Raw genomic sequence first — 115687 nt, 5'->3', positions numbered from 1 at the left:
AATCCAAATATACAACATCCACTGCATCTCCCTTGCCTAGCCTACTGGTAATTTCCTCAAAAAGTTGTAATAGGTTTGTCAGGCAGGATTTTCCTTTAAGGAATCCATGCTGAGTTCTGCCTATCTTGTCATATGCCTTCAGGTACTCTGTAATCTCATCCTTGACAATCGACTCCAACAACTTCCCAACCACCGATGTCAAGCTAACAGGTCTATAGTTTCCTTTTTGCTTCCTTGCCCCCTTCTTAAATAGCAAAGTGACATTTGCAAACTTCCAGTCCTCTGGACCATGCCAGAATCTATCGACTTTTGAAAGATCATCGCCAATGCCTCTGCAATCTCCACAGCTACTTGCTTCAGAACACGAGGGGGCATTCCATCTGGTCTAGGAGATTTATCTACCTTTAGACTATTCAGCTTCCTGAGTACTTTCTCTGTTGTAATTGTGACTGTGCACACTTCTCTTCCCTGCCACCCTTGAGTGTCTGGTATACTGCTGATGTCTTCCTCGGTGAAGACTGATGCAAAATATTCGTTCAGTTCCTCTGCCATCTCCTCATCTCCCATTACAATTTCTCCAGCATCATTTTTTATCAATCCTATATCTACTCTCACCTGTCTTTTACTCTTTATATACTTGAAAAAGCTTTTAGTATCCTCTTTGATATTATTTGCTAGCTTCCTTTCATAGTTAATCTTTTCCCTCTTAATGACCTTCTTAGTTTCCTTTTGTAAGCTTTTAAAAACTACCCAATCCTCTGTCTTCCAACTAATTTTTGCTTCCTTGTATGCCCTCTCCTTTGCTTTAACTTTGGCTTTGACTTCTCTTGTCAAACACGGTTGCATCCTTTTTCCATTCGAAAATTTCTTCTTTTTTGGAATATACTTGTCTTGCACCTTCCTCACTTCTCGCATAAACTCCAGCCACTGCTGCTCTGCTGTCTTTCCCACCAGTGTCCCTTTCCAGCCAACTTTGGCCAGTTCCTCTCTCATGCCACTGTAATTTCCTTTACTCCACTGAAATACCGACACATCAGATTTCGGCTTCTCTTTTTCAAATTTCACAGCGAACTCAATCATGTTATGATCACTGCCTCCTAAGGGTTCCTTCACCTCAATCTCTCTAATCACCTCTGGTTCATTACACAATACCCAATCCAGTACAGCCGATCCCCTAATAGGCTCAACAACAAGCTGTTCTAAAAAGCCATCTCGCAGACATTCTACAAATTCTCTCTCTTGAGATCTAGTGCTGACCTGATTTTCCCAATCCACTCGCATGTTAAAATCCCCCACAATTATCATAACACTGCCCTTCTGACAAGCCTTTTCTATTTCCAGTTGTAATTTGTAGTCCACATCACTGCAGCTGTTTGGAGGCCTATAAATAACTGCCATCAGGGTCCTTTTACCCCTGCTACTTCTTAACTCAACCCATAAAGATTCTGCACCTTCCGATCCTATATCACCTCTTTCTAATGATTTAATATCATTTCTTACCAATAAGGCCACACCTCCCCCTCTGCCTACCTTCGTATCCTTCCGATACACCGTGTATCCTTGGACGTTCAGCTCCCAGAGACATGCACCCTTTAGCCATGTCTCAGTGATGGCCACAATATCATACCTGCCAATCTGTAGCTGTACAACAAGATCATCCACCTTATTCCTTATGCTGCGTGCATTTAAGTACAACACCTTAAGACCAGTATTTGGTACTTTTCTCCTTGATTTCACTGCAACTTTATTGTACTGCAACTCATCCCAATGGCTACAAGTTTGTGCCATCACCTGCCTGTCTTTCCTGACATCTTTACGGCTCACTATCTTAGATTGATTTCTGTTTTCCCCTTCCTCCGCTCTGTCATTCCGGTTCCCATCCCCCTGCCAAATTAGTTTAAACCCTCCCTAACAGCTCTATTAAACTTTCCTGCCAGGATATTGGTCCCCTTCGGGTTCAGGTGTAACCTGTCCTTTTTGAACAGGTCATACTTCCCCCAGAAGAGATCCCAATGATCCAAGAATCTGAAGCCCTGCCCCCTGCACCAGACTGTCAGCCACGCATTCATCTGCCTGATCCTACTATTCTTGCCTTTGTTAGCACGTGGCACAGGTAGCAATCCCGAGATTACTACCCTGGAGGTCCTGCTTCTCAGCTTCCTTCCTAACTCCTGGAAATCTCTCTTTACTCCACCGAAATACTGCTACATCAGACTTTACTTTCTCCCTATCAAATTTCAAGTTGAACTCAATTATACTGTGATCACTGTCTTCTAAGGGTTCTTTTACCTGAGGCACCCTAATCATCTCTGGTTCATTACATAACACCCAATCCAGTATAGCTGATCCCCTAGTAGGCTCAATGACAAACTGTTCTAAAAAGCCATCTTGTAGGCATTCAACAGCTCACTCTCTTGAGATCCATTTCCCACCTGATTTTCCCAATTGACCTGCATGTTTGATTCTCCCATGACTATCATATCCCTTTTGACATGCCTTTTCTATTTCCTGTTGTAACCTGTGGTCCAACTCCCAGCCACTGTTGGGAGGCCTGTATAACGTCCCTTTGTCCTTGCAGTTTCTTAACTCAATCTACAAGGGTTCAACATCTTTCAATCCTATGTCACATCTTTCTACTGATTTGATGCCATTCTTTACCAGTAGAGCCACATCACCCCCTCTGCCTACCTTCCTAACCCTCCGATACAACACGTAACCTTGGACATTCAGCTCCTAACTACAACCGTCCTTCAGCCACAGTTCAGTGATGGCCACAACGTCATATTTGACGATCTGTAACAGTGCAACAAGATCATCCACCTTATCTCTTACACTCCAGGCATTGAGATATAACACTTTGAGTCCTGTATTTGCTACCCTTTTTGATTCTGCATCCCTTATGCACTGATACTCACCATGCTGGCTTCAATTTGGTCCTATCATCTGCCTGACCTTCTTGATAGTCTGACCGCACACTAACTTTGCTTTTTTACCATCCGTCCTAACCTGAGTCCCTTCACTCCAGTTCCCAACCCCTTCCAGATTAGTTTAAACCCTCCCCAACAGCTCAAATAAACAAGCCTGTGAGAATATTGGTCCCCCTCAGGTTCAGGTGTAGCCCATTACTTTTGTTCACTTCCTTTCTATGTCATTGGTACCAATATGCATCAAGACATCTGGCTGTTTTCTCTCCTTCTCCAAAATGTTGTGGACACAATCCAAGATGTCACTAGGGAGTCAACATACCACTCAGGTGACCCATTCACGGCCACAGAATCTCCTGTCTGTTCCCCTGACTATGATGCTGAAGATCCTATGTCCATGCTGCATTGTTCTAAGATTCTATTTAATAAATTGTAAGATTTTTTTTGTAATTGGTTACTTCCTAAACATTAAGATCATTAGACCATTTTTCTTGATTATATGCTACCCCTAGGCATATTATCTGGAAACAAAATGTTGACTCTGGGTTTAGCAATGCCTCTATTTTAAAATTCTCATCCTTGTTTTAAATTTCCTCTATAGGTTCACTCCTCCTATTTCTGTAACTGTGTCCAGCCCTCCAATTCTATAAAATATCTACCTTCTTTTTTTTCGCTTGTTCATTTTGAGCTTAATTGTTTCACATTGGTGGATGTGCCTTTAGCTGCCAAAGGATAAAATTCTGGAATTTGTTCCCATGGCGAAATTTTGCTTCACAGCATTCCTTTGAAGTAACTTGAGATGCTTTGCTGTAGTAAAATTGGCATTTGAATACCTCAAGTAGATCACTGCAGATGCTGGAAACTGGAAAATGTAAATCTGACCTCTTAATTTGAAATGTCAATACTGATTTTATCTCCACGCATTTTTCTGACTTGTTGGAAATTTATAGAATTTCCTGCACTTCAATTGAATAAGCATGGTTATTATTATTCTAATTCAATTTATTAAACTTTCACACCAAAAGTTGTTACATGGCCACTATTTAGTATCCCATAATTATGGTTCATTCATATGTCTCAGCAGTATGTATGGTTTAGTTTCTTTCACCAGCTGAGAAATCTTAACTGTTTGATATGCAATCAAGTTGATAGGTGCTCAGGAGATTGGAGTGTGCCTGCTGTGTAATGACATTCTCAGGTGAGAGAGGAGGTGGGTTAGTAGGTTGCTAAACTGGCTTTCTGTGGAGTAATTTTCTGTTCAGTAGTTGGAGCTGTTGAAAATCTGAAAATTGATTGGGTTTTGAATAGCTTACTTCCGAACTTCAATTAAAACATGGTGGTGGTGCTCCTTTAAGTAATGCAGCTGTCTCACTGTGACCAGGGTTTAACTCCGATATTTGATTCTGTTTGTGTGGAGTTTGCACATTCTTCTTGTGTGGGTTTCGCCCAGATCCACTGGTTCCATCGAGATCGCAAAGACATAGTGTTTGTGAGGTTAAATTAGCTACAGTTAATATCCCCTAGTGTAGGTAGGTGATCAGAGAATGGAGGGGAGGGGACGAGGTATTAATGGTAATGTGCAAGAGAATGGGTTGTAAGAAAATAAGTGCAGGCATGAGACTGATGGGATTGATTGCTCTGAGAAATGGCATAGACTAGCTGGGCTAAATGGCTTGTCTGGATGTCATGAAAATGAGCCTGGGACAAACTTTCAAAGCCTAAATTTGTTAAACAGAATTGCTTTCTCCTTTTGTAATTACGAATTTTGAAGTGTGAAAAACTCAGATTGTTTTTAAATAAACTATGCAAGATAACCTCAAAGTACAATGTCCAATATGTCATAGTGTTGAAAAGAGAAATTTACTTTACCTCTGATTAAATTTGCTCATGAACTGTTGACTGGAATTATATTCTGTGTTGTTCAGAATAATCTTTCCTGTTGATCTTCAGAGGTTGTATCAGAAACGTGTAGTAAATGAAAAGGAACTGCAGACATTTTATTGCTAAAATGCTAAGCCATTTCTCAGCAATATGCAGTGAGTTTCTTTTAATTGTATCACACATATTAGAATAGAACATACATATAGTTTATAACATAACCAGTTTAAATATAAAAACAATTCTTTAAAAAATATACAGGTGGATATGAGGGAAATTAAACAGAAATTGACTGCTGCTGGCACCTGGGTTTAAGTGTACTGTGAATTCAACAATGGTTAGAACTAAACTTTTTATTAGTATGGTATTGGCAAAGTGTATCAGACAGCACTGATAATCTTTTTAATGACCTTGTATTTAAGTTTGTGGAAAACACTTATGTTTTAAAGTATAATTTATGCCTTTTTCCACTGTCTGAAACAGAATGTATAAATGGAGTGTGGCAAACACTGTTTGTCCATTGAAGCACTTGAAAATCTGAATAAGGCATTGCTGGCATTCTGGATCTGGAGTCTATTGTTCAACTAATTTGCTCTAATGCCACACAATTCTTTGTGGTTAGGCTCTCAAGGTCCAAGTTAATCACCTATCAATTCTCCCCGCAGCTAGCATATAAAATTGGATATGGGGGGACTCCTCCTACTGGCATTGCATGGAGTAGACGTGTTTCTCAAATGGCTCCATTCTTTTTAAACTACTGAATCCAATCTGCTTCGAAAACTTACTTTTGGAGTATTATGATGTCTCGTGCCAAAACTTCTAAAAAAGAAGAAGATCCTTCTGTGACTATGGAAGCTATTGCGAAGTTAATTCGGAAAGCTCAGAGCGAAATGTCTGAACAACTTTCAGATGTATGTTTAAAAGTAACTACAGAGTTTAAACGAATGGAGATTCTGCTGCAGACTTTTCAAAAAACGTTACAGGAACGTACTGCTCAGATTCAAGATCATGAAGATGCTTTAACCAAACTGGATACTGAGACGGACGAATTGGAAAAGCTTGGAGATAAACAATCGAAAATTGTTGAATCTTTACAAAAGAATGTCGCTTTGGAGAATAGATCAAGAAGGAACAATATACGAATTTTGGGTCTTCCTGAGCTGGTTGAAGGCAAGCAACCTGCAGAATTTTTTGCAAATCTGTTGGCTTGTTTGTTTTCTGATGTTTTGGATACTCCACCAAGAATAGACCGGGCACACCAAGCCCCAGTGTTTAGATCCTCTTCTCAACAAAAACCTCGACCTGTGATAATTGCTTTTCATGACTTCCAAACTAAGGTTTCTATAATTCACCAGTCTCGTCGGTTAGGTATGATTAACTTTGAAGATTATAAGATAAGGCTGGTCGAAGATTATTCACCTGAGGTATTAAATGAATGTTTTAAGTATAAAAAGGTCATGGTGGAGTTATAAAACAAAGGCTATAAACCTTCACTAAATTACCCTGCTCGCCTCATGATCGTTTTGGAAAATGGATCTCCTAAGTGGTTTCATTTGATTGAGAAAGTGCACAATTTTCTTCAGGCCAAATCAAGTCCAGAAGACTAATTGTTTAATAATATATCATATAAATTATGCTTCCTTAGCTTGACCGATTCTTTGTTGTTGGAAGTTTGCAATCTAATGGTTTAGTACGTCTTTTTTTTGAACAATTCTCTCTTCAATTCTCATATACTCTTATAATTAGTTTCTGTTCTTATCGTATTTTCTTTGCTGAGTTAATTTTTTTTCAACAGAATGTTTTGAACTCTTCTTTAGCTCTTTTGAATAATATTTAGTCTATCAACTCCAGAAGTTTAACTGTTTATTTCTGCTTCATATAATCTTGTTCCCTCAGTTTGACTGATCAATGTGTTGCAATCGTGCAGTTTATTTGTTTATTACTTTTCTCTTTGAACAATTCTTTTTTTCGATATATTTTCAAAAATAATTCTTTTTCTTCTCGGTTTTTATTTTTTCTGTTTAGGAAATTAATAGACTTCAGTAAGTTTTCTTTGTAATTATTTTTTGCAAACATTATGTTTTGATTTTTTTAGTTCTTTTGAAGGTTATTTAGTCTAGGTTGGAATTCATTCTGTGCTAATCTTTTCTTCTCCTGGAGCTCTGCCAGTAGGATGTTGGGGGTGGGATTTATCAGTAGATCAGCTTTCGCCCTCTCTTGAGTGATTTTTTTCTTTGAGAGGGAGTGAACGGAAGAAGGCTTTTTTTTCTTTTTCTTTTTTATCAGCTGTTTTAAACATATTTAAATAGTATACAGTATTAATTTTCACAGTTTAAATGTGAAAGGTTTAAACCACCCTGTGAATTGCAATAAGATTTTTACCTATATTAAGAAATTGAATGCCTCAATTATTTTTTTTACAAGAGACACATGTTTGCAGATCTAACTGTGGGTGTTCCTTCAAACGTTGGAATGGTCTAGCTTTTCATTCTTCCTTTCAAGCCAAGGCCAGAGGTACTTCGATTTTGATTGACAATTCAGTTGCTTTTGTTCAACATGATGTAATTTCTGACACAGTGGGGGGGGGGAGGGTTTGTTATAATGGTTTTTGCTAATCTCTATGCTCTGAATATAGATGATCCCGGCTTTTTTGAACTATTTTTTTACCAGACTTAAATTTGTACTCTTTAACCTTGGGATGGGATTCTAATTGCTGTCTTAATCCTATTTTAGACCATTCATCTTCGAAATGATTGAATATTAGTAGATCTGCCTCCAATATCCAATCTTTTCTAATGAAATGTGACATTATTAATGTTTGGTGTTTTTTACACCCAACAAGTAGAAAATATTCCTTTTTTTCTCATGTTCATCATACCTATTCCAGGCTTGATTTTTTTTTTTGGCAATAGTCATTTGATACCCTTTGTTTGATCCTGTGATTATAAAGACATTGCTATTTCAAATCATGGCCCCTTTTTTCATCTTTTAATCTTTCGGGTGTTTCTCGATTGAACAGATTTTGGCGTTTTAATCTAATTTTACTATTGGATAAGGCTTTTTTACAATTTTTAGAGAGTCAAATTACTTTTTTCTTTGAAGAGAATATGCTAGATGGCATACCTAGCCTTATTATTTGGGATGTTTTCAAGGCTTATATGAGAGGCCAAATTATTTCCTATACAGCAAGTATTAAGAAAAAAGCTAATAAGGAGAGAACTGATTTAGCCAATCAGTTGAAACATTTAGATCAAAAATATGCTTCTGATCCTGATCCCATCTTATATGACATGTAGAAATTAAAACTAAATATGATCTGTTCTTCACTTACCCTGTTGAAACTCAACTTTTAAAAGATAAAAGTCAATTTTATGTTCATGGTGATAAAATGGACAAACTTTTGGCTAATCAACTTAAAACTTTAAAGTTAAATGTCAAGTTAAGGAAATCTCTAAAGCGAATGGTGATAAAACTTCTGATCAATTAGAAATAAACGATACTTTTAGAGAATTTTACTCTAAACTGTATAGTTCCAATTCCTCTAAAGCCAATTTTGCTGTGAATAATTTTCTGAGGTTAATCAAAAATGGTTAGACCAACATTTTTCTTCTGAGGAAATTGCCCAGGTTGTCCATTCTCTGAGTTCGGGGAAGGCTCCCAGTCCTGATGGATTTTCTGGAGAGTTCTACAAGGCTTTTGCTCCTTTGCTTATTCCTCACTTACTTTCTGTCCTTTCTGACTCCTTTAAATTAGGCAGGTTGCCACAATCTTTTTATGACGCCTCTATTTCACTTATTCTCAAAAAGAATAAAGATCCAACTGATTGCTCTTCCTACAGATCTATTTCTTTACTTAATATTGACGCTAAAATTTTATCAAAACTTTTGGCTCATAGGATGGAAAGCATTCTGCCTTTTATTATCTCTGATGACCAGACCAGATTTATCAAAAATCGTTATTCTCATTTCAACATTCTTCATTTACTGAATGTTATTTATTCTCCCTCTAAACTGTGACGGGATCCTGAAGTACCCCTATGAACTGTTGTTTTGAAAAGAGAGAGAGAGCGTTATTTAACACCAGCTTGTTTGTAAAAGAGAGAGAGAGAGAGAGATGAAGACTAATGATTGGACTGTCACTTTAAGGCACTGGAAGTAACTTTGGATTTCTACTGAGTTGGAGTTGGAGACAGAACCGAGCAGCCCGTAAGTTTCTATGGTGACCGAAGGCGGTGTTATTTAATGGACACTCGATGTTATGATTTTCGGCAGGTTGTTGATACTTTCTCCAAGGACAGTTTGCCTGCTTGTGCATTTCTTCACAGAGAGAGGAAGGAGGAGTTATTTGAATGACAGGTGGTACCCAGCATGGAAAGATAAAATAGGAGGTTAGATGATAGACCTCAGACACATGCTCTGGACACTGAATGAGCATTGTTGTGCCTGCAGGAAAAGTTGGTTTTGGAGGATCGATCAGGGGGATCGATCCATCGCTCTTGCAGTGAAAAGAGGAAAGGGGTTGACTGGTGGGGAGTTGTCCATGTGTCCACCCTCGCCTGGGGGATAGCTCCACTACAGAAAAACGGTCCCCCTTGTTAAAATCACATTCGGTGACTTTTAAAGGATTTTGAAGGACAACAAGAAGATCGACGGCGTCAGCTCACCTGAAGACTCAAATCTCTCCCTCTCTCTCTCTCCATCACTCAATACCATGAATTGAACTGAACTGAACTTTACTCATCATCGTAAAATTGTATCATTTTAGCCCTAGACTGAAAGAAGCTTGGTTTTTCATACATATATTTCCACACTTACTGATATACTTACTTATATATATATAAAATCATTGCTAACCTGTTTGATTTATCTACATTTATATCACTGTATTGCGAAGTTACTAATAAATATTACTAGTTTATAGCAATACTGGACTCCAAAGTGTTTTCTATTTCTGCTAGATCTTTATTCCCATCATGGGGTTCGTGACAAAATTGGGGCCTGCGTCCATGATATGAACAAATTGGTCGGGAGGCTGGTTTGAATTGATTGGGGAAAATTCATTTTGATTTGGTTGTGTGGAAATACAGCAGAAATGGGCGTTAGTGTTGAGGAGTTTATGTTGGAACCAACCCCGGAAGCGTTGGATGATGCTACGAGTGTTGTGTTGTTGGGAATTGCTCAAAAGTTAAAACTAAAGGTGACCACTAAAATGAGGAAAGCTCAGATGCAGACGATAATAGCCCAGCATTATATAGATAAAGGAACGTTTGATGAGGAGGTGTTAGAGTTGTTTGTGGAAGGTGAATCTGTTGAGGATGAGCTTCAGCTTCAGTTGGAAAAATCAAGAATTGAGCATGAATTGAAATTAAAACAGCTCAAGAGAGAGGCTAGAAAGGCAGAAAAACAGAGAGAAGAGGCAGAATGACAGAGACAGTTTAAAAGGAAGATGAGACAGCTCGAGAGGGAGAAATGGCAACATGAAGATCACGTGGCAGACAAGCAGAGGCGGTTCGAGCTGGAAAAGATAGAGACGTTGCGGCAAAGACGTTTAGTGTCGGACCCTGATGATTTTTGCAGCTCGGAAGGGCTTGTTTTGTGTGACGAATTGGAAAGTTGTGTTCTTGATGATGTCAGAGCATACCCAGATGCAGAGGATGCTGTTACCCTGCAGGGGTTTAATAAGAAAGCAGACGAAGAAGTTTTAACCCATGAGCTTGAGTTTACTCCGGATGAGAATTTGCCAGAGAATAGCTGGGAGGTTCGGGGTGACCTTGAATTTGAAACTGGGACAAGTGATGACAGCCCAGAAGAGGCAGCTGTTCTGATTGAATGTGTTCAGGTTGTGGAAGTACCTGTGAGTTCACAGGATTCTGAACCTAGTGTTAAAGCTCAGTGTTTGACTAGGTTGTAAAGGAACGCAGTTTTTGTGTGTCAGATGATCTTGGTTCAGTGAATAAGGGGTTAACCTTGGTACCAGTGGAATGTGAGGATTTTCAGTTACTTGTATTAGACTGTGTTTTAAAGGTTGGTGAAGATGTGGAAATTGGTGATGTCAGTGTTTCTGAAAATAAATGGAAAAGTGCTGTTTCTGGACTTTTGGTTAAAGTGCTGGAAAAGGTTGGATTGGTTGCACAACTTTTGACCCTGCTTGCAGGATGGAGGCCTGCTGATAAAGGATGTGCTACTCTGTTGAATTTTGTTTGGACATGTGGACACCTGCAAGGTTATATTGTTGAAGAAAAGGAGAATTGTTATGGTTTTGGAGTGGAAGTTACTATGGAAGCAAGGCGTAGTGAAGGTCGGAGAAAGTTGATAAAGAGATTGTTTGGCCTCTTCCATAATGTATACATGATTCTCATCAGCCTGATGATGGTACTGAATTTGGTAAACAGTGGAGGCATGTTGACATCTCTCCAAGATAAGAGTGTTTCAGCAATTCAGCTGATGAGCAAAGTTGCTGTTGAGGCCTATGATAGCAAGACCAGAGGTTTAAATTAGGATGAGTCACAGACTTTTCTACCTTCCAGATTTCAGCAGGACTTAGAGGGTAGTACAGTTGATAAGAGTAAGGTGTATGAGAAAGGTTTGTCTTTATTGAGGAAGGAATTTATAGAGGAACAGAAGCAAGATTCTGGAATGGTGGCTTTAAAGGAGATAGCTGTCACAGGAGAAGAGGTTCAGAGAGAGTCAGTGGGATATTACCTTAAAGTTGGGAAGTTGATGAGGAGGTGGAGACCAGCCACAGTGCCTGCAAGTCACGTGGTGGTTCTGGAAGTTTATAGGGCTGAAATTTTAAACATGGCTTACAGTATGCCTTTAGGTGGACCTCATAGAGTGAGAAAAACAGGATTGTGAAGGAATTTTACTAGCCTAGTTTAAGGAAGGATGTTGTGAATTGTAACAGGACTGATCATATCTGTCAAGTTGAGGGGAAATCTAATCAGGTTGTTCAGGTAACACTGCTTAAACGGATACTACACTTGAACTTAGCCAAAAGGCTGAACCTGTTTTTTGTAAACTTTTCCCTAGGGTCATAGTGGATTGTGTAGGCCCATTGCTAAAGACTGCAGCTGGTTATCAGTATGTGTTAATAGTTATGTGTGCTGTGTCTAGGTCCCCTGAAGCAGTGTCTTTTGAAAACACTGAGGCCAAGACTGTGGTAACAGCATTCAGTAAGTTTTACACACTGGTGGGTCTGCCCAAAGAAATTCACTTTGACCAGGGCAGTAACTTTACTTCGAGTACATTCCAGGGGATAATTAGAGAATTGGAAGCTAAGCACATGGTGTCATCTACATATCACACAGAGTCCAAGGGAGCCTTGGAACGGCTCAACTCAACTCTTAAGACCATGATTAAAGCACATTGGGTGAGAAATGAGGAAAATTGGGATGAGGGGGTTTCCCTCCTCTTATTTATTGTTGGAGATTCAATTCAGAAGGCAGTGAAGGGTAGTTTGTTGGAACCTGTGTTCAGTTACAGGCCAAAATGACCTTTGACCCTACTCAGAGAATTACGGTCTGATTTAGAAATATGTGTCAATGTGTTTAATTATGTTTTCAAACTCTGGAAGAGATTTAATAGGCTTTGCGACTTTGTCAAGGAAAATTTACAAGATGGTCGAGTCAAAATAAGACACTTGTTAGCTAGAATTGCAGCTGGGAGAATTGTTATGGAACAAAATGGAGTCGTGGAAGCTGATAATGGAGTGGAAAAACATGTTTACCCACTTAATCTAGTCTCACCCAGATGTCAGAATTCCATTGTTTTGAAAAATATTACTGATAAGGTCCATCAGTTGGACCCAAAACCGCAAAAACAAGTAAAAGGACTAACTGGCATTTTGAAATGGTGCACAGGTGCAGTGCATAACGTCATTATAAATTCAGCCCAGCCTATGAAACGGCATCTTCACAGTGAGAACTTTGAGGAAAGTAAAATGATTGAAGAAGAAATTAGAAACAAGAAAGAACAAGCAAAGAGAATGGATGACTGTATTGATAGAGTGGGGAAGGCTAAATACCTTATTAAGATTGACTTGTTGAAAGGATACCGGGGAGTTCCTTTAACAGAGAGGGCTAAAGAGATATCAGCTTTTGTGACACCGTCTAGACTGTATGAGTACAATGTTTTACACTTTGGGATGAAAAATGCTCCAGGGACATTTCAAAGAATAATCAATTCTGAGATTGGAGGGTTAGAAAGCACAGGGGTTTATATCAATGATTTACTGGTCTGGAATGACACGTGGGAAGAGCAGATTGCAGCTGTAGAAAAACTGGTTGACAAGGAAATCCCTTTCCTTGCTGGTGTTGATCTGTAACAAGCTATAGTCTGTACTGTTGTGTGTCTAAATTGTCCCTGAAATGGCTTATCAAGTCACTCAATAGTAACAAACCATCCCTTCAAGGACACTTGGTGTGTTCATTAATACAATGCAATAGAGAGTAATATCTACATTCCGAGAAGGAGCTTAAATAAACTGCCTCTAGATAGAACATTTGCCACAAAATAATTTTACGTAATAATCCTTGAACTGCATCAAATTATCTTCAAATCAAACAACATCTTAATGGTCAGTAACATAAATATTAAAACACAAGATTCAGTGATAGTATGTTCCATTTTGTTTTTCCTTTTCACTGATTGCAGCAATTACACAATAAGCAGAAGTTAATTGCATTCAGATTCTTTGTGCTTTATTTGAATGCAATTATATTTCATATTTAATTTAGCTTAATGTAGTCCTTGGAATGAAAATAAATGATGTTGTATATATTCATGTACATTTTGACCCTTACGGGTTGCTGTCAAGCTTCCTTGTGTGTTACATACAGAACGCAATGTATGAGGGCATTCTGGGTAATGACTGACAAGTAAAATAAACAGCTGCATGTTTGTTCCTCATTTCTGCGTCTCTTGTGTGTGTTATTCACGGCCATCCAGCTTCCCAGAATCAAAAACAAAACACGGGCAATGAGCCGACAAGTCCTAACATGATATTTATTGTTTTGTTGCCCATGTGCAGTGCTGGCAGGAATGTGGGCGAGTATAAAAAAAATCCACAGAAAGCATTGTGAGTGGAGGATCTGAGGGGAGAGAACAAGAATGCAAATAAATAAAACAAATAAGAGGGGAAGAGTGTTGTTTCTGTACAACAACATATCAAATAAACAAAGGCACACACTTGGAGGTGAAGTTAACTTGTATATCCACCTTGCAGAGAAAGTAACAAAATCAATGCGCACACATAGAAACATAGAAAACCTACAGCACAATACAGGCCCTTCGGCCCACAAAGCTGTGCCAACCATGTCCTTAGAAATTACCAAGGGTTACCCATAGCTCTCTATTTTTCTGAGCTCCATGTACCTGTCTAGGAGCCTCTTAAAAGACCCTATCGTATCCGCCTCCACCACCGTCACTGGCAGCCCATTCCATGCACTCACCACTCTCTGCGCAAAAACTTACCCCTGACATCTCCTCTGTACCTACTTCCAAGCACCTTAAAGCTGTGCCCTCTCATGCTAATCATTTCAGCCCTGGGAAAAAGCCTCTGACTATCCACACGAACAATGCCTCTCATCATCTTATACACTTCTATCATGTCACCTCTCATCCTCCGTCGCTCCAAGGAGAAAGGGCTGAGTTCACTCAACCTATTCTCATAAGGTATATTCCCCAGTCCAGGCAATATCCTTGTAAACAACACACACACAAAATGCTGGTGAACGCAGCAGCAGCATCTATAGGAAGAGGTACAGTCGACATTTCGGGCTGGGATCCTTCGTCAGGACTAACTGAAGGAAGAGATAGCAAGAGATTTGAAAGTGAGAAGGGGAGGGGAAGATCCCGAATGATAGGAGAAGACAGTGGCGGGGGGGAGGTTTGGATCTAAGAGCTGGAGAAGGGAAAAGATCATGGGACGGGAAGCCTGGGGAGAAAGAGAAGGGAGGAGGGGAGCCCAGAGGGTGGAGAGCAGGCAAGGAGTTATAGTGAGAGGGACAGAGGGAGAAAAAAGAGAGGAAAAAAAAGGGGGAAAAATAATATATATATATATATATATATAATTAAATAAATAAATAAGGGATGGAGTGTGAAGAAGAGGAGGGGCATTAACAGAAGTTTAGGAAGTCAATATTCATCAGGTTGGAGGCTACCCAGACGGAATATAAGGTGTTGTTCCTCCAACCTGAGTGTGGCTTCATCTTGACAGTAGACACATCTTGACGTGGATAGACGTATCAGAATGAGAATGGGACGTGGAATTAAAATGTGTGGCCATTGGGAGATCCTGCTTTCTCTGGTGGACAGAGCGTAGGTGTTCAGCGAAACAGTCTCCCAGCCTGTGTCGGGTCTCGCCAATATATAGAGGTCCGCATTGGGAGAACCGGACGCAGTATATCACCCCAGCCAACTCACAAGTGAAGTGTTGCCTCACCTGGAAGGACTATCAGGGGCCCTGAATGGTGGTGAGGGAGGAAGTGCAAGGGCATGTGTAGCACTTGCTCCACTTACAAGGATAGGTGCCAGGAGGGAGACTGGTGGGGAGGGATGGGGGGGATGAATGGACAAGGGAGTTGCGTAGGGAGTGATCCCTGCGGAAAGCAGAGAGTTGGGGGAGGGAAAGATGTGCTTGATGGTGGGATCCCGATGGAGGTGGAGGAAGTTACGAAGAATTATATGTTGGACCTGGAGGCCGGTAGGGTGGTAGGTTAGGACAAGGGGAACCCTCTTCCTAGTGGGTTGGCGGGAGGATGGGGTGAGAGCAGATGTGCATGAAATGGGAGAGATGCATTTGAGAGCAGAATTGATGGTGGAGGGAGGGAAGCCTCTTTCTTTAAAAAAGGAAGACATCTCCTTCGTCCTGGAATGAAAAGCCTCATCCTGAGAGCAGATGCAGTGGAGACGGAGGAATTGCGAGAAGGGGTTGGCATTTTTGCAAGAGACAGGGTGGGAAGAGGAATAGTCCAGATAGCTGTGAGAGTCAGTAGGCTTATAGTAGACATCAGTGGATAAGCTGTCTCCAGAGACAGAGACAGAAAGATCTAGAAAGGGGAGGAAGGTGTCGGAAATGGACCAGGTAAACTTGAGGGCAGGGTGAAAGTTGGAGGCAAAGTTAATTAAGTCAATGAGTTCAGCATGCGTGCAGGAAGCAGCGCCAATGCAGTCGTCGATGTAGCAAAGGAAAAGTGGGGGACAGATACCAGAATAGGCACGGAACATAGATTGTTCCACAAACCCAACAAAAAGGCAGACATAGCTGGGACCCATATAGGTGCCCATAGCTACACCTTTAGTTTGGAGGAAGTGGGAGGAGCCAAAGGAGAAATTATTAAGAGCAAGGACTAATTCCGCTAGACGGAGGAGAGTGGTGGTAGAGGGGAACTGGTTAGGTCTGGAATCCAAAAAGAAGCTTAGAGCTTTGAGACCTTCCTGAAGGAGGATGGAAGTATATAGGGACTGGACATCCATGGTGAAAATAAAGCGGTGGGGGCCAGGGAACTTAAAATCATCGAAAAGTTTAAGAGCGTGAGAAGTGTCACGAACATAGGTCGGAAGGGATTGAACAAGGGGTGATAAAACCGTGTCGAGGTATGCAGAAATGAGTTCAGTGGGGCAGGAGCAAGCTGAGACAATAGGTCGGCCAGGACAGGCAGGTTTGTGGATCTTGGGTAGGAGGTAGAACGGGAAGTGCGGGGTGTGGGAACTATAAGGTTGGTAGCAGTGGATGGGAGATCCCCTGAGCGGATAAAGTCAGTGATGGTGTGGGAGACAATGGCCTGGTGCTCCTTAGTAGGGTCATGATCGAGGGGTAAATAAGAGGAGGTATCTGCGAGTTGTCGCTGTGCCTCGGCAAGGTAGAGGTCAGTACGCCAGACTACAACAGCACCCCCCTTATCGGCGGGTTTAATAATAAGGTTAGGATTAGTGCGGAGGGAGTGGAGAGCAGAGCGTTCCAAAGGAGTGAGGTTGGAATGGGGACAAGGTGTGGTGAAGTCGAGACGGTTGATGTCCCATTGGCAGTTAGCGATAAAGAGATCCAGAGCAGGCAGAAGACCAGAGCGGGGTGTCCATGAAGAGGAGGAGGGTTGAAAATAGGAGAAGGGGTCATTGGTGGGGGTTGAGAGCCCTTGCTGAAGAAGTAGGTTCAAAGACAGAGCCGGCGGAAGAAGAATTCAGCGTCATGGCGAACGTGGAACCCGCTGAGGTGTAGGCGAATTGGGCAAAGGTGAGGCCCTTACTGAGGACAGAACGCTCTGCCTCAGAGAGTTGAAGGTCAGAGGAGATGGTAAAGACCCAGCACGGATGAGAGCTGGGATCAGAGGGGGGAGGGCGAGGGAGGCTGGGGGTGTCAGTGGAGAGGAGGAGGGTTGGGGTGAGAGGAAGATGGAGCCTCTGAGGGCCCAGGAGTTGACGGTGGGATCTGAGGGAGACGGGGTTACAGAGTGGTGTTGGGGGAAGGGCAGATGGGAGTCACAATAGCAGCACATAAAGACCCGGCCTGGAGTTCAAGGCTGGAGTCTTGAGAACTGGGATCAGAGGGGAGAGGGGGGAGTCTGGTAGTATCAGTGGAGAGGGGAGGGTTGGGGTGAGAGGAAGATGGAGCCTCCGAGGGCCCAGGAGCTGATGGTGGGATCTGAGGGAGACGGGGTTGCAGAGTGGTGGTGGGGGAAGGGGAGACGGGAGTCACAACAGCAGCACATAAAGACCCGGCCTGGACTTCAAGGCTGGAGTCGCAGTTGGTGGTTGCACAATCGCTGTGAAGGTGTCCATGGTCGTTGCTGGAGTCCGGGTTTTGAATATGTCTAGCCACAGCCTCCTCTACTCTCAAGATGCAGTCACACTCAGGTTGGAGGAACAACAACTTATATTCTGTTTGGGTAGCCTCCAACCTGATGGCATGAATATTGACTTATCTAACTTCCGTTAATGCCCCTCCTCCCCTTCACACCCCATCCCTTATTTATTTATTTAATATAATTTTTTATATATTTTAAATTTTCCCCCCTTTTTTTCTCTCTGTCTTTTTTCTCCCTCTGTCCCTCTCACTATAACTCCTTACCTGCTCTCCACCCTCCGGGCTCCCCTCCCCACTTCTCTTTCTCCCTAGACTTCCCGTCCCATGATCCTTTCCCTTCTCCAGCTCTTAGATCCACCCCTCCCCTCCTGTCTTCTCCTATCATTTGGGATCTTCCCCTCCCCCTCCACTTTCAAATCTTTTGCTATTTCTTCTTTCAGTTAGTCCTGACAAAGGGTCCCGGCCCGAAACGTCGACTGTACCTCTTCCTATAGATGCTGCCTGGCCTGCTGCGTTCACCAGCATTTTGTGTGTGTGTTGCTTGAAGTTCCAGCATCTGCAGATTTCCTCGTGTTTGCATTTTTAAATATCCTTGTAAGTCTCCTCTGCACCCTTTCTATGGTTTCCACATCCTTCCTATAGTGAGGTGACCAGAACTGAACACAGTACTCTAAGTGGGGTCTGACCAGGGTCCTATATAGCTGCAACATTACCTCTCAGCTCCTAAACTCAATCCCATGTTTGATGAAGACCAATGCACTGTGGGCTTTCTTAACCACAGAGTCAACCTGCGCAGCTGCTTTGAGCGTCCTATGGACTCGGACCCCAAGATCCCTCTGACCCTCCACACTGCCAAGAGTCTTACCATTAATAATATATTCTGCCATCATATTTGACCTACCAAAATGAACCACTTCACACTTATCTGGGTTGAACTCCATCTGCCACTTCTCAGCCCAGTTTTGCATCCTATCAATGTCCTGCTGTAACCCCTGACAGCCCTCCACACTATCCACAACACATCCAACCTTTGTGTCATCAGCAAATTTATTAACTCATCCCTCCACTTCTTCATCCAGGTCATTTATAAAAATCACAAAGAGAAGGGGTCCCAGAACAGATCCCTGAGGCACACGACTGGTGAGCGATCTCCATGCAGAATATGACCCATCTACAACCACTCTTTGCCTTCTGTGGGCAAGCCAGTTCTGGATCCACAAAGTAATGTCCCCTTGGATCCCATGCTCCTTACTTTCTCAAAAACCCTTGCATGGGGTCACCTTGTCAAATGCCTTGCTGAAATCCATATATATTGCATCTACTGCTCTACCTTCATCAATGTGTTTAGTCACATCCTCGAAAAATTCAATCAGGCTCGTAAGGCACAACCTGCCTTTGACAAAGCCATGCTGACTATTCCTAACCATATTATGCCTCTCCAAATGTTCATAAATCTTACCTCTCAGGAACTTCTCCATCAAATTACCAACCACCGAAGTAAGACTCACTGGTCTATAATTTCCTAGGCAATCTCTACTCCCTTTCTTGAATAATGGAACAACATCCGCAACCCTCCAATCCTCCGGAACCTCTCCCGTCCCCATTGATGATGCAAAGATCATTGTTGAAGGCTCAGCAATCTCCTCCCTCGCTTTCCACAGTAGCCTGGGGTTCATCTCGTCCAGTCCCAGTGACTTATCCAACTTGATGCTTTCCAAAAGCTCCAGCACATCCTCTTCCTTAATATCTACTTGCTCAAGCATTTCAGTCTGCTGTAAGTCATCGCTGTAAAGAATCGCGAAGATCCTTTTCTGTAGTGAATACTGAAGCAAAGTATTCATTAAGTACCTCTGCTATCTCCTTTTCCACTGTCACACTTGATTGGTCCTATTCTCTCACATTTTATCCTCTTGCTCTTCACATACTTGTAGAATGCCTTGGGGTTTTCCTTAATCCTGTCCGCTGGGGGTGTATGGGGTGTCATGGAGGGGTAGCACCTCTGGTGGGGGAACATGTCACATTCTTTTCAAGGCAGTTAGTCCACCTTTGATCCCACCTGGCACTCAGCTCTCACCTGTGGCTCCCCGTAGCTGTTTGCATACGACAGCGGCCACACTCCGGGGAACGGCTTTGACAAGCTGGCTAAACCAGGTGAGTGTAGTCAACAGGTCTCAAGCCCTTGGTGAGATAGGGAGTTGTCAATCCCAGCATGTGAAGACAGACTCTGGCGGATTGAGTGGATGAGACCAATGGAAGGTCCAATGGTCAAAAAGGTAGTCTCTGCAAGCATCGTGGAATGTGTGGAGCATGACAAGACACAGAAGACGTCCTGGTCATCCACTGCGCCTAGTCCCATCTCCAGCCGTCTCGACTCTGTCTTGCCACTGGATCCAGATGGGAATTGGGAAGAGAAAGTGAGGCTGACGCTGTGCAACTCTCCCTCACTTAAATCCAAATCATGTGCTAATCTCGACACCATCGATGGTATTGAGGTCTTCATCGACGACGATGATGAATGAACAACACAACAATCCTGTCCGCCAAGGCCTTCTCAAGGCCCCTTCTGGCTTTCATAATTTCATTCTTAAGCTCCTTCCTGCTCACCTTATAATCTTCCAGATCCCTATCATTACCTTGTTTTTGGAACCTTTCGTAAGCTCTTTTCTTCTTGATTAGATTTACAACAGCCATTGTACACCACGGTTCCTATACCTTACCATCCTTTCCCTGTCTCATTGGAACGTACCTATGCAGAACTCCACACAAATATTCCTTGAACATTTGTCACATTTCTTCTGTAAATTTCCCTGAGAACATCTGTTCCCAATTTATGATTCCAGGTTCCTACCTGATAGCCTCATATTTCCCCTTACTCCAATTAAACACTTTCCTAACTTGTCTGTTCCTATCCCTCTCCAATGCTATGGTAAAGGAGATAGAATTGTGATCACTATCTCCAAAATGCTCTTCCACTGAGAGACCTGACACCTGACCAGGTTCATTTCTCAATACCAGATCAAGTACAGCCTCTCTTCTTGTAGGCTTATCTACATATTGTGTCAAGAAACCTTCTCGAACACACCTAAAAAAATCCACCCCATCTAAACCCCTCGCTCTAGGGACATGCCAATCGATATTTGGGAAATTAAAATCTTCCACCACAACAACCCTGTTATTATTACGCCTTTCCAGAATCTGTCTCCCTATCTGCTCCTTGGTGTCCCTGTTACTATTGGGCGGCCTATAAAAAACACCCAGTAGAGTTATTGATCACTTCCTGTTCCTAACTTCCACCCACACAGACTCCGTAGACAATCCCTCCATGTCTTCCTCCTTTTCTGCAGCCATGACACTATCCCTGATCAATAGTGCCATGTCCCGACCTCTTTTGCCTCCCTCCCTGTCCTTTCTGAAACATCTAAAGCCTGGCACTCGAAGTAGCCATTCCTTCCCCTGAGCTATCCAAGTCTCTTTAATGGCCACAACATCATTGTTCCAAGTACTGATCCATGTTCTAATCTCATCCGCTTTGTTCATAATTCTCCTTGCATTAAAATAGACACACCTCAAACCATCGGTCTGAGCACATCACTTCTCTATCACCTGCCTATCCTCCCTCTCGCACTGTCTCCAAGCTTTCTCTACTTGTGAGCCAACCGCCTCTTCCTCCGTCCCTTCAGTTTGGTTCCCACCTTCCAGCAATTCTAGTTTAAACTCTCCACAATAGCCTTAGCAAATCTCTGCCAGGATACTGGTCCCCCTGGGATTCACGTGCAACCCCGTCCTTTTTGTACAGGTCATTCCTGCCCCAAAAGAGCTCCCAATGATCCAGAAATCTGAATCCCTGCCCTCTGCTCCAATCCCTCAGCCATGCATCTATCTTCTACCTCACTCTATTCCTATACTCACTGTCACATGGCACAGGCAGTAATCCCGAGATTACTACCTTTGAAGTCCTGCTTCTCAACTTCCTTCCTAACTCCCTGTAGTCTGCTTTTATGACCTTCTCTTTTTTCCTGCCTATGTTGTTGGTACCAATATGTACCACGACCTCTGGCTGTTCTCCTTCCCACTTCACGATATCATGGATGCAATCAGAATGGTAATCCATGTGTGGAGTTAAAATAGATGGGGGAGATCTTAAAATGCATTCTTTTTATCTGTATTTACTCAGGAGACAGATAGAGAATCTATAGATGTGAGGCAAACCAGGGTGGTTAAATCCCCAGGGCTTGACAAGTTGTTCCCTTTGACCCTACGGGAGGTAAGTGCAGAAATTGTTGGGACCCTAACAAAGGTATTTAAAACATCATTAACAACAGGAGAGGTACCAGAGGATTGGAGGATAGCCAATGTTGTTCTACTGTTTAAAAAGGCTAAACATAAACCAGGAAATTATAGGTTGGTGAGACTGACATCAGTTGTGGGAAAGTTAATAAAAGGTATTCTAAGGGACTGGAATAGACTTGGACTGGGATAGTCAACATGATGTATGGATAGTCATATCTAATCAATCTTACAGGGTTTTTAGACCACAAGACCATAAGATATAGGAGAAGAGTTAGGCCACTTGGCCCATCAAATCTGCTCCGCCATTTCATCATGGCTGATCCAATTTTCCTCTCAGTGTCAATCTCCTGCCTTCTCCCTGTCTCCCTTCATGCCCTGACCAAACAAGAATCTGTCAACCTCTGCCTTAAATATACATAAAGACTTGGCCTCTACAGCTTCCTTTGGCAAAGAATTCAACAGATTCACCACTCTCTAACTAAAGAAATTCCTCCTCATCTCCATCCTAAAAAGACGCTCCTCTATACTGAGGCTGTGTCCTCTGGTCTTGGACTCTACTACCATAGGAAACATCCTCTCACATCCACTCTATCAAGGCCTTTCACCATTCAATAGGTTTCAATGAGGTCACCCCTCATTCTTCTAAATTTTTGTGAATACTGACCCAGAGCTATCAAACACTCTTCATATGACAAGCCATTCAATTCTGGAATCATTTTTGTGAAACTCCTTTTTGTACAGGTCGTACAAGGAAGGAATTGGTGGTTGACTTCAGAAGGAGTAACATGACCCAATTTACATCGGTGGTGCGCAAGTGGAACAGGTCAAAAGCTTTAAGTTCCTCGGGGTCAATATCACAAATGACCTGACTTGGTCCAACCAAGCAGAGTCCACTGCCAAGAAGGCCCACGAGCGCCTTTACTTCCTGAGAAAACTAAAGAAATTTGGCCTGTCCCCTAAAACCCTCACTAATTTTTATAGATGCACTGTAGAAAGCATTCTTCTAGGGTGCATCACAACCTGGTATGGAAGTTGTCCTGTCCAAGACCGGAAGAAGCTGCAGAAGATCGTGAACACGGCGCAGCACATCACACAAACCAATCTTCCGTCCTTGGACCCACTTTACACCGCACGCTGTTGGAGCAGTACTGCCAGGATAATCAAGGACACGACCCAGGCAGCCAACACACTTTTCGTCCCTCTTCCCTCTGGGAGAAGGCTCAGGAGCTTGAAGACTCGTACGGCCAGATTTGGGAACAGTTTCTTTCCAACTGTGATAAGACTGCTGAATGGATCCTGACCCGGATCTGGGCCGTATCCTCCAAATATCCAGACCTGACTCTCGGTTTTTTTGCACTACCTTACTTTCCATTTTTCTATTTTCTATTTATGATTTATAATTATATTTACTATCGATTTGTAATCCAGGGAGTGGGAAGTGCAGAATCAAATATCGCTGTGAAGATTGTACGTTCTAGTATCAATTGTTTGGCGACAATAAAGTATAAAGTACCAGGCTCAAGTCAAGTCAAGTTGAGTTTGTTGCCATATGCACAACACTTGCTTCCAGCAGCATCACAGGTATGTAAATTCAGACAGCACGTTGAACATAAATTACACATTGCACATAAATTGTACAAGACAGTGTAGAAAAAGATAGTGCAAATCAAGATGTTATTGCAAAAACACAAAGGTGGTACAAGAGGTGTTCTGTTGCTGAGGTAGGATTAGGGTTTTTCTGGTCAGTTCAAGAACCGACAGATTGTAGGGAAATAGCAGTTCCTGGACCTGGAGGTATGTGACTTCAGGCTTCTGAACCACTCAGGCATGAAGGAAATTTTCACCTGGAAAATGGCTATCACTTTAACACAGAGGGAAAAAGCCTGATTAGCACCTTCAGGAAAAAAAGTGGAGTAAGAGGATTCAAAAGTAATCTATTTATCATTTTAGCAGTTTTACTTTGCTGAAAATTTAAACAAAAATTTTTATCTCTTTGCATGTTTTCAGATGGAAAAAAATGTATGGTAGATTTGCTTAACAGTATGATGATTTCACAGATGCTGCTGTCATGCAGACAATAAAGTCTCATGTTCAACTTCCTGGAACAAGTACAGTAGTTGCAATATGCATCTAATTCAAATGGGGTCCACTCTGCTTAAATGTGCAATTAACTAATAATTCTGCCCGTATGTAGCACACATTGGAAGTGTGAATAAAATTTTAAAATGCAAATTAAGCAACAAAACAATGTTTTTCTTCAGTGACACAAGAGACTGCAGATGCTTGAACCTGAAGCAAAAACAAAAGACAACCAAAGTACAGCGAGTCAGGCAGCATTTGTCAAGGCAAGAGGAGTGGTTGTTTTGGGTCGAGACCTTGTGTAGAGGGATGAGAGCCAGTGCAGAAAGGTGAGAGAAAGGGGGAAGGCAAGGGCTGGTAGGTGATAGGTGAAACCCAGGTGAGGTGGTGGGTGATGGGCAGGGGAAGCCAGATGCGGGGAGGAGGAAGAGGAAGTTTTGAGACAAAGCTGTGTGGCTTATAGGTGGAAATAAATAAGGAAAGAAATAAATTGGGCAGATGGAGCAAGATGGGGGAAGGGACAGAAAGAGGATGGAAAGAATTAGGTGGAACCAGGTATAGAGGAATGATGGCCAGATAGAACCTGATGGGTAAGGGTAACAAGTCCAGGTAATGGGGAGTAAGAATGGAGAAGGTAAACAAAGGGAGAAAGAACCAAAAGGTGGGCCAAAACGGTGGGAAAAGAACACAGGGAGTGTGGATTACCTGAAATAGGAAAATTCAACATTTGTGTTTGGCCTCAGTGTGGCAGTGGAAAAGACTGAGAACGGTCATGTCAGTATGGGAGGGGAGTTGAAATGACATGCAACTGCAGACTGAAGATGGTTAATGCAGACAGAGTCCTGACGAAGGGTCTTGGCCTGAAACGTCGACTGTAACTCTTCCTAGAGATGCTGCCTGGCCTGCTGCGTTCACCAGCAACTTTGATGTGTGTTGCTGGAGCACTGTTTTCCTTTAGTTGATTTCTACCTTTTTCTTATGATGATGGCTCTGGGAGACTATAGTCTTAGGGACCTTTTCAAGAGTGGCTATTATTCCTTCTGGAACCTTAGCATTGAGTGAACACAGCTATTTCTCTGAGGTAGAGGTAGCAGATTTCGAGTTCAATCCAGTTTTCAAATGGCAAGCACTTTTCAGAGGACAACATAGGAAAGAAAACTGGAGCAGAAGTTTGTGATTTTTATCAGTACTCTCCAACTTCCAGGTGCTCTGGTCTATTTCCACCTTTCTGTTACAACCTTCATTAAATAGCACAGATGAGCAATTCAGCTAGCTTGGGTTAGTGATTCACTGCCTCCAGAAAATCAGCTGTCATGGGAGTTTGGGAAGTATTTCTGAAACCATCTCCCCACTCTATCCATTATGCTGCATATATTAATACATTTTGAAAGAAAGTTTAATTTGGTCTTGGCTTAAAAGCCTTGTGGATCTCCAGTGCATTAACTTCAGATGGACATTACGACAAAGCAAAATAATTAATGGTAATTATGCAGCACAGCAAAGAAAGACTGAGCTGGGAGGGTGGGAATATATTTCACAGATGGTCACACCTCTGCAGCACACACTCTACACTGCGCATGCTGGGAAATGTCTCATAAAATCGACACTGAAAGTGACAATTAGAATGATTCATTAGTGGTTTTGAAGGTTCTGCTTGGGAAGATAGTGTGACCTTAGGATGGTGAGATTCACTTATGAAGAATTCTTTCATTTAAAGACATTCCCAGGGTTATTTTCTCCATTGAGTTGCATGTTTAATTTTCCCTATTAGAAGAAAATTACTATCTTAATTTTTTAACCTCCATAAGCACAACTGATACCAGATGCCATGTTTCATCTCAATATATCCTGACAGCCAGCTGCTCTTTCTACTCTAGCTTCTTCGAAAAGAATTGTGGGTTTTGGATTATTATTTCTAAAGAACATTATTAACAACCTGAATAAGATATGTGTTAAGATATTCATCCCCTTGAAAGGGCAGAATTACCAGACTCTAATCTGCTCTTCTGAATAATATGTTGGGTTTCTGATTGATACCCATCCTCAGGATGTTGATTGTAAGAAATTTGACATTAGTTGATCATGCATGATCCGAATTACCATCAAATTTACAGCTCAGAAGTTAATTATTCAGACTGGTTAGTTGTTACTGATAATTATTTGCCAAACAAACCTTCTACTATCCAATTTTGTTGAAACCAATCAGCATAAAATTTTCTCTCATATAGTTATCTAGACTCGTCTGAAATGTATTTAAACATTAAAACCAATCTTCATTTCAAACCATAGATGTCTACATGCATCAAATATAGATAAGATGACAAGGAGCAAGTAACATTCATGCCACACAAGGACTAGGTCAGGGCCCCATCAAAGAGAAAAAAATAACCACATCCGCGAGAAGCAAATAGTCTCTCATTCAACTGTGCCCCATATTTTCTATATTGCAGAAGAATTCCCCTTATATGGGTGCCTTGAATCAGCTGAGCCTTTTATATTTCTGGGCTTTTGTCCATGCAACTTGCATAATAGGTTATTTCACTTCTCTTCTTTCTGGAAACTCATGGGAACAGCTTTACAGATTAAGATGAGGAGCAGTTTCTTCTCTCAAAAAGTTATGACTCTTTGGAATTTGTTGTGGCAGAGAGCTATAGGGGCTGACTCATCAAACAGACTTGAGTGATTTGAACACAACACTGTTCAATACCCACTTGTCCAATTTGAGTTTATTTCTGAAAATATTTACAGTTATTTCATTATGCAGATGTATGCTAAATGACAGTACATCAATGTTTGATTAATGCTTTATCATCTTCACATATTCTTGCACTGCATTAGGTTTCACAGGCAGATATTGTGTGAGATATTGCTTGTGCATAACACTTGCCGGATTGAATAATTCATTGCAATTTGTGCTTGATGGGGTACATCTAATTATTTTTTTATACTTTATTTAAGTTGCTGTCACCTTCCTGTCAGCTTGAACCAGTCTGGCCATTCTCCTCTGATCTCTCTCATTAACAGCACATTTTTTTTTGCCCACAAAACTGCTGCTCACTGGATGCCTTTTGTTTTACACGTTATTCTCTTTAAACTCTAGATATTGTTGTGTGTGAAAATCTCAAGCGATCAGCAATTTCTGAGATATTAAAGCCACCCTGTCTGGCACCAGCAATCATTCTATAGTCAAAGTCACTTAGCTTACACTTCTTCTCCATTCTGATGTTTGGTCTAAACAATTGAACCTCTTGACCATGTCTGTGTGCTTTTATGCATTGAGTTGCTGCCACATGATTGGCTGATTAGCTATTTGCTTTTGCAAGCAGGTGTACAGGTGTCTTTAATAAAGTGGCCAGAGTGTACTTTTCAATTTCATTTTGATTTTTTTCAACTATTTGATTTAAAGCCTCTGATAGATTCTTTTTGTAAAACTTTCCTTTCAAACTTGGTTCACTTGTCATGGATGGAGAGAACGACAGAAGAAGATAAATACCTGTCACAAATGACAAAAAGAATCAGATTATTTCTTTCACAGAAATGTTTCAAATATCTATTTTCCATATATGTATACTAGAAATACTAAATATTAAAATGTTGCATGATAATATCTTCAAAATTTCCTTCAATAACACTTTTAGTTTTTTTGCTCATTACGTAAAAAATCTCTACATTTCTACCAGAAGCCATCCACACAAATACTGAAGTGAAAACAAATCTTTATTGCTGTAGTAACACTGCAGAAGTCTTTGTTTTACATCCCTTGGCTTTTTAACCAGTTCTCCAAAGAATGTGCAATGCTCCAAATGCTCTGAGATAGCATAAAATGGCAAGACATAGGAAAAGGAATAGGCCGCTTGAACTTCTTCCTATAAGATCATAATTGACATAACTGATCATCTAGACCTGTGACCATGTTTGATATGCTAAGTATCTAAATAAGTCTGGTCTGCAAGTCTTTTTGAACTCAATCACAATGATACAAACAACCCAGGCAGAGCTGTTTGTATTCAAAGCTGCCCTTTTAACTTCAGACTAAATATTGCTTGCAATTTACATTAAGAACTGAAGACCGATTCTTGTTTACAACAAGAAGCTGAGCAGAAAACATTGGTTAGAAGTTTAACTCTGTCATAAACAACTCTGACCCTTTGGAAAGGTCATGCTGCTGTGCTAGAAAGCTGAGGTTAGCAACAAGCCTCTTGGGTACTGGAAAGTGAATATCCATCACACTAGACTGTGCAGGCATAATCTGTACAATCTTTCTTCATAAAATACCTGGAATCAGCTCCCAAAACCTTTCAACTTCACCTTGAAGTGAAGTTCATCTTTATCTAGAATAGGTGTCCGAATTGCTTCCTGATTTATCATATTTAATCATGAATCTGGTAAAAAATACTGGCAGATGATTATGACAAGCCAATTGTAACCCAGGAATTGGATTACTAGCGCTTGTTTTGTTTTAGTGAAAATTTTGCAAAAATTACTTTAACATTGCGTTGGTCTTTATTTAGATGTGTTAGTCTTTATTTCTGGGTGAATGGAATGTCTCAGGTAATTGGACCGGACAAAGCAGTATGTTATTCACGGTCGTAATGTTTATCTGGCATAGACATACATCTGGTGATAACAGTGTTTGCTCAAGTCTCTTCTCCACCCTTTTAACAACATAAATTGGAGATGCAAAGAAGTGCTGCTCTTGAAGGTCAATCAACAGTCTCAACAGAATGAGGAGAGCATTTACTTTGTCGCTTTTTTCAGTACTTGACGGGACATTACTGAAATTGGGAGACCAGAGGACACACTGCAGGCTGCTCAAGCACCTTCACTCATTAGGTGCCCCAATGCTGTAGACAGCTGTCTAGGTGAAGTACAGCAGTGTGAGCAGCTTCCACGCCAGTATGACTTTTGTCTATACATTGAGGATGTGATGTTCCCTAAGAACATAAAAATTCAGATGATACAAAATTCAAAATTTGTGTATTTATGTCTGATCCTTTTTCTTGATTTATATGTGGGTTTCAGTGATTTAGAACTACCCTGCAGTGTTCCTTCTATGGTTGCTGGAAGGTGGCTTCTAATGTCTTTGAGTCTGCACATATGTCTTTGACGACCCATGCTCTTGGCCTAGGCAGGCGGAACTCACATCGCTACCTGCATCTGTAATGGCTGGCAGTGTGGTGAAGGAGATCTGAATTGTCATGGTGAGAAGTTGCTTAGTGCCCTCAGTAGGCTGGCATTAATGTATTGAACCTACACATCTCAGCGGACTTGGCAGATTAGTGCCACGATCACTTGGTACAGGGACTGCTTCTTCATCCATCTCCAGCACTGGAGCCAAGCTGACCAACGGATCTCAGACCACAGGTGCCCATTCCCTGTGTTCATTCTTCTCCCTAGCATCATTTCTCTGTGAAGACTGAGCAGAACTTTGCTCACAATGAAGAGGTACAAGTGGATTGGGATCAGGCTACTGAAGGAGGGCTCCTGTAAGAGGGAATTCGACTAGTGGGGGTCCTCTGTCTGCTCAGGCAGGACAGCTCCCTGTATTCATGCAATACAGTGACACTTTACTGCTGTAGACCGAGCACTGCTCGAGCATCACACTCCTGCATCCAGTGAGAACCGGAACTTGCTCACAAGTGGCAAACCTCTACTTGGGCACATCACTGTTCCTCTCGAGTATCAAACTTCCTCCTCGTGGCAGAGAGCAGACTTGCTGTCCTAAACTTAAGGGATGGAGGAGCCCATCTGCAGGACCTCACAGGAAGTATAACAAGAATTGTCTGGAAGAAGAACAACGGTAACATTGGTTTATTATTGTCATGTATACTGGGATACAGTGAAAAACAGTTGTTTCCTTGCTGTCCAGAGATCATTCCAGATGACACATATTGTTCATAATAGAAACCATTCTACATACTTCACAAACACCATCATTGAATTGTTGTGTTCACTTTAAGAAACTGTGTCTGACGTAATGACATCAGCGTAGGGTGACTGCTTTTGATTGCTCATAATGGAAGTAATATTAAGCAAATATAATGACTCACATGTTTTATTCACAAAATCCTACACAGGTAAACAAATAAAGTACAAGGAGCACGAGGAGATAGATTGGGAGATCAGGAATTCACCTTTAGTGTATGACAGGTCCATTCAAGAGTCTGATAGCAGCAGGATAGAAGCTGTCCTTGAGGCCTGGGTTATGTGCTTACAAATTTTTGAAGTTTCTCCCAACAGGAAGAGGGAGAAGAGAGTATGACTGGGGTGCAGGGGTCCTTAACTATGTTGGCTACTTTTCTGAGGCAGCGGGAACTGTAAGTATTTTTGCATTTTTTTGCTTTTTGAAGATGTTGCACGTTGATGTAAAAATATACCATACCAGAAATTACACTCCCATTTCTTTCAATATGGCAGAACAATGTTACTCTTTTGCAGGTATGCAACAGCACAGATGTCTGCTCTTTATCAAGTCCAAAAGAAAATGTGGCAATCATAATGAAACAAGAGCAGTAAGCATATTTTGCAGACTATAGATTACACTTGTGTTTCAAGCATTCGATGGCCATTCTGTCTATAAGACAGAGGATGGTCTTCTGCATCAGGGACTTGCAATGCATTTGTGCATTTGCAATGGTTCTTCTCCAGTGCAAATGGTCTCACTCCAATTCTCCAAAGCCTTTGCCTAAATGGAACTGATGAACGACAGGATGTGAGTACCTGTCAATGGCTAGGCGTGTTTCAGCATGTTTCTGGATATTAAATAAAATAACACTGTTACCATTTTTTGTGACATTTTGGGCTCTGGCGTGTCAGTTCAGCACAGCAAAAAGGTGAAATTCAGCTTGCTTCTGTGCAAATAATTATTCTATAGGTGAGGGTTTGATGGTTATGTTATGTGAAAATGTACGTATACATCTGAGAATTCAGAGGTATCACCTTAAAATTTGAACAAAACCATGCATAATTAAAACAACACATTTTTCACTCAGTTAAAGACAGCACATGAAATTTAAACTTAGTAAAATATAAAGTGACGCATTTTGGGAAGTTAAACCAGGGCAGGACATACTCAGTGAATGGCTGGGACTTGGGGAGTGCTGTAAAACAGAGAGACCCTGCGGTGCAAGTAGAGTACAACAGTTGCATTGTCATGTTACTGTCTAACACTGGTTAGACCACACTTTTCGCATTGTGTGCAGTTCTGATCACCAGCTACAAGAAAGACGTGATTAAGCTAGAGAGGGCACAGAATAGATTCCCAAGAATGTTGCCTGGATTAGAGGGCTTGAGTTATAGAGAGAGACTGGATAGTCCAAGTCTGTTTTCTCCTGGAGCAAGAGGCTGAGAGGTGACATGATCGAGGCGTCTAAAATGATGAGAGGTTAGACAGGGTATATACTCATGATAGAGATGCCCACGACTAGGAAACAAAAGCTTACAGTGAGAAGGAGGAAGTTTAAAGAGGATCTGAGGACTAAGTTTTTCATATAAGTTGGTATCTAGAATGATCTACCAGAGAAGTTGGTGGGGACATAAATAATAACATTTAATAGGGATCTGGACGGATACCTGAATGAACAAGGCATCAAGGATAAAGAATTAATGCAGACAAATGGGATTAATATAGGCAGGCATGATGGTCAGCATAGACACGGTGGATCAAAGGGCCCGTTTTTCTGCTGTACAATGCCATAGAGTCGTAGAACACTGCGGCACAGAGTCAGGCCTTTCCTCCCATCTAGGCTGTACTGAACCATTAATCTGCCTAGTCCCATTGACGTGCACTGGGACAATAGCCCTCTATTCCCTCCCATCCATGTGCCTATCCAGATTTCTTTTAAGTGTTGAAAATGACCCCGCATCCACCATTTGCACTGGCAGCTCGTTCCACACTCTCACCATCCTCTGAGTGAAGTTCCTCCTCATGTTCCTCTTAAACATTTAACTCTTAACCTCTAGTTGTTGCCTCACCCAACCTCAGTGGAAAAAGCCTGCTGGCATTTACCCTATCTATACCCCTCATAATTTTGTATACCTCTATCAAATCTCCCCTCAGTCTTTTAGGTTCTAGGGAATAAAGTCCTAACCTTTCAACCTTTCCCTAGAACTCAGGTCTTCAAATCCCGGCTAAATCCTTACAAATTTTCTCTGCACTTTTTCAATGCTATTTATACCTTCCCTGTAGGTAGGTGACCAAAACTGCACGCAGTGCTCCGAGGTAGGCCTCATCAACATCTTATACAACTTCAACATAACATCCCAACTTCTGTACTCAATACATTGATTTATGCAGGCCAACGGGTCAAAAGCTTTCTTTACAACCCTATTTACCTGTAATGCTACTTTTGAGGAATTATGGATCTGTATTCCTAGATCCCTCTCTTCTATTGCATTCCTCAGTGTCCTACCACTGACTTAATCAAATACCTTGCAAAAGTCCATGTAACCAACATCCACTGCCTTACCAAGTCCTACCCTGTTTGATCTTCCCAAAGTGCACCACCTCACACTAGTCTGAATTAAATTCCACCTGCAGTTTTTCAGCCCATTTTTCCAGCTGATCCAGTCCTGCTGCAAGCCATGGTAGTCTTCTTCACTGTGTTCTACACCCCAATCTTGGTGTCATCCGCAAATTTACTGATCGAGTTGACCATATTTTCATCCAGATTGTTGCTAAGAATAACAAATGACAATGGACTCAGCACCGATCCCTACGGCTTCCAGTCAGAGAACAAACCCTCTACTGCCACTCTCTGGCTTCTCCCTGAAAGCCAATGTCTAATCCAATTTACCACCTCATCTTGAATGCTGAGTGACTGAACCTTCATGACCAACCTCCCATGCAGGACTTATTCAAATGCCTTGCTAAAGTCTATGTAGACAACTTCCACTGCCTTACCTTCATCAGCTTTCCTGGTAACTTGTTTGAATGACTCTATAAGATTGGTTAGACATGACTTACTACACACAAGGCCATGCTGACTATCCCTAATCAGTCCCTGTCTATCCGAATGCAGGCTGAGTACCCCTCATCTGAAATTCTTGGGGCCAGAAGTATTTTGGATGTTGGATTTGTTTGGATTTTGGAATATATAATGAGAGCTTGGATCACCATCATTTCTGACCCTGAATTTATGTGCTACCAGTAAGCAGTATTTGTTTTACATTTGTTCATCACACATATGTACGTATAGGTAAAAATTATTACATACTACTAATATTATGAAAATATAATGTGTACAGCACAGCAGCATCGGGAGAATACCTGAATCAGCTGTTGAACAACAAACAGTGGACTTTCAGTCTCCATCTACGATGTCGTGTTTTGATTAAAAGGTTACAGTACACTGTATTTGTATTTTACTATTTTTTAGGTTTTACGTAAAGTATAAAAGCAATCCACATTGTAGATTTGTTCTACTGTTAGATTTTCATCAGCAACAATCTTTGCAAATTATGAATTTCTCTGCTGCTTTGTGCTCAGCAGACTCTTTATCTTAGAAATGTTTGAAATCTTTAAAAAAATAATGTTGTGCCTTTTCATAAATTTCTGCAACCAGCCTGCTGAATATTCACAATTACCTTCAATTTTCAGTTTGTTGTGATAGATCTTTGCTTGTTTCGCGATCAGCATACTGTTAAGCGGCATATGTTCACCCCGACACTAATGATACACAATTGAGATCTTCATTTTTCACTCTATGCAGTGTTTTTCTACTTTTCATTAACTTCTGTTCATTATATTTGTGAGATCACTTCTCAGAACTCTCTGTGATGCAAAGAGATCTGCACATCGCCTGGGAACTTTCCCAGAGCCTTGTGACATCATTTCAGTACTCTGAAAAATTTTGGGTTTCAGAGGCTTTCGGATTTTGGAATTTTGCATAAGGGGTACTCAACCTGTACTCACATGTCCGGTCCCATAGAACCACAGAACCGTAGAACAATACAGCACAGAAACAGGCCTTTTGGCCCTTCTTGGCTGTGCCGAACCGTTTTTCTGCCTAGTCCCACTGACCTGCACATGGACCATATCCCTCCATACACCTCTCATCCATGTACCTGTCCAAGTTTTTAAATATTAAAAGAGAGCCCGCATTTACCACTTCATCTGGCAGCTCATTCCATACTCCCACCACTCTCTGTGTGAAGAAGCCCCCCCCAATGTTCCTTTTAAACTTTTCCCCCTTCACTCTTAACCTATGTCCTCTAGTTTTTTTCTCCCCTAGCCTCAGTGGAAAAAGCTTGCTTGCATTTACTCTATCTATACTCATCATAATTTTATATACTTCTATCAAATCTCCCCTCATTCTTCTACACTCCGGGGAATAAAGTCCTAACCTATTCAACCTTTCTCTGTAACTCAGCTTCTCAAGTCCCGGCAACATCCTTGTAAACCTTCTCTGCACTCTTTCAACCTTATTAATATCCTTCCTGTAATTTGGTGACCAAAACTGCACACAATACTCCAAATTCGGCCTCACCATAACATTCCAACTCTTATACTCAATACTTTGATTAATAAAGGCCCATGTACTAAAAACTCTCTTTACGACCCTATCTACCTGTGATGCCACTTTTAGGGAATATTGTATCTGTAGTCCCAGATCCCTCTGTTCTACTGCACTCCTCAGTGCCTTACCATTAACCCTGTATGTTCTGCCTTGGTTTGTCCTTCCAACGTGCAATACCCTCACACTTGTCTGTATTAAACTCCATCTGCCATTTTTCAGCCCATTTTTCCAGCTGGTCCAAGTCCCTCTGCAAGCTTTGAAAACCTTCCTCACTGTCCACTACACCTCCAATCTTTGTATCATCAGCCAATTCAATTTACCACATTATCATCCAGATCATTGATATAGATGACAAATAACAATGGACCCAGCACTGATCCCTGTGGCACACCACTAGTCACAAGCCTCCACTCAGAGAAGCAATTCTCTACCACCACTCTTTGGCTTCTTCCATTGAGCCAATGTCTAATCCAATTTACCACCTCTCCATGTATACCTAGCGACTGAATTTTCCTAACTAACCTCCCATGCGGAACCTTGTCAAAAGCCTTACTGAAATCCATGTAGACAACATCCACTGCCTTCCCTTCATCCACTTTCCTGGTAACCTCCTCGAAAAACTCCAATAGATTGGTCAAACATGACCTACCACGCACAAAGCCATGTTGACTCTCCTTAATAGGTCCCTGTCTGTCCAAATACTTGTAGATCCTATCTCTGAGTACTCCTTCCAATAGTTAACCTACTATTGGCATCAAACTTACTGGCCTATCATTTCCTGGATTACTCTTAGAGCCTGTTTTAAACAACGCAACAACATGAGCACCTCACTTGTAGATGCCGACATTTTAAATATATCTGCCAGGGCCCCTGCAATTTCAACACTAGTCTCCTTCAAGGTCCGAGGGAATACCCTGTCAGGTCCTGGGGATTTATCTACTCTGATTTGCCTCAAGATAGCAAGCACCCCCTCCTCTTCAATTTGTATAGGTTCCATGACCTCATTACTTGTTTGCCTTATTTCTATTGACTCCATGCCAGTTTCCTTAGTAAATACAGACACAAAAAACCCATTTAAGATCTCTCCCATTTCTTTTGGTTCCATACATAGCTGACCACTCTGATCCTCAAGAGGACTAATTTTATCCCTTACCATCCTTTTGCTCTTAATATACCTGTAGAAGCTCTTTGGATTATCCTTCACTTTGACTGCCAAGGCAACCTCATGTCTTCTTTTAGCCCTCCTGATTTCTTTTTTAGAATACTTTCCAATAATTTTACAGTTACGGATGTCAGGCTCACCGGCCTATAATTTGCTGACTTATTCTTAGAGCTTTTCCTAAACAATGGAACAACATTAGCAATCCTCCAATCCTTCAGTGTCCCTGACCCTGGCACCTGGGGAGGCGACAAACCATCTGGGAATCTCATTCTTATCCACAGAACCACCTTTCTCATCCCCTAACCAATGAATCTTTATCAATACAGTTTGCCTCTTCTTCCCCTCTTCACTTCAGAACCACAGAGCCAAACTCGCTCCGGTTTCTCCCTAGTAGATCATCACCCCGAACAGCATTTAAAGTGGTATACTTATTATTGAAAGGAACAGCCACCAGAGTAGTCTGTACTGGCTGCTTATTCACTTTCTCTCTGTTGACAGTCACCCAGTTAACTGCCTCCTGCAACTTAGGGATGACCGTCTCCCTGTAGTTCTTAGCTATCACCTCTTCATTTTCCCGTATAAGCTGAAGATCATTGAGCTGCACCTCCAGTTTCCTAACACAGTCTCTAAGGAGCTGCAGCTCAATGCATTTTGTGCAGATATAGTTATCAGAAAGGCTGGAGGTCTCCTAAAGTTCCCAAATTTTACAAAAGGAACGTACCACGAAATCTGGACCCAGTCTCAGTGTACTAGCTATGTACTAACCGAAAAGAAACTTATTTAGAACCTCTGCCTGTGCTTGTCGAAGCCTGTTGAGCCAAAGCTGGGCAACTCTAACACTACCCCACTCCAACAATGGCCACTCCACTTACACCTCCTTTCTTTTTATTGGCTCAAATAAAACTCACTCCCAATGAGACTTGCAGTAGTTAAACAGCTCTCACCCTGCAAGATGTTGCTCCCTCTTGCACTCCTGGTACGATTTCTGGTAAGATGGTGGCGAGTTCTATCACAGTAGCTTCTACAGTGTCAACCAGAGGTGTTATTGTCTTTTATAAACATTTTTTTTATGATTGCAAAACACTGCTGGACATTACAAACTTAAAGTATTGCAGATTATTGCAGAGGCCAAGTCATTGGGTGTATTTAAGGCAGAGATTGATAGGTATCTGAGTAGCCAGGGCATCAAAGGTTATGGTGAGAAGGCGGGAGAGTGGGACTAAATAGGAGAATGGATCAGCTCATGATAAAATGGCAGATCAGACTCGATGGGCCGAATGGCCGACTTCTGCTCCTTTGTCTTATGGTCTTATGGTCTTACTTAGCCAATCAGTCGTTGCTTGTTGGCAGGGAAACTGAGGGAGCTGGACTTGATGCAGATCGAGCTGCTGAGGTGCACGGGAAATGTCGGAGGAATCAGTGTGTGCAGACAGTGTGCAGTCTAACAGCAAGTGACCTCTTTAAGTGCTTTTCTTATGATCGCAAGACTCTGTTGGATGTTGTTGATATGGACGGCAGTGGAGGACGGCTAGGGAGCTGGTTGGCCTCGGATGATTACAGCTGCCCGCGAGAGAGGTGTCGGAATCGGTGCACTCCACCAGAGTCGGTGTGCCATGGCATCCAAGCTGGAGTCACTGTTGCTCCCCAGTGTTCGCTCGGCAGAAGACAAGCTGTATTGTGTTCGACTGAAGACTGCTGCGATATTCATGAATTCAGGGCCTTGGACTATTTTTTTTTCTGCAACTATTTTAGTAATATCTTAAATATGCTTGCTATCTTATATGTGCCATACATGCCTTGTGCTGTGTGTGACTGTTGGTAGTGTGTTTTGCACCATGGCCCCAGAGTTATGCTGTTTCATTTGGCTGTATTCCATAAGACCATAGGAGCAGAATCAGACCATCTGGGTCATTGAGTTTGCTCCATTATTTCATCATGGCTGATCTATTTTCCTTCTTCGCCCCAATCTCCTGCATTCTCCCCGTATCCCTTCACACCCTGGCCAATCAAGAATCTATCAACCTCTGCCTTAAATATACCCAATTACTTGGCCTCCATGTATTACATAGATTCACAACCCTCTGGCTAAAGAAATTCCTCCTTATCTCTATTTTAAAAGGACGTTCCTCTATTCTGAGGCTGTGCCCTCTGGTCTTAAACTCTCCCACCATAGAAATATTCACATCCACTCTATTGAGGTTCTTCAACATTCAATAGGTTTCAATGGCGTCACCCCTCAGTCTTCTGATTTTCAGTGAATACAGGCCCAAACCCATTATACACTCCTCATTCAATCCTGAAATCATTTTTGAGAACCTACTTCGAACCCTTTCCAATGTCAGCAGATGTATGGTTGAATGACAATTAAACTTGAACTTGTACTTCAAACAGTGACTCACTTCTGCCGAGCCTTGCAGTTTTCAAACAGCTCCCACCCTGCAAGACGTTGATCTCCCAACAATACTTGTGGTTTTCTATGACTCTCTGATCTTGAGTGATGTGTATCATAACTAGTGGTACGGGAGATTGGCTGGTTTCATCAAGAGAAATTGTTATGCAGAGGTCAATATCAAGATTCAGTCTAGCATACATATCACTTTGCTTTCTTTACATGATCTATCAGTACAATTTAGCTTTCATTGCTTCAGTGCTGCAGCACCGCTATCAAGCCCTGCTCCATGCATGCCTGCTGGTACTGAGTTCAAACGCTAAATAATTATGGAAATGAGAGCATCCTGAGACCTATTTGGACTCCCCAGCCAATTGTTTGCTCACTGGATGTATTTAACAGAAGCTTCAGTGTTAAAATCATGCTAAAAATTGGAGTACAAGTTTGACCTTGTGTCTTTATATCTTTACTTTTCTGATAAGATGGCGCCATGCTCAGATGCAGTGGCCTTTCTTGGGTCAATCAAAGGTGTTTTTGTTTTTTAAACGTTTTTTTACGATCACAAGACAATGCTGGACATTAACAACTTCAAATACTGCAGCTCTACTCCATCAGCAAGTTGGTCATTAGTGGAGGAGCTGTGCTTGGTGTGGACCGTGCCTCTGCCTGCTACAGAAGAGTGTCGGAGTCGGGCACAAAGGTCTTGCAGTGAGTGATTGTCTTGGACATTTTCCTTGCGATCACAAGGCCATTTTGGAAATTGATAATGTAAAATCCTGCAAGTCCGATTCACTGGTCTATTGCTGAAACTGACGGCAGGGGAGCTGTGTGGCCTCGGTTGTAGAGAGGGCCAGGCCTCATGCAGCCACCCAGGTAGGGAGATAGCAGAGGCAGTGCGGCGCAGTGTCCATGCTGGATTGGGGGCTGGCCCCTCCTGTCAGTGCTGCTCTCTAGTGGTTGCTCGGTGCAAGACACGACAAGCTGGACTGCGCGCATGCATTCGTCTGTGGACTGCTGAGATCTACTTGTTCTTGCTGACAACACTCATGCACCATCAATTTACAGGACATGTCACTCAGGGGCTTGGGCTATATATATATGTGCCTGTATGTTTACTGCTTTCTTATATGTGCTTCATGTATGTGCAGTGTGCTGAGAATTATTTATTTATTTATCTATTGCAATACAGTGTGGAATAGACCCTTACGGCCCTTCGAGCCACACCGCTCAGCAATTCCCCAATTTAGTCCAAGCCTAGCCACGGGACAATTTACAATGACCAATTAGTCTACTAAGTGTTACGTCTTTGGACTGTGGGAGGAAACCGGAGCAGCTGGAAGAAACCCACGTGGTCACAGGGAGAACGTACAGACCCTGTTGACTGTGTATGACTGTCGATACTGTGTTTTGCTCTTTGGCCCTGGAGTAACACTGTTTCCTTTGTTTGTATTCATCCAATTCATGTATGGTTGAATGACAATTAAACTTGAACTTCAACTTGATTGTCTACATGACAGTAAAATTGATTATATTTTATTAGCCAACATTTGTGTAGAAAATAAGCCATTTTAAGTTATTAAACATCAAATTAACAAGTGTTAGAAATTCCTCCATCCATTAATTTAATTACAGGCTATGCCCATTTACAATAACTTAATTAATATTTTCATTAATGTAATGGACAAATAGGTTTCACTTAAGTGATTTCCCATCCACGACGGAGATTACAATGTGGTTTTTATGCTATTACAGTTCTGTTGCCTGACTTCTAATAGGCAACTCTATCTTTGAATTAAGACAACCTAGTTATTTTTTTGAATAAAACACTTTCTGTATAAGCCAGACTTCCCTTGTCATCATGAAATTATGAAAAATTCTTGCCTATAAAATGGAGCCAAATGAAATAAGTTTTCTGTCAACTTATAAACTGCAACCCCTGTTAACTATCCAAAGCACCACTAAATAATAAGCATGTATGCTGATATACTGTGATGTGTGACACCAATTTATATCCAATAACATAACAACGCCTTAAGCAAACAGAGAGAATTTCACAGCAAACTACATCAATTTACAAAACATGAAGCAGCTTGATCTTGTACAGAACACACCAAGAGCAATATTTCATTTTCCTAGATATCTGCAGAGCCGAGATAAGGACAGTTCCTAGAAATTCATTTTCTCTGCCCAGATTACTGAGAAATTAATGTGTTATCAGAGTTATTATGAAAGACTCCAATTAAATGAGGCACAGGGCTGCCACTAGAGGGCAGCAGAGCTTCATTTTCGGACTGGCTGGACTGAAGGGAAACTTTGTCAATTGGAGGCATACAAAATGATGAGGGTGTAGATAGGGTAGATAGTAAAAATATTTTCCCCAGGATGGCGTGTCAAGAACAAGCGTAAGGTGAAAATTAGGCTTGGAGGGGACCTAAAGAGCCTTGAATGCACTGTTTAAAGAGGTGGTAGATGGGGATACTCTCTCAATGTTTAAGCAGCATCTAGACAAGCACGATTCACCAAGGCATAGAAAGCTATGGACCAAATGTGAGTAAATTGGATTAGCATTTTTATGCTCCCAGCATAGATAAATATATTGGTCAGCATAGGCATGGTGGACTGAATGGCTTATGTCTGTTGTACTATTATTACAACAGAATACTGTAACAATCCTTGCATTGGAAAGGCTAAGGTTTATTTTCAGAAATAATCAAAGCTTTTTTTTGAATTTTAAGATGCAGTTACTGTGATACCTGTGTTTTGCTTGCATCAGATCAGATTTATTACCATTGACACATGATGTGAAATTTGTTGCTTTGTGGCAGCTGTGCAGTGCAAAAACATGAGAACGTATAAATTACAAATGTAAATAAACAGCGCAAAGCAGAAAGGAATAATGGGTTCATGGAGCATTCAGAAATCTGATAGTAGAGCAAAGAAGGAGTTTTTAGAAGCATTTATAAAGTTGGCAGTATCTTCCCAATATTTCATAAGACATAACCCTCCCAGTTCATTTATCTTCATTCCTCATCCTGCCTAGATGTAAGCAAAAGGACAAATGTTAGAACATAGAACAGTACAACACAGGATTACATTAGTAATAAAATGGCCAACTAAACTAATCCCTTATGCCTACACAATATCCATATCTTTCCACTTCTTTCACATTCATGTGTCTACCTAAACATCCCTTAAAAATCTCTAATGTTCACTGTGAACTACTTGCTAAACCAGCAGTAGGTCAGAATGGTACAGAGTGGTACAAGAGCAATGATAATTACAAACATAAATGATTCTCAAACATACAGCTCTATATCTAGAGATCTATGTCATTGTGTAGTTCACACTTTATGTGAAGAAGGTACTGAGTTTGGTTCTAAATTTGATTTTAATATGTTTGAACCTTTCACTTTACAGCCTGTTGTTTCAAAACCAGTCAAAATCAAAGTTGAATTTATTGCCACATGCAGCAGTACATGTATAAACGGTGAAATGAGAAACTTACTTGTAGTAGCATCACAGGCACATAGCCTCAGATACTCAAGTAACAAAAACATAAATTAATAACACATTGTATAAAATTATTGCATATGAACAGTATATTGTTGTCTACGTTCCCAGGCCATGCAAAAGTGCTTTCCAGCTGGGGAAATACTTCTTTTCCTGTGGTTACTTCATGTTATAAAAGTTCAGTTGCACTCTTTCTATCTTATCTACCATTTTCTGTACCTCAACTGGGCATGTATACTATTACTGCGAGCGAATATCAGCAAAGACCACCTTTTTCATATCTATTCTTCACAACTGCAGTTTTCCACTCGGCTTTTCAGTCATGTGCTATCTGCAGCCTTTTATGAACTATTGTAGGTGCCCAGCCTTCGGGATAATGGAAGAGGCATCATTAACAGCATGTAGACTTTGCCTTCATGTGCCAATGCTCCTGTTCATCCGTGTGGGGCTACTTCAATGTGATTCATCAACGTGAGCATGATATGCTTCTCTCATGATAGTGGGTGTGTATTCTAGATGCCAGATTGCTGCAGGCACAGCTCATTAGGGAGACCTTCAGCTAATTAAGATCTCGCAGCTTCAGTTGACTGATCTAGCCCACAGGCAAATAAAACCTGATATCATGCAGTTCTTCTGGCAGCAAAATTTACTCTGGTACTTGCAGATATGGAAGTCTCCTGAATTCGTCTTGAAGAAACATTGAGCTACTCATTCACATTGGCAATCCTTAACTTTGGTTTAAATCATTCAGTGCATATCCTTTCCAACAGAAACTCCAGTTGTTATGCAGTTTGTAGCTGTGTGGTTGAGGTGAAGCACGATCTGAGTGTCGCCTTGCAGGTCATTAGTGAGTTGGTGCTTCTCAACAGACATCCTCTCAACACCTTCCCACAGTTGGAGATCAAAGAGGAGTAGAAGGACGTCCTGTTTAAATGTGGATTGAGTCAGAGGGTCACAGAGTAAAACAGCATGGAGACAGGCCAGCTGGTGCATGCCGACCAAAGTTTCTTCCTTTCCATTCCCAGCTGCCTGCGTTCAGCCCATAATCCTCCAAGGAGCTCCCAGCCATGTGCCTATCCAAAGCCCTCCAATTGTACTCGGCTCCACCACTTCCTCTGGCAGCTGATTCCAGTTACTTAATTCTGTCCATATAAAGAAGTTACCTCTTAGGTAAATCTCTCTTCTATTATCTTATATCTGTGCCCTCTAGTTTGGGACTCCACAAACCTGGGGAAAAGACTATGACCATCCACTTTATCCATAATTTGATAAACTTCTATGAGGTCATCCCTCATTCTTCTGCGCTCCAGGGAATAAAGATCCAGTGTAGCCAGCTTCTCCCTATAACTCCCTATAACTCAATTCCTATAGTAAATCTCTTCTGCACCCTCTCCATTAATGTGTTTTGTCTTTTCTATAATGGGACGATCAAAACTGTACACAATACTCCAAGTGTGGCCTCCCTAATGACTTATATAACTGCAACATAATGTCCCTATTCCTATACTTGTTGCCCTGACTGATGAAGGACAGCATGCTAAATGCCTTCTTCACCACCCTGTCTACTGGTCTATCCGCTTTCAATGAACTGGAAACTTGTACTCCTCCACAATACTTGTCTGTTCCCTGCCATTCACTGTATAGGTCCTACTCTGGATTGAATGTTCAAAATGCATCACTATATACTTAAGTAAGTTGAAATCCATTTGTCATTTCTCAGCCCACCTCTCTAACTGATCAAAACCTCTTTGCAATCCTTTGTAATCTGCTTCACTCCTAAATTTAGTGGCATCAGCAAACTTACTAATCATGGTCTTAGAGTCACAGAACATTACAGTACAGAAACAGTCCCTTCAGCCTATCTAGTCTGTGCCAAACATTCATTTGTATAGTTCCATTGATCTGCACCTGGACCATAGACCTCTATGCACCTCCCATCTATGTACCTATCCAAATTTCTTTAGATGTTGAAATTGAACCCATACCCAACACTTCCACTGGGAGCTCGTTTCACACTCTGAGCACCCTCTGAGTGAATAAGTTCTTCTTCATATTCCCCTTAAATATTTCACCTTTCATCCCTAACCCATAACTTCTAGTTCTAGTCCTACCCAACCTCAGTGGAACCTTTCTCTTATGGTCCACTCTCTTCTCCTATCAGATTCCTTCAATCCCTGCCTCTCCTCACCAAAGCCTGACTTCCCCACTTTAACACTGGCCCACTCACACAATGGCTGCTCCACTCAAACCTAACCTATTTTTTTTATTGGGCCTTGCCAAATGCCTAAGTTATGCACACTCAAATGTCTTCTTGAGAACTGTGCTGTGCAGAATGTCCCAACTGTCCCCAGTCACTTCTTTTGAAACCTCTCTCCCACTATGGAATCCAACAGCTCCTTGGGGACTGTGGCATGCAGCATCATTCCATGTTAATTCCTATCTAAATCTTTTACATAAATACTATCTAATATAGGTCCCAACACTGAACCCCACTGGTCACAGGCCTCCAGTTGGAGAATCACCCTCTGCTTCCTATCATTGAACCCTTGGCGTGGCACAGCAGTTTTGTGCCATCGCGGTCAATTCTATGGCTATTATGAATGCAGTGTTCCTATCCAATGGATTTTGGGACTGCCTGGTAAAGGAAGCATTGAAATAAAACTAGAGGAAAAGAATGTTTACAAAGTTGTAGGTCTCGCTGTAAGTAAGAACTGGAATTCAATTGTAAGCAAGGTGGGAGCGCAGAAACCTGATTGGATGAGGATTAACCAATCAGGAGGGACGGACTATGGAGTATAAATACCACTGGACTAGACATGCCTGGGCATCATCCCAGATGAAGATGGCAGAGTTCGTCATTGAAACGTTGGTTATAATTGATACCTGTACCTGGCCTGCTGCGTTCACCAGCAACTTTTATGTGTATTAGTTGGATAGAGAAGTCTTTTGATTTTCTTTAGACACACAAAGAGCATATATGGCAATTTGGAATTATCTCAGTGGACAAATGGTCAGCATGGACTAGATGGGTTGAAGGGCTTATATCTTGCTTTAACTCTACAACTCTATGCCTGAATAAGAGTCATGCAGCATGTGTATGGGGTTCTGAAACAACATGTGGGTATAACGTACAATTTTGTTATTCCCATCTGGGGAAGGATATACTTTTCCTGAATGCAGTGCAACAAATGTACATTAGTTTGATTCCTGGAAGAACACTTAAGAGGAGATGTAGACTTAGCATTCAGAGGTGATCTCCTTACATCACAAGATCTTGAGCCACGTATAACTGATACACCTGGTTCAGTTATTTATTACTACAAACGTTCGTAGATTGCATAGTCTTGGAGAAAAGGACTGGCTATTTCAGACTGAGGTGAATAAATTTTCACTCATAAATCAGTGAATCTTTGGAATTCCCAACCTCAGCTGTAGATTTTCAATTGCTGAAGAAACTATAGAATTAAAACTTTAAATGATTAAATAGATATTGTGATAAACTGTAAGTGCAGAGTTGAGTATCAGCTGTGATCACTTTAATGGATGTCAGGCTCAAGATGCAGGAAGGCTTTGCTGCTCCTATATGTCCTATGAGCAGGCCATCACGGTGAGAGTAAACAGCAGTCCACAGTCCAGCTTCTTTCCGCTACCTCACACAGACGAGGTGAGTCAGGTGGAGAAGCCTCTCAAACAATGAAAAGGTTAATATCCCAGAGGCCACAAATGGTAATTGCGCTTGGTTTAGAAAAACAAGTTAAAACAATACAGAATGCAATGACCATTAATGTGAAGTTTTGCACTTTCTTCCTTTCTATATCTTTTTATTATGAATGAAGCTTATTTTTGAAATGAAGAGCATAAATTAGAGATATTATTTATCAAAGTTAACTATTTATGCCTTTAATTTTTAGTCCTGCAACTTTTTGGAACATATTCTCATTCACGTCTCAAATCCTCCTTTTCCCTGTGTTGAGCGGATTGTTATAATAACCAAAGCAGTTTAATAATACAAGGACATAGAAATTTGGTCAAGCGAGTAATTTACTTTTTGTACAGATGGCACTCCACATGCTGCCCTGCTGGCAGTATACTTGTTACATCAACTACAGATCGCTTAACATGATCACTGTATATGTCCTCTGTACAGGCCCAGGACCGGCTTGGTTACACACCATTAATACTACCATCTTGTGCTGTTTCAGTAATAGTAACAGGGAGAACTGACTCAGAGGGAAGAGGTGATGGTGCAGAAGAACTGTTTGCAATGTCACGAGTAATCAGGTGTTTCAGGGATTAGGCTTTAAATTTCTATAGTTTGGCTGAGTTCAGAGCTAGACAACATTCACTGATGGAAATTTGATGCCTGAGTTCATTATCTACCATCACGGCAGAATTGCTCATAATAATATCGCTATTAACCATCATTATATCCAATCTTCCTCCTGTAAGGCAATAATGGATACAATGCAATCTTCTCTGATTATAATAATAGGAATTTAAGCAAAAATAGGAGCATTTGTGCTCCACACCTCTCAGACTGTCTTCAAATTGAAATAATATTCTGGAAAATTTAATATCTCTGAAATGTTTAATTTCCATAATTATTGAAAATATCTTGCATTATTACCAGCACAAAATGTGATCTTGTAATGTGAACTGTTCAGTTAATTGTAAATCTGCTTTCCTTTGGATTTCATGAGGTTAATTTATTGGTTGAAGTACAGTGCATTAATCAAGCATTTTTCCCAGTACAAGGAAGAAAACCTTCGCCTTTGTATTCATCTATAAACAAGTTACTTGGGTCTGGAATTAGGACATTGTAGGAAAATGTAGTATCTTTCTGAAAAACAGCACCCCTGAATGAATGTGGTAATATAAATTGTGTATCAATCAGTGTACAGGGATGCAACCTTTTGACTCCAAGGTAAGTGTGTTGCCACTAAACCCATGCTGATATATACCATCTGGTGGAGTATTGATCCATAAGGATTTGAAGGGGAAACCCTCATCTAAGTTCAACTGAGCATGAGAGGGCACAGTAATTGGCCCTGACATCCATGATTAAGCAGGGTTTGAATGAATGAAAATGTAAACAGGGAATGTACTGTATGTTGCCTGCTTGCTCTACCCGTACCATTTACTATGCTATCTACTGGGAGAGGCTAAAAGAAGACCTGGTAAATTCCCAAGCCAGTCAATTAAAAAGAATAATTGAATTTACCATATGAATAAAAACAAAACTAGTACAGCAGATCATAATTGTCTCAGTTTATGTTAAAAGAGGTTTAGCTCTTGTGCAAGATGATGTTTCACCACAGCCAGAAACTGTAGCAAAGAAATGCAATAGTTCCCCAAAGGGTTGCATCCTATTCTGACTCAGAAATATACCATCATTCCTTAACTGTAACTGGATTGCAATCCAGGAACTGTTTGCTGAATAACACAATGACAGCACCTTCATCACAAAGGCTGCTGTACAAGAGCTGATTGATAAGTTCATGGCCTAACGTTGAAGGAGTCAATTTTAGAAAACCTAGCACATTTATTTTTCCTATTTGTACGTACTTAGTCCAGTGGTCGTAGAGCACTTCTTTGTAGAAGTTGGCATCTTGCACCTCCAGAATGTGGTCCATAGCAGGGGTGATTGATAAGTACGTGGCCTAAGGTAGAAGGAGATGAGTTATTAACTTCAAACTTTCTGCATTATCACTCAAAGAGTTGAACTGCACATGTGTTTAACAAGAGCTGTATAACTCAACTCCTTCTACCTTAGGCCATGAACTTATCAATCACCCCTCGTAGGTTAGAAAGGTGGTTCAGCACATCTTCCCAAAAGCTTCATAGACAATAAATTCTGACTCTTCCTGTGACACCTTTCAAGTCATGAATAAACATGTGAAAGTTGCATTCATTGTGAGTTGACAATTCATTTTGGGTAGGATGTCAACATGATAAAACAAAGGTTGGTGGTGTTGTAGATAGTGTAGAGGATTGTCGAAGATTACAGAGAGACATGGATAGGATGCAGAAGTGGGCTGAGAAGTGGCAGATGGAGTTCAACCCGGAGAAGTGTGAGGTGGTACACTTTGGAATGACAAACTCCAAGGCAGAGTACAAAGTAACTGGCAGGAGTGATGAGAATACACATAAATTAAGATGTTTGCTGGCCTGGGTTAGCATCAGTGGCATCAGCAGTTGGTCTGCCACCTGTCCTCAGGGGAAGGAGAGATAAGGAACAATGGAGCAGCATTTGGAGATGTGTAATGAAGGGACGGAAGGAGAGCTGTCTGGAGCGGCTCCCCCTTTGAACCCTGAACTGTTTGAAGTGATGGACAGGCGATCTGGAGATGTGTAATGAAGGGACGGAAGGAGAGCTGTCTGGAGCGGCTCCCCCTTTGAACCCTGAACTGTTTGAAATGATGGACAGGCGATCTGGAGATGTGTAATGAAGGGGAAGGAGAGCTGTCTGGAGCGGCTCCCCCTTTGAACCCTGAACTGTTTGAAATGATGGACAGGCGATCTGGAGATGTGTAATGAAGGGGAAGGAGAGCTGTCTGGAGCGGCTCCCCCCTTTGAACCCTGAACTGTTTGAAGTGATGGACAGGCGATATCCCAGCAGGGGGATAAAAAGGGACAGGTTCGCTAAGGCAGGACACACACGACACCCGAGGTAACGAGACCCTGGAAGCGATGCGCCTCTCACAAGTCGGTGGGAAGCTCTTGGACGGCTGATCGCGGGATCAGCCTTAAATGCACAGGGTGGAAAGGTACGATCAGCGGGAACCCGGTGTGTGTCCAGCCTTGCTTGGGTGCCGGGTTCACTGCAGAGGATCGACCGCATCTGGAGGAGGGGTCACAGTCGGTGACCTCAGGTGACATCACAAAGGCCCCGCCCGAAAGCTGCTTGTGAGCAATATCGCAAGTCTGTGAGTGGAAGCCGTTTTGAATGATCATTCGTTCTTGTTCTCTCTCTCCTTCCCCCCACATTGTCCATCGCCATGGCAACGATTACTGCGAACTGAACTGAACTGAACTTTGCATTACTTTGAAACTGGTCATTTACAGCTAGACAACGATAGGGCTTGATTGATGCTGTTATCTTAATTCTGTGCATATGTGTGTTTATCATCGCTGAACTGTTGCATTTATTATCCTTTCGATTACTGTGTTGCTTGTTTCTTTAATAAAACTTTCTTAGTTCTAGTAATCCAGACTCCAACTGAGTGATCCATTTCTGCTGGTTCAGCAACCCAGTTACGGGGTACGTAACACAGGATACTTGGTAGTGTGGAGGAGCAGAGGGATCTAGGGGTACATGTCCACAGATCCCTGAAAGTTGCCTCACAGGTGGATAGGGTAGTTAAGAAAACTTATGGGGTGCTCGCTTTCATAAGTCGAGGGACAGAGTTTAAGAGTGGTGATGTAATGATGCAGCTCTATAACACTCTGGTTCGGCCACACTTGGAGTACTGTGTCCAGTTCTGGTCACCTCACTATAGGAAGGATGTGGAAGCATTGGAAAGGGTACAGAGGAGATTTACCAGGATGTTGCCTGGTTTAGAGAGTATAGATTATGATCAGAGATTAAGGGAGCTAGGGCTTTTCTCTTTGGAGAGAAGGAGGATGAGAGGAGACATGATAGAGGTGTACAAGATAATAAGAGGAATAGATAGAGTGGATAGCCAGCGCCCCTTCCCCAGGGCACCACTGCTCAATACAAGAGGAGATGGCTTTAAGGTAAGGGGTGGGAAATTCAAGGGGGATATTAGAGGAAGGTTTTTTACTCAGAGAGTGGTTGGTGCGTGGAATGCACTGCCTGAGTCAGTGGTGGAGGTAGATACACTAGTGAAGTTTAAGAGACTACTGGACAGGTATATGGAGGAATCTAAGGTGGGGGCTTATATGGGAGGCAGGGTTTGAGGGTCGGCACAACATTGCGGGCCGAAGGGCCTGTACTGTGCTGTACTATTCTATGTTCTATGTTCTATGTTCTAAAACTGAACTAACCACTATTAGTTGGAAGAATGACTTACTAAAATGGTGACAATGCAGATGAAGGCCACACAACCCTTTGAGTTAGTGCTAGCTCTTTGCAAAGCTAACATAGACATTTCTATAATCTGTCAGCATTTCTGATATTCACCCCACACAGGGTCTAAGAAGGTTTTCCTTGTTTTGCCTTTTCTTCTTTTAGAAAAGATCTTAAATTGTGTATTCTATGGTTCTCGACTCTTCCACTCTCACCCCAACTGCTCTTTCTAGGGCCTTTGTTAATCTCAACTCAGTCTTCACTGTAGATTGGAGAAACCAGGATTGGTCTCTTTACTTTCTCCTTAACAAATCCCTTATCTCTAGAATCCTTGCAGTGTATCTTTGCTGTGTTTGCCCCAAGGCTATTGCCCTTAAAATCAAACAATTCTTATGTAATATTTGATATGTTGCTAAAATTGGTATTTATTATTTCTTGTAAGCAGAATTATTTTTCTTAGAAGCAGAATATTTCTTATGCCTCAGTTGTCTTGCAACACCAGAGGGAAAATTCAAGGTGGAAAAATAGCAGATACAGTTTGAGGCACTATCCATTTTCAAGTGTTCACGCCAAAGAAGCAGCTATTTGGGATTAACTGAATTGAAATGTTGTCTCTGTAGAAACATTCTCCCTGACAGATGCCAAGAGTTGTACAGAGACCTTTACAACAGCAACTACATTACCTGCTGCTGTGAAGGTCATTGGCACTATGTATCTCTACATTAGTTCCCCACAAACTCCATGGGTGATTATGCTGGCGTCTTGCAACCAACCATATCTAACTGTGTCATGGAAGTCCCTAATGTACTGTTAATGAAAGCTTTGAATAGACTGGCTTCATAGATTCGGTGATTGCTTTTCAACATGTATTTCACTGGATATGAAGTGGCTTTGGATCTCCTGCAAATGTGATAAGCTGCTCTATAAATGTAAAGCTACTCCAATAAAAGAGGCTATCTGGTAGGCAAAAATTCAGGCATTAATCAGTCATCCCACCAAAGCTGCTCCCTTTTTTAACCAATAAACTTATAGTTTGAACAATATCAAATGTCAGTTAAGCCCACCTCAAAAATAGCTTATAATCTTTTCCAAATGTGAGTTCAATAAATAGGCTTAGATGTGAGTTTTTGTATTCAGCCCACCCTGGCAGTCAGCTTCAGTTCACATAAAAACAACAACTCCGTTTTATAAAGCTCCTCAGGGTCAATTAAGGAGTGTCCCAGGTGTTGATCGGAAGCACCAGATATAAAACTCTAGATAGAGTGAATTTGGAGTATTGCATACAGTTCGAGTCACCGCATTATAGCAAGGAAGTTGAGGCTCTGGAGAGGCTGTCAATGAGGCTTACCAGGATGCTGCCTGTATTAAAGGGATACCGAGAGGTTGGACAAACTTTTCTTGGGACCGGTGAAGGCTGAGGGGAGATCTGATTGAGGTTTATAAGATTATGAGAGGCATAGATAGAGTAGACAGACAGTATCTTTCCCCCAGGGTTGAAATGTCTAATACCAGAAGAAATGCATTTAAGATGAGAGGGGGTAATTTCAAAGGAGATACGAGGGGGAAATTTTTTTACACAAGAGTAGTGGGTGGCTGGAATGCACTGCCTGGGGTGGGGGGCGGGCGGTAGTGGTAGAGGCAGATGCTTAGATAGGCACATGAATGTGAGGAAAATGGAAGGATATAGACATCGTGCAGGCAGGAGGGATTAGTTTAGTTGGCCATTTGATCACTAATTCATTTGGTTTGGCACGACATTGTGGGCTGAAGGGCCTGTCCCTGTGCTGTGCTGTTCTCTGTTCTATGACTAAGCCTTCACAACCTTCTGGGGTTAGGTTAATATTACAAAGATTCAACACCTTTTGAAGAAATTTCTCCTTATTTCAATTCTAAGTGACCTATCCTTTATATTAAGTGCTGGTGAGCACTGGTTGTCATCTTCCAGAATTCCATATTTTCTGGAACTGTTCCCACAGTTTGGAAGATCACAAATGTAACCCCGCTATTTAAAAAAGGAGGAAGAGAGAAAATGGGGAAGTCCAGACCAGTTTACCTGACATCTGAATCAGTGGTAGGGAAGATGCTTCAGTCTATTACCATGGAAGCGGCAGCAGGGATCCTTGAAAATCATAACAAAATTGGGCAGAGTTAACATAAATTTATGAAAAGTAAGACTTGCTTATCAAGTGCTTGAGTTTTTGAAACTGTGATGGGCCGAATAGATGAAGGATCACTAAATATATTGTATTTGGATTTTCACAAGGCCTTTTGATAAAGTATCATAGAAGAGGTTAGCAGGAAGAAAATGGAGAACAGGAATAAATGGGACATTTTTGGCTGTGAGGCTGTAACTAATGGGGTGTCCTGGGGATCAATGGTATGGCTACAACTCCACGTAACTCTATCAATGATTTGGATGAGGGTTTGAATGTCGTAAGTCTGCTTATGATTCAAGGTCAGGTGGCCGCGTGAGTTGTGAAGAGGAGAGGCTTTGATGGGGAGAGGGGAGCTTTGTGTATAGGCATCAAAGTGAACAGGTGAGAACATGGCAGATGAAATGTAATGTGGAAAGTGTGATGTTATTCACTTTGTTAGGAAAAAGTAGAAAAGTTAAGTTGGTGAAGTTGGTGCTCATAAGGTCCTACCTGTGTTTGTACATGAATCATTGAAAGGTAACATGGAAGTAATTAGGAAAGCAAACCAAATGTTGGCCCTTATTACAAATAGATTTGAACGCATGGAAAAAGACTGAACCTGGAGTATTATTTACAGGTAAAATTCAATTTAGCATGTCCTTAGTGATAACTGTGAAATAAGAATGGGCACTTCTTAGCATAGATTGAAAGCTATTTGAAGTGATCAGAAGTAAGGCATTTGAGGTAATGTAGTCTGCCATAAAAATCTATCATTACAACTCATTAAATTTGACAAGAAGATACATCAGAAGATAGATCACAGTTTTGACCGCTTCACTTTGATTCATAGTGCAGAAATAGAGCAGCACTCCACTTCTCCTTACCACCCAAACACAAATTGGGAAGAATAAAAGGTCAGTTCACATGGAAAGGAGACATTGAAGGAATAGATTAAAGAAGATTGATTGAATATCATGATGAAACATCAACTAGCAATATTTCTTCTAAAATGCCACACTCCACTAAAGAATTTATTTCTACTGAAATGGTAATGTGTAAACATTTCAGAGGCTCATCCAACTCAATTTGGAAAGGACAGCAGAGGGAAAGAGATTAAAGCCAGGAAAGGAAAGCCAGGAGCATGTTGATATTAAGGGAGAGGAGGTGTTGGAGTTGTTAAAATACATTAGGACAGATAAGTCCCCGGGGCCTGACGGAATATTCCCCAGGCTGCTCCATGAGGCGAGAGAAGAGATTGCTGAGCCTCTGGCTAGGAGCTTTATGTCCTCGTTGTCCACGGGAATGGTACCGGAGGATTGGAAGGAGGCGAATGTTGTCCCCTTGTTCAAAAAAGGTAGTAGGGATAGTCCGGGTAATTATAGACCAGTGAGCCTTACGTCTGTGGTGGGAAAGCTGTTGGAAAAGATTCTTAGAGATAGGATCTATAGGCATTTAGAGAATCATGGTCTGATCAGGGACAGTCAGCATGGCTTTGTGAAGGGCAGATCGTGTCTAACAAGCCTGATAGATTTCTTTGAGGAGGTGACCAGGCATATAGATGAGGGTAGTGCAGTGGATGTGATCTATATGGATTTTACTAAGGCATTTGACAAGGTTCCACACGGTAGGCTTATTCAGAAAGCTAGAAGGCATGGGATCCAGGGAAGTTTGGCCAGGTGGATTCAGAATTGGCTTGCCTGCAGAAGGCAGAGGGTGGTGGTGGAGGGAATACATTCAGATTGGAGGATTGTGACTAGTGGTGTCCCACAAGGATCTGTTCTGGGACCTCTACTTTTCGTGATTTTTGTTAACGACCTGGATGTTGGGGTAGAAAGGTGGGTTGGCCAGTTTGCAGATGACACAAAGGTTGGTGGTGTTGTAGATAGTGTAGAGGATTGTCAAAGATTGCAGACAGACATTGATAGGATGCAGAAGTGGGCTGAGAAGTGGCAGATGGAGTTCAACCCAGAGAAGTGTGAGGTGGTACACTTTGGAAGGACAAACTCCAAGGCAGAGTACAAAGTAAATGGCAGGATACTTGGTAGTGTGGAGGAGCAGAGGGATCTCGGGGTACATGTCCGCAGATCCCTGAAAGTTGCCTCACAGGTGGATAGGGTAGTTAAGAAAGCTTATGGAGTGTTAGCTTTCATAAGTCGAGGGATAGAGCTTAAGAGTTGCGATGTAATGATGCAGCTCTATAAAACTCTGGTTAGGCCACACTTGGAATACTGTGTCCTGTTCTGGTCACCTCACTATAGGAAGGATGTGGAAGCATTGGAAAGGGTACAGAGGAGATTTACCAGTTTGCTGCCTGATTTAGAAAGTATGCATTATGATCAGAGATTAAGGGAGCTAGGGCTTTACTCTTTGGAGAGAAGGAGGATGAGAGGAGACTTGATAGAGGTGTACAAGATAATAAGAGGAATAAATAGAGTGGATAGCCAGTGCCTCTTCCCCACGGCACCACTGCTCAATACAAGAGGACATGGCTTTAAGGTAAGGGGTGGGAAGTTCAAGGGGGATATTAGAGGAAGGTTTCTTACTCAGAGAGTGGTTGGTGCGTGGAATGCACTGCCTGAGTCAGTGGTGGAGGCAGATACACTAGTGAAGTTTAAGAGACTACTAGACAGGTATATGGAGGAATTTAAGGTGGGGGCTTATATGGGAGGCAGGGTTTGAGGGTTGGCACAACATTGTGGGCCGAAGGGCCTGTACTGTGCTGTACTATTCTATGTATCAGGACATCATCTGCAAGGAGAAGAGATTCATCCAGTTTGATTGAGACCTCCCAATGGGTTAGAGAGGAGGAGTTAATCATTGGGAAAGTAGGAATAAATTGGACAAGCAACTATTTTGTGAAAATTGGAAAGAAATTTTGTAAAGTAAATTTTGTAAAGTAAATTTAAACCTGCAGAAGAAAAATAATTATTCTTCTTAAGCTCCTCGCCCGTTCTGGGGTGTAGGCCACTGACAACAGCTTGCCAGGGTCCTCTGTCCTGGGCTAGTAGAACATTGATTGGCCCTGTGGCTTCTATTTTCACTACACAACTTCATATGTCTTCAAGTCAACGATCCGTCATCTTCCTGGAATGAGCTCTTTTGAGTTCTGTTGCCGTTTCTGTATCTCTGAGTTTTCACAGGATGGGTTTCTAGTGCCATGTCCAACCCTCCTTCTTTCACAGCTGGGCTTGGGACTATCCACGGCAGAGTTAGAATAAAAAGGATGGAGGAATAATGATTTTGATTATTCCAACCATTGTTCAAGAAGAGCAGCATATGTGATGATAATTAAGAAAAGACAAGATTTAGTCCAGAAATGTATGATATTGTTACACCCTACTTGTTTTCCAGAATATTTTTTGTTAACTAGACTTCCAGAGAGATATCTATGGATCAACAACATTTAAGACTGGGCGCCACAGTAGTGTAGTGATTAGCACAATGCTATTACAGCTTGGGGCATCAGAGTTCAGAGTTCAATCTCAGCAACCTCTGTAAGGAGTCTGTACATCCTCCCTGTAGAATGTGTAAGTTTTCTCTGGGTGCTCTGGTTTCTTCTCACAGTCCAAAGACATACCAGCTAGTAGGTTAATTGGGCATTGTAAATTGTCCCGTGGTGTTGCAGGAGTTGCTGGGCGGCACGACTTGAAGGGCTGAATGGCCTATTCTGCACTGTGCCTCCAAATAAGATAAATGTTTTTCATCATGTTATATGGTTAATTGAATGATTCATTGTACATTCAGTGTAGAGAATATAATGCATCAGTAAGCACAAAGCAGAATATTTATGTGTGACAATATAGTTCACGATTTTTGTAACACAATTTCTTCAAATAAATAAGATTTATTAATTCAACACTTACTTGACTTATTTAATTTTACTTCATTAGCCTTGCCATGAACTTTTCTATTCCTGATTTTGCTTGGTCAGGAAGGTCTTATGTTCCCATTTTGTATACTTGCAAGTAAGGAATTTTGTTTTGTTTCTTTTTTTGACTGCTGTTGACACGTATGTTGTTTCTGGTGTTGCTTTTACTATTTGCTGTTCCACCAGCTTTGCTGTGGGTTAGAAATGGTTCCACATTTTTCCACTTTTGTCTCAATCATGTAGAATCTGGGCCTTTGCTTGATTCCATATTTTCATAACTGGATCGTGTTAATGTATTGTTTGTCCCTTCTTCAGATGAGTTAACGATTTAGGATGGTTATTGCACTGTTTGCTTTATTTTATTGTGCATCAGCCAGTTATGGTATTAATTCTTAATCCTCTGTAGAATCTGAAGGCGGGGGGAGTTAAGATGGTGGCTAACAGCAACTCCTTTGCTTGCATCTTTGGAAACAGCTTTATTTCTATCTTCGATATATCTTTTTTTCCTTTTCAGGATGTGGGGGGGTTCTTTTGAAGACCCTGACATGGAGATACACTCTGACTTTGGCTCTTTGCAGGAATGGGACCCACTCTCAGGGCCTCACGACCGGCCGTTTTTTGATATCCCAAGGATGTGGCCTGGAAGACTCCTGGGACAAGCGTGCATTCAGGGTTCCAGATTTTCGTGGCTCGGGAGACATGCCAGTTCTAAGCCAGTGCCCCTGACTGAAGCATCGTGGGAGAACATGGAACATCGGGAGCAGCGGGTTAGTTGCTGGCTGTGTATCTGAAGAGCTGAGCATTTTTGCCGCCGACTCTCTGGGCGCAGAGCTCAGAAAAGGCAATGCAACGGATTTTTAACATCGTAAATCAACTAGTTGTTTGTTATGTCTCCCCTCCTGCTGTGAAACAGAGACACCTCTTTTCCCTTATTAGGGAGAGAGTGAGAGCCTGTGGTATGTCGAATTACCAGGTGAATGAGTAGTCTTTGGGGTACTGCAAGTCTGTGTCTTTATTGATGCTTTGTTGCATACTTGAGTGCTCGGTGGGGGGTGCTGCGGCTTTTTTGCTGGTGGAGGTGGGGTGGGGGGTCATTGTCTTGTTGCTGTTTGTGTGTGGGAGGGGGGAGTTGGGGAGGGGCTTTGGGGTTCTAACATTTTAACTGTCATTTATTCTTTGGGGCACTCCTCTGATTTTGTGGATGTTTGCAAAGAAAAAGTATTTCAGGCTGTATATTGTATACATTTCTCTGACATTAAATGTACCTATTGAATAGAATTTGCTTGGTAAAGACATCTTGTGCTTTTGTCAATTAGTACTTCAGCTGGGAAATTTATCAATTTGAGAAGTGTAATTCTGAGGTACAATGAGGCAAGGTTTGGTTATTCTTACTTACTGGGTCGTGTACCTTCAGACCTTGAGCTTCCATCTCTGGCTTCTCTTTTCGTGATAGGTGAGATAGAGCATCATCTAGAACCATTTCTTTTCATCACATTCTTCATCAAAATAGTATCTGCTGTCTTGTTGACATTCTACATAGGGTCTTCCTGTAGAATTGTCCCAGGAGTCGGTATCAGTTCCTATAACAAATTTCCTTCCTCAGAGATGGGTGTGGAATTTCTCACATCTGGGTACTATTGCTTATAGCTCTTTTGCCCTGGTGTATCTTGTTCTTGTCAATTAGAAGCTTGTCATCTTGTATTAGAGCTGCTCATAAGTCCTTTACAGAAATATCTACAGTACTTGTAAAGCCACTGGATATTTTCAGTTGTAGTATAATAGACTTGCCTTTATGTACACCATTTCCTTAAATTTATTGAGTTAGGGACTTATGAAGGCCATTCAGTCTATTGGGTCCATACTTCCTCCCAGAAGAACAATCCCATCTGTTCCATTTCCCTTTTTCCAATTTCTCTATTGCATGCAAATTATTCCTTTGCATGCTATAGCTCTCTTTTGATTTTTTTTCATTTGCCAACACAACGAGGTAGTCCATAGAAGCCAATTAACCCGCAAGTAGTATTTGGGAAATGGGAGGATACCAGAATAGCCAACGGAAATTCATGTGGTCTCAGGGAGAACATGCAAGCTCCACACCTCAACATCTGAGGTCAGGATCAAACCTGGATTGCAATTAGAATTGTCACATGTACAAAGATACAGTGAAAAGCTTTTGTTTCTGTTCCATACATACTGTAAGTACATGAAGGGAGTGAAAAGGTAAACTGAATGCAGAACATAGTGTTACAATTACAGAGAAGATGCGGGTAGACAAATAAAACACAAGCACAAAGTACAAAGTAAATTTATAAAGGACATATATGTCACCCTATGCAGCCCTGAGACTCAAGAAACACAATAGAATCCATGAAGGACCATGCCCAACAGGACAGACAAACAGCCAATGTGCAAAGGACATCAAACTGCAAATACAAAAGAGAAAAAAACAGTAAGTAAGTAAACAATAAACATCGAGAACATGAGATGAAGAGTCCTTGTAAATGAATCTATAGGTTGTGGAAACAGTCAATGATGGGGCAAGTGAAGTTGATTGAAGTTATCCCCTCTGCTTCAAGAGCCTGATGGTTGAGGGGTGATAACTGTTCCTGATGGTTGAGGGGTGATAACTGTTCCTGAACCTGGTGATGTGTAAGGTGCAAGGGCAATGAATGAGAGATTATGAGTTCATCTTTCAGAGTATGACATTTCTGCACAAGAGTCTGATAACAGCGGGGTAGAAACTGTCCTTAAGCTTGGTGGTTCATGCTCTCAAGCTTTGCGTCTTCTGTCTGATGGGAAGAGTGAAGTCTCTGATTATGTTCATTGCTTTCCTGGGGTAGTGAGAAATGTTTTTGGAGTCAATGGAGGGAGGTTTGTTAGAATGATGGACTGAGCTGCATTCACAACTCTCTGTAGTTTCTTGTGATCCTGGGCAGAGCAGTTGCTCTACCAAGCTGTGATGCATCTGGATAGGATGCTTTCTATGATGCATTTGTAAAAATATTGAGGGTCATCGGGGACATGCCAGATGTCCTTAACCAGACCCCTGTAGCTGTGAGGATGCAGCTCCACCTCTTGCACAACTATGCTTGTGGGATTATGATCACATATATTTAGCATCAGGTAAAAATGACATAATTCATGTCATAAATTAGCCCAGGAAGGTATTTCATGTCCTCTGGTGTCTCCATTCACTGATGTTGCAACTCTCTCTGAACTTTGTTCAGTTTCAATCCAGCCATTACTTCATGGAGAAGCTGCTCATTTCTTTATAGTGTTTAAGAAAACCCAGAGCACACAGACTTTACAGAAAGGACTTTACCAATGACATAAATAGGAAGAATGATGAGGTTCTGTAAAGTGAGTTCAGGGAGTTAGGTGCTAAATTAAAGGGCAGAACCTCCAGCGTTGTGATCTCAGGATTGCTACCCATGCCACCTGCTAGTGAGGCCAGAAATAGGAAAATCGTACAGTTTAACACATGACTAAGGAGCTGGTGTTAGGAGGGAATGCCAAGATTTTTGGATTATTGGGCTTTCTTCCAGGGAAGGTGAGACCTGTACAGCAGAAATGATTTGCACCTGAACTGGAGGCAGGCTAATATCCTAATGGGAAGGTTTGCTTGTGCTGCACGGTGGGATTTAAACTACAGTTGCAGGGGGATGGGAACCAGAGTGCTAGAACAGATAGTGGAGAGGTTGTGGAGGCTGATGTTGTTTACCCAATATACAAAGTCAGGAAACAAAAGGTTGACCATGGTGGGACTAATGTTATGAGTTGCATATATTTCAGTGCAAGGAGTATTGTAAGAAAGGCAGATGAGCTCAGGACATGGATCAGCACCTGGAATTATGACATTGTAGCCCTTAGTGAGACTTGGTTGCTGGAGGAGCAGGAGCGGCAACTCAACATTCTTGGATTCCATTATTTTATTCGTCTTGAATGTGATTCTGGAACTGTTGGAGCCTGTGATTTGTAAACACAAAATACTCTGCAGATGCTGGGGTCAAAGCAACACTCATAACATGCTGGATGAACTCAGCAGGTCAGGCAGCATCGGTGGAAATGATCAGTCAACGTTTCGGGCCGGAACCCTTCGTCAGGACTGTAGAGGGAAGGGGCAGAGGCCCTATAAGGAAGGTGGGGGGAGGGTGGGAAGGAGAAGGCTGGTAGGTTCCAGGTGAAAAACCAGTAAGGGGAAAGATAAAGGGGTGGGGGAGGGGAAGCAGGGAGGTGATAGGCAGGAAAGGTGAAGGGGAATAGGGGAAAACACAATGGGTAGTAGAAGGAGGCAGAACAATGAGGGAGGTGGTAGGCAGCTGGGGGAGAAGGCAGAGTGACAAAGGGATAGGGGAACGGAGGGGGAGGGAATTACCGGAAATTAGAGAATTCAATGTTCATACCAAGAGGCTGGAGACTACCCAGACGGTATATGAGGTGGAGCCTGTGATTTGCAGTTTGAAGATCATTTGGGTGTTTACCCATGTACCGATGTGGACTGCAACCCCTGACTGCTTGCCCTCCCACTTAAGAAATTAGAAGATTGAAGGAAGATTTGATAGAGATATGCAAAATTATGAGGGGTATAGATAGGTTAAATGTAAGCAAACTTTTTCCACTGAGGTTGGGCGAGACTACATCTACAGGTCATGGGTTAAGGGTAAAAGGTGAAAAGCTTAAGGGGAACTTGAGGGGAAACTTCTTCCCCCTCTTTCTGTGAACATACTCTTCGTGTATGGGGTTGAGTGGGATCTGGGATCAGCCATTATGGAATGGTGGAGAAAACTCGATGGGCTGAATGGCCTAATTCTGCTCCTATGTCTTATGGTCTCATTGCAACTCTTGGCCTTTCACCAAGTTTTCTCAACTAACAAAAGAGCTAACACTTTTACTACTTGCGCCTGTTGCTCAAGCCAAAGATCCTTCAATGCAAATCAGTTTCACATCCAGAGCATCCAGTCATCCTGCTGGGGTAAAGAATGTTAAATTGGCATCCGGTCAGGATGGCGCTGAGCTGCAGTCTCAATCGAGGTCACGGCTCAGAGAGGTGGGTGGGGGTGATGGACCAGGTTTGGGTTTAGGAGCAGGGAGGTTTCACTGTACGTTTTCATGTTCATGTGATAAAGAAATCTGAAACTGAAAAGGGCAAGCCTTGAATTCAATTTATTACTGTCATAAACCTTGGCTCCATTATATATGTTTTTTTATAAACTGGAAGCAGTTTGTTTACTTGTTGGAGCTGGACAAGTGGCTTTGTGGATCTTGGGTAGAAGGTAGAAACGGGAGGTGCAGGGTGCGGGAACTATTCCCTTCTTCCATCATTAACGGTGCCCTCAACTGCACCTCTTCCATTTCACGCATGTCTGCTCTTATCCCATTCTCCCACCACCCTACCAGGGATAGGGTTCCTCTTGTCTTCACCTACCACCCCACCAGCCTCCATCTCCAGCATATAATTCTCAATAACATCCACCATTTCCAACGGAATTCCAAGCATGTCTTTCACCCCCCCACACTTTCTGCTTTCGGCAGGGATTGCTCCCTATGCAACTCCCTTGTCCATTTGTCCCTCTGATCTCCCTCCTGGCACATATCCTTGTAAGCAGAACAAGTGCTACACCTGCACCTACACCTCCTCCCTCACCACCATTCAGTCCCTGTAATAGACCTTTCAGGTGAGGCAACACTTCACCTATGAGTCTATTGAGGTCATATACTGTGGCCTCCTGTATAACGGTGAGACCCGACATAGATTGTGAGACCCCTTCCCCGAGCGCACACACTCCATCAGCCGGAAAAAGCGGGATCTCATAGTAGCCAACCATTTTAATTCCATTTCCCATTCCCATCCTAATATGTCAATCCATGGCCTCTTCTACAGTTGCACTGAGGCCACACTCAGGTTGGAGGAACAACATCTTATATTCTGTCTGGGTAGCCTCCAACCTGACGGCATGAACATCAACTTCTCAAACTTCCAGTAACTCTCCTTCACCATTCCCAATTCCCTCTCCCACCTTATCTCACGTTATCTCCTTGCCTGCCCATTGCCTCCCTCTGGTGCTCCTCCTCCTTTTTTTCTTCCATGGCCTTCTGTCCTATCCTATTGGACTCTCCCTTCTCCAGCCCTGTACCTCTTTCACCAATCAACTTCCCAGCTCTTTACTCCACCCCTCCCTCTCCCGGTTTCACATTGTACCTGGTGTTTCTCACTCCCCTCTCCCCACCTTTTAACTCTCCTCTTCATCTTTCTTTCTCCAGTCCTGCTGAAGGGTCTTGGACTGAAGCGTTGACTGTACTTTTTACCATAGATGCTGCCTGGCCAGCTGAGTTCCTCCAGCATTTTGAGTGTGTTGCATATAAAAGCAAAGTTTTGTTCGGGATGTTTCACACTTTCCTATCAGAGAGAAATGTTGTCCAATATCCCCTTGGTCAGCAAGCTATAAACATTCTTTCCTCTTTCACTCTCAAAAACTATTGATTTTGATGTCGCAGCATTATCTGGTTATTTCTCAGGTCCTTGTGCCTGTCAGTACTGTGCTCCAGTGTTTGTTTTTCACAAGACTACAAGGCACAAAAGAAACTAGGACAGATGGTGAATCAGAAAAAGATCTCACAACCCACTGAACCTGTACCAGCTTTTTGAAAGTGCTCCCTGAAATTGCAGACCGTTCCAGCAATGCTCCTGTGCCCACTGGTGCTGTGCCCAATATTATAGTGACAGACAGGACTAGTACAGGACTAACATCTAAAGTCACTAGGTGCTAGTCCTGTGCTCAACAAGTACCCCTGTGATATATGTAGATAAATCCATAGCCACCAGTACTATATTGAGAGATCAGTATTGTACTGCAATGTTATGATTTGATATAACTGTGCTGTATCCTATGGTATGGCTCACACCTGTGCAGGCTTCTGCATCTCGAGCTGGATATGAACCTCGATCTAGTCTCGGATTCAGAAGGTCAGGCTGGTTACGACTGGATCACTGGAACCTGGTACTAGGCCCATTACGATTCAAATGGAGTAATGACCTGTGGTCATTCAATATAGGTCCAGGGTGAGGAGAACCAAGTTCTTATCTCACGTCTTTAGCCATAACCTCCACAGAATTCTGCTCATGTGGCATGGAGCTTCAGAAAATCTAGCTGCTGACATTGCCAATGTTCCTTTTAAGAAATTGTGTCTGTTCTGAGAATCCCTATTTCTGTCAGTTTTACAGGATCAAGTCAAGGTAAGCTGATTTTTATTTAACTACTGTCATGTATATAACATATATAGAAATGAGATGTTTCTTCAAACCAGCTGTAATGCAGTAGTACACATTACACCTGATATCTTATGAAGGTGACAATAAATCTACAGATGAATTACATATAAATAACAAACTAAAATGAATTAATATTAAATATTGTAAGGAAAAGATTTAACAATTTTGGAGTAAAAATACACACGCAGGACAACAAATACTTTTTCAGGTCTTTAATTCCTTTATCTCTTTTAGATATCTTAATGCAGAAAGTATCAAAATAAAAACAACAGCATGTATTTTAAAAATAAACACAGTTCCTGCTGTTACAATCTCAGCTTAGTTTCAGACCACACCCTAGTTACGTATGCAGTATGAAAAAAAAACTAAAACAAAATATACAAAATCAATACAGTAGTGACAATTCCAAAAAAAAATACAAACACCATTGGAATCCCACCAACCCTGCACCTTATACACAACATCAAAATATGAACAAATACTGTATATCTCATCTCAACTAAGAGATATACTCACGTTTGGCAGACATGTGCTTAACTTCCAAACACAAATAGGCTAGACCTTGAAATGAGTTGTCCTCGCTCAGGCTACATGAACAGAGATTAACACATTTACATTACTCTGTTACTTTCACATTCGGTCATGAAACAATAAAGAAAGACAAATAAACTTTTACAATATATTGCCTTGTAGTTGAATTACTAAAAAGACTAAATTACTAGGCCAACTAGGCCGGTCTCCCTCAGATCCCATCGTCAGCTCCTGGGTACTCAGAGGCTCCATCTTCCTCTCACCCCAAACCTCCCCTTTCCACTGACACCACCAGCCTCCCCCCTCCCCCCCCCCCCACCGAACCCAGCTCTCATCCGTGCCAGGTCTTTATCATACCCTCCGACCTTCAACTGTCGGAGGCAGAACGCTCTGTCCTCAGTAAGGGCCTCACCTTTGTCCCCCTTCGCCCACACCTCAGCGAGTTCCGTGTTCGCTATGATGTGGAACTTTTCTTCCGTCGTCTCCGTCTCCGAACCTACTTCTTCGGCAAGGACTCTTCCACCCCCACCGATGACCCCTTCTCCTGTCTTCAACCCTCCTCTTCTTCATGGACACCCCGCTCTGGTCTTCTGCCTTCTCTGGATCTCTTTATTGCTAACTGCCGACGGGACATCAACCGTCTCGACTTCACCGCACCTTGTCCCCATTCCAACCTCACTCCTTCCGAACGCTCTGCTCTCCACTCCCTCCGCACTAATCCTAACCTTATTATTAAACCCGCCGATAAGGGGGGTGCTGTTGTAGTCTGGCGTACTGACCTCTACCTTGCTGAGGCACAGCGACAACTCGCGGATACCTCCTCTTATTTACCCCTCGATCGTGACACATGGTAACTTATGAAGGTAAGGATAAAATGTACAGATGAATCATACATAAATAACAAAGTAAAGTGCATTAATATTAAATATTGGAAGGTACAGAACAGATTAACCAGTGATACATCGAATACGATGCGGCCGGAGGAAGAAACTGTTTCTCATCCTGACCGTTCTTGTGTTTATGTATCGGAGTCTCCAGCCTGATGGTAGAAAGTCAAAGAGGATGCTGGAGGGATGGGTGGGATCCTTAATGATGCTAAGGTCCCTGCGTATGGAACGCTCCTGAGAAATGTCCCTGATGGATGGTAGGGAGACCCCTATGATCTTCTCAGCTGTTCTCACACTCCTTTATAGGAACTCCCAGTCTGATGCTTGGCTGCTCCCATACCAGAATGAGGAATGAGATGCAATTTGTCAGGATACTGTCAATGGTGCTCCTGTGAAATGCAAACAACAGAAATTCTGCAGATGCTGGAAATTCAAGCAACACACATCAAAGTTGCTGGTGAACACAGCAGGTCAGGCAGCATCTTTAGGAAGCGGTACAGTCGACGTTTCAGGCCGAGACCCTTCGTCAGGATGCATTCTGACCCTTCGCCTGTGAAACGCAGTCAGGGTTGGGGGAGTGGGGAGGGAGCCTCTTTTGCCTCAATCTTCTTAGGAAGTAAAGGCGCTGCTGTGCTTTCTTGTTCAAGGAGGTGATATCAAGGGACCAGGTGATGTGAACTCCCAGGAACTTGGTGCACTGAACTCTCTGTGTATTCCAGAGGGGGATGGTTTGTCTGCAGCTTCCTGAAGTCCACAATGATTTCCTTTGTCTTCTCCACATTCAGGCATAGGTTGTTTTTCTCACACCAATCCAGTAGCCACTCCACTTCCTCTCCATACTCTGTCTCATCATCGTTCTTGACAAGGCCAACCACTGACGTGTCACCCACAAACTTGGTGACACGGTTTGAGCTGGATCCTGTGACACAGTCATGCGTCAGCAGTGTGAGCAGCAGCGGGCTGAGTGTATAACCTTGGGGAGCGCCGGGGCTCAGTGTAATGGGACGAGAGACATTGCTGCCCACACGGACTGACAGTGGCCTTACTGTTAAGAAGTCCAGTATCCAATTGCAGAGGGAGGTGTTGAGACCCAGGGAGGACAGTTTCTAGGGTATGATGGTGTTAAATGCTGAACTTAAGTCTATAAACAGTTGTCTAGTGTATGAGACCCCATTTTCCAGGTGGGACAGAACAGGGGGTAGGGCAGAGGCTATTGCATCATCAGTGGATCGATTTGAGCAATAAGCAAACCGGAAATGGGTCTAATGTAGCCAGAATTAAGGTTTTAATGTGTGCCATGACCAGCCGCTCAAAGCATTTCATGTTTGATAACATAAACACATGTTTATGCTCTGTGTTTCTGCAATGTTACTATGTTGCCTTTGATTTCAGCAACATACCTTTAATACCACTTCATTACAAAGAAGATCTTATCCTTCTTGTAAAACTTGAACTTCTTACACTCGTGTCTTTTATTTACTGTACCTTTAATTCTGAACACTGCTGTTTTCCTCCATCTTCCGATCACCAATACCTATTTAAGCACTTTTATTCTCCAAACTATTTGAAAGAGATTCCGATTTTATGTTCAAGTTATGTTGGCCTGTTAGTATAAATTAATGAAGTGAATAATTCTAAGGCTTTGTTCTCAAATTTATCCTTGCCTAGACAGTGAACTGAATTGGATGTGGATGATATATCAAAGATATTCACAGCCATCTCCCCCTTTGGCAGGTTGTTTGGAATCACTGACTTGCCCAGCAATAGCCTTTGTGCGTTTGGAGGAGGCCGTTTGTTTGGAGTCAGTCCTGGAGGTTTCCATCCCTACCCGATTCATCGTAGTATTCCTGGCACCCAAAACTTCCAACATGGACTATCATGAAATTGGGCGGTCATTTTCAACTTTAATGTCAGACAAGATATGGAAACTTCCTGCAACTTGGAAAACTTAACATATCTGTCATAACTGCTGGAAATTGACAAAGTCTTTCGGATCCAGATCAATGCTTCATTTACATAGAAGCACCATTATAACTATAATGGAGCTTCCATCTGATTCAAAATTTGAGAATTGCATTGAGAGTTGTGTACTCATAGGGTTCATAACAAGGGGAATACATGTTTAAGGTAATATTTCTTTTCCAAGGTTAGCTAGTGAAGCTCAAGGCAGAGTGTGAATACATTCAATGCACTAACTGTTTTAATTGTTTACAGAGTCAGGAATTGAAGTGTTTGGTATGACATATAGTAATTCAAATGCTGGACACTCTATTACTAATAATAAATGATAACCAAGTTAATGCAACTGCCAATCAATAGTGAGTGAAGTCAATGATGCATGCTTTAGCTGAATTACCTCAGTGGGGCTTTATCTCATATTATGCTTAATTTTCAAAAGAATCATGTTTCTATTATCTGTTCTCATCCGATCAGAGGCCACTTTTACTCTTTATATATCTTAAAAAACTTTTGGTATCCTCCTTGATATTATTGGCTAATTTACCTTCATATTTCATCTTTTCCCTCCTTATGGCTTTTTAGTTGCCTTCTGTTGGTTTTGAAAAGCTTCCCAATCCTCGAACTTCCCACTAATTTTTACTCTAATATATGCCATCTCCTTGGCTTTTATGGTGTTCTTGACTTTCCTTGTCAGCCACTGTTGCATCAACCTCCTTGAACAGAACTTTCTATATAGTTTTCTAGATACTTAAAGTATACACAGTAGTAATATTTTAGAACTAAAGTGGGTCCACTGCTCCTGTGCCTACTGGTCTCCCTCAGCTGCTCAATGATGAAGGAGGAAGGTACTTTCTTAGTGGTGGAAAATTTAAATGAAGAGGCTCATTCTGTTTTCCCAGATTTTCCGCCAAGTTGCATACGAAGCAAAGAATCCCTGTGATCTGCTGAATGGTATCCGAGAGGTTCTGGACTACAGCATAGTCCTTTCACCAACAGAAATCCAGTAGTACACATAACACACAATATCTTATGAAGGTAAGGATAAAATGTACAGATGAATCACACATAAATAACAAACTAAAGTGCATTAATATTAAATATTGTAAGGTACAGGTCAGATTAACCAGTGACACATTGAATATTTTTCTTCCTAATGGCTTGATGGAAGAAATTGTTTCTCATCGTGACTGTTCATATTTTTATGTATCGGAGTCTCTTGCCTGATGGTAGAAAGTCAAAGCGGATGCTGGACGGATGGGTGGGATCCTTGAGAATACTAAGGGCCCTGTGTATGCAGCGCTCCTGAGAAATGCCCCCGATGGATGGTAGGGAGACCCCGATGATCCTCTCGGCCATTCTCACGGTCCTTTGTGGGGACTTCCAGTCTGATGCTCGGCTGCTCCCATCCCAGATGGAGATGCAACTTGTCAGGACGCTCTCACTGGTGCTCCTATAAAGTGCAGTTAAGATGGGGTAGAGGGAGCCTCTCTATGATCAACAATCAAGTCTATGATCAACGATCTGGCATATGAGACCCTATTTTCCAAGTGGGTCAGGACAGAGCAGAGGGCAGAGGCTATTGCTTTGTCAGTGGATCGCTTTGAGCAATAAGCAAACTGGAAAGGGTCCAATGTAGCCAGAAGCAAGGTATTAATGTGTGCCAGCTGCTCAAAGCATTTCATAATGGTTGATGTTAATGCCACTGGATGATAGTCATTTAGGCAGGTTACTATTTTCTTCTTTGGCAATGAGATGATGTTGCCACCTTGAAAACTGAGAGTACAATGGGATTTTCCAGAGAGATGTTGAATATATCTATCAGCACCTCCACCAGCTGGCTGCACAGTCTTTCAGAAACTGACCAGGTATATCATTAGGCCCTGCATCTTTGCATGGGTTGACTCTAGCCAGGGTCTTTCTCACCTCAGCTTCAGCCAGACAAAGTGTTTTCTCCCCAGGGGGGGAGGGCTGCCTTCCTTGCCAGCACTTTGTTCTGCACATCAAACTGGGCGTAGAAGACATTCAGCCTCTCAGGGAGTGAAGCTTCCTGGTCACTGACACGCAGGGTAGACTTGTATTCTGTAATTCTCTGCAATCCTTGCCACATGCTCCTCAAGTCTCTGGTATCACAGCAGTGACTGTAAATTCTCTGAGTGTGCTTCCATTTCACCTTCCTGGTGGAGAGGGAAAGCACATTTCTTGCTTCCCTGAGAGCTGTCGCATCACCTGATTTAAAGGCAGCATCAGGATCCCTCAGCCTGGCATGGGCCTCTGCAGTAAGCAATGGCTTCTGATTTGCCCTCACTCAGATGTGTTTTATGATGGTAACATCCTCAGTACACTTCTCTATGTAGCTATGTAGCTTCCAATATTAATGGATGGCCAATTTCATAATCACATAGCACAGAGACAGGTCCTTTGGCCCAGCATGTCCACACTGACCATAAGTACCCATCTATACTTATCCCACCTATTTGAACTGTAGCCTTCTGTGCCCTGGCAATCCACATGCTCTCCAGATGGTTCTTCAATGTCGTGAAGGTACCTACCTCTAAGACTCTCTTCAGCAGTACTTTCCAGATCCTAACCACTCTCTGGGTGGAAGTAATTTTCCTCAGGCCCCCTTTACCTTAAACCTGTGCCGTCTGTTTTTAGATGTCTCCCTGTTGTAGGGAAGTGTTCCCCATTCTCCATTCTTTCTATGCCCTTTATAATTTTGTACATCTCTTTCACATCCCCCCACACCTCTTCTATTTGAAGGGCAAAAGATACTGGACTCTTATCAAAACCAAAATGTTCCATCCCAGCAACATCTTGGTAAATCTCCTCTGCATCCTTTCTGAGAATCCCTCCCCTCGGCACCTCCCAAAGTATCACTGACAAATGCCTTTGAGGCAGAAACTTTTTCTCCCACATGTCCACGTCTCTTTCAGTTCCACTTAGATGGGCACCATTTCTTGCTTGTTACTAGTTGCTTTTGAGGTGTTGACTTGGCACTGAGCACAAAATACATTGATGTGAGACTGGAGTCTAGCTGAATACATTCATGAACTATTTTTTTTAACAATAACACACAAATTACTCTAAATTTGGGGAATACGTAAGTAGGTAAACCAACCATAATTTAATTGAATGATGGAACAGACTGCAGAGGCTGATCAGCCTCTTATTGTCCCTCTTAAAGAGCCTGGGGGGGGCAGAATGAACTCCCTCCATCCTTGGCATGGGAATTCTTGTACTATACTGGGCTGTTGGCAATTCTTCAGGAAAGTCGGGTTCTGACACCACCAATGCTTCTTTTAAGAAGTTATGTCTATTCTGGAAATCCTCATTTTTTCAGTCAGGCTTACAAGAAAAGTAACATCCCATATTAATGAGCCAGCAAATTTCAGAACCATACAGCACAGAAATAATCTCTCTCTGTATCTTTCTTTCTCTCTCCTTGTCTCTCTCACTCTCTCTACCTCTCTCTCTGTCTCTGTCTCTCTATTTTTTTCTCTGTGCCTCTCTCTCTACCTCTGCCTCTCCGTCTTTCTTCTTGTCTCTCTTTTGGTACTTTATCCCACATCCAGTCTCTGAGCACCCCTGCCAAAGCAAGATCAGAAACTTACTTCAGCTAAATTTAAGCTGCCTCCATTCTCTGATAAAAGAGAGATTAGGAAATTTCCAGCAGACATTAGGCTTCTGACTGAGGCTGTCACACCCAGAAATAAAATTTTGTGCAAAACAGTGTCTGAACCTTGCATTAGTTACATGTGATTTACAGAGAGACGATTGAACTGTTTTACAGCCTGTTCTTACTATAAGGAAGTTAAGATGAACGAAGGCATAAACCAAAAGGCAATTGGGTGCTCTGCACCATAAACCAAAATTCAGTAATAAATCTCAGTGAAGGTAATAACAGAAGAGAGCATTCGGCATCAAGCTGTTACATCAAATCAAAAACTGTGCTCTCTCATTACTGCTAAATAGCTGTTTTATTTTTGAAAACACCATTTATGTTAGAAGTGATTTCAGTTTTAATTACAGTTGGCTCCCATCATTTAACTTTTTTGATCTTTAATCCAATGTGACATTTTTATATATAAAAGTGTGAAAATAATGGAATTTTTAATTGGAAGAATTTGCCTCAATTTTTTGTTTTTGCAGATTCATGCTTAATTTTTTTATTAAAGTATGTGAAAATGTTAGGTTATGAATTGTTTGTTTGGAGTGATAGAACAATTTTCATTGGAGGAAAATGTTAACTAAATCAGTGGTCCCCAACCACCGGGCCGCGGACCTGCACCAGGCCGCAAAGCATGCGCTACTGGGCCGCGAGGAAACAATATGATTTGGCGATATGAGTCAGCTGCACCTTTCCTCATTCCCTGTCACGCATTGTTGAAATTGAACGCATGTGAGGTCATAACCCACTTGTCATCCATGTCAGCGCGGGAAGAAGATCAACTCCTCGAGCTTGCAAATGACAGTGGGCTGAAAAGTATGTTTGACATAACATCTCTGCTGGCATTATGGATCAAAGTCAAGGCTAAATATCCTGAGATATCCACGAAAGCACTGAAAACGTTGCTTCCATTTCCAACGTATCTCTGCGAAGCGGGGTTTTCTGCAACGAAAACTAAATTGCGGAATACACTGGACATAAGGAACCCCCTTCGAGTATCGCTGTCTCCCATCACCCCTTGATGTCACCATCTTGTTGCAGGAAAACATGCCCAGGGCTCCCACTGATTCAGCAATATTGGCGTGTTGCAATGATTTTATATGTTCATACGGGGGAAAATATATGCTGTGTGTTTAATATCCAAACGTTACTTAAAATGTTATGGTGCTATTGACTTATACGTGACTTATAAATGTCTTATCACTATATTCATGCGATGAAAATATGCGCTGTGTGTTTAATATTAAATTCGTTAGATAAACCCTTTTAGAAATGAAATTGAGTGTTTTAGCCACTTATAAGTGTTTTATGGTTGACTTATCACCTATATTCCGGTCGTGATTAACACCACCCTTCCCCCGCAAGGGTTGCCAATTGTCCCGTATTAGCTGGGACACCCCATATATTGGGCTAAATTGGTTTGTCCCATACGGGATCTCCCTTGTCCCATATTTCCCCCGCTAAGGTAGAACGTTCTTATGAAACCTTTCGTGCCAAAGTGACATAAAGTGAAAAACCAGTTACCATTAATTTATATGGGAAAAATTTTTGAGTGTTCCCAGACCCAAAAAATAACCTACCAAATCATACCAAATAACACATAAAACCTAAAATAACATTAACATATAGTAAAAGCAGGAATGATATGATAAATACACAGCCTATATAAAGTAGAAATAATGTATGTACAGTGTAGTTTCACTGAACAGAATTGCCAAAAACAATTTGTAGAAGTAAATCGGCATGTACATGCATGCGCACATTATGCATGTGCACACAGGTGCCTGCGCAAGGCTTCATGGTCATTGTAGTCTTTCTTGGGGTAAACACAATGCACTTGACTGCTACTCTTGTCCATTGGCAACCCTACCCCGTGCCCCCCCCCTCCACCGCCCCGGTCGGCCGGTCTGCAAGAATATTGTCAATAATAAACCAGTCCGCAGTGCAAAAAAGGCTGGGGACCCCTGCACTAAATAATGAAGTTGTACTAGTCCTGACGTTGTTCACATGAAGGAAATCACATGAAGAAAGACGTTGTGACAATGCTCTTTCACATAAGTAACATAAAGAGATGTTATTTTTAATAGAGCTCCAAAAGCACGTTTGTGTCCCCAATAAGACCAGGTCACATTTCATCTGGGGAATAAAACAAATGCAACATGTTTGTTGGAAAAGGAAGAAATTTGATGTTAATACTCTTCGACAAATAATATAGTCCAGTTAAATAATCTGGGGACATCATAGTGGGATTACCAGAAATAATTTTCTAAACAGGACATTCTAAGACCACTTCAATACAGACAATGAAGCATCGAACTAGACTTGTAATCAGGAACTGGGTGATAGGAATGGGATGGTCAGTGATTAGGACTGGGTAATGGAAATCAGGACCTTCATCAGTGAGGTAAAATGACAGATTGTGGGTGGGTATAAATCATGGGTCTGTGGCGACCCACTTCCTAGCACACCCGACCCGGCGTGCGCCGGTAGAGAGGCCGGCCTCAAAAAGGGTGCCAGGTCATCTTCACCAGCAGGGGGAAAATTCCACACATGGAAAAAGTCTGGGAATATGCATTCCTCACAGCAGTCCCGCCCAGGGAGGGCGGGAACGGGAAGGCTTTAAAGCAGGCCGCAAAGTTTGAATAAATCTCTTTTATCACAACTCTAACTCACCGACTACGTGTGGTTATTTTAGCGCTGTGTGTAGCACACCGCTACAATTGGTGACCCTGACAGCCCAAACGATATTTGGACCAGAGGTGACCGACGCTGCGTCTGTTCACGCAGTTTCGTTAAAACTGTCAAGCTTCTGGAAACTGCGACCTTGCCTATGGTTCGAACAAGCAGAAGCACAATTCCACATTAGGCAGATAACCTCGGAGTTCACTCGCTACTACTACGTGCTGAGCTCACTCGACCAGGAGACTGCTGCACAAGTTGAGGAGTTTATACAGTCGCTTAATGCACCTGGATGGTTTGGGAGACAGGCCGCCGTCAGCATTAATGAACGAGATTCTGGCCCTGGCTGAAGGACACAAACCCTGCCTCATGTTTGAGCAGGCGTTCCTAGAGCAACTGCCCGAGGACATATGCCTGCTGCTGTCCGACGCAGATTTCAGCAACCCCCGGGAGGTGGCGGCCCAGGCAGATGTGCTGTGGAGTGCCAGGAAAGAGAGAGGGGCGTCTATCGCACAGATCACCAAGCCACGTGCCCAACGACAGACCAGACCAGGCCTGGCAGCAGAGCCTACAAAACCCGGCGTTGGGAGTGAGGAGCTCAACGAACAATGGTGTTTCTACCACCAGCGGTGGGGCACAGAGGCCCGCTGCTGCAGACCACCCTGCAAATTCCCGGGAAACACCAGGGCCAGCCGCCGCTGATGGCTACGGCGGCTGGCCATCAAGACAGCCTCCTGTACGTCTGGGACAAGCAGTTGGGACGCTGCTTTTTGGTTGGCACTGGAGCGGAGATCAGCGTCTTACCTCCAACGAGTTATGACACCCGCAACAGAGAACTGGGACCCACCCTGAGGGCCGCAAATGGCAGCACAATACGGACCTACAGCACCCGCACGGTGCGGCTACAGTTCAGCTCCAGCCGGTTCACGTGGGACTTCACACTGGCCGCCGTGGCCCAACCACTCCTGGGGGCGGATTTTCTACGAGCCCACAGCCTGCTGGTCGACCTGCAAGGGAAGCGATTAGTCCACGCCAAGACTTTTCAAACGTTCTCCCTGAGTGAAGCAAAGTTGCCAGCCCCACACCTGGACTCTATCACGCTGTCCGACGATGAATTCACCAGGGTCCTGGCGGATTTCCCATCGGTACTGACATCGCAGTTCACGGCAGCCATGCCCAGACACGGAGTACAGCACCACATCCCGACCCAGGGACCGCCCCTCCACGCCCGTGCTCCAAGGCTCCCCCCCGGACAAGCTCCGACTGGCAAAGGAGGAATTCAAGAAGATGGAGGAATTGGGGATCATACGACGGTCCGACAGCCCATGGGCCTCCCCCCTGCACATGGCGCCCAAGGCAGCGGGGGGGGGGGGGGCTGGAGACCATGCGGTGACTACCGCAGACTGAACGAGGCTACAACGCTAGACGCTACCCTGTGCCGCATATTCAAGAGCTCGCAGCAAACCTACACAGCGCAAGGATCTTTTCCAAGGTAGACCTCGTCCGGGGATACCATCAAATCCCGGTACATCCGGACAACATCCCCAAAACAGCACTTATCACCCCGTTCGGCCTTTTCGAATTCCTCCGAGTGCCGTTCGGTCTAAAGAATGCCACACAGACGTTCCAACGGCTAATGGACGTGGTGGGACGCGACCTGGACTTTGCATTCATCTATTTGGACGACATCCTCATAGCCAGCAGTAGTTGGCAGGAGCATCTGTCCCACCTCCGCCAGCTCTACTCCCGCCTGAGCGAATTCGGCCTTACAATCAACCCAGCCAAATGCCAGTTCGGACTAGATACCATCGACTTCCTGGGCCACAGGATTACCAAAGATGGGGCAACCCTGCCGTCCGCCACTTCCCCCGACCCAACACAATCAAAGGCCTGCAGGAATTCGTGGGTATGGTGAATTTCTACCACCGTTTCCTCCCCTCAGCAGCCCGAACCATGCGCCCCCTGTTCACCCTGATGTCGGGTAAGGGCAAGTACATTACCTGGGACGAAGAGGCTGCAGCCGCTTTCATTAAAACCAAAGAAGCCTTGGCAAACGCCGCGATGCTAGTGCACCCCAGAACGGACGTTCCTACTGCCCTCACGGTGGACACATCCAACACAGCGGTCGGTGGAGTGCTGGAACGACTCATCGAGGGTTGCTGGCAACCCCTGGCGTTCTTCAGCAAACACCTACGACCACCCGAACTCAAATACAGTGCTTTCGACCGGGAGCTATTGGCACTATATCTGGCAATCAGGCATTTCAGATACTTCTTAGAAGGTAGGCCTTTCACTGTGTTTACAGACCACAAACCGCTTACCTTTGCGTTCACTAAGGTGTCCGACCCCTGGTCGTCCTGCCAGCAGCGACATCTGTCCTACATCTCCGAGTACACGACGGACATCCGGCATGTCTCTGGAAAGAACAACGTCGTGGCAGACGCACTTTCCAGACTGACCATACAGGCCCTGTCCCAGGGGGTGGACTATGCAGCGCTGGCAGAGGCACAGCAGGCAGACGATGAGATCCCTAGTTACAGGACTGCAGTCTCCGGTTTGCAGCTCCAAGACCTCCGCATAGGCCCAGGTGAGAGGACCCTACTATGTGACGTAGCTACCGGCCAACCCCGCCCCGTCGTCCCAGCAGCCTGGCGCCGGCGGGTTTTCGAGTCCATTCACAACTTAGGACACCCCTCCATCAGGACAACCGTCCGGCTGGTCACCAACAGGTTCGTGTGGCATGGACTTCGTAAGCAGGTCAGTGAATGGGCCAAAACGTGCATGCAGTGCCAAACGGCCAAGGTGCAGCGGCACACCAAGGCTCCGCCGCAGCGGTTCGAACCCACCCGCCGGAGGTTCGACCACATCCATGTGGATATCGTGGGGCCCCTGCCAGTGTCGTGAGGAGCGCGGTACCTCCTAACTATCGTAGACCGGTTCACCAGCTGGCCAGAGGTAGTCCTGCTCACCGACACCACCTCCGAATCCTGTGCCCGAGCACTGATCGCAACCTGGGTAGCCCGCTTCGGGGGACCGGCCCACATTACCTCCGACAGGGGCGCCCAGTTCACCTCCAGCTTGTGGTCAGGTATGGCCAGCCTTTTAGGAACACAGCTACACCACACAACTGCCTACCACCCACAGTCGAACGGACTAGTGGAGCGCTTCCACCGTCACCTGAAATCGGCTCTCATGGCCCGCCTGGAGGGGCCTAACTGGATGGACGAACTTCCCTGGGTCCTGCTCGGAATCCGCATGGCGCCCAAGGAGGATCTACACACCTCGTCGGCCGAGTTGGTGTACGGCGCGCCCCTGGTAGTCCCAGGAGAGTTCATACCAGCCTCAAGGGGGCAAGAGGAAGAACCCACAGCAGTTCTGGACAGACTACGGGAGAGGCTCGGTAACCTGGCCCCCATACCCACTTCACAGCACGGACAGAGCCCGACCTGCGTACGCAAAGACCTGCAGAACTGTAAGTTTCTTTTTGTATGATGGAGCGGACACCGGGCACCGCTACAGTGGCCCTACGAGGGGCCGTTTAAGGTGATCAGGAACAACGGGTCCACGTACGTGCTGGACATTGGAGGGAAAGAGAAGGTTTTCACAGTGGACCAACTCAAACCGGCCCATGTGGACTTGGCGCAGCCAGTCCAGACTCAGGCACCGCGGCGCAGGGGCAGACCTCCCAAACAGAGGCCGATCCAGACTGTGGACATTGGGGGAGGTATCGCCGGTTCTGGGGGGGGGGGTTATGTGGTGACCCACTTTCTAGCACACCCGAACTGGCGCGCGCCGGCAGAGAGGCCGGCCCCAAAAAGGGCGCCAGACCATCTTCACCAGTGGGGGGAAATCCCACGCGCGGGAAGGGTCTGTGATTATGCATTCCCCACAGCAATCCTGTCCGGGGAGGGCGGGAACGGGAAGGCTTTAAAGGAGGCCGCGAAGTTTGAATAAATCTCTTTTATCACAACTCTAACTCACCGACTACATGTGGTTTCTTTAGCGCTGTGTGTAGCATACTGCTACAGGTTAAATACGAATTGGTGGGCGGAAGCAATGAATAGCATAGATCTGGGGGCGGGGGGGTAGGAGTTGTTGAAGGATAGATGACTAATACAGGATTTATCTGTAATATGGAATTATGATGTAGTGGCCATTACAGAGACTTGGCTGGCACTAGGGCAGGAATGGATTCTCAATATTCCTGGATTTCAGTGCTTTAAAAGGGATGGGGGGGGGGAAGGGGAGGAGGGGTGACATTAGACCATAAGACCATAAGACCATCAGACAAAGGAGCAGAAGTCAGCCATTCGGCCCATCGAGTCTGCTCCGCCATTTTATCATGAGCTGATCCATTCTCCCATTTAGTCCCACTCCCCCACCTTCTCACCATAACCTTTGATGCCCAGGCTACTCAGATACCTATCAATCTCTGCCTTAAATACACCCAATGACTTGGCCTTCACTGCTGCCCGTGGCAGCAAATTCCATAGATTCACCACCCTCTGACTAAAAAAATTTCTTCGCATTTCTGTTCTGAATGGGCGCCCTTCAATCCTTAAGTCATGCCCTCTCGTACTAGACTCCCCGATCATGGGAAACAACTTTGCCACATCCACTCTGTCCATGCCTTTCAACATTTGAAATGTTTCTATGAGATCTCCCCTTATTCTTCTAAACTCCAAGGAATACAGTCCAAGAGTGGACAAATGTTCCTCATATGTTAACCTCTCACTCCCGGAATCATTCTAGTGAATCTTCTCTGTACCCTCTCCATCATCAGCACATCCTTTCTTAAATAAGGAGACCAAAACTGCCCACAGTACTCCAAGTGAGGTCTCACCAGTGCCTTATAGAGCCTCAACATCACATCCCTGCTCCTATACTCTATTCCTCTAGAAATGAATGCCAACATTGCATTTGCCTTCTTCACCACCAACTCAACCTGGAGGTTAACCTTAAGGGTATCCTGTACAAGGACTCCCAAGTCTCTTTCGTAATTGTGACTGCGCACACGTCTCTTCCCTGCCACCCTTGAGTGTCCGGTATACTGCTGATGTCTTCCTCAGTGAAGACTGATGCAAAATACTCGTTCAGCTCCTCTGCCATCTCCTTATCTCCCATTACAATTTCTCCAGCATCATTTTCTATCAGTCCTATATCTACTCTCACCTGTCTTTTACTCTTTACATACTTGAAAAAGCATTTAGTATCCTCGTTGATATTATCTGCTAGCTTCTTTTCATAGTTAATCTTTTCCCTCTTAATGACCTTCTTAGTTTCCTTTTGTAAGGTTTTTAAAACTTCCCAATCCTCTGTCTTCCAACTGATTTTTGCTTCCTTGTATGCCCTCTCCTTTGCTTTACTTTGGCTTTGACTTCTCTTGTCAACCACAGTTGCATCCTTTATCCATTCGAAAATTTCTTCGTTTTTGGAATATACCTGTCTTGCACCTTCCTCACTTCTCGCATAAACTCCAGCCACTGCTGCTCTGCTGTCTTTCCTGCCAGTGTCCCTTTCCAGTCAACTTTGGCCAGTTCCTCTCTCATGCCACTGTAATTTCCTTTACTCCACTGAAATACCGACACATCAGATTTTGGCTTCTCTTTTTCAAGTTTCACAGTGAACTCAATCATGTTATGATCACTGCCTCCTAAGGGTTCCTTCACCTCAATCTCTCTAATCACCTCCGGTCCATTACACAATACCCAATCCAGTACAGCCGATCCCCTAGTGGGCTCAACAACAAGCTGTTCTAAAAAGCCATCTCGCAGACATTCTACAAATTCTCTCCCTTGAGATCCAGTGCCGACCTGATTTTCCCAATCCACTCGCATGTTAAAATCCCCCACAATTATCATAACACTGCCCTTCTGACGAGCCTTTTCTATTTCCTGTTGTAATTTGTAGTCCACATCCCTGCAGCTGTTTGGAGGCCTATAAATAACTGTCATCAGGGTCCTTTTACCCCTGCTATTCCTTAGCTCAACCCATAAAGATTCTGCATCTTCCGATCTTATATCACCTCTTTCTAATGATTTAATATCATTTCTTACCAATAAAGCCACGCCTTCCCCTCTGCCTACCTTCCTGTCCTTCCGATACACCGTGTATCCTTGGACGTTCAGCTCCCAGAGACATGCATCCTTTAGCCAGGTCTCAGTGATGGCCACAATATCATACCTGCCAATCTGTAGCTGTACGACAAGATCATCCACCTTATTCCTTATGCTGCTTGAATTTAAGTACAACACCTTAAGACCAGTATTTGATACTTTTTGCTTTGATTTCACTGCAACTTTATTGCACTGCAACTCATCCCAATGGCTACAAATTTGCCCCATCACCTGTCTGTCTTTCCTGACATCTTTACTGCTCACTATCTTAGATTTATTTCTGTTTTCCCCTTCCTCCGCTCTATCATTCCGGTTCCCATCTCCCTGCCAAATTAGTTTAAACCCTCCCGAACAGCTCGATTAAACTTTCCCGCCAGGATATTGGTCCCCTTCAGGTTCAGGTGTAACCTGTCCTTTTTGAACAGGTCATACCTCCCCCAGGAGAGATCCCAATGATCCGAGAATCTGAAGCCCTGCCCCCTGCACCAGTCTCTCAGCCACGCATTCATCTGCCTGATCCGACTACTCTTGCCCTCGCTAGCACAAGGCACAGGTAGCAATCCCGAGATTACTACCCTGGAGGTCCTGCTTCTCAGCTTCCTTCCTAACTCCCAGAAATCTCTCTTCAGGACCTCCTCCTGGTCAGGGATATTATTACAGCTACAGAAAGGGTGGGTAATGTACCAGGATCCTCCTTTGAGTCAGTATGGGTGGAAGTCAGGAACAGGAAGGGAGCAGTTACTCTACTGGGGGTATTCTATAGGCCCCCTGGTAGCAGCAGAGATACAGAGGAGCAGATTGGGAGGCAGATTTTGGAAAGGTACAAAAATAACAGGGTTGTTATCATGGGTGTCTTTAACTTCCCTAATATTGATTGGCACCTGATTAGCTCCAAGGGTTTAGATGGGGCAGAGTTTGTTAAGTGTGTCCAGGATGGATTCCTGTCACAGTATGTGGACAGGCCGACTAGGGCGAATGCCATACTAGATCTAGTACTAGGTAATGAACCGGGTCATGTCTCAGATCTCTCAGTGGGTGAGCATCTGGGGGACAGTGACCACCACTCCCTGGCCTTTAGCATTATCATGGAAAAGGATAGAATCAAAGAGGACAGGAAAATTTTTAATTGGGGAAAGGAAAATTATGAGGCTATAAGGCTAGAACTTGCGGGTGTGAATTGGGATGATGTTTTTGCAGAGAAATGTACTATGGACATGTGGTCAATGTTTAGAGATCTCTTGCAGGATGTTAGGGATAAATTTGTCCCAGTGAGGAAGATAAAGAATGGGAGGGTGAAGGAACCATGGGTGACAAGTGAGGTGGAAAATCTAGTCAGGTGGATACATGAGGTTTAGGAAGCAAGGATCAGATGGGTCTATTGAGGAAGCAAGAAAGGAGCTTAAGAAGGGGCTGAGAAGAGCAAGAAGGGGGCATGAGAAGGCCTTGGCGAGTAGGGTAAAGGAAAACCCCAAGGCATTCTTCAATTATGTGAAGAAAAAAAGGATGACAGGAGTGAAGGTAGGACCGATTAGAGATAAAGGTGGGAAGATGTGCCTGGAGGCTGTGGAAGTGAGCAAGGTCCTCAATGAATACTTCTCTTCGGTATTCACCAATGAGAGGGAACTTGATGATGGTGAGGACAATATGAGTGAGGTTGATGTTCTGGAGCATGTTGATATCAAGGGAGAGGAGGTGTTGGAGTTGTTAAAATACATTAGGACGGATAAGTCCCCAGGGCCTGACAGAATGTTCCCCAGGTTTCTCCATGAGGCGAGGAAAGAGATTGCTGAGCCTCTGGCTAGGATCTTTATGACCTCGTTGTCCACGGGAATGGTACCGGAGGATTGGAGGGAGGCGAATGTTGTCCCCTTGTTCAAAAAAGGTAGTAGGGATAGTCCGGGTAATTATAGACCAGTGAGCCTTACGTCTGTGGTGGGAAAGCTGTTGGAAAAGATTCTTAGAGATAGGATCTATGGGCATTTAGAGAATCATAGTCTGATCAGGGACAGTCAGCATGGCTTTGTGAAGGGCAGATCATGTCTAACAAGTTGATAGAGTTCTTTGAGGAGGTGACCAGGCATATAGATGAGGGAAGTGCAGTGGATGTGATCTATATGGATTTTAGTAAGGCATTTAACAAGGTTCCACATGGTAGGCTTATTCAGAAAGTCAGAAGCCATGGGATCCAGGGAAGTTAGGCCAGGTGGATTCAAAATTGGCTTGCCTGCAGAAGGCAGAGGCTGGTGGTGGAGGGAGTACATTCAGATTGGAGGATTGTGACTAGTGGTGTCCCACAAGGATCTGTTCTGGGACCTCTACTTTTCGTGATTTTTATTAACCACCTGGATGTGGGGTAGAAGGGTGGGTTGGCAAGTTTGCAGACGACAAAGGTTGGTGGTGTTGTAGATAGTGGTGTGGATTGTCAAAGATTGCAGAGAGACATGGCTAGGATGCAGAAGTGGGCTGAGAAGTGGCAGATGGAGGTCAACCCAGAGAAGTGTGAGGTGGTACACTTTGGAAGGACAAACTCCAAGGCAGAGTACAAAGTAAATGGCAGGGTACTTGGTAGTGTGGAGGAGCAGAGGGATCTCGGGGTACATGTCCACAGATCCCTGAAAGTTGCCTCACAGGTGGATAGGGTAGTTAAGAAAGCTTATGGGGTGTTAGCTTTCATAAGTCAAGGGATAGAGTTTAAGAGTCGCGATGTAATGATGCAGCTCTATAAAACTCTGGTTAGGCCACACTTGGAGTACTGTGTCCAGTTCTGGTCACCTCACTATAGGAAGGATGTGGAAGCATTAGAAAGGGTACAGAGGAGGTTTACCAGGACGCTGCCTGGTTTAGAGAGTATGCATTATGATCAGAGATTAAGGGATCTAGGGCTTTACTCTTTGGAGAGGAGGATGAGAGGAGACATGATAGAGGTGTACAAGATAATAAGCGGAATAGATAGAGTGGATAGCCAGTGCCTCTTCCCCAGGGCACCACTGCTCAATACAAGAGGACATGGCTTTAAGGTAAGGGGTAGGAAGTGCAAGGGGGATATTAGAGGAAGGTTTTTTACTCAGAGAGTGGTTGGTGCGTGGAATGCACTGCCTGAGTCAGTGGTGGAGGCAGATACACTAGTGAGATTTAAGAGACTACTAGACTGGTATATGGAGGAATTTAAGGTCGGGGGTTTTATGGGAGGCAGGGCTTGAGGGTCGGCACAGCATTGTGGGCCGAAGGGCCTGTAATGTGCTGTACTGTTCTATGTTCTTCTATGTTCTAATCATAGTAGGGCCCAGTTTGATGATCTTCAGTGGAGGCATCATCATCAATGTGTAATTGACTAGTCCAGGGGTCAATACTGAAGATCGAAGCCTGAAGCCTGGAGTCCCAGGGCCTTCCACTGGAGTTAGAGGACTGTCCATGTGTTGGGAGGGAGGAAAGGGGCTTGTTTTGCTGTTGTTGTTTGTTGCTTGATGTGTTCTGTGTTGTTCCACCAGGCATGGTGAGCACGGTATGTTAGCACCAGAATATGTGTCGACACTTGTGGGCTGACCCCAGCACATCCTTATGTGTGTTGGCTGTTAACATAAACAACACATTTCATGTACAGTATGTTTCTATGTACAGTATGTTTCTATGTACATGTGATAAACAAATTGGAAGCAAGGATCATACTGACCCAGAAATAACCAACTCCACAATGAGGACGAACTTCTCCAGTGGCATTCCAAATGGAGAGCAGTAAATGACAGCATTTACTGAGCATCTGTTTATTAAAGAACAGCTTTACTTGTCACATGCACATCGAAACATTGAAATTTACAGTGAAATGCGTCATTTATATCGAGGATTGTACTGGCCAGACTACAAGTGTTGCCATGCTTTCAGCACCAACATAGCATGCCCACAACTCACTAACCCTAACCGTACATTTTTGGATTGTGGGAAGAAGCCCCCTCCTCCCCCCGCCCCACTCACACAGAAACATGCCCGACAAACAGGCACAACTCGTCTAACAAATGCCCACATGAAATTAAGTGGCACTGAAATAACTGTTTCTGTCCAGAGTTAATTTTCAATTGACTTACAAAATCACAAAATTTCAACAGGGGTTTCATAGCAAGACATTAAAATACAAATGATCACAGGAGAAGCTTCAGGCTGAGCACCAGACTGTTAATAGTGACCTTCTGGTTAGGGGTAAGTAACTAGGCGATAAAACTGCAGTTTTCTTTGACTATTCAGTGGCATTGGCCAATGAATAGATTGGCTACATTGACCAGTTCATCAATCACATATTCGATTCGTGTAAAAAAACATGTTACTTAGTTTTGCCAGCAATAAATTATAAGAGTAATAATTTTGGGTGTGAGGAACTTTCAACTCTTTACATTGAATGTGAAGTGCAGGTGGCTTTGACACAGATGGCTAACAGACCCAGAATTAAGCTAAGCATTTGTCCTTGGTCATTGCCAGAAAGTTGTCCCAGATTCTCACTGGAATATCACCTTTACTGCACTGGTCTTAACATCAGACCATAAGACAAAGGAGCAGAAGTCGGCCATTCAGCCCATCGAGTCTGCTCCGCCATTTTATCATGAGCTGATCCATTCTCCCATTTAGTCCCTCCCACTCCCCCACCTTTGATGCCCTGGCTACTCAGATACCTATCAATCTCTGCCTTAAATACACCCAATGACTTGGCCTCCACTGCTGCCCATGGTAACAAATTCCATAGATTCACCACCCTCTGACTAAAAAAATTTCTTCGCATTTCTGTTCTGAATGGGCGCCCTTCAATCCTTAAGTCATGCCCTCTCGTACTAGACTCCCCCATCATGGGAAACAACTTTGCCACATCCACTCTGTCCATGCCTTTCAACATTCGAAATGTTTCTGTGAGGTCTCCCCTCATTCTTCTAAATTCCAAGGAATACAGTCCAAGAGCAGAAAAAACATTCCTCATATGTTAACCCTCTCATTCCCGGAATCATTCTAGTGAATCTTCTCTGTACCCTCTCCAAGGTCAGCACATCCTTTCTTAATAAGGAGACCAAAACTGCCCACAGTACTCCAAGTGAGGTCTCACCAGCGCCTTATAGAGCCTCAACATCACATCCCTGCTCCTATACTCTACTCCTCTAGAAATGAATGCCAACATTGCATTCACCTTCTTCACTACCGACTCAACCTGGAGGTTAACCTTAAGGGTATCCTGTACAAGGACTCCCAAGTCCCGTTGCATCTCAGAACTTTGAATTCTTTCCCCATTTAAATAATAGTCTGCTCATTTATTTCTTCTGCCAAAGTGCACGACCATACACTTTCCAACATTGTATTTCATTTGCCACTTCTTTGCCATTTTTCTAATCTATCCAAGTCTCTCTGCAGACTCTGTTTCCTCAGCACTTCCGGCCCCTCACCTATCTTTGCATCATCAGCAAACTTAGCCACAAAACCATCTATTCCATAATCCAATCGTTAATGTACAATGTAAAAAGAAGCGGCCCCAACACGGACCCCTGTGGAACACCACTGGTAACCGGCAGCCAACCAGAATAGGATCCCTTTATTCCCACTCTCTGTTTCCTGCCAATCAGCCAACGCTCTATCCATGTATGTAACTTTCCCGTAATTCCATGGGCTCTTATCTTGTTAAGTAGCCTCATGTGTGGCACCTTGTCAAAGGCCTTCTGAAGATCCAAATATACAACATCTACTAGATCTCCCTTGTCTAGCCTACTTGTAATTTTCTCAAAAAATTGTAATAGGTTTGTCAGGCAAAATTGTAATAGGTTTGTCAGGCAGGATTTTCCTTAAGGAATCCATGCTGAGTTCTGCCTATCTTGTCATATGCCTTCAGGTAATCTGTAACCTCATCCTTGACAATCGACTCAACAACTTCCCAACCACTGATGTCAAGCTAACAGGTCTATAATTTCCTTTTTCCTTCCTTGCCCCCTTCTTAAATAGCGGAGTGACATTTGCAATCTTCCAGTCTTCCGGAACCATGCCAGAATCTATCGACTTTTGAAAGATCATCGCTAATGACTCCGCAATCTCCACAGCTACTTCCTCAGAACACGAGGGTGCATTCCATCTGGTCCGGGAGATTTTATCTACCTTTAGACTATTCAGCTTCTGAATACTTTCTCTGTCCTAGTTGTGACTGCGCACACTTCTCTTCCCTGCCACCCTTGTGTGTCGGGTATACTGCTGATGTCTTCCTCAGTGAAGACTGATGCAAAATACTCGTTCAGTTCCTCTGCCATCTCCTTATCTCCCATTACAATTTCTCTAGCATCATTTTCTATCGGTCCTATATCTACTCTCACCTGTCTTTTACTCTTTATATACTTGAAAAAGCTTTTAGTTTCCTCGTTGATATTATTTGCTAGGTTCCTTTCATAGTTAATATTTTCTCTCTTAGTGACCTTCTTAGTTTCCTTTTGTAAGGTTTTAAAAACTTCCCAATCCTCTGTCTTCCCACTAATTTTTGCTTCCTTGTATGCCCTCTCCTTTGCTTAACTTTGGCTTTGACTTCTCTTGTCAAACACGGTTGCATCCCTTTTCCATTCGAAAATGTCTTCTTTTTTGGAATATACCTGTCTTGCATCTCCTCACTTCTGGCATAAACTCTAGCACTGCTGCTCTGCCGTCTTCCCTGCCAGTGTCCCTTTCCAGTCAACTTTGGCCAGTTCCTCTCTCATGCCACTGTAGTTTCCTTTACTCCACTGAAATACCGACACATATCAGATTTCGGCTTCTCTTTTTCAAATCTCACAGTGAACTCAATCATGTTATGATCACTGCTTCCTAAGGTTCCTTCAACTCAATCTCTCTACTCACCTCCGGTTCATTACACAATACCCAATCCAGTACAGCCGATCCCCTAGTGGGCTCAACAACAAGCTGTTTTAAAAAGCCATCTCGCAGACATTCTACAAATTCTCTCTCTTGAGATCCAGTGCCGACCTGATTTTCCCAATCCACTCGCACGTTAAAGTCCCCCAATTATCATAACACTGCCCTTCTGACGAGCCTTTTCTATTTCCTGTTGTAATTTGTAGTCCACATCACTGCAGCTGTTTGGAGGCCTATAACTAACTGTCATCAGAATCCTTTTACCCCTGCTATTTCTTAGCTCAACCCATAAAGATTCTGCACCTTCCGATCCTATATCACCTCTTTCTAATGATTTAATATCATTTCTTATCATAAAAGCCACACCTCCCCCTCTGCCTACCTTCCTATCTTCCGATACACCGTGTATCCTTGGATGTTCCGCATCCAGAGACATGCATCCTTAGCCAGGTCTCAGTGATGGCCACAATATCATACCTGCCAATCTGTAGCTGTACGACAAGGATCATCCACCTTATTCCTTATGCTGCGTGCATTTAAGTACAACACCTTAAGACCAGTATTTGGTACTTTTCGCTTTGATTTCACTGCAACTTTATTGCACTCATCCCAATGGCTACAAATTTGCCCCATCACCTGCCTGTCTTTCCTGATATCATTATTGCTCACTATCTTAGATTTATTTCTGTTTTCCCCTTCCTCCACTCTATCATTCCGGTTCCCATCTCCCTGCCAATTAGTTTAAAACCCTCCCTAACAGCTCTATTAAACTTTCCCGCCAGGATATTGGTCCCCTTCAGGTTCAGGTGTAACCTGTCCATTTTGAACAGGTCATACTTCCCCCAGAAGAGATCCCAATTATCCACGAATCTGAAGCCTGCCCCCTGCACCAGACTGTCAGCCACGCATTCATCTGCCTGATCCTACTATTCTTGCCCTCGCTAGCACGTGGCACAGGTAGCAATCCCGAGATTACTACCCTGGAGGTCCTGCTTCTCAGCTTCCTTCCTAACTCCCAGAAATCTCTCTTCAGGACCTCCTCCTTTGTCCTATCTATGTCATTGGTACCACATGTACCCAGACAACTGGCTGCTCACCCTCTCCCTTCAGAATATTCAGGACCCAATCCGAGACATCCGTACCCTGGCACCTGGGAGGCAACACACCATGTGGGTATCCTCTATCAGGCTCACAGAATCTCCTGTCTGTTCCCCTGACTATGGAATCCCCTATGACTACCACATTCCTCTTCTCCCTTCTTCCCTCCTGCACAACAGCGCCAGGCTCAGTGTCAGAGACCCGGTCACCATGGGCGTCCCCCGTCAGGTCATTTCCCCTCAACAGCATCCAGAACAAGATATTTGTTGCTGAGGGGGACAGCCATAGGGGTGCTCTCCACTATCTGGGCATTTCCTTCCCTCTCTGACAGTCACCCAGTGTTCTGACTCCGGTAGCCTAGGGATGACTACCTCCCTGTAGCTCCTGTCTATCACTTCTTCACTTTCCTGATAAGCAGTAGGTCATCAAGCTGCAGCTCCAGGTCCCTAACACGGTCTCTGAGGAGCTGCATCTCGGTGCACCTGGCACAGATGTGGCCATCAGGGAGGCTGGAGGTCTCCCAGGATTCCCACATCTGACACCCTGAACAAAGCACTAACCCTGCAGGCATGCTATCTAATTCTACAGGAATGAAACAGGAAAAATAAGTCTACTCACCCACTTACCACGCCAAACAGACGAACTTTTTAAACTGTAAACACGAGAATTCTGCAGATGCTGGAATTCAAGCAACACACATCAAATTTGCTGGTGAACGCAGCAGGCCAGGCAGCATCCCTGGAAGCGGTACAGTCGACGTTTCAGGCCGAGACCCTTCATCAGGACTAACTGAAGGAAGAGATAGTAAGAGATTTGAAAGTGGGAGGGGGAGGGGGAGATCCAAATGATAGGAGAAGACAGGAGGGGGAGGGATGGAGCCAAGAGTTGGTGACATGTTAAAATCAAATTCCCTTCCAGATTTCAAACAAATGGATGCCACAAGTTTTTGGGAAGTAAGTAAATGTTTCCTACAAAATTTCACTAAAGCTAATGAACATTTGGTGAGGAAGTGGCACTTTAAGCTTTACAACTGTCAGTCCCGCACCCATTCAAATTTTAAGTACAGGAGGATGGAGGAAGAAGTAAATGGAACAAATTCAGTGAAAGACTGATGCGCAGTCTTCCCTCCTGATCCTCAGAAAGTCTGATTCAGCTGCATGGATGTTCTTAATGCTGACGTACATACTGCATGAGCAGGATAGGGATAGTCAGAAAAACAGGTCCTTTAACAGGAGCTTGAACAGTGGCTAATTGGAGTTTGGAGCAAAAAGTAACAGCGTCTTCATCCAGGTTGAGGAAGGAGCTTTAAATATCAGTGCTTCGTAGTCATTTTCTCAGAGCCTGAACAGCGGCCAGTCAGAGTTTTGGGATTCATTTGCAGGTCAGAGAAAAATAAGGCAGGGGCAAGTGGAGTGGCTGTTGTTGGTGTGGGGAGACTTTTGGCTTTGGATTATCAGGCTTGGGTGATAACAGACATGGGCGATGTAAGCTTTTATTTGCTCATTCTTCATTTGTTAGGGCAGTAAGAATGGCTCCAGGGGCTGTGTTTTGTTCTGTATGTGGGATGTGAGAATCCTGAGAGACCTCCAGCTCCTCAGAGAACGTGTAAAAGAACTGGAGCTGCAACTCGATGACCATCGGGTCATAAGGGACACTGAAGAGATGATAGATAGGAGCTACAGGGAGGTGGTCACCCCTAGGCTGGAGGAGGTAGGTGAATGAGTGACTGTCAGGAGAGGAAAGGAGAATAGGCAGCTGGTACACCTGTGGCACAGTAACAAGTATACTGTTTTGGTTATGGTGGGGGGGGGGGGGGGGGAAACAATCTACTGGGAAGCCACAGCAACCCAGATCTCTGACACACACTGAGCCTGGCACTGTGGCCCAGAGGGAGGGTGCTGAGGAGAAATGCAGTGATGATCAGAGATTCCAGAATTAAAGGAGCAGATAGGAGAGTCTGTGGATGTGATAGAGACCCAGATGGTATGTTACCTCTCAGGTGCCAGGGTAGGGATATCTGGATCATGGTTACAACATTCTCAATGGGGAGGGTGAGCAGCCAGGACATCTTGATATATATAGGTGCAATGATATAGAAAGAAAAGCGAGGAGGTCCTAAAGAGAGAACTTGAGAGCTAGGTACAGTAGAAAGGTGAAAAGCAGGACCTTCAGGTAGTAATCTCTGATTGCTGCTTGTGCATGCATCAGTGAGGGTAAGAGTAGGATGATCTGGCAGATGAATGCGTGTCTCAGAAACTGGTGCGGGGGCCAGGGGGTTCAGATTTATAGATCATTGGGATCACTTCTGGGGAAGATATGACCAGTACAAAAGGGACAGGTTTGTGAGAATTATTGGACGAGAGTTTAAACTAAATTGGCAGGGGATGGGAACTGGAGTGATAGGGCTGAGGATAGGGATGTGGTTTACAAGCGGGGTATTATATAGTGAGACTATCAGGAAGGACAGGCAGATAGTTGGGCAAATTGCAGTCAGTGGGATAGGTTGCAGTGTAGCCCATTGAAAAGGTGACAAGTACAGGACTGAAGCTGTTATATTTGATGCATGTAGTATGTGAAATCAGAGAAATGATCTTGTAGCGCAGTTAGAGATTGGCAGGTATGGCATTGTGGGTCATCACAGCATCATGGCTGAAAGACGATTGTAGTTGGATCTTGATATCCAAGGATACACAACATATCAAAAGAACAGGCAGGTAGGCAAATGATGAGGAGTGACTCTACCAGTAAAAAATGAAATCAAATCTTTAGAAAGAGGTGACATTGATCAGAAGATGTAGAATCCTTGTTGGTAGAGTTATGAAATTGCAAGGGTAAGAAGACCCTGACCTTATTCACAGGATCCGAACAGTGGCTAGGCAGTGGTCTACAAATTACAGCAGGAGATAGAAAAAGCATGTCAAAAAGGCAATATAATGTTAGTCATGGGGATTTCAATAGGCAGATAGACTTGGAAAATCAAATTGCTGCTGGATCACAAGAGAGAGAATTTGTGGAATGCCGCTGGATGGCTATTTGAGCTAGCTTGTGGTAGAGCCCACCAGGATTCAGCAATTCTGGATTGAGTCTTGATTGATGAACCAGATATGATCAGGGAGCTTAAGCAATGAAATCCTTAGGAAACAGTGATCATAATATGAGACAATCACCCTGCAATTTTCAGAGGGAGAAGCTAAAGTCAGATTTATCTGTACTATGGTGGAGAAAAGGTAATTATAGAGGCTTGAGCGAGGAGATAGTCAAAGTTGATTGGAAGGAGACACTAGTAGGGATGACCATAAGACCATAAGATGTAGGGGTCAGAATTTAGCCATTTGCTCTGTCATTTCATTATGGCTGAACCATTTTTCCTCTCAGCCCCAATCTCTCGTATCCCTTCATGCCCTGACCAATCAAGAATATATAAAGCTCTGCCTTAAATGTACATAAAGATTTGGCCTCTACAGCCACCCATGGCAATGAATTCCACAGATTCACCACTCTCTGGCTAAAGAAATTCCTCTTCATCTCCATTCTAAAAAGACATCCCTCCATTCTGGGCTGTGTCCTCTGGTCTTAGACTTGCCCACCATAGGAAACATCCTCTCCACATCCACTCTATCAAGGCCTTTCACCATTTGATAGGTTTCAATGAGGTCACCCCTCATCCTTCTGAATTGAAGTGAATACAGGCACAGAGTCATCAAACGCTCAATCCTGGAATCATTTTCATGAACCTCCTTTGCACCTTCTCCAGTTTCAGCACATCCTTTCTAAGATAAGGGTCCCAAACCTACTCTCAATACTCCGAGTGAGGCCTTACCGGTACTTGATAAAGTCTTAGCATTACATCCTTGCTTTTATATTCTAATCCTCTTGAAATGAATGCGAACATCGCATTTCCCCCACCTCACCACTGACTTAACCTGCAAATTAACCTTTAGGGAATCTTGTACAAGGATTCCCAAGTCCCTTTGCACCTCAAAGTTTTGAATTCTCTTTCCATTTAGAAAATAGTCTACCTTTTTATTTCTTTACCAAAGTGTATGACTATACACTTACTGAAACTATATTCCATCTACCATACCATTCCCCATTCTCCTAATCTGGCTAAGTCCTTTTGTAGCTTTTCTACTTCCTTGAAACTACCTCCTGCCCCACCTATCTTTGTACTGTCCACAAACTTTGCAACAAAGCCATCAATTCTATCATCCAAGTCATTGACATATAACGTAAAAAGAATCAGTCCCAATACAGACCCCTGTGGAACACCACTAGTCACCGGCAGCCAACCAGAAAAGGCTCCTTTCATTCCCACAGTTTACCGCCTGCCAATCAGCTACTGCTCTATCCATGTTAGTATCTTTCCTGTAATACCATGGACTCTTAACTTGTTAAGCAACCTCATGTGTGACACCTTGTCAAAGGCTTTCTGAAAATCCAAGTACACAACATCAATCAATTTTCCTCTGTTTATTCTGCTTGTTATTTCGTCAAAGGATTCCAACAGATATTTCAGGCAAGATTTTTCCTTGAAGAAACCATGCTAACTATGGCCTATTTTATCATGTGTCCCTCAGTACCCTGAAACTACATCCTTAACAATTGACTCCACCATCTTCCCAACAAGTGAGGTGAAACTAACTGGCCTATAATTTCCTTTATTCTGCCTTTCTCCCTTCTTGAAGAGTGGAATGACATCTCCAATTTTCCAGTCTTCCAGAACCAATCCATAGTCCAGTGATTCTCAGAAGATCATTACTAATGCTTCCACAATCTCTTTAGCTACTTCTTTCAGAACCCTGGGGTGTACATCATTGATGCAAAGTACTTACTCTGTTTGTCTGCCATTTCCTTGTCCCCCATTACTAGCTCTCCAGCATCATTTTCCAGTGGTCCGATATCCATTCTCGCCTCACTTTTACATTTTATGTATCTGAAGAAACTTTTGGTTTTTCATTTTTTACCAGCAGAGCTGCGCCACCCCCTCTGCCTACCTCCCTATCCTGTTGATATAATGTGTATTCTTGGACATTAAGCTCCCAGCTATAATCTTCTTTCGTCCATAATTCAGTGATGCCTACAACATCATACCTGCCAATCTGTTACTCTGCTGCAAGTTCATCTACCTTATTCCATATACTGTGTGCATTCAAATATCGCACCTTCTGTCCTGTATTCACCCTTTTCGATTTTGTTTACCTTTTACGTTGCAACTCATCTTGTTGGCTACAATTTTGCCCCATCATCAGCCTCTCCTTGCTAGGAGTCTCATTACACATTGCCTTTGTTTTTAAACCAACTACCTCATCTTCAGCACTATCACTCCAGTTCCCATCCCCCTGACAAATTAGATCACTGATGCTGGCACCGGGGAGGCAACACACCATCTGGAGGTCTCTACCGCACCCACAGAACCTCGACTCTGTTCCTCTGACTGAGAAATATCCTATCATGTCTCTCCTCTTCTGAGCCACAGCACCAAACTCAGTGCCAGAGAACAAGTTACTGTGGTTCCCCCGGTAGTTTGTCCCCCTCAACAGTATCTAAAGTAGTATGCTTACTATTGAGGGGAATAGCCGCAGGTGTACACTGCAATGACTGTCCATTTCCCTTTGTTTTCCTGACAGTCACCCAGTTACCTGTCTCCTGCAACCAAGGGCTAACTTCCTGCCTGTTGCTCCTGTCCATCACCTCCTCATGACAGCAGCACAGTAATGGCTGGAGTTTCTGGGAGCAACTCGGAAGGCACAGGATAGATACAGTACATCCTAAAGAGCAGGAATTATTTAGGATGATGCAAACATGGCTGACAACATAAAAGCAAAAGAGCAGGTTATTATAGAGCAAAAATTAGTGGGAAGTTGGAGGATTAGGAAGCTTGTAAAAAACAACAGATGACAGCTTAAAAAACATAAATGAGGAAAACATGAAATATGAAAGTAAGCTAGCCAATAATATCAAAAATGATACCAAAAATGTTGTCAGATATATCAAATTTAAAAAACAGTTGAGAGTGGGTATTGGACCACTGGAAAATGATGCTGGAGAGGTAGGAATAGGGGACAAGGAAATGGCGGACAAACTGAATAAGTATTTTGCATCAATCTTCATTGTGGAAGGCATAAGCAGTATGCCTAAAGTTCAAGAATGTAAAGGGGCAGAAGTGAGCGCAATTGCTGTTATTGCGCAATTGGAGTAGGTGTTTGGGAAGCTGAAAGGTCTGAAGGTAAGTAAGTCACCTGGACCAGATGGACTTCACCCAGGGTTCTATAAGAGGTGACTGAAGAGGAAAGATATCAGCAGGGATAGCGCATTGGCTGATGGTATGAGACAAGGAGTGGGAATAAAGGGAGCCTTTTCTTGTTGGCTGCCGGTGACTAGTAGTACTCCACAGGGATCTGTGTTGGGACCACTTCTTTTTACGTTGTATGTTGATGATTTGGATGTTGAATTGACAGCTTTCTGGCCAGGTTTGTGAATGATACAAGGATCGATGGAGGGGTAGATAGTGTTGAGGAAACAGAGAGGCTGCAGAAGGACTTAGACAGATTAGAAGAATGGGCAAATTGGTGGCAGATGGAATACAGTGTCAGCAAGTATAAGGTCATGCACTTTGGTAGCAGAAAGAAAAGTGTAGACTATTTTCTAAATGGGGAGAAAATTTTAAAAATCTGAGGTGTATAGAGGTTCAGGTGTCCTCATGCAGAATTCCCTAAAGGTTAATTTGTAGGTTGAGTCTGTGTTGAGGAAGGCAAATGCGATGTTAGCATTCATTTCAAGAGGATTAAAATATAAAAGCAAGGATGTGATGCTGAGGCTTTATAAGGCACTGATGAGGCCTCACTTGGAGTATTGTGAACAGATTTGGGCCCCTTATTAAAGGATATGTGGACATTGGAGAGAGTTCAGAGCAGGTTCACGAGAATGATTCTGGAAATGAAAGAGTTGTCTTATGAGCGGTGATTGAAGTCTCTGGGCCTGTACTCATTGAAATTTAGAAGAATGATGGTGGGGGAGGGATCTAATTGAAACTTATCAAATGTTGAAAGGCCTACATAGAGTGGATATGAAGAGGATGTTTCCTCTGGTGGGGGAGCCTAGGACCAGAGGGCACAGCCTCAAGATAGAGGGATGTCCATTTAGAACAGGTGAGGAGGAATTTCTTTAGCTAGAGGGTGGCAAATTTGTGGAACTCATCGCCAAAGCAGGCTGTGGAGGCCAGGTCATTGAGTGCATTTAAGGTGGAGGTTGATAGGTTGAAGGACAGCCTGACACCGACCTCCAAGACAGAGATCACAGGGTCACTGGGTGCAGCAGAGATCTCCATAGCTGTAGTATATTCTCCCTTTAAAAGCAGGCATAGAAGTCATTCAGCTCGTCTGGTAGTGAAGCAACACTGCCATTCAGGCTATTGTGTTTTGCTTTGTCGGAACTAATGTCCTGCAAACCCTGCTGGAGTTGATGTGCATCTGATGTTGCCTCTAATCTCACTTTGAATTGTTTCTTCGCTCTTGAAATAGCCCTCCGCAAATCATACCTGGTTTTAGAAACATAGAAAACCTACAGCACAATACAGGCCCTTTGGCCCACAAAGCTGTGCTGAACATGTCCCTACCTTAGAACTACCTAGGCTTTACCCATAGCTCTCTATTTTTCTGAGCTCCATGTAGCCATCCAGGAGTCTCTTAAAAGACCGTATCGTTTCCGCCTCCACCACCGTCACCGGCAGCCCATTCCACGCACTCACAACTCTCTGCGTAAAAAACTTACCCCTGACATCTCCTCTGTACCTACTTCTAAGCACCTTAAAACTATGTCCTCTCGTGCTAGCCATTTCAGCCCTGGGGAAAAGCCTCTGACGATCCACACGATCAATACCTCTCATCATCTTATACACCTCTATCAGGTCATCTCTCATCCTCCGTCGCTCAAAGGAGAAAAGGCTGAGTTCACTCAACCTATTCTCAAACTATTCTCTTTTCTTGTACAGACCTGGGTCACTGGACTTAAATGCCACTGTTCTAGCACTCAGCAGATGATGAAACCCCTGGTTCATCCATGGCTTTTGGTTTAGGAATGTTTCATGCATGTTGCTCAGATCATCTAGAGCAGGGTTTTTCAACTGGGGTTCTGCGAGAGGATGCTAGCGGTTCCATGAGAGATTGTTATTTTAAGAAAATAAATACCATTTTCTGAACTTAGTGCAACGCGCGATGCTAGCGCTCACAGTGGTGGGCAATGACCGAGCAGCCCCATTGGCAATCTCGTTAGAGATCCCTCAGCCCAGTATGGCAGTGCGCAGTAGGAATGTGTTTATTTGGTTGAATCCATTCTCAGTTTTTGACACAAGATAGGAGAGGCCCAGAATTGAGCAATTATGCAGCAAAAAACATACAGGTTTCACATGCTAGGCCTATATTTGAGCCTGATCATGTCACAAATAAGAAATGTTTTTTCAAAGTATTGTATAAAATTGTGTCTTAGGCTATTATTTTATTCATATTGCTTTGGCTTATGGTTTTTAGTAACTTTACTATTCAACATTGTCAATAAATTTTCATGTTTTAAATAGCACTAATAAAATCAATTTACAGCCTTTATTTAAATTAAGTCGACTGAGCCTACCTTTAGAAAAATTAAATCCCATTTTGGTTTAAGCCAGTTATTTAATAGAAATATATTATGTTTGCCTTATGAATTTTAAAAATTTATGAAAGGGAAAGAAGGAGATTAATTTCAAGTAAGGTAAGCTAAGCTTAACTACCTGTTTTTTTCAAAACAGGTTGGCTAAAAATTAATTTTTTGCTCAGAAGAATGTTGACAATAAATTTTATGCTAGGGTTCCCTGAGACCTGCAAGCTATTTCAAGGGTTCCTCTAGGGCAAAAAGGTTGAGAAAGGCTGGTGTTTAGTGAACTCGACAATCTGAATCGCTGTGTCCGGTATGGATGAGGTTAACCAGGATTCTGTGAATCAAAGGATGCAAAGGATATGGATCAGCCATGATGAAATGGTGGAGCAGACTCAATAGCCGAATGGCCTAATTCTGCTCCTGTATCTTGTGGTCTTAACTCTGTGTACTTTTATCTGCAGAGAAGGGAATGAACTGAAAAACTTCCATTTTGCAGGACACCAGTACCATTTCAAGTGAGCAACATTTGGAGCTGTCCCGTTTGTGCTGGGCATTTTATTCCAAAGCATGAAAATTAGAGGCTGAAGTGCAAAAGCATTTCTTTGAATGATCTGCTGCCTCTGGGCAGCCACCAGGTCAGCATGAATAAATTGTCAATGTAAACTTGAATACGCTTTCAACACCATTTAGAAGCAACAGGTAACACCTACCTGCATCTCTTGCCCACCTCCAGCACCACCACCACCATCAAAATGGATCTCATTATCTATCTGGGAAACAGCTCCAGTTTCATCCCCAGTGGACCCTTTCTTCAGAAGCAAATGAATTAGTGCCTGAGGAAGCAGTGCTCCTGGCACAGCTTTGTCCACTGACATGTAAAGGAAATGAGACAAGTCCAGAAGCACAAAGCCCCTATTAAAATTCAGCTGCAGAGGCCAAACATTAACTTTTTCCATAGCTGTCAAGCTTTGTTGACCCAGCCTGTATACATAACCTTTCAAACCCTCACGAAATGCTTTCAGACTTTTGGAAGGTTGACTGTAACATGAAAAGCAAATTTTGAAATATAACAACAATGCAAAAACATGAAATCACATGTTAATTGAGTAAAATAACATATTGATTTTTATACTTACCATTAATGTTATAATACTACAGCATAATACTGTATATCTCAGCTGAATATTATCAACATTTAATAGTATTACTTTTTAATTAGGGTTGTTGAATGAAGAGAAATGATGGCAATTAATTGTGCAATTTGAAACATTAATTGGAGGTTATACATGGTTAACCAATAATGAAATATCTTTATTTTTATACATTATAAAAGGATAAAGTATTACTTTAGGAATGAGAACAGAAAAAGGGAGAAGTAATGGTTAGAGGGAGAGAGGATGTGTGTGGAGGCAAGAGAGAGAGAGAGGGAGGGGGAGAGAGAGGGGGAGAGGGGGAGAGAGAGGTGGGGAGAGAGAGGGGAGAGAGAGGGGAGGGAGAGAGAGGTGGGGTGGAAGGAGAGGGGAACAGAGGGGGAGGGAGAGAGAGGGAGGGGAAGGGGAGAGAGGGGGAGAGAGGGGGAAAGAGGGAGAGACATGGGGGTGGAGACAGACAGACAGACAGTGGAGAACACCGAGAGATATATACAGGAGCGAGAATGGATATATAGAGAATAGGGGTGGAGAAATTGAATGAGTAGGTTGTAACAGAAAGACAGGTATGTATATAACGGATATGCATATCCTTTATATCGCCATTCATTGAGACTGAATAGAAAATGTATCCACTGTGCTCAGTGTAATTCTAAAGCATCCTTTACTTAGCATGCTGCTGAGCATGGTAGCATAGTGGGAGCACTAGTTACAACAGATGACCCTGATAGATGCATAGGTAAAGTATTGCCTCACCTGAAAGGACTGCTTGGGAATATTCAAAGAGTGCACAGTAGAATAAAAATGCCACATGCAAATGTGCTAATCAGTAGTACAGACATTAGCTGTGGTGAATGGAATCCAGAATATAGTTGGACCAAGATTATTGCTTGTTGATGGGGACCACACGTCTAATGGCCACAACTACTAAACTAACAATTTTTGATCATCTCATAGATGAGATTAGTAAGAATTTCTATTTACACTCAGTGGTCACTTTATTATGTACACCTGCTCGTTAATGTAAATACCTAATCAGCCCATCTCATGACAGCAACTCAATGCATAAAAGCATGCAGACACGGTCAAGAGGTTCAGTAGCTGTTCAGACCAAACATCTGAATGGGGAAGAAATGTGATTTAAGTGACTTTGACTGTGGAATGATGATTGATGCCAGATGGGGTGGTTTGAGTGTCTCAGAAACTGCAGATCTCCTTGGATTTTCACACACAACAGTCTCTAGAGTTTACACAGAATGGTGTGAAAAACAAAAACAGCCAGTGAGCAGCAGTTCTGTGGGCAAAAATGCCTTGTTAATGCGAGAGGTCAGAGGATAATGGCCAGTTTGTTTCAAGCTGACAGGAAGGTGACAGTAACTCAAATAATCACGCATCATAACAGTGGTGTGCAGAGGAGCATCTCTGAACGCAAAACTTGTGAACCTTGAAGTGGATGGGCTACAACAGGAGAAGACCATGAACAGATACTTAGTGGCCACTTTATTAAATGCTAGGATTTATACTAGAAGTGTGGTTCCAGTGGAAGCTATTTATGCTGTGATGTTATCTGGAAAAATTTGGGATTGAAGATACAAGAACAACAGGAGATAAGCTCCATGGAACTTAATCACTGAGTTATTGCTGCAATGGAAACTTTATAACAAAGTAAACAATGAAACTGAAGGATATCATGGCTTTGGGTGGAAGATCAAAGAGAGACTACTATCTATTTTCAGGTAAAGTATAACAGTGGAAGCAATTGTTTTTATGGATCGTCTTTCTCCAAGAGGTTTTGTTTCTATGACGACTTCCACCAGTTTCTGCTGCTTGTTGTAAATATTCCAGCACCAAATCAATGTTGAGTTCTTGGCCAGCCATTGAGGTGTTGAAACAACAGTTTCCGTGCCTTCTTTATTAATTTTCTCCACCATTGCAGTATCATTTGTGTAGAGCATTACATCAATACTGAGTCTCAGAGATTTCGTGAAAAATTTAAGGACTTCATTCAGGATTGATGAGCATTTTATGTTAGCCAGGTGCTACTGAGACTGTCCACTCAATATTTTGGAAGGTTACTGCTCTGAATCCAATTATTGCTGAATTTATTTAAATATATTGGGGAGGAGCTTATGAGGATTAATGGCACCTAATGGTGACCCCTTTGCTTGCATCTTCAGGAACAGCTCTATTTCCATCTTTAACATCTCTATTTTTCCCTTTCAGGTTCTTTTGAAGACCCTGACCTGGAGTTACATGCTGACTTTGGTTCTTTGCAGGAATGGGACCATTTTTCGGCCAAGGTCTCAGACTAAGAGCTTTGTTCACCTTTGGAGGACCGAGATTTCGTGGCTCTGGAGATGGGGGGATCGGAGGTTGGAGTCTGGGCAGAAAACCGGTGTGTCATGGGAGATGGAAGATCTAAGGCTGTGTGCCCAGAGACCCGAGATCTTTGGGCACAGAGCTTGGAAAAAGCGACACAATGGATTTTTAACATTGTAAACCAGTGAGTTGTTTGTTATGTCTCCCCTTCGCTGTGAAATGGAGACATTTCTTTCTCCCTTATTAGGGAGAGAGCGAGCCAGTGGTATGTCGAATACCAGGTGAACAAGTAGAATTTGGAGTACTGCAATTCTGTGGCTTTGCTGTTGCTTTGCTCACACTTGGGTGCTTGATGGTGGGTGCTGATGCTCTTTTTTTGCCGGTAAGGGGAGGGGGATCATTGCTTGCAGCCGCTTACGCGTGGGAGGGAGGGGAGCTGTGGGGGCTTTGGGGTTCTAACATTTAACTGTCATTTATTCTTTGGGGGCACTTCTCTGTTTTTGTGGATCGTTGTGAAGAAAAAGCATTTCAGGATGTATATTGTATACATTTCTCTGACATTAAATGTACCTTTGAAACCTTTGAAATAAATAATGAATTATTACAAGTAATCTTGTACAATGGAACAATAATATGCGTCCTTAATAGAAGTACAGTATTAATACTTGGAATATCCTTGTCAACAAGCCTTTGAACTTGTGCAGAGGCTCAGTATTTACTGTCAGGGAGCAAACAGTCAGCAGCTTTAATCTCACTGATACTAAACAATGTTGTCATAAGGGTAAGGAGTTTGAAGTAGTATTATTATTCAAAATAAATTTAAATGCAGTTTAAATTCCAACAAATAAACAAACTGCTTCCAGTTTATAAAAAAACATATATAATGGAGCCAAGGTTTATGACAGTAATAAATTGAATTCAAGGCTTGCCCTTTTCAGTTTCAGATTTCTTTATCACATGAACATGAAAACGTACAGTGAAACCTCCCTGCTCCTAAACCCAAACCTGGTCCATCACCCCCACCCACCTCTCTGAGCCGTGACCTCGATTGAGACTGCAGCTCAGCGCCATCCTGACCGGATGCCAATTTAACATTCTTTACCCCGGCAGGATGACTGGATGCTCTGGATGTGAAACTGATTTGCATTGAAGGATCTTTGGCTTGAGCAACAGGCGCAAGTAGTAAAAGTGTTAGCTCTTTTGTTAGTTGAGAAAACTTGGTGAAAGGCCAAGAGTTGCAATGAGACCATAAGACATAGGAGCAGAATTAGGCCATTCAGCCCATCGAGTTTTCTCCACCATTCCATTATGGCTGATCCCAGATCCCACTCAACCCCATACACCTGCCTTCTCACCATATCCCTTGATGCCCTGACCGATCAGGAAACGATCAACTTCTGCCTTAAATATACCCATGGACTTGGCCTCCACCACAGTCTGTGGCAAAGCATTCCACAGATTCACTACTCTCTAGCTAAAGTAATTCCTCCTTCCCTTGTTCTAAAGGTCGCCCCTCAATTTTGAGGCTGTTCCCTCTAGTTCGGGATACCCCCACCATAGGAAACATCCTCTCCACATCCACCTTATCTAGTTCTTCCGACATTCAGTAGGTTTCAATAAGATCCTCCTGCATTCTTCTAAATTCCAGTGAGTACAGGCCCAAAGCTGCCAAATGCACCTCATACGTTAACCCCTTCGTTCTCAGAATCATCCTTGTGAGCCTCCTCTGGATTCTCTCCAATGACAACACATCCTTTCTGAGGTATGTTTTGATTGAGGAACGACTGCGCAGGCGCGTAGATGTCAGCGAGTTAGACCGGCAGGAGTGTTTAAAAGGAGATCATGTTTTCTTCGGCGGTTTGATCGAGGAACGACTGCGCAGGCGCATAGATGTCAATGAGTTAGACCGGTGGGCGGGCGGGTGTCAGAAGAGCAGGCGACTGAGTAGAGGGAGTCAGAGTAGGAGGGCCTTAGCTCAACAGGGCTTCAGCAACAATGGATCGAGGCGAAGTAAGTTACTTGTGAAGAATAGGAATAGGAAATATGTCTGTGAGGCCAATGTTCTGTACTGGGTGTCAGATGTGGGATGTCCAGGAGACTCCCAGCCTTCTCAAGGCCACATCTGTGCCAGGTGCATCAAGCTGTGGCTCCTTAGAGACCGGGTTAGGGAAATGGAGATGCAGCTCGATGACCCTCGTCTTGTCAGGGAAGTGAGGAGGTGATGGAGAGGAGCTATAGGCAAGTAGTCATAGTAGGGCCTTGGGAGACAGATAAGTGGGTAACAGTTAGGAGAGGAAAGGGCAAGAGTCAGACACTAGGGAGTACCCTTGGGGCTATCCCCCTTAACAATAAGTACTCCTTAACATGCATAGGGTTTACCTCACAGGGTGGTTGATGAATTGTAATATGAGTGTATTTTGGATCATTTGACATGTGGATTTGTCTTGAAGTAGTATGGGGGTATGGCTGTGAAATGTCTGTACTTGTATTTGTGAATTGTTGTATTGTAAATACATTAGCTGCCATGGTATGTTCGGGGAGGGCGGGTGAGGGGAGGTTTGTTTAGGGGTAAGATATAAAAGCAAAATGGAGGAAAATGTAATCCATTATGTATTCTGTATTGTGTCATTCCTTCAATAAAAAATATATTGGAAAAAAAACAATAAGTACTCCTGCTTGATTACGGTTGGGGTGGCGGGGGGGAAATGACCTACCTGGGGGAAGCAATGGTGGGCACATGTCTGGCACAGAGTCTGGCCCCTGTAGCTCAGAAGGGTAGGGAAAGGAAGAAGGCAGCAGTTATAGGGGACCCTATAGTTAGGGGGTCAGACAGGTGATTCTGTGGATGCAGGAAAGAAAACACGAATGGTAGTTTGCCTCCCAGGTGTTAGGGTCTGGGATGTTTCTGATCATGTCCAAGGTATCTTAAAATGGGAAGGAGAACAGCCAGAGGTTGTGGTACATATTGATACCAATGACATAGGTAGGAAAAGGGAGAGGTCCTGAAAACAGTGAGTTAGGAAAGAAGTTGAGAAGCAGGACCTCAAAGATAGTAATCTCGGGATTATTGCCTGTGCCACATGACAGCGAGGATAGGAATAGAGTGAGGTGGAGGATAAATGTGTGGCTAAGGGATTGGAGCAGGGGGCAGGGATTCAGATTTCTGGATCATTGGGACCTCTTTTGGGGCAAGAATGACCTGTACGAAAAGGGTGGGTTGCACTTGAATCTGAGGGGGACCAATATACTGGCAGGGAGGTTTGTTAAGGCTACTGGGGAGAGATTAAACTAGAATTGCTGGGGAGTTGGAACCAAACTGAAGAGATGGAGGAAGAGGTGGTTGGATCACAAATAGAAAAAGCTTGGAGATAGTGTGAGAGGGAGATGATAGAGAAGGGATGCGCTCAGACTGATGGTTTGAGATGTGTCTATTTTAATGCAAGGAGTATCATGAATAAAGCGGATGAGCTTAAGAGCATGGATCAGTACTTAGAGCTATGGTGTTGTGGCCATTACAGAGACTTGGATGGCTCAGGAGCAGGAATGGCTACTTAGAGTGCCAGGCTTTAGATGTTTCAGAAAGGACAGGGAGGGAGGAAAAAGAGGTGGGGGCGTGGCACTGTTGATCAGAGATAGTGTCACGGCTGCAGAAAAGGAAGAAGTCATGGAGGGATTGTCTACTGGGTCTCTGTGGGTGGAAGTTAGGAACAGAAAGGGGTCAGTAACTCTACTGGGTGTTTTTACAATAGTAACAGGGACATCGAGGAGCAGATAGGGAGACAGATTCTGGAAAGATGCAATAATAACAGGGTTGTCCTGGTGGGAAATTTTAATTTGCCCAATATTGATTGGCATGTCCCTAGAGCGAGTGGTTTAGATGGGGTGGAGTTTGTTAGGTGTGTTCAAGAAGGTTTCTTGACACAATATGTAGATAAGCCTACAAGAGGAGAGGCTGTACTTGATCTGGTATTGGGAAATGAACCTGGTCAGGTGTCAGGTCTCTCAGTGGAAGAGCATTTTGGAGATAGTAATCACAATTCTATCTCCTTTACCATAGTATTGGAGAGGGATAGGAACAGACAAGTTAGGAAAGCGTTTAATTGGAGTAAGGGGAAATATGAGGCTACCAGGCAGGAACTTGGAAGCATAAATTGGAAACAAATGTTCTCAGGAAAAGTACGGAAGAAATGTGGCAAACGTTTAGGGGATATTTGCGTGGATCTCTGCATTGGTACGTTCCAATGAGACAGGGAAAGGATAATAGGGTACAGGAACCGTGGTGTACAAAGGCTGTTGTAAATCTAGACAAGAAGAAAAGACGAACTTATGAAAGGTTCAAAAAACGAGGTAATGATAGAGATCTAGAAGATTATAAGGCTAGCAGGAAGGAGCTTAAGAAAGAAATTAGGAGAGCTAGAAGGGGCCATGAGAAGGTCTTGGCGGACAGGATTAAAGTATGTGAAGAGCAAGAGGATAAGACGTGAGAGAATAGGACCGTGTGACAGTGGAAAAGTGTGTATGGAACCAGAGGAGATAGCAGAGGTACTTAATGAGTACCTTGCTTCAGTATTCACTACGGAAAAGGATCTTGGTGATTGTAGGGATAACTTACAGTGAACTGAAAAGCTTGAGCATGTAGATATTAAAAAAGAGGATGTGCTGGATCTTTTGGAAAGCATCAAGATGGGTAAGTCACCAGGACCAGACGAGATACACCCCAGGCTACTGGGGGAGGCGAGGGAAGAGAATGCTGAGCCTCTGATGATGATCTTTGCATCATCAATGGGGGTGGGAGAGGTTCCGGAGGATTGGAAGGTTGCAAATGTTGTTCCCTTATTCAAGCAAGGGAGTAGACATAGCTCAGGTAATTATAGACCAGTGAGTCTTACTTCAGTGGTTGGTAAGGTGATGGAGAAGATCCTGAGAGGTAGGATTTATAAACATTTGGAGAGGCATAATATGATTAGGATTAGTCAGCATGGCTTTGTCAAATGCAGGTCGTACCTTATGAGCCTGATTGAATTTTTTGAGGATGTGACAAACCACATTGATGAAGGTAGAGCAATTGATATAGTGTATATGGATTTCAGCAAGGCATTTGATAAGGTACCCCATGCAAGGCTTATTGAGAAAGGAAGGAGGCTTGGGATCCAAGGGGACCTTGCTTTGTGGGTCCAGAATTGACTTGTCCACAGAAGACAAAGAGTGGTTGTAGACGGGTCATATTCTGCATGGAGGTCGGTGACCAGTGGTGTGTCTCAGGGATCTGTTCTGGGACCCCTTCTCTTCTTGATTTTTATAAATGACCTGGATAAGGAAATGGAGGGATGGGCTGGTATATTTGTTGATGACACAAAGGTTGGAGGTGTTGTGGATAGTGTGGAAGGCTGTCAAAGGTTACAACGGGACATTGATAAGATGCAAAACCGGGCTGAGAAGTGGCAGATGGAATTCAACCCAGATAAGTGTGAGGTGGTTCATTTTGGTAGGTCAAATATGATGGCAGAATATAGTATTAATGGTAAGACTCTTGGCAGTGTGGAGGATCAGAGGGATCTTGAGGTCCGAGTCCATAGGACACTCAAAGCTGCTGCGCAGGTTGACTCTGTGGTTAAGAAGGCATATGGTGCATTGGCCTTCATCAATCGTGAGATTGAGTTTAGGAGCCGAGAGGTAATGTTGCAGCTATATAGGACCCTGGTCAGACCCCACTTGGAGTACTGTGCTCAGTTCTGGTCGCCTCACTACAGGAAGGATGTGGAAACCATAGAAAGGGTGCTGAGGAGATTTACAAGGATGTTGCCTGGTTTGGGGAGCATGCCTTATGAGAATAGGTTGAGTGAACTCGGCCTTTTCTCCTTGGAGTAACAGAGGATGAGAGGTGACCTGATAGAGGTGTACGAGATGATGAGAGGCATTAATCGTGTGGATAGTCAGAGGCTATTTTCCAGGGTTGAGATGGCTAGCACGAGAGGGCATAGTTTTAAGGTGCTTGGAAGTTGGCACAGAGGAGATGTCAGGGATAAGTTTTTTATGCAGAGAGTAATGAGTGCATGGAATGGGCTGCCAGTGACGGTGGTGGAGGTGGAAACGATAGGGTCTTTTAAGAGACTCCTGGATAGGTACATGGAGCTTAGAAAAATAGAGGGCTATGGGTAACCCTGGGTAATTTCTAAAGTAAGTACATGTTCGGCACAGCATTGTGGGCCGAAGGGCCTGTATTGTGCTGTAGGTTTTCTATGTTTCTATATGGGGCCCAAAACTGTTGACAATACTCCAAGTGCAGCCTAACTAGAATCTTATAAAGGTTCAGCATTATCTCCTTGCTTTTATATTCTATTCCCTTTGAAATAAATGCCAACATTGCATTTGTGTTCTTTACCACCGACTCAACCTGTAAATTAACCTTCTGGGACTCTTGCACGAGGAGTCCTAATTCCCTCTGCACCTCTGATGTTTGAACCTTCTCCTCATTTAGATAATTGTCCGCACTTTCGTTCCTTTTGGCAAAATGCATTATCATACATTTCCCAACACTGTATTCCATCTGTCACTTTTTTGCCCATTCTTCCAATTTCTGTAAGTCCTGCTGCAATTGCATTGCTTCCTCAGCACTAGCTACCCCTCCACCTATCTTCATATCATCTGCATATCAGGCCAGCTGGTGGTGCAATGGCATCTGTGCCGGACTCCGGAGCGAAGGTTTCCGAGTTCGAATGCAAGTCGGGCCACCCCCGAGCATGCTTCCCATCCATGCCGGGTTGAATGTCAAGCTAGACACTCGGCCTTGTGAAAATAAAGGGTCGAGTCAGGAACGTTCATATCGTGACCTGGTTAATCTGAAAGGAGACCAATCCTGACACCATGCACCAGACAAGAACGGCTGACTGGTGCGACACACTAAAAAAAAATCTGCCTACTTTGCCACAAAGCCATCAATTCCATTATCCAAATCACTGACAAACAATGTGAAAAGTAGCGATCCCAATACTGACCCCTGAGGAACAACACTAATCACTGGCAGCCAATCAGAAAAGGCCCCCTTTATTCCCACTCACTGCCTCCTGCCTGTCAGCCATTCCTCTCTCCAAGCCAGTATCTTTCCTGTAATGCCATAGGATTTTATCTTGTTATGCAGCCCCATGTGTGGCACCTTATCAAATCCTTCTGCAAATCCCAAGTAAGTGACATCCACTGCCTCTCCTTTGTCCACCCTGCTTATTACTTCCTCGAAGAACTCCCAACAGATTTGTCAGGCAAGGTTTATCTTTACAGAAACCATGCTGACTTTGACTTATTTTATCATTAGTCTCCAAGTACCCAGAAACATCATCCTTAAAAGTAAACTCCAACACTTTAGGGGTATTAGGAGTTGTTCCATTTAGGGTTCAAGAAGGAGACAGACTGTAAACTCATTTAAAAATTGGTGCTGTGCATTTTCCTGCAAAGCTGGTGATCATCAAGATGATAGAGGCTTGTGTACATTTTGAACATATGCCAGATTCATACACATCTGGCCCTGATGTATGCAGTACTCGGTCGTTGGATGTTAAGTAAATTTCCTTCTACACCGTCCAAATGACACAATTTAGCCATAGCTCATCTTTATTACATATGAATAGCCCCTTCCATGAAGCTGCCAATTACTTTAGAGTATTGATAGTTTAGCATTGGGTGTACATATGCATTGGAATTGAGGATGTGATTAAATCTAATTTATTTCATAAAATCACCAGGCATGAAAATATTTCACATTTGTAAATGAAGATGCATGTTGATTTATCATTCGCAGCCCTATATGTTCCAGATTCTGAAGCACTTCTCTTTGCAATAACAGTAATCAAGCTTGGGAAATTAATTTACATCAGGAGCATTACTTGGTGGCCTGAGGAGTGAAGTTGTGGACTGAGTTGCTAATGAATATCAAAGTTGTACAAAATCAGCACTATGCATCTATTGTCTGTGTCAATGGGCAGTTTCCCTTTTTGATATCAGTAGCAGTCTGTTTATTCTCCAGATGGTACTTAGTCGTGAGTAATTAGATATTTATTTTATTCAGGCTCCTCTGTTTTATGAAGGAAAAAGCTGACATTAAAATTTGCTACTTACTTCAGTGAGCCAGAACACAACATGGCATAACCTCTTAAATGACTTACTAATTTCTAAATATATCGAAAACCACAAGCAAGAACGCGGAAGATCTTGGCACAGAGGAAGACATTTCAGAGTGCAGCTTGAATTGCCTGGTGGTGTCAGTAATAGTGGCAGGGAGGGGTGGAATATTGCATGCTTCCTGCTAAATTAAAAACCAAGTTGTCTGCTTTGATGGCATATCTTCCAGAGACATCAAATCTCCATTCACGGTTTGCATAGGATACTTTCCTGAACAGATATACAGTATTTTTTTAAAGATTTTGGTCTTTATAAAGCATGATAGAGGTGAAGTGAGGGCTCAGGGTCATGGCAGCCTGGCAATGAAGTGTACTTATATTGTTAATTAGAAATGAGAATGTAATGGATTTGTTAATTGCAGGCAAATCTTTTGCCTCTGGGATCTGGTTTCAAGTTCAAACAAGTTTGATAAAAATATTAGTTTCCCCAAATGCAAGTGTTTTACATGAAGTTAGTCCTGGGTGGGATTTCTATCAAAGTTAGAAATAAGCCTACAGCATAAAATTACCTGCTTAACATAGTCAATAATCATATATCTTATTCTGAGGCTATTAGGATAATTTCTATGGGAAATGCAAATATTACCCTGAAGATGTAAGTAGTTTCTGTGAGGGTGAAGCTAATCTTTCATTAAAAACAGAATATACTGGACATACTCAGCAGGTTAGGCTGCACCTGTGGGAAGTGAAACAGAATACCATAGGTTTTTTCCAATTTATGCAGATTTTTTGAAGATTTAAGCCTGGATGTTGAACAGGATTTAATAAGTAGTTGGTGATTTGTCACTGCCTGTTGCAAATGAGCCTAATACTAATACTAATGCTCCATTTGTAATTGATTCTGTAAATTAATCCAAAGCAAAAGAAAATAACATTTTATCTTAAAAGTAAAAAATGAACACCATTTAATATCAGTCAATATTTTCATCAGTTTAAACCAGAAATGTGTGGATCTCCAGTTGTACCAATGTCACAATGGGGGGGCATTGGGAACGGACCCAAATGCAAGACACAGACACTGAAGTACTAGAAACAGGAACAGACAAAACTAAATGACGGGACAGGGCGCAGACTAGGAGTAGGGACAGGAACACAGACTAGGCTAGGGGAGCAGGACCAGCATGAGGGACTGGGAACAAGGAGCCTGGGCGTGGACTCCAAGCCAGAGACTAGACAAGGACCCAGAACCTGGGCCTTGACTCAGGCTCGGACCCCAAAACTAGGTAAAGACGTGGTGAGGCTTGGGTTCCCGGAGGCCAGGCGAGGTCCTGGCGAGGTTTGGGTTCCCGGAGACCAGGCAAAGACGTGGCGAGGTTTGGGTTCCCGGAGACCAGGCAAAGACGTGGCGAGGTTTGGGTTCCCGGAGGCCAGGCGAAGACGTGGTGAGGCTTGGGTTCCCGGAGGCCAGGCGAAGTCCTGGCGAGGTTTGGGTTCCCGGAGGCCAGGTGAAGACGTGGTGAGGCTTGAGTTCTTGGAGGCTAGACGAGGACATGATGGGGCAAGGGTACTTCGAGGCAACTCCTGGGCAGGACGCAAGACTCCACCCCACAGAGGCAAGGACAGAGAGCGATAGACCCACAGGGTAACAGCAAACAGCCTGGCTGACCCGACAGAGGCATGGGACAGGAAGGGACAGAACCAACCGCAGGTTAATGGCAGTCACCCTGGCTTACCCGACGGAGGCAAAGGACAGGAAGGGAGCTAGGTCTGGGGTGGCTCCAAGACTCAAGGCAGCTGGTAACCTCGGCAGTCTACAGAACAGCCAAATCCATATCCCAATGACTACACTAGCCTTCCACCAGTGGGTTGCTCCAAGGGAAGACTGACAAGATGACCCCACAACCACACTCAATCCCAGGGCCACTTATATTCCCAGCCCCAAGATAAGCATCAGGTGCTTATGGTTAAGTTCAACTGAAACCGGGGACAGCCAGAAGACCCAGAGTCTGGAGTCCGTGGATCGGACCGTGAAGTGGAATGCGGACTTGGACTGGACCATGACAACCAAAGCCTTCATTCCATTTATTGGCATTGCTGACACTGGAAACCAACAGAGCATTTTACTAGGGTACAGCACTTCTTGTTTTATCAATGCAGTGCCTGCTCTGACCTACTGAGTATTTTATAGCTGGGTTATTATTGTATCTCATGTCCAATAAATCTAATACAACTAAATCAGTAAGTAAATATACTGAAAACCAGGTGAGGTTGCAGGTGTGGGCCAGTAATAGCTGAGGGTACACATGCAACACCATGGATAAAGAGGAAAGAAATCTGATCAAGTGATATGTATCAGTGGTTCATTCTGGCGGCTGATGTGGAACTTGAGATCAGTCTGCAGATTGAAGTGAAGTTGGCAAAAGGGAGTAGAGCTGGCAGTTTTTGAGAAGCAGAAAGCAAGGTGCTAAAAAGCTGGGCCAGAGAAAGATTTACTTTGCAGAGGCAAGTGACAGATTTTATTTTCATTTTTATTTGTTCTTGGGATGTCCCGCACACAGAGGAGGCAAATTGGTGGATCTGGAGTTACTTTTTGGTCTGAGATAGTAGAAATGGCTCATGAACTACTGTTTCTGGCTATAGTCTAGAAACATAACCACATCACTACTGGATACCTTAGAATGGGTTAGAGAATCAAGTAAGTAGGCAGTAATCAGATGCTTCTTTCAGAAAGTACGTGACTGTATAAAGTATTTAATATTTATATAGTTTTCTGGGATAAAAATAGTAAGTTTTATGTTGAACTTGGGTAGTTTAGATTCAGTGAATGGAAGGTAAAATCAAGAAAGCAGTCTATTTTCTAACACAGTTGTTGTTCGCTTCATAGGTATAAGTTTCAATGAATAAAAATGGTTTGGTATATCGGTGCATGACTTTCCTATGCTGATCTGGACTTAATTTATAGCCTTGAGTGTGATCAACCTTAATAGAGATATGCCCAATTCTTTCCATGAAGTCTTCCTAATCATATTATAAAATATTGTTTTCAATTCATTTGAATGTCACAACCTTAATTGAATTAGATTGAAATTGTAATTTACATTGCAATATAAATTGCATCCATTTTAATAGATACATGCATTTGCTGACCTTCTGTCTGATGTCAATCCACTGAAAACGAAAGCCAATGAGCTGGATAATATTAGCTTCTCTCATAGGTGCGTAGTTGAAATGGATAATTCTGTATGGCAGTGAAGACACGTAGTTAAAAGTAACATGCTCGCTGTGCTATTTGTATAGAAATCTGGCATTGTTTTCTGTTTGTTCAGTTGTAGTCTGCAGTCTTGCTTACCTTCACACGAGGATTACATATGAGCCTGAACCTATTGAGGCTCAGTCCTCTGGTAAACCAGCTCTCCTATTTCAGTATCATGTTACATTTTAAGAGACCAGTGTTTTCCCCACTATCACCATGCCTGGCAGATTACTTCTCTTTCATTAAATACCTTTTTTCAATGTTTAAGTACATAGAAACATAGAAAATAAGTGCAGGAGTAGGCCATTCGGCCCTTCGAGCCTGCACCGCCATTCAGTATGATCATGGCTGATCATCCGATTCAGAACCCTGTACCAGCTTTCCTCCCATACCCCCGATCCCTTTAGCCACAAGGGCCATATCTAACTCCCTCTTAAATATAACCAATGAACCGGCCTCAACTGTTTCCTGTGGCAGAGAATTCCACAGATTCACCACTCTCTGTGTGAAGAAGTTTTTCCTCATCTCGGTCCTAAAAGGCTTCCCCTTTATCCTCAAACTGTGACCCCTCGTTCTGGACTTCCCCAACATTAGAAACAATCTTCCTGCATCTACCCTGTCCAATCCCTTTAGGATTTTATACGTTTCAATAAGATCCCCCACTCAATCTTCTAAATTCCAACGAGTATAAGCCTCGTCGATCCAGTCTTTCATCACATGAAAGTCCTGCCATCCTAGGAATCAATCTGGTTAACCTTCTTTGTACTCCCCCTATGGCAAGGATGTCTTTCCTCAGATTAGGGGAACAAAACTGCACACAATACTCCAGGTGTGGTCTCACCAAGGCCTTGTACAACTGCAGTAGTACCTCCTTGCTCCTGTACTTGAATCCTCTTGCTATGAATGCCAGCATACCATTCGCCTTTTTCAACGCCTGCTGTAACTGCACGCCCACTTTCAATGACTGGTGTATAATGACACCCAGGTCTCGTTGCACCTCCCCTTTTCCTAATCGGCCACCATTCAGATAATAATCTGTTTTCCTGTTTTTGCCACCAAAGTGGATAACCTCACATTTATCCACATTAAACTGCATCTGCCATGAATTTGCCCACTCACCTAACCTATCCAAGTCACCCTGCATCCTCTTAGCATCCCCCTCACAGCTAATACTGCCACCCAGCGTCGTGTCATCCGCAAACTTGGAGATGCTGCATTTAATTCCCTCATCTAAGTCATTAATATATATTGTAAACAACTGGGGTCCCAGCACTGAGCCTTGCGGTACCCCACTAGTCACTGCCTGCCATTCTGAAAAGGTCCCATTTACTCCCACTCTTTGCTTCCTGTCTGCTCAACCAATTCTCTATCCACATCAATACCTTACCCCCAATACCGTGTGCTTTAAGTTTGCACACTAATCTCCTTGTCAAAAGCCTTTTGAAAATCCAAATATACCACATCCACTGGTTCTCCCCTATCCACTCTACTAGTTACATCCTCAAAAAATTCTACGAGATTCGTCAGACATGATTTTCCTTTCACAAATCCATGCTGACTTTGTCCGATGATTTCACCGCTTTCCAAATGTGCTGTTATCACATCTTTGATAACTGACTCTAGCATTTTCCCCACCACCGATGTCAGGCTAACCGGTCTATAATTCCCCGGTTTCTCTCTCCCTCCTTTTTTAAAAAGTGGGGTTACATTAGCCACTCTCCAATCCTCAGGAACTAGTCCAGAATCTAAAGAGTTTTGAAAAATTATCACTAATGCATCCACTATTTCTTGGGCTACTTCCTTAAGCACTCTGGGATGCAGACCATCTGGCCCTGGGAATTTATCTGCCTTTAATCCCTTCAATTTACCTAATACCACTTCCCTACTAACATGTATTTCCCTCGGTTCCTCCATCTCACTGGACCCTCTGTCCCCTACTATTTCTGGAAGATTATTTATGTCCTCCTTAGTGAAGACAGAACCAAAGTAGTTATTCAATTGGTCTGCCATGTCCTTGCTCCCCATAATCAATTCACTTGTTTCTGTCTGTAGGGGAACTACATTTGTCTTAACCAATCTTTTTCTTTTCACATATCTATAAAAGCTTTTACAGTCAGTTTTCTCTCATAATCTTTTTTCCCCTTCCTAATTAAGCCCTTTGTCCTCCTCTGCTGGACCCTGAATTTCTCCCAGTCCTCAGGTGAGCCACTTTCTCTGGCTAATTTGTATGCTCCTTCCTTGGAATTGATACTATACCTAATTTCCCTTGTCAGCCACGGGTGCACTACCTTCCTTGATTTATTCTTTTGCCAAACTGGGCTGAACAATTGTTGTAGTTCATCCATGCGATCTTTAAATGCTTGCCATTGCATATCCACCGTCAACCCTTTAAGTGTCATTTGCCAGTCTATCTTAGCCAATTTACGTCTCATACCTTCAAAGTTACCCTTCTTGAAGTTCAGAACCTTTGTTTCTGAATTAACTATGTCACTCTCCATGTTAATGAAGAATTCCACCATATTATGGTCACTTTTACCCAAGGGGCCTCTCACGACAAGATTGCTAATTAACCCTTCCTCATTGCTCAATACCCAGTCTAGAACAGCCTGTTCTCTAGTTGGTTCCTTGACATGTTGGTTCAAAAAACCATCCCGCATACATTCCAAGAAATCCTCTTCCTCAGCACCCTTACCAATTTGGTTCACCCAATCTATATGTAGATTGAAGTCACCCATTATAACTGCTGTTCTTTTATTGCACGCATTTCTAATTTCCTGTTTAATACCATCCCCAACCTCACTACTACTGTTAGGTGGCCTGTACACAACTCCCACCAGCGTTTTCTGCCCCTTAGTGTTATGCAGCTCTACCCATATCAATTCCACATCCTCCCAGCTAATAGAAACATAGAAACATAGAAAATAGGTGCAGGAGTAGGCCATTCGGCCCTTCGAGCCTGCACCGCCATTTATTATGATCATGGCTGATCATCCAACTCAGAACCCCGCCCCAGCCTTCCTTCCATACCCCCTGATCCCCGCAGCCACAAGGGCCATATCTAACTCCCTCTTAAATATAGCCAATGTACTGGCCTCAACTGTTTCCTGTGGCAGAGAATTCCACAGATTCACCACTCTCTGTGTGAAGAAGTTTTTCCTAATCTCGGTCCTAAAAGGCTTCCCCTCTATCCTCAAACTGTGGCCCCTCGTTCTGGACTTCCCCAACATCGGGAACAATCTTCCTGCATCTAGCCTGTCCAATCCCTTTAGGATCTTATACGTTTCAATCGATCCCCCCTCAATCTTCTAAATTCCAACGAGTACAAGCCCAGTTCATCCAGTCTTTCTTCATATGAAAGTCCTGCCATCCCAGGAATCAATCTGGTGAACCTTCTTTGTACTCCCTCTATGGCAAGGATGTCTTTCCTCAGATTAGGGGAACAAAACTGCACACAATACTCCAGGTGTGGTCTCACCAAGGCCTTGTACAACTGCAGTAGTACCTCCCTGCTCCTGTACTTGAATCCTCTCGCTATAAATGTCAGCATACCATTCGCCTTTTTCACCGCCTGCTGTACCTGCATGCCCACTTTCAATGACTGGTGTATAATGACACCCAGGTCTCGTTGCACCTCCCCTTTTCCTAATCGGCCACCATTCAGATAATAATCTGTTTTCCTATTTTTGCCACCAAAGTGGATAACTTCACATTTATCCACATTAAATTGCATCTGCCATGAATTTGCCCACTCACCCAACCTATCCAAGTCACCCTGCATCCTCTTAGCATCCTCCTCACAGCTAACACTGCCACCCAGCTTCGTGTCATCCGCAAACTTGGAGATGCTGCATTTAATTCCCTCATCCAAGTCATTAATATATATTGTAAACAACTGGGGTCCCAGCACTGAGCCTTGCGGTACCCCACTAGTCACCGCCTGCCATTCTGTAAAGGTCCCGTTTATTCCCACTCTTTGCTTCCTGTCTGCTAACCAACTCTCCACCCACACCAATACCTTACCCCCAATACCGTGTGCTTTAAGTTTGCACACTAATCTCCTGTGTGGGACCTTGTCAAAAGCCTTCTGAAAATCCAAATAAACCACATCCACTGGTTCTCCCCTATCCACTCTACTAGTTACATCCTCAAAAAATTCTATGAGATTCGTCAGACATGATTTTCCTTTCACAAATCCATGCTGACTTTGTCCGATCATTTCACCGCTTTCCAAATGTGCTGTTATCACATCCTTGATAACTGACTCCAGCAGTTTCCCCACCACCTACGTTAGGCTAACCGGTCTATAATTTCCCGGTTTCTCTCTCCCTCCTTTTTTAAAAAGTGGAGTTACATTAGCCACCCTCCAATCCTCAGGAACTAGTCCAGAATCTAACGAGTTTTGAAAAATTATCACTAATGCATCCACTATTTCTTGGGCTACTTCCTTAAGCACCCTGGGATGCAGACCATCTGGCCCTGGGGATTTATCTGCCTTTAAACCCTTCAATTTACCTAACACCACTTCCCTACTAACATGTATTTCGCTCAGTTCCTCCATCTCACTGGACCCTCTGTCCCCTACTATTTCCGGAAGATTATTTATGTCCTCCTTAGTGAAGACAGAACCAAAGTAATTATTCAATTGGTCTGCCATGTCCTTGCTCCCCATAATCAATTCACCTGTTTCTGTCTGTAGGGGACCTACATTTGTCTTTACCAGTCTTTTCCTTTTTACATATCTATAAAAGCTTTTACAGTCCGTTTTTAAGTTTCCTGCCAGTTTTCTCTCATAATCTTTTTTCCTTCCTTTCTATTGCGTTAATCTCCTCTCTAACCAGCAATGTTACCCCACCTCCTCTTCTTTTTGCTCATTTAATAGCATAATTCTTAGTCCTGCTCTTGGTTTAGTTCATTGATATTCTGGATTTATGAAATACAAACCTGTGTTACTCTCTTTCACTTGTATTTTCTAATGTTTTCTTCTTAATGCTAAAATAGTTCAATTTTGCCTATGCTCAAGAAGACAATTCTCAGGAAGATTGAGACAGAATTAGAAAAATTCTGCCAAGCACAAACAATGGGCAAGTAAAACCAGCTACAACAAAGTTTTAGGGTTTCAGTTGGTGGTACTCCAATTGAGTCAAATGCTGCCAGAGTAAATCGCTTTTAGGGTTGCAGTGGCAGAGCGAGTATTTCATAGGCAGAGCCTGGTGCAACGGACATTGTTGGCAATCTTGATAACAACTCCGAATGATTGTTTCAAAGTGATCTTACAAACTATCAAAATTCAAAAACCGTATGCTGAATCTCTTCTTGTTTACCATATTAGCAAAAATCTCTAGCTACCTGAGTTTCACAATGAAGAATAAAATATGTTCACCATTCACTATAATGACAACTGTCCAAGAGGTTTTTGAAATTTCGAGTGAAGAATTTCCCTAATTAGGCATTTATTTCTCCCTGCACACTCTGAGATGTCTGTGAATATGTCGAGATGACAGTAAGCCCCTTCAACTAGACAGATGAATGCTCACGTTGATACAGAAAATTTGAACAAGAAAATATAAATTAGAATATTAAT

General features: G+C 43.1%; 1 long non-coding RNA gene across 2 annotated transcripts; it reads left to right on the top strand.

Moving 5' to 3' along the window:
* Positions 1 to 40433: 40433 nt before the first annotated feature.
* On the top strand, positions 40434 to 99117 carry LOC140191562 (uncharacterized). 2 transcript variants are annotated; one of them, XR_011883837.1, is made up of 4 exons: positions 40434 to 40587; positions 56161 to 56555; positions 57920 to 58031; positions 66005 to 66185. It is a non-coding gene; the product is annotated as an uncharacterized lncRNA (long non-coding RNA). The 2 variants fall into 2 exon arrangements; XR_011883836.1 differs by lacking the exons at positions 56161 to 56555; positions 57920 to 58031; positions 66005 to 66185 and adding exons at positions 67129 to 67264; positions 98647 to 99117.
* The last annotated feature ends 16570 nt before the right edge of the window (positions 99118 to 115687 follow it).

The sequence above is a fragment of the Mobula birostris genome, chromosome X (genome assembly GCF_030028105.1).
Source record: "Mobula birostris isolate sMobBir1 chromosome X, sMobBir1.hap1, whole genome shotgun sequence".
Taxonomy (NCBI): domain Eukaryota; kingdom Metazoa; phylum Chordata; class Chondrichthyes; order Myliobatiformes; family Myliobatidae; genus Mobula; species Mobula birostris.
This window is presented reverse-complemented; position numbering and strand designations above follow the sequence as displayed.